The sequence below is a fragment of the Blennius ocellaris genome, assembly GCF_963422515.1.
Source record: "Blennius ocellaris genome assembly, chromosome: 21".
NCBI lineage: Eukaryota > Metazoa > Chordata > Actinopteri > Blenniiformes > Blenniidae > Blennius > Blennius ocellaris.
In genome coordinates, this window is record NC_137670.1 from 10,321,034 (window position 1) to 10,461,601 (window position 140,568).

Here is a 140,568-nt window from a genome sequence, read left to right on the forward strand (position 1 = left end):
GTTTGGATTTAATCTTTACTGTTGCAGTTGTGGCTTTTAATGACAATAAATAAATCCGATTGTAATAATTTCACATAAGCACAGCAGAAGTTGTCTGTGTATATTTTACTTATTGACAAATCTCCCGGAATGAATGAAGGGGAATGACGATACATGCCGAGGTGGGATTACTCGGTTTTGCTGAAAGTCATTAAAAGTTGCTGAAGGAAAGCACTTTAAAATTCATGATCTCACGTTTCTTATCGTATAGTGCGAGACATGCAGCAGATGTACGAGCTGTGGCTGCAGCTCACCAATCAGGGTCGACGCACGGATAATTCTGCCGTGAGCCCGCCCCCCGAGGACAAGCAGGTCACGATAACGGCGGACTACGCGGAAGGCATGGTGAGTGGATGATGACACCGGCGTCCCAGACTAATGGAGGCAGTCGTTTAATTTATTGCACCGACAAAATGGATCGAATCACGGGAAGCTGATTTTATTGGTTAAACTAGACCCGTCATGTATTTCTGCAAAACACATTTCAGGCACAACAGCAGCCTACAAGATGATAACCAGATGTTGTGTAAGAGCTGGATTCTCTTAAGCTCTTGAGAACATAATTTCATATTTATTTCTCCAGTAAGACTAAAAGACTGTGATTGTTTGTATTTTTTGTTTTGTTTTGTTTTGAAGAGGCATCGTGTCTAACATCTTTTCTTCCCAGGAGTTTTTAGTTTGTTTAAGTGGTGTTGATTGTGGGAAAAAAAGATTAACTTAGACAGAACAAAACATGTTTTGTAACTTCTGAGAATCAGAATTTCTATCTCTGGTTACAGGGAGAAAGTATTTGATTATGTAACTCTGTTTTCAAGCCCTACTGGGAATAGATCACAATTTTGGGGCATTTCCCAGAGAGCTTGAAGCAGCAAGTCCTGAAAACAAACATCTGAAGAATCCTCCAGAGTTGTTTGTCGGTTAGTTCCCGTGTCTGCCGGTCAACCTTTGAGCTTTGTCGATGTGTGTAATCCAGGGAAGCCGGCGGTTGTCAGATGTGGACGACCTCTGAGTGTTGCCCCCGGGGGGGTGGGGGCGGGGTGGGAGCAACTGACGGCCGCTCGGCTGCAGACGCACACACAGACAGGCCTGCCACACCAGCTACAACCCAACAGACCGCCATCGCACCACTCGGACCTCCCCCGGCGTCCGGCCAGCTGCAACGAAGCAATTGGGACACCCCCACCCCCCCCCACCCCTAAAAAAAACAAAAAATTAAACAGTCGATCCTACTCTTGATATATGCATACACACAACACACAGATCACAGGCACCAACTAACTCAAAGAGTAAAGCTTTGTAAATAAGATGCAGGACTTTGGCTTTAGTTTTCTTTCATGCTGCAGTTCGCACCTTTTCGGTTTCCCCCTCAACAATCCCACAGTCGACTCAAAACAATCCACGCGTGTTCCTTAATGTTCTGACTGCGCGTCTGCGTCCACCAGGCACCTTCTTGATTTTTCTTTGTTATTTTTTTTGGTTTGTTTGTTTTTTTAAACGTTGTTTTTCTTCTCCAACCCCGATGGCACTGAAACGACTCTCGCATGGGCGCGCGGGTCGCTGCTCTCCGATTTCGCTTGGCAGCCGTTCCGAGACGCAGCTCGAGCCGAGCACTCGCGCCGAAAAGTTACGCTTCTAAACTTCAGAGTGCCGAGAAAAAGGCCGTTTGTGGCTGCGAACTGGAAGAAAAAGCGATGAGAGAGCGTGTGGCTTCCCCTGGTGGTCCGGACGCTCTGCAACAACCAAATCCTCGTCTCCCTCCTACAAAGGAACGGAGTGCGAGAGGGTCGGAATAAATTTATGGAGATTGATTTAACTTTTTTTTTTTTTTTCCCTTCTTCTTCTTTTCAAGGGGAGTTAGCTTCCTTGTTATATCGTCTGCCATATTGGTGGGATGCTATGAATGTAACGCCTGCATGGGCCTTCAAAACGAGGAAATCGGCGATTGATCGAACGTTGCTGTGGCGGGAATGTGTGCAAGTATCCTTGCATGCCTGAAAAGCGAGTGCGACGTCGGTGCCCCGGAGACACCTCCTCCCCTCTCCCCATTCATAGATTAAAAAAAAAAAAAAAAACATGCTGGTGTGCAGCTCACGCAGATCTCCATCCAAAAAAAAAAAATACGACGACCTTTGGACTGAAGCATGGTGCGAAATACTTAAGTTGTGTGACGAAAAGGCAAAGAATGATCATTTCAGACAACAAAAAAAAAGTCCAAATTGATAAGAGAAGCTGTTAGAAAAAGCTTTAGAAATGGACAAAGATGATTAAGAATATATATATTTTTTTTGTTTTCTAGTTGATTGTTGGAATATTTAAAATATAAGTTGAATGTGAGGACAAGTTGCCGCATCTTCAGTTGAAGTGGGGGGGGGTCAAAAGAAAGAAACAGAGAAACAATCATTGACGCTCTGACGGCCTTCAAGACGAAGGCCTGCCTTCCTCGTATGCACCCAAATATTTAGTTCCCCGCGGCTTAACGGCAGAGCAACCTTGTCAGTGCGGGAAAAGCTGTTTAGTTTGAGGCGGGGGAAATGATTTGCACCGCGTGATGTGCCTATAAACAACACTCTCACACATACACACACACAGACACACACACACACAGAGGCAGGATAACTGATGCCATCTTATTCTGGCCTTTAATGTGCACAGAGACACGGCGAAGGTATGTCTATATTCAGATACACACATATTATACATATAATGGTATACTACTAATAATAATTGATAACTTAGCGGTTAAGCTTAATAAATATATAACCTGAAACCTGTATTGATTACATAGAATTTCTTGTTATTGAGGTATTGCTATATGACATGTATCGCTGAACTAGATAGTGATTTTCTTTCTTTCTTTTTTATTTTTTTTCCCTGATTTTTTTTATTTTATTTTATTTTATTTTTGAGAGTTTTCCTTCTGTGTGGGTTGTTCCAGACGGGGATTGTTGCAGCCGGATTTCAACTTATCCATTAGTTTGAGGAGAAAATAAGCAAGTCTCAAGTGAGAAGTTCTTTTCTTTCGCACATCCACCAGCTGAACTGGATGTATAGAAATGTGGAAAATGACCCACCCCCTCCCCCCGTTCAGGTTTTATAGAAGCTTTAGAGAAACCTAATACGATATATGAACAGAGAAACACAAGGACGAGCATTTTAAACTCATTAAAGTATATCAAACCTCATTTGACCTCAGAACGAGGTTTGTATCGGTAGACGCTCGAGTGTCCAGCTCTCACGTTTGGACGTCCGGCCAGTGCCGCACGAGCCTCGGCCGTCACCCGCTAAACGGCCCCCGCCTGGAACAACCCGGGTATTAGCTTCCTCGAGGGATCGTATTACTACTACTCCTAGTATTATGATGAATATGATGACTATAATGATTGCTATCTATTGACTATTTCTATTTCTCTTCTATATGCTATTGATATATGTATGTTAATTGCGATGTATAACTCTCTCTTTATATATGTATCCATGTATGAATATAATAATTAACAGTAAATGGGCGTCTGCGTGCGCGGCGGCGTGCAGCTCTGTCCGGGAGGTGGCGGGCCGAGCTTCCCAGCTCCTGATAGGCCGATTTAAGTCCCAACAGCTGGTGATGTCAGGTGGTTCTAGGCCACCAGCAGCTGTGAGTCGCTGTTTAGCTCCGTTTGTAGGTTAAAGGATAAAAAACAACAAAAAGGCTACTGATGATTGAAGTAGATTGTAACATGTTTAATTCTCACGGCCGGTGCTTTGCGTTCACTCGTGCACCAGGCAAGGGCAGATCTGCAAACACGAGCGTACACAGACGCTTATATACTCCCGTATAGCGCCTTATTCGATATACTACACCTATAAGATGATACATACCCCTATTGTATAATCCTGCTTACTATATACAGTATATGATACCTGATACCTATTATAATACTTAGACACCCTTATAAGGTAATTTAGATAAGAGATGGTGGGCTGTCTTTTTGTTTTTCTGTGGTTGTCGAACAAGTGCGTTCTGTTCGGGAAAGTGTTCTCGTCTCGTCTCATGGAGGGTTAAATCAGAGTTCTTGTTGAGAGAGATGGAGACGCCGCCTCAAATGCTTCACGTCATTCAGCAGTTGCTGGTTCAGAATATTCACATTGACAATGAAAATCCAGCAAATATGTCACACATGAATTAACAAAAGGTTCAAAGAGAAAACTAGAAGATGGATAAAAGGTGATGAACTTAATTGTTGGCATTTTCAGTGTTTTTCGTCAACATTTAGCCGGATTGGATCCCCACTGAGGGGAGTTTGTTGAAGCATATTTGTGGAATTCAAAGTGGATCATTTGAGGCGTGTCCCTTGTTGTTTGCAGTAACGAAGCAACTGACGCACTCGGAGAGGAAAACTGCGGATGCCCCGTGCTGCATGTTCTGTCAGTTTGTGTGTGTGTGTGTGTGTTGGTAACGTGACACAAACTTAATTGGGAGTTCTGCGGCGGCCAAGAAGCATCAGATCTGAAACACCTGGGGTGTAAACATCCGTTCGCATGAGTGGTAACGCTGGAAATTAACACTTTGCAAACTTCCAAAACCGACGTTTGTTTGGCAGAAGACGTTAAACCAAAAAAAAAAATCCCTCCAGCATTTCCACCTTCTCTAAAAGTCATCGTTAAAACAGTGATTCTCGTGTTCTATATTCTTCTCTGAAGGCTTATTTCATAGACTTTCTGTTCTGGAAAAATCACACAGTTTAAGTGCAATTTCTGTTCATCAATTTGATTAAGGTGTTCAAATGAGTTTCAAGTAACAAGACGTTCCTATTCAGGCACAAGGGTTTGAAGAGTTTTCCCCTCTTTGATTTTTTTTTTTGAGCCAAGATTTTGAGATGGTTGATTCTCCCCCTTTTCAAAAAAAAAAAAAAAAAAATCACCTGCACAGAAACCACCTGGTCCAATAATTGTTTCCTCCCTTCTCTTGATAGTTTGTGTCAGTGAATCGCCAGCACAAACACACCTTAACACAGCCACAAAACATTTTTAAAAATATGATCAGAACCAATCAGTTTTCTGTGAGTAACAAGAAAAGTATGTTATTATTTTCAGCAGAAGAACGAAGAAACCAGGGTTGTAAGAAGTGACAAAAACAAACAAACAAGGCCTCTTTTTGTACTGTATTTTTACATATTTGTGTTGTTTTGTTTCCTCCCCTCCTCTTGCTTTTTCTCTTCTCTCCTCCCTGGTTGGAAGTTCATGATCACACATGTGGACCAAATCTCTTGAAAGCGTTTAATAAACTTTTAGAAAAAAAGAAAAATGGCTTAAGTCTCTGCTTTTAATTACACTGTTCATTATCAAACTGAATTTTCCCACACGTGTCTTTACTGATCTTACAAAAGGGTGGGACTTCCACGTGTCTTCCCATGACCTGCACAGCCTGCTGGAGACGGGACGTTGTCCCCACAGTCAGAGGTACAATCACGCCTATCTCGGATCATAAAGACATTTTAAAACCAAAGTGCCAAAGAAACCTGGGAGGTTTAATTGGAATAGTGATTTTATATGTGCAGGAACCATCTTGAAAACTTATTTCAGGTCTCTGCTCTCGTTAGGATTCAGCTGCAGATTTACTTAACACGTTCACTATATCTTGCACAAATGATCTTTTTTTTTTTTTTTTTGATAATGTATTTTTACCTGAAGCAACACAAACGAGCCGGAAGAAAGGTGCTCCATTTGTCACAGTTCACTTTGTATTTTTAGCCTGGTTTTTTTTTACTTTACATAACGTCGCTACTTTTTAAGCTTCAGGGTTTTATGACCGGTTTTCAGGCACAACTGCTCCGGCTCCTGATTGGCTGGGACCTCTGATGGACGTGGGTCTTGACCAATCGGAGCTCTTTCCGTCGATTCCGGGCTTGGAACGTGCTGCTGATTGGCTGATGGGAGGCGCGCGGGGCGGGTCATGTTAAGTAACTTGTTTTGCGGAGTTGTAGGTGTGCGACCTGTCAAACTTTTAGGTTTATGGGACTTTGCGGGATTATGTGAGACGTCTCCCCGACTTTCCGTGCAGGTTATTTCTTTTCTTCTAGTTTTCTTTAAATCGGTTTACCTTTTTTCCCTCCCCTTGAAATTATTGATTTCGAGCCTCAGCTCCGTTTTGATCTTGTTTGGACTTGAGCGCAGTTTAGAGGCAAAATGAGTACAGAAATCCCCGAGATCTTCAGAGCTTTCCTTGAGCACCCGTTCACGCTCCCCAACTTCGATATCAATGGTAAGTGGACATAGTACTGACAGTTTGAGGTTTTTTTTTTTTAAGGTGGACAAATTGTTATGCAACGAACACGCAGTGAAAAAAATAAATCGAATCAGCTGAGCTGCAGAATGAGGGCAAACTGCTGCACTGCATGGAATCTACTCTAGACTTTTCCTCAAATATATTTAAAAGTCTGATGCAAAAGTCACCGTCACACCTCCTGCACCGAACATAAACCCTGGGTTCAATAAATTGTGTGCATTTTTCTCTCAAATTAAATTATTCCCCGGAGTGGATGGGGTCACGTCACCATGGAAAAAGTCAATTCATTGAGGAATATAGCTGTATTTGTGTGAGGTTCTTTTATTATTATTTTATTATCCCACGTGTTAAAGGTTGGTTTGTAATAAGGTGCTCAATTTTAAACTAATACATTGACGGTAAAATCCCCAATGGGCAAGGAATAGTTTGGAGGTGGAACATGCATTCTGATCATTCTTCTGCACAAAATGTTGTGCTGCACGTCACCTTGCTTTTATTTCTGGGTGTATGGGGTGGCTGAGTGCACCCATGGGTGTGTTTGAAACCTCAGGCTTTAAACGCTCATTATGAAATTACAGGTTCCCAGCCTGTAACACGATTATCTTGTTATGAGTTTCATCGCGAGAGAGAATTTTTTAAATAATATAAAAAATACAATATTTAAAGTTCAGGGCATGCTAATGAGCTTTACTAAGAGGTAATTTAGATTGGACATTTATGCAAATTTCGTAATTGTGCTGCACAAATCACTGAGTGAGTCTGGGTACAGTCTGTGATTTAGCTTTGAATAACAACTTGCATTGCTTTTGTGAGATTCACAAACATTCAGTCTTGTTTACCTGAGGAAATATCCTCTGCCATTTAATTTGCTCCACAATGACAGTGCACACTGACTGAAACTACCCAATATTGCAGCTTTCACATGTTTAGCACAGGCAGCTTTTTTAATTATAGAATTACATTTCAGGATAAACACAGAGTGCATACAGACTAGTACTGAGCCCAGTGTGACACAAGCACCACCGAATAAACACAGAAATAATTGAATGATTTAGACAATCCAATAGGGCACATTTGAGGACTGCAAAGACTGAATGTCAACCAGGTCAAAGTACTGATTGTAAACATAATCCACGTTGGATACAAGCAACCCACAAGTAACCACAATAGATAGAGCGGCTTTCACGCTTACATTTGATATGTGAACCTTTCTAAGGCCTTTAAACCGGGGTTTCAAAATCACAGCTTCTATGTTTTCCAGTTGCTTTCTCATCGCAGCTGAGCCTTTGTTTATTCATGCTTGAATCAGTAAAAGAAGATTATTTGAAGGTTAATATCAGTTTCCATTAGCTTTTTTTTCCTTCTTTTCTTTAGTTTATGTGCTCTCTCCCTGCAGATTTATGATACTGGTGAAGTGTCTTGTATACAATGGATAATCCCAAGAGGTATAAAGGCTTTCAATTCATTCAGGCTCAGGATGATCATGTTCAAACTATAGAGCCACCTTCACTGAGCTTAGATGGACTGTCTACAGCAGCTGACCTTCAGGACTTCTCGCCTCATGTCCAGTTTAAAAGTTTGGAGACATTGCTCCTATCAACCCTTTTGTGATTTTAGCATGACTGTGAATGCTGAGTAACGTGTTAGTGGCTGAGAGGGGAGTAGGAACCAAATGTGTTTGAAGACTGGCCTATGTAATTATGTTTTGCAGAGAGTAAAATGCATGTTCATCCTGTTTTGTTTATACGTTAAAAGAATGGTTTGTTAGCAGGCTGTCTTGAAATATTGAGTTAGGTACAAAGCTTCAAATAATTTGGACTTAAGCTTCCTATGTTCGAAAAGAAGCGTATAGAACAAACTCTTAATGTTGTACTTTTGGGGAAACTTTTTTTGTTTAATTGTTCCTTGCAACAAATCATAGTTTACATGAACTTGAGCAGATGAGTATCCAGTTTATGTGATTTCACTGGTTTTGGTGAAGGAATCAAGTGATTCCTGTGCATTCATATATTGTTGTGGGAACTGGACGTGATGACATTTTGCCCTTGAGGCGGCTGCTCAGGCTGCAGCCCTGCACCGAGCAGAGGAGCTGTAACCTCCAGGTGCTGCTGCTGCTGCTGCCGCTCCGAATAGCGCCGCCCCTTGGTCCCCCCTGCGCACATATGCTGCATATGTGTGCCGAACACAGAGACCGAGCGCCGCTCCATTGGACGCGGCCGTCACATATGTAAGGGCGGCACTCGCACGTGCGTTTTCACGTGATCGTGGCCGCGTCGGCGCTGCAGCATAAATAAACAGCGACTTGAGTACACCGTGTTCCAAGCGGAGTTTGCCGGCATTGTTTTAGCCACAGGTTGAAGGTTAAAGGGGGAAATAGTTGTGTAGATGCGTTTCTGTCAGGGCAACATTGTTTGCGTTTACGAGGTGCGCTCAATTGGACAGGTGCTGAAAGTTTTACCGTCGGTTATTGTCCGGAATTAGTTTCAATATTCATACAAAAGCTGTTGAATGCAGTTTAGGGGATTGAAATGAAAGCTGACATAATGTACAATATGAATCCTGTAAATGCCGTCAGCACGTGCCACGTTATTTTTAATGTATTCACTCGAACATATATAACTCGGTCAACCAATAGGAGCGCCGAACCACAGCTAAACCCCGCCCCCTATATACTAAACATTAATATCCATGAGCCGGACCTCAAGCCAGCCAATCAGCGCTCGTCGTTTCCCAAGCAGGGGAGGTTCGTTCTCCTCACCGAAACTCCCTGTCGTCGCACTTACAGCGGAGAAGTGGGTCGGGTGAAGTCGGCGGATGCTCCCAAGTTTGATCTTTATCGTGGACAGTTTGTGTTGAACTAGTCCGTGACGGCGGCGAGTGAACAATTAGCCGACACCGAGCCGACGGGACGTTTATCCGTAGTGACAGCGACAAGGAGGGGAAACATGTCGGTCGAACCGATTGTCATCACGCTGGAAGCGGCCGCCGGGGCCCCCGCTTCGTTCCCGGTGGTCTTGAAGAAAATAATGGAAATGCCTCCGCCGAATATACTGGACGGGGATGACGGTAAGAAATTAACGAAGAAAGCGGGGTTTAAAGCGAGTTTAGAAAAAAGAAGAAGAAAAAAGAAGAAGGAAATATCGCGAGAGTACATCCTGTTCTGGCTGCGCGAGAGTCCTCATGGATACACAATGTACACAAAAAGTTATTATTACCATGCTGGGTGTCAATAGTGCCAAAAACGTCTTCATTGGCCCAAACTGTGCAATCTTCAGACTTTATTTAAATTATAAATGACTCCGAACTGTTGTTAAGAGTGTGTATTATTTGTTTTATCATTCAGTATTGGAGCGCATCTGTCTTTACCCAGTAAAACTCAGGCTCCCTCCTGACGTGCTTGTAAACATCATTCACAGATAGTTTTGTTGCAGACTTGCAGAGACAGTGTTTGTGCCCTCGGGAAGTTAACAGGTGACTTCTCTGTTGGAACAATCGGTCGTTGGGTCCATAGTAAACCCTCATACCGATCCCAGCTGACTATGAGCTACAAAAATAAAGGTTTATAGAGGTAGATATTCACTCATATTCACATGTGCGGTGAGCTTAGAATCAGCGGTTCGACTCAAATTGATGTTTTTTTGGTCTGTGTCAGGAAACTGGAGTGAAAAAATAAAAATCCATGCATTGATATAGAAGACTGTAGAAATGCCCCCAAGCATAAACGGGACTCTTAACAAGACACATTCTCACTTTGAAGCGAGGGTCGTAACCACCATCCGTTCTATTTTCTTTCAGCTTGGGCTGTTCATGCGACGCCTTGTGCTTGTGCGTCATCACGACTGATTTAATATTGTGCCGTTTCAGAAACGGACAAGGAAAAGCTGTTTCTGGGGGACAATGTTGACCTGTCCGCAGTGGGGGCCGACATGGGTCCCTCAGCCGCCCTGACGCCGGCCATCTGGGAGAAGACCATCCCCTACGATGGCGAGAACTTCCACCTGGAGTATATGGACCTGGAAGAGTTTCTCATGGAGAACGGCATCCCCACCTCACCAGGGGAAGACTCTGCAAAGAGCGGCACTGACGGGGACAAGCCGAAGGCCGGACCCTCTGTGGCGAGAACCGCTGTCAAGGCAGCGAGTGTGTCTCCAGTGGCCCTGCTGCCCATCCAGGAGTTGGATAGGTGTGAGGAGGTGGAGGAGGTGGTGATCATCACCAAGAGTGACTCTGATATCTCATGTGAGGTGATCGCAGGTGAGTTGATGTCCAAAGCGACTGATTTGCATTGTGTGAGTCCAGTTAATGATGTGCGTTCGGTATTAAAGGGTCACTGTCTTAGGTGTCAGGCTAACGCGACACGCTGGGACACCAGTGTGGCGTCACAGTGTCACTGAAGCTTCAAACATGGCAGTGGTTTATTAGGGGGCGGCAGAAATAGAAGCTGCTGCTGCTGCATAATGAGCTCTTATGAGACACGGGCAACTGATGGCATGTTGACCATATGTACAAGGTAAGCCCCATTTTCCCTCTTAAAGGGCCAGCAAATCACTTTCTAGTCATTAAATTACTTTTTTCAGAGGTGAACCACATGTTAAGTTTGTCATTCCCGCTTTACTCAATACATTTTATGGTGGAATGCCTTATAAATCATGAATTAAGAAACACAGATCACACAGCCATAATTCTCCAAAGTTCTTATGGCAGAAGTGGCTGGACATTTTTGAGGCCCTTGTGATGATGATCGTTGTTTACAGTTCACGGCAGGACCATCGGCACTCTGTGCTCGCATCTGGGTTGAGTTATTTCACCTCTTCTCTAAACATAGCCAAATTCCAGGGAAATGATGGTAGAAGCTGTTTTCGTTGCAGATCCAACGATGCCCTTTACTCAGGAGAAGCTTTAGACCTTTTAGAAAGAGATTGCATGAGATTGAAGAGGACTCGGTACCCCTTGTAATCAAGGAAGGTTTTTTTTCCCCCCGCCTGTCTGGAGCTGTTTAATCGCTCACTGCTTGGGAAGCTCCAAGCTCCAGTGCCAACCTCCTATTATAGTGGGTGTGTGGGCACATGCCTTCGCTGGCTAATGTTGTGTTGCCGACTCTTGGTGTCACGCGCAGTAATCCCAGAGTCTGTCTTCCTGTCTGCACAGAGGTGACCACTGAAAGGGAGAGCGCGACTCCGGAACCCGTCGACCCAGAAGACATCGAGGTCGAGATCAACTACGAGCCGGACCCTACAGACCTGGTCCTGTCAAGCGTACCCGGAGGAGAACTGTTCAACCCGCGCAAGCACAAGTTTTCTGAGGAGGAGCTGAAGCCGCAGCCCATGATTAAAAAGGCGAAGAAGATTTTTGTGCCAGAAGAACAGAAGGTATGCAGGGAAGGGACCGAGCAGAGCTAAAAACACTATTTACAGTCTAACAGCTGCTTTCACAGTGTTTCTGGGTTATGCTTTTTTTTTCTTTCTGTAATTGCCTTAAACTAGAACAACAATTTCAGTTTGTGGAGATGTGCACTGATGTTACTTTGATACATGAAGCTGGTCAGCAGAGCTTCACAGCCACTTACAGGAACTCAAGTTGCAGGGCGTTGGCCACAAAACAATTATTCGTTTGTATTCATCTTGAGTATTGTCATTTTATATTAACGTTCCCCCTCAGTGGGACTCAGGCTTCATTTACACGACATTATCAAGTGAAAACGGGAAACTTTTGTTGTGTTTTCGGTGTCTGTTTATACCACAACGGTAGTCGGGGCCACTGAAAACCAGTTCCCAAGGTGGAGATGCATATTTTTCTCTGCATGCATGTCTGTGCGGTTTCTTTACTAAAGCAACCAACAGCAGCTGTAACCACAAACGTGTTCTAAAACAGAAATGTGAAAGCGCTTGAATCGTTGTGTAAACGGGGCCCCAATACAGGCTATCTTATCTTAGCACACTTCGTATCACAATGTGCTACTGGACACAATTGTTTAAATCTATAAGTACATGTGAAGGAATCCAGACGCACAAGTGTAAATCCACGCTTTTATCTTGTGATTTTTATGGATTTTCCAATGTGCGCCGGTGCACTGAGGGCAGAAGGCATGTCAGCATCCGGCTCGCAGGGCTAAACTGAGGTCTGTGTGGCGGGTGAAATGCTTGCGCTGACTCACAGTGACTCAGCAGTCAGATGATCTTGAAATCGATGCTCTCCTTCCTCCAGCCCGCCAGAGAACACTGCTTTTGTTTACAGGCACAAAGGCACTTGGCAGCCGGCCATTAGAGAAACTGAGCCGGGTTGAGATCGAGGCAGATGTGTTCTGAGATGAGACCGAATGTCGGCCGGCGGTGCGGCGATTTGTCTTGACTCTGTCCTCCCTCCTTTTGGGGATTTCCTCTCCAGGACGAGAAGTACTGGCAGAGGAGGAAGAAGAACAACGTGGCCGCCAAGCGCTCGCGCGACGCCCGCCGGTTAAAGGAGAACCAGATCACCGTGCGAGCCGCCTTCCTGGAACGCGAGAACGCCGCGCTGCGGTCGGAGGTCGCCGACCTGCGGAAGGAGTGCTGCGGCTACAAGAACATCGCGACCCGCTACGAAGACAAATATGGACCAATGTAAGGGAGCAGGAAGTTTCTGGGATGGTCACTGTAATATGAGGGCGGAGCCTGCTGTTCCTTCATGAGAAAGCTAGAAACGGCATCACAGAGGGGGCGTGGCCGGCCGTTGGGCCCTGATGTTTAAGATAATGTCTCCCGCTGCTTAAAAGCGGCCTCTGCCTGCCCGTTTCTTCCTCCTTCCGTCATTCATCCTTGTTCTCTTCTCTTTTCAAGTGCGGTGCCCAACGACGAATAGTCGGCAATTGATTTATTCATTTATTTAATTCCAATGAATAAATAAATCAAACCAGTACGATCGGCCCACAGTCAATCTGATGAAGACTCCCACGACGAGGAAGAGCGCACAAGAGACTGGCGGTGCCGTGGAGATGTTGATAGCATGTTAAGATATAGATATGTTATTTTTCTCTTTTTACGAAAATGAATTGTATTTACCATTGAGAGAAAAGTGCGAGATGATATTCAAGTGCTTTTATTTTGTATTTTTCTTTCCGTGTGCCTCTCCCGCAAGGCGCACGCCATGTTTAAGTACGCCTGTGGCCGAAGGAGATCATTTGTGATGTTTTATTTTGGAGGAGCTTTGGGTTGGGTAGGTTTTTAAATGAGTTAAGTGATATCTATAGGTAGCACATGCAATAGGTTTAGATGGGTCTTCAGTAGAGATCGCTTCCAGTTTTCAGAGCTTGTATGAAATCTGAAAACCTCTGCAGCGTTTTTATTTTCCAAAATTTCTAAATATGAGTTGTTTAAAAGACCTGGGCTTTTCTCCGCCCGCAAAAAAAAACAAAACAACAACAACTTTAGACTGTGACATTTCCAATAACTTCTTCAGGGGATTACGGTGACGAGGCCGTAAAGATTACTCGCTCACTTTTCTTCACATACAAGCATTCATTACCAGCGGCTGCCTGTCGGCGCTCTGCACTCCTCGTCGCATTTGATGTGTTTTGATGTGTTGGACCTGCTTTGCTCCACGCAGGCCGCCACACTCGTCCGTTTACGTCGGTGTCACTTCACACGTGTCTTGTGTGGAGTTCGCCGATGCCTGTACTGTAAATAGCTGCAGCCTTCAACTCTTTTTATTTTCTGGTTTGTTTAATACATAAGAATGTGTAAGCTTCAACGACAATGCTTGCATTTCTGGAAGTCTTATTTACTTTGACTTAGTAAATAAATGTTAGAGTCGGTAATCTCAATAAGGAGCTTCTAATCTTGCCTTCATTGTGTTGATCTGTGGAGTTGTGTCAGTCTTGTCTGAGAGGTGTAATCTCGTCTGCTGCAGCCCCCCCCCCCCCCCCCCCCCCCCCCAACATCACCAACAACCAACTGTTAAGTGTCTTTACAAGTGTCTTCTATGTCTCCAGCCATTTCAATGCAACGTGCACAGTCTGTCAGTTTACAGAGGGTGGTGGGGGGGGGGGGGGGCAACATCGTATAACATTACAACTCTTGGGGTTTATTCTACTGTCCAGCTGAGACAAAAAAGGAAACTGTGGTCTTTGCCTCTTGCTGCCGTGCTTCCTTCAAAACATATTCAAGCATGCCACTCGAGTAAACGTCTTGTTTGCGTAGGCTTTCCATTTGTTCCGTAGAACCACTAGTCAGGGTGGTGGAGGTACTCCATGTTTCTCTAGCAAGCATTCAATTCAAGCCTCATCTTCTGACTCACATTTTTTTGGAATAATTCTGACAAATGCATTTTCTGGCTCATTTTAATATGATTTTTTTCTTCTTCTAATGTTACCGTTATGATGGAAGGCTGCATTTGCCTTCGCTCTGGAAAAAGTCAATTTGTTAACGGCGAGGGGTTGTTTTTAACTTTCTAGGTTTCATCTTTATATTTCTTGGTAAAGAAACATTGGCATTTTGAGTGTGGCTACTTCTTGTGTCTTGTATATATGGTCTGTACAATTAAAGCCTTGTTGATGGATGTCTGCGTGATGTTTTTATTCCTTCTCGGATCTGTTTAAACGCTATCAGGTGGCGATTGTGGATGTAACAAACTTCAAAAAAAAAATTTAAGATTGAGAGGTACACATAGCTCAATTTTAATAAAGACAAAAAAGGAGGAATAGGTAATAACTGGGGATGTGAGTTCTGACTGAATTAATCTTAAAAAAAAAGTGCTGGGTGATAAAGAAGCTTAGAAATTCGATCTGGATACAGGATGTTCATGACATGGACTGAGATAAACTATTGTTTCAGATGAATCGATAAGGATAGTGGTAAATGGTTGTGTAATGAATGAGGTCAAATTATATAATAAACTCGGTTGAATGTTAAGAGAGCTGAGACTGACTCAAGACTCCAACCGACCTGTTGAAAGTCAAAACACGGAGGAGCCAATGCAAACAATATCTCACTTTGAGAAACTAGAGTAACGGAAGGTGGACTATATTTTGCAGGAGAGCACTGCACAGACGGGGGGGGGGGTGCAGCATGACACCAAGTACAGCAGCTATGGTGATAGAAAGAATAGAGAATGCACAGGAGAGTCTCCTCTGAAGGCAAGGCAATTGGATCAGGACATGTCTTAATTTAAATCTGCCCAGGGCTAATGAGACATTTTAATGATTATATTAGAAGGGTCTTTCTCAGGGAGCAACCGTGTTAGCCTGTCAGCAGCGGGTTTCAAATCTGCAAACGTTTGATCCCAAGTGTCTAACCTCTCGTCCCCACTCCCTCAGTCTGTGTGCATCTTCCCATCGGGACACAGTAAAAAGCTTTAGGAATAAAACCGACTGACAAGGAGAAATAAGGACAACAGATATAAAAGCAAGCTTTATTGACAAATCCCCAAAAAAGTTCTCAAAAGTTTTGATGAAAAAACAAACAAACTAAAACAACAGGTCCATCCCGTCTTCACCTCTTTTTGAAGCCATACTTCTTCCTCTCATAGAAGAGATCCGTTTTGGAGCTGCCCAGATTCACAATCTTAGGACATCCATCTCGCTGTAACAGAGGAAGAGCAGAGCTTTAACGAAGTGCTTCAACTCACATTAGAGTTAAATATTGTGAATTTTCTGAGGGTTACAGGAAACTTCACAAACAAATCGTTGTTTAATCGCTCGACAGATTCAGTTTGACTGTTTGAGGTGGATGCTGACAAAGTGACAAGAGGAGGAAGAGGAGCAGGAGGAGAACGCTCACATCTTTCTCTTGGATGGTGCACTCTTTGCAGTAGTAGGCGTCAGACACCCCGGGGCCTCCACAGATCACACAGCGTCCCTGATAAGATCCGTAGTTGCACTCGTCACAAATTCGCACCAATGTGCACGGCCTCACGTAGGAATCACAGATGACACACTTTCCATCGCCTGGGAGGAGCGAAAGGATGCAAAGAGGCGAGAAGTGAGGAAGCGGCAACACATCCCGTTACCGTGGTGATGCACTTGTTGCACTCACCAAATGAGAGCCATACATTTCAGGTTTATTAATGACAAAATGGTTAGTTTCCTGAAGTGTTGATCAGAATGTTCAAACAATAGATGGAATTAATGAAGATTTCAAAGTAATTAATATAGTTAAGGATGTTTATGAATTTAAAATCATTACAGTAATCACATTACAGTACCGTTTATTAACCGGAAGGATTGAATATAAACTCCTTTGGTTTTCTTTCTTGAAATTCTGTATTACATACTTATTTTGTGCAAATAAAGAATATACTGGGAAAAATGGGATTAAAATACTCAAGAACATTGTTGAACAGACTTTGAAGCTTCCATTGTCGTCTGTGCATTATTCTGCTTGGTGTTACCAATATTATATTTTGATAGCAATTAATCTTGTAATAACTTGATCTGTGTTCATGTATAATGTTGAAAAAAATAAACAAAATATAAAGTAAAAAATTGTACATTGTAATACAATTAAACTAGGAAATACAGTGCAAACATCTCATAAAACAACACTTACAAACAAGAAAGTTAATTATAGACGCTCTTTGCTTATACATCTTATTAGAATCCTAAATAGAACAAATAGACTTTGTTTTACTAGGTTTTAATCGAGAACTTACATTTCTCACACAGTCTTCCGATAGCTGCAGGGCACAAAAACAAAGCAGAATTTAGAACATATTTACAGTTACATCAAACAAAAGAAATTCATCTGAGAGAAAATACATTGATAACAACGAAAGAGTAAATTCTCGTGTCTTTCAGCGCGAGCTTAGCATTAGCATTTTCCAGCTAACAGGTGAATGAAGCCCATGCCGTGTCTGTTAGCACCGAGGCTAATGCAACACAAAACAACCAAATACATACAAACCATATATTACTATATAAGTTAGTGAAGCGATAACTTGACCAAACATACCAACACCGGCTTGTTTCCGGCAGAAGATCAGATCTGGATGATGTTTAGCCATTGTCGGCTAACGTAAGAAAAGCGCTGCAAGAAGTTCAACTCTGACCTTTGACCCGCGAACAGACGAACAGAGGAGGCGCATTACCGCCCCCTAAAGGCCCCAGACAGCATGACACCCTCAGAGTCCAACTCTGTAACCATTGACAAATCAAATCATTAATTTCCTAGAGTTTCTGCAAACAAACATATAAAGTACTTCGTTATCCTATCACTTCATCGTCTTTTATCTACTTAGTTTAATACGTTTTGTTCTATTTTGCCTCCAGCAGGGGGCCGTCACAGGCACTTCGCGCTCGCTGCCGTGGACGAAGAAGAACAGGCTGTATTATCGTGTGACGTCACGGCCGACCCTCACATCTTTGTCAGTGAACAAAATGGCAACCTACTGTCTGACTGTAGCCCGGCTCCAGGTAGGACACTGAAACCTCTGTTTAAACTGCAGCTGTCCCTTATAGACCGATGGCACCCATTACTCCAGACCGTAAAGATGTGAATCGATGCGGTCGTGGTGGAGAAATATTCCTGCGCGTGTTTATAACGGTTTAATTGAGCTGTGAAGCGGTCCTCTGCTAGCCGGCTAGGTCATCGTGTCCCGACGTGCACTGAAGGCGTCCAGCGGCAGATCGTTGCTCTCTGTGCGGCTTAATAAACCACAGCTGGTCCCGCTACTAATCTCCACGAACACCACGTTCTTATACATGTTTGCAGCTTTTAACCGAACGGATCCAGGATCGGTATAAAAGTGGAGCTAAGTGTTTGAGAGCAAGGTTAACCACAAGGTTAGAGCTACCAGGAGGAGCAGCTCACCACTCACACTGTCATTTTATAGTTTACATTAAAAGAAAATAAGCGACATAACCATTTTCGACATAATACTGGGCGTTTTTAATTGGATTTGATCCCAGGGACGATTAAAAGAGTCAAGTCTTAACTGCTTCCAGTTTGACGTGATGTCCATGTCAGAAGTCTGCGATTAATTTAGCTGGTTTATAATCTAGAGACTGAAGTATTTTACCTGGAGTGAACTTTGTTTGACCTCTGTTAAAAGTCACGGTCACTCCGGGGAGTGGTGAGACACAGCAAAGAAACCCACAGCTCTGTCCTCTGAAGGTGAACAATGGAAACCAATCTTTAAAATGTATACATGTTTGAGAAAGGGAAAACTTTGTTCTGAGTATAAAGTGTTTGAGAAGTTGTATTAGTTTGCTGATTAAATGTGTAGCAAGTCCCAAACATAAAATAGCTCAATAGAAAAGATGGGAATGTGAAAAAGGATATCTCTGCTATGCCTTATTTACATTATCTGTCCATCTTTTCTATTCTTATATTGTGTAGTAGAAGGAAGCAGTTGACTGAGTGTTGGCAGGTCACGCCCTGGACTCCATCAGAGAAAGACATAATAATAATAATAATAAAGGAAACATAAAAAAATGGCCGTGAAATGTATGATTATATTGAAGGTGAGTGTAGGACAGCCTCAGTCTGCCGCTTACATTAATTTTTAAGATTATCTGATTAGATTCGAAGTGTATAAAGCCATTTTAACTATTTGTTCTCTCAGTGAGCGGCTGTTCAGATCAAATGAATCACTGTGTCATCTCAAAGGGCTTTTCTTAGAAAACAGCATTTTCACTTCTGTAACTGCCGGGAGATTGAAACGTTCAACGGCTCTCTGGGCAAAGGCTTAGAGCAGGGAGGGGAAAGAGCGACGTTAGAAAATATACAGAGCTACAGCTGTGGAGGCTCACGCTTCAATTTGTGTGTTAAGAGCTCTGCTCAAGGCCACGCAATCATCTCTTGAAGTTAAACACAAGTTTCCACCCTTTCTGCGTTACTTTGTCTTACTCACTGTTTACAAATGAAGTAAAAGGACCTCGAAGCCTTCCTGAAAATGTTTTCCCCCTGTGTATTTGCGGTTGTCCTCATGTGGGGGTTGGTGCTGTGTTCACCCAAGACGCTCTGACATCTGACACTTCAGAGCTGATTGCAAAACAGCTTTTCATCCACCGGCTGTCGGCCCATTATGGAAGTTGTGTGTCTCCATTGGCATAGTTTAATCAGCACTATCTTTACCCGTTATGTGCACTTTGACCTCTGTTCTCCAAACACTGCTGAAAATAAAATAAATATCATGGAACTTTTTGTTGGAGGGACCACTAATCTTGGACTTGCACTCTGATGTGATTGTGCCCATAATTGTGTGTTTATGTTGTTCCTGTCTCCAGCTGGCTCTGGGCCATGGAGCACGGCGCCTGCATGTTTCCGCGGCTTACAGAGCCAAGGAGAAAGTGTCCATGAGCCGCTTCGAGCCCACCTCTTTCGTCAACTACGAGAAGCTCCATTCCAACGTTGACATTGTTCGGAAAAGGTCAGTTTGACCAATCTGCTCCTTTATCAGTGCTCATATTTGATTTCGACTGTCAGTGCATCACCCACAGTATTCCAGCACTGTCAGACTCAACCATGTTTCTTTGTCCTCTCTTGTTTTTCAATTGGTTGTTCTGATTCCCCCCACATGTTTATGTTAATTTCCCCTCTGCTTCTCCTGCACCATCCGGCTCACTGTCGCACGTGCTTTAACGTTCCACCTCCAGACTCAACCGGCCCCTCACCCTCTCAGAGAAGATCGTGTACGGCCACCTCGATGACCCCCACAACCAGGACATCGACCGCGGTCGCACCTACCTGCGTCTGCGGCCTGACCGCGTGGCCATGCAGGACGCCACCGCCCAGATGGCCATGCTGCAGTTCATCAGCAGCGGCCTGCCGAAGGTGGCCGTGCCCTCCACGATCCACTGCGATCACTTGATTGAGGCCCAGACAGGAGGCGTAAAGGACTTGGCCAGAGCAAAGGTGAACTGAGATATGAAGGCATAACGATCCATCTTATTTTAAATTTGGCACCTGAAACTCAGTTGTGGCTGAATGTTGGTGCCTTTCTGTCTGTCGATAGGAAGTCAACGAAGAGGTCTACAACTTCCTGGCCAGCGCCGGGGCAAAGTATGGAGTCGGCTTCTGGAAACCCGGATCTGGGATCATCCATCAGGTATCACTGCCACTCAGTTTTGCGGCACAATAGTGGAACACTTATGAAGCTGTAATTGTGCTCACAGTTGAATTTTTCTGTCCTTTCAGATCATCCTGGAGAACTACGCCTACCCCGGAGTGATGCTCATCGGCACAGATTCCCACACACCAAACGGTGGTGGACTCGGTTCCATCTGCATTGGAGTCGGCGGAGCCGATGCCGTCGACGTCATGGCAGGAATCCCCTGGGAGCTCAAGTGTCCCAAGGTTAGCAGGAAACGACCCCCCCCCCCCCCAATGTACTGTCGCCGAGTGTCACAGAGTGTCTCATGATTCCATGTGTAATGTGTCTTTGCAGGAATGGCCACCATTTGCAACATGGGAGCAGAGATCTTTGTTTGTCCCTTCTGCATTTTAACTGATTATGTCACCTGATCTTTCGCTTCAAGGTGATTGGCGTGAAGCTGACCGGCTCCCTCTCTGGCTGGACGTCTCCCAAGGACGTGATCCTGAAGGTGGCTGGAATCCTGACGGTAAAGGGAGGCACCGGAGCCATCGTAGAGTACCACGGACCCGGGGTCGACTCCATCTCCTGCACTGGTTAGTAAATCAATCGGTCAAACCATAAGTCTCAAATCTGAAGTAACGGTGAAGACAGAGTGTCTCATGATTCCATGTGTAATGTGTCTTTGCAGGAATGGCCACCATTTGCAACATGGGAGCAGAGATCGGAGCCACAACCTCCGTGTTCCCCTACAACCACCGCATGAGAACGTATCTGGAGAAGACTGGCCGTGGAGGTGTGTGACAAGTGTGTTATATAATGTACTTTTGAAGCTTGGCGGAAGTGTCACTGGTTTTGAATACGACTGGGGATCCATTCCAAACATCCCAAAAGAAGAAGAGGAAAACCATGTGCTCGTTGATGGGCATTCTGAACCCTCTGCACAGAGTTACACCCTTTGTTTACATCTCTGTAAATCTTCAAACGGGTTCGACGCGTCTCTTCACTGCAACCCACATCGTCCATGTTTGTTTTTTTCTCAGAGATCTCTGCCCTGGCTGATGAGTACTCAGACCTGCTGGTACCAGATGAAGGCTGCGAGTACGACCAGGTTATAGAGCTCAATCTGGATGAGGTACTCGCTCTTCTTCAATCATCTTAGTGTTTGTTTCCACTAGATTATTGTTAAAACGGCATTAAACGGAGCGAAGGCCACACTGAGAGATCTGGATTTCGTTCCAGTCGTGACTTGGATTCACCTTTGCTCCATATTCCTTCCCTCTAAATCGGGGGTCATGGGAATTGAGAGTTGATCCTATCGCAGGGTAAACACAGAGGGACAGACAGTCACGCCTTCCGGGCAATTTAGAGTCACTGATTAACTTAAAGCACGCGTTTTTGGATTTACGAGAAATGAAACACGGTTATGGAATTTACCCTGTACAAGACTGAGGAAACCAGTGACTCAGCCAATCAGAGCAAAGATTCATTAATATGCCTTGGTCGCAAAAACAGTACAGCTTCAGGGAGTGGATGTTAAACTATATTTATATTATTTTATTATATCTTACAGATATCAACAGTGCAAATAAAACCGCAAATGTTGCTATAAAGTCTGCAAACTTGCCATGTCAGAGTCGATATAGTGAAAAACAATGAAAAACAACTTGTGTTGTTATCAATCCATCAGAAATGAGAGATTTCTAGTAATGTTTGTGCAGTCATTGAATGTGAATGTAATGCATTCTATTAGAATGTACGTTGGAGAGGTTTAGTTGACACTGAAGTCTTAACAGGTTGACGTTATCGGAGTGGCGAGACGCCGCCTCATCATTGTTTTGTTTCTTCGTGCAGCTGAAGCCCCACATTAATGGACCGTTCACTCCCGACCTGGCTCACCCGGTGTCTGAAGTCGGCGCCGTGGCCGAGAAGAACGGCTGGCCTCTGGAGGTCAAAGTCGGTAAGAGCAGGACCAGAAAAAAAAAGAAGCCAAATCAGGCAAAAATTCATTCAAACTTGCGCTGCCCACATCACAACATGCGAGCACCCCGACCACAGATGTATTAAAAAGAATCCTCTCCTGCTGTTAGGCCTGATTGGCAGCTGCACTAACTCCAGCTACGAGGACATGGGCCGCGCCGCCTCAGTGGCCAAGCAGGCTTTGGACAAGGGCCTGAAGTGTAAAGCTCAGTTCACCGTCACTCCCGGCTCAGAGCAGATCCGCGCCACCATCGAAAGAGACGGTTATGTGAGTGCGGGGAGTCGCGCTCCCTTTACAGTCGTGACGTGTGTGTGTGTGTGTGTGTGTGTGTGTGTGTGTGTGTGTGTGTGTGTGTGTGTGTGTGTGTGTGTGTGTGTGTGTGTGTGTGTGTGTGTGTGTGTGTGTGTGTGTGTGTGTGTGTGTGTGTGTGTGTGTGTGTGTGTGTGTGTGTGTGTGTGTGTGTGTGTGTGTGTGTGTGTGCGTGCGTGCGTGCGCACGTTGGTTAAATGGAAGCCTTGAACGTGTCTTTGTTTGCCTGTGTAGTCAAAGATCCTGGGAGAAGTGGGAGGCGTGGTCCTGGCAAATGCATGCGGACCCTGCATTGGACAGTGGGACAGGTAGCGATGCGATTAACTGTAAAAAGCACATGAGGATAATCACCTGACTTGACCGGAGGGAGTCATTCTGCGATCTGCGTTTGTTTTCAGACGCGATATCAAGAAGGGGGATAAGAACACCATCGTCACCTCATTCAACAGAAACTTCACAGCCAGGAACGATGCCAACCCTGCAACACATGCCTTCGTTACGTCACCAGAGGTGAGCCCACAGCGACTTCACCTCGCCAGGACTCTTGTCCAAGACCTATCCGGGCTGACCGCCTCCCTTCTCCCTCTCTCAGATTGTCACGGCCCTCGCCATCGCCGGCACGTTAAACTTCAACCCCGAAACCGATTACCTCACAGCCCCCAACGGCGAGAAGTTCAAGCTGCAGCCCCCCAGCGGGGACGAGCTCCCCGCCAGGGACTTCGACCCAGGCCAGGACACGTACCAGCACCCCCCGCCCGACGGCACCAGCCTGAAGGTGGACGTCAGCCCCCAGAGCAACCGGCTGCAGCTGCTGGAGCCCTTCGACGAGTGGAGTGGCGGCGATCTGGAGGACCTGCTGGTTCTCATCAAGGTGGGGGGGGGGGTCGTCCACACCCTTATCAGCCCGATGGGGTTTTAAACGGTCCGCCCGCTGCTGAGACGGCGGTTTTAATTGAGACGTTCCACCTCTGCAGGTCAAGGGGAAGTGCACCACAGACCACATCAGTGCCGCGGGACCCTGGCTGAAGTTCCGCGGTCACCTCGACAACATCTCCAACAACATGCTGATCGGAGCGGTGAACAGTGAGAACGACGCCATCAACAGCATCAAGAACCACCTGACGGGAGACTACGGTGGCGTTCCCGACGTGGCCCGTCACTACAAGGTGACGACCGCTTCACAAACGGCTTTTTGCCGAGCAACAACGTGCAAACGGAGCCGGCTACATTCATGTTTTGTGTTCCGATGTGAAGGCCAACGGTATTTCGTGGGTCGCTGTTGGAGACGACAACTACGGCGAGGGCTCCAGCAGGGAGCACGCGGCGCTGGAGCCCAGGCATCTGGGAGGCAGAGCCATCATCGTCAAGAGCTTCGCCAGAATTCACGGTACTTCACTTTCAACTTGAGTTTTCAAGATGGACATGTGATGACACATGATAACTGATCCATGGAAACGCCCACGACTGGAGAGTGAATCGTGCTAATTGCTAATGTGACTTTTAGAGTATTGTGCAGTGGGGAAGTGTCACCTGTCCCCTTTCACCTAAATGGTTAATATGCACGCTGTACCATTGACTCACGTGTCTCCTTGGTGTCCTCAGAAACGAACCTGAAGAAGCAGGGCCTGCTCCCCCTGACCTTCGTCAACCCTTCAGACTACGACAAGATCTGCCCCGATGACAAGATCTGCATCAGAGGACTGAAAAGCTTTGCCCCAGGAAAGGTGAGGGCACAAAGTGGCGTTAGGGAAAGCAAAGCCTGTTTTTACATGTTTTATTTGACTAAAGACGTCATTAATGTGAGGTTTTCTTCCTCTGTGTGTCCTGAAGCCCCTGACCGCAGTTGTGAAGCACAGCAACGGCGGCGAGGAAACCTTTGAGCTGAACCACACCTTCAACGAGACGCAGATCGAATGGTTCAAGGCGGGCTCCGCCCTCAACCGGATGAAGGCGCTGCAGCACTGAGGGTGCAGGGAAAATACCGGAAGAAGGAGGGGGATTGTGAGGGAAGGTTGCGGGGAGAATGAAGAATGTCGATGAATTGTTTCCTTATCTGCATAAAGCTCACAGTTTGGACTGAAACAAGACAGCAGTATACCTCCGAGAGATAAATATAGTACAAAGTAGATTTACTTCTGACTTGATTGCCGAGCTGATGTCGATAGTGGAGCAGTGGTGTTTGATCAGAGGTCAGATCGCGACTTGCAGCCACTTCCAGATGTTGCAGACTACTGGTCAAAGAGCCTGTCTCCTAAACTAAACAGGGTGGCAGATTAATAGTGTCATCTGTCATCTTATGTGCTACCAGGGTTTTTTTTCAGCATCTGCTCCCTGCGAGTTGTTGCTTCTATATTGTGTCGAGCACTGCATGGCAATGATCAGCTTTAATCATCCACTGTCATTCAGATTGTGCGTTTTCTTTTCAAATCCTCCCTGAACTGCATTTGCCATAATCACACAGATCCCCCAAAAAATACACCATTATCAGATCACTTTAAGTTGGCGTGGCTGCCCCCTGGTGGTCAGGTGGGTGTACTTCTGTGCATTCAAGAGAGTTGTATCTGGCCTGCAGAGGAACGGTGTGGGTTAATATGGCAGGCTGACATTGTGAGAACATTACAGCTCATGCTACTAAAACGCTGTGTTTGGGCTTATGACATCACACGTCGTCAGTTTTACAAATGGTCGTGAAGATCTCCCAGCATTCATAGCACATTCGTGGTAATACAAAGCAAAAATAGTCTCTCATTCTCTTCTTCCCGACAGCCGTCATCCTTAAACTGCACTGCCGATCACTCCTCACGCCTCGACAAGGTCAAACCCATCAACTGGTTTCTCCCACTAATTTATTTATACACTCTTTTCTCTGCAGAAGAGCCCAATCGTTCATGCATTACCATGAAAACCTTTTATTTTCTCAAACACAGGGTAAACTTGGACTCGAGTCTTTTTCCATCTTGTATTTTCAGGGCCCTTTTTTGTAGGGTATCGTGCCAGTTTTTTTGTGTTAAACATTGGAACATAAAAAACGTCAGTCGGATGAGAAACGAGACATCACTTCCTGGACCTTGCGAACTTAGTGCACCATGCGATGAAGGCTTCACGCCCTGCTGCCCTCCTTCAGAACCACTGTATGTAAAGTGTCTGGTTCCATGTGCATTTAAGTGTTTGTGTTTCCTCTCTCCCAGATGATCTTTTCTGTAATTCAGAAATACCAATGGGTTGTAAAATAAAAATTCACAGATCTCATTTATCTACATCGGCTCCAGTGCTGTTATTAATGTCTATCCTGGTTTGAACTGTTAAGTGTTTCTTTGAACTGCTTCAACAGGAGGTCATCACTTATAATGAATGTCAAATAGGAAAGTTGAGTTTGGTATAGACAGACTGGTAAGATGCCTCAAGAAAGGAAAAAAAAAAAAACAAGGTTAATGGGGACTTTTGAGTAGAGAAATCTGGATTTTATTTGGATCCTGTACCTTTTGTCCAGAATGGGTTTTTAAATATAGGAAAATGATCTAAAGAGAGTGACATATTTTGAGAATAAACAATAGAAAGAGAAATACAATAGTAATATGGGGCGCAAAGGGTTCTTGGTTTTTTGTTTTTATGTTCATATTATTAATGTTTTAATGTCTTCTATGAACTGTGGATTCTATATCCTTATTTTGTAATCACAGCATGTGATAACACTTTTACAATGAATTGATATATAATAAAACGATAGTTTTTTTTTTTTTTTTTTTTACAAGATTCGGTTTCCAGAGAGGAATGCGTTAAGACGCATCCTGATGATGTCATTGGCAGGATGTGGTTCATTCAAAGTGAATAAAAGACTAGTAATTAGTGGAAAAACAAGCTGTGACTCTTTGTCAAACATCGTCAACGTGTTCCTTTAGTTGTAGAAATAAAAAGAGCTTTTTAAATACAGTAGGTTTTGGAAGGTATTGGATGCACAATGCACACAGAAAAGAAATCCCAGCTCATTCATCCTCCAATTAAAGCTCCTCCAGGCTGATATAAACACGGAGGAACGTCCCCCGATACGAGCTGGGGAACAAAGACCGGACTGTAGTGGGGTGAAACCCGCTGTTGTTTTCAGCAGCAACAACCCCCCACCCCTCCAGATACCCCCCACCTACCCCCCCCCCCCCTCTCCGCCCCATCCCTGTTTGTGGGTGTGCGCGCGCGCGCGCGTGTGTGTGCGAGCGTTGCATCCTCCATACCAAGAGATCCGCTCACTCATTCGCCACATGTCGCCGGATTTAATCACATAATTGCCTCTGATCGGAGGAAGAAGGAGAAGAGCCGGAGCCGCGAAGCTTCCCCCCCGCGGTGAGTGAGTGTCTGATAGACCCGGTGCACGAGCAAGGTTTTTTTTGTGCGTTTTTTTTTTTTTTTTTTGCTTCACGCATCTCCAAGCTTTTTGTTATTCTCCGAACAGGCGTCGCTGCGTGGCCGCGCGGCTTGATGGAGGGCCGTCTCAGAATATCCAGATTGTGGTTTTTTTTGTTTTTTTTTATTCCGATGTGGAGTCACTTTGATTTTTGATATGTATCCTCCCCTTGTTGGATCCTGTGAGAGAATGTTCTGGAAACAACCTGCCTGAGGGGCTTTTATTGGCTGTTAATTATTCAGGCTTCATTATGGCATGGACAGAATGTACCACGGAGCAGGCAGCTTTCCTGTCTCCTTTTTTTTTTTTTTTTTGGTACTTTTTCTTTTTTTTTTCTACAAGTTCAAAGTGTGTGCTTTGGAGTTGACGTGTCTCTACTGCTGATGCAGACGATCAACACACACACACACACACACACTGCTCTGGTTTCACAGGGAGTCTGCTTTTGGCCTTTTGTCTGTCTCTTTTCACAGCTTCCCCCTTCCTTCCCCCCGAGTCCAGGAGCCGAGCTGACACCCTCCTGATTAAAACCTCCCAACAACTCTGCCCACACTCATCTCACTGCTAAATGAAAGAGGAGCCGGAGCCGCTGAATTATTTAGGCTACATATTTATGTCTTGTCATCCATCAGTCACGCTTTCAGGCCGGCTGTCTTCGGTGCCAGCGGGATGACAGATGTGTGTGTGCTGCATCGCCGCTGACATGACACCTGAAAGGAGGAGAAGCTTCTTGAAGCATGTTTACTTCTCCCCCCCAATAAGCTGTGGAGACTAGATAAAGTACAGCCACTCCTGTGCTGACGATGGTGCTACCCTCTGGCCCCTTGTTGTGTTTGAGAATGAAGATTCTGACCTGAAGTCATTGGGAGGAAAAGGCATGGTCTTCTCGCAAAAAATACTTTTGCGTTTAGATATGCAATCCCGCTAACCACGATGGGGGTCTGCAGCATAAATCATTATGGTTCAATGGAGAGTAAAATAGGTTTTTTTTGGCTTTTGAGGTCAGGTCATCAACATAAATCACAGGGAAACTGATTTATCATCCTGCTGGACCTCTCCAGGATCACTTGACAGAAGAATTGCATTAATGGCTGACTGGCCACCTGTCTGGGGTTCAGTACCTCCTGCCTTCTGCAGCTCAAAGTTGGATGATTGTTATCAGTCAAGGGGATTTGAGGAACTGGAACCTTGTGATGACTGATTCAGTAATCCCCAGAAACATGTTCTACGATTGGGTTTGTTTTTTTTGTCTTAGACCTTTGGACAAACTGTTCTTCCTGTGCCCGACTCTTCCCTCAGCGAGAAGAGACTCCTGTCTCCAGTGATCTTAGATAGAGCCATCAGCCCCCCCTTCAAATCGATCGTCTGTGGCTTTTGTTTTACTTATTTGTTAACGATTAAGATCACAAATCTACACACGCATGACTTGTTTCAGAGATTTCATATGATCCAACTCGGCTCATCACAACCCAAGTGCTAGAAAGAGTTGGGACGTTGTCCAAAATGTTGTCCGGGCCGGCCTGTGATGGATTTGGATGACTTGTCCACGCGATGTCCCACTGCGAGCTCACGCCTCGTTCATCTGTCCGAACTGAACCTTCATTCTGTCGTTATCTGGCGGGTGCTTCGGGAGGCCTCATCCTGCAGCCCTGCGGTCGGGTCCTGAGCTGCCCTCCGTCCCACTCCCACTATATTTAGACTTGACAGCGCCGGGCGCAGGCTGCAATATGGGATGGAGCCCGTGGGATTCGCTCCGACACACACTCGTCTCATCTCATCAGTCTTTTGTCAGACATCGGCCCGCGAGCGTCAACACCGAGAGGCTGCTGACGATACCGACATCACGGCCTCTCGTGTCGGTGTTGATATGATAAGTGGGGCTTTAGTGTGGGCGTCCAGCCGGCTGAGAGGACATTGCCTTGGAGTCCTTTTTTTGTCTGCGACCGGGAGCCCTGCTAATGACACACGGATCTCATCGCGGGCGCTCGGAAATGATAATTGGCTTTCTGCGGAGGTGCGACAGTTGATCTCTGAAATGTGTCGGCGAGGCGGCTCAGAGTGATCCTGTGGCGGATGTCAGCCGAGTGCAACGGTGATATAATGATGCAGGATGAGCCGAGCCGAGGCAAGCTGGGAGGGGATTATTATTTACATCATATTGCGACAACTTCCGCCTGGGCCTGAGAAGTTAATATATTTCTTACAGGTTTCAAGTGATTTTTCCACATGGGTTTTTGATTTGATTTGATTTGATTCTTACTCTAGATATATATATATATATATATATTTATTTTTTTAAATCCAGCTAAAGGCTGGACATCTTGACAGGGTAGAGCCTGTCTCTTGTCCATCACAGTGTTAACTGATAGAGACTGACAATAAACACAATCACAACATGCAAACTCTGCACACTTAAACCCTAAAATAAACAAGCGCCTTCTAGTTATGATGCGACAGAACTACACCACCTACTCCACCACCACATGGCTCTGCAGCAACAGTCGGCTTTAATAATGAAAAGTATAATTGGAAAAAAAAAGGTGCAGCTTCCCATTCATACCCTCAGAAGACATGTTTTCAACACAGAGCTGCCGCGCCGCATGTTTTATGTGTCGGCGCTCTAACATATCGAGTTCAACAGAGCGGGACGTCGTAAAGCTCTGCAGAAGCCTGATAACAAGCTTTTCATCTGAATGAGGTTTATTAGAGCAGGGAGACGTATAAACATGTGGGCGGTGCACTCTGGGGCCGGGGCCGTACCAACAGGGCTGGAATGTTCCAACTTTGGCCTGATTAGGAAAAAGGGACATAATCATTATTATCTTATCAGTCCTGGTCAATATTAACTGGTCTTGTTTTCTTCCACACTCGACTAGATAATTCCTGGAGCTCATTTAATAATAATTAGTGCATGTATGTTCACGCTATTCTAATTTCACGCTTTCAGTATATTTCTAGATGAAATGTTGTGATTAATTTCAGACGAAATACATTTTCTGTGTTGAAAATTCTTAGCACATGAGAAAGGAAAGGAATCGCCACATATTGGTTTCTCTCCTGATACTTCTAAAATAACACAAACACAAAACCTCTGCTGTTTGCTTTATTCTAAGGATCAACAAATATTGATTTCTATCTCACTGTGGCCAGGCCTTCACCTCCATGTTCCTCTGCAGGTGTAGCTGAGATAACGCACCGTTTCATGTAGTTTTACTGAGTCTAGTTTTCTGTTTATTTGTCAGTTTTTACAGACACATCGGACATTTCCACTAACTGACATACCCATATAAATCCTTCACAGAGAAAAAAAACAAATGTTTTTGTAAACGTCCAGTTAAAAAGGCATTCATGTAAGAAGCATCTATTGCCAGAAAGAACTCTTATTTATTGGGAGTCTGGATGTTCTCCCCGTCCATGTGTGGGTTTTGGCTTCCAGACTCGGTGGGAGAGGGCCGCACGGTATCTGGACAACATATCGGCACAATATTGACATTCCGGAACTTTCATATGACAGAAGATTGACTGAAATGTCCCCAAATTGTTGTTTCTGTCAAGATATTTCGCCAATCGGATTTAAGTTGCACCAGATTGTCCTGACAACGGATGATATTGAATTTTCTTCGTGCCATTATTTCATCTTTTGAGGGCGGCAGACCAGTGGTCTGGGTTTGAACGAGAGAGTTATCGTCCACAAATCATAAGACTTTCGTTCATTCAGTCCAGAATTGATCGCACGTTTAACAAGTTAAAAATATCGTGTAGCCAAAGTTTGAGGTTAATTATCTTCTTCTCTCTCTTCACCTTCACTGCAGAGGATCGCTGCTTCTCTCCTGCCTGACCCCCCCCCTCACCGACACTTCTGCCATGCAGGAGGTGTAACCCTCCTCCCTCTTCTCCTTTGAGCACCACTGGAGGAAATCCACCACCCCCACCCTCCAAAATAAAGAGGAAGAAAAAGAACTATAAAAACTCCAACCTGTGAGCAGCTGAGATGTCAGACCCGGACCCCTCCTCGCCAGCAGACGCCCCGCTGCCCCTCGCCTCGCCACGCACCCCGCTGCAGCTCTCCTTCCCCTTCCTGCGGGAGGGCAGTCGGGTCTGGGAGCGGGAGAGGAAGCCGCCACAGCCCCGAGAGCTGCCCAGCCCGCTGCCGACCAAACGCACCCGCACATACTCGGCGTGAGCTCTGCTCGTCTTCCTCCCGACCCCCAGTATCTCGCCCCTCCGAGGCTCAGCGGAGTGTTTTTCCCGTCGCGCCGTCCTCACCTCTCCTTCTCTTTTCTCTGCAGGACAGTGCGAGCCAAATCGGGTCCAGTATTTAAAGGGATGTGCAAAAACTTCTCGAGGTCTCAGGGTCATGGATTCATACGTCCCTCTCGTGGAGGAGAGGACATCTTTGTCCACATCTCTGAGTGAGTGACTTCATACAGTTTATTACTTGTTTTTTTGTTTTTTTCACGTGACTTCAGAAACTGACCCATTTTGAAATTTGACGACAGGAGAAATAAGCGTGATGCTTTTGAGGCAAGTTGTTCGACGTCAAATATGAAGTGACTCGATTAAGACGAATTGATCCGTTGAGGCAAGTCGAAGTAAGGAAATTGGTGGTACATGTGATGCTCAACATTGACAATTGGGTGTCATGTTTGATGCTGTATTTTAAATGGGACACGGTTTTGTGCCCAACTGATATTTGTTATCAAAAATAAGTGACAAAACCAAGGAGATGCACTGTACCTGCTCTTTAAAACAATTAAAATCTTGGCCTGGGTCGAAAATAAGCACGTCAGGGTTAAAGAAGGTGCCGCAAAATCCAAATATAGAAAAGTTCTCTTTACTTTTTTGCATTTTCCGTCTTTGTGTGTCCCGGACAGCATCGAGGGGGAATACGTGCCTATGGAAGGAGACGAGGTCACGTACAAGGTGTGTCCCATCCCCCCCAAGAACCAGAAGATCCAGGCGGTGGACGTGGTGATCACCCACCTCAATCCAGGCACCAAGCACGAGACCTGGTCGGGGCAGATCATCAGCTCCTAGAGCAGCGCCGCCGCCGCGGCCGGCAAGGATCGGGATTTAATTTTGAGGGGTTTTTTTTATTTCAGGGTGTGAGGCAGAGAGATCTTGGTGAAAGTTTTGGCTTGAGGTGGCTGTAATGAGTCGGACGTTTGAAGGTTGGGGTTGGGAATCAAGCTTTGAATGTATAGTTTTGAATGTTTTCCCCTGGAGGAGATGGTGTCATGGCTCGATTAGGATGTCTTTAGGTCGCAGGGTTCGGTTTGGGAAGTCGGGATTCAGGATTTTTTTTTTTTTAACTTCTGTCAGGAAGTCGGTGGTTGTCAGAAAAGTCTAGTCGGCGCGTCGCCGGTGAATCGGAGGCGGAAATGCATTTTGAGCAAATTCCAAACAAATTTAGCCATATTGACTCTCCGTGCCAGAGAGTTGGAGGTTTATCGAATCAGGGCTGGATATTTACTGCCACGTTCTTCATCGTTCTACGAAATTTATACGCAATTCATCATCTTCTGAAAAAGATTGAGACCATGACTCTGAGCTCTACGGTGTCTTGAGTTTACAAACAAGTGGCTTCTCACAAGCAGAACAAGGAGTGTCGTTTACATTGCTGTTTCCCGCAGACTCTGCCTCATGTCAGAGGAACAGCTGCCTTCATGAAGTCGCAGCTTTATCAAGGTTGTTCGATGTGCCACTAGATGTTATCGAACCAGTAGCTTTTTAAGCGTAACGCGCATCCACTTTGCTCTGAATGCCTTTCGGCCTCTCGGGATGTCAAAAACTTCTCATACTAGGAATGATTTTTTTTTTCTGTCTTGATATCGTAGCACTACTGTATTTTTTTTTTATCCCCGTAGAAAAGCGGTATTATTGTAGCCGGGTCCTATGACGGTCCTACGTTTTGGTGGTAGAGACAGTTAGCTGGATGTTTGCGCGAGGTCGCCGGAGGGTTTTGGAGGGCGAGGGCCAGAGGATGGAGTGGAACTCTGCAGACGTGCGCGTTGTGCGGCTGGATTTGAAACGGTATGAGGGACGTGCGAGGAGCAGAGTGAAGATCAGAATCTTAATCTGCAGGTGAAGCGAATGCAGCTATTTGCAATTTGAGGAGGAAAAGAAGGGAAGAAATGAACTGATTTTTAGATGGAATTTTTCAGAAAGTTTCAGAGATCATGGCAAATGACTGTGAAGAAAAAAAGAAACAAAAGCTTCCTGATAGAAGTTTTCAAAGGAACTATTTATTTATTGACTTATTTATTTTCATTTGTAACTATGACAACATCAGGTGTTTGGTAATGAAAAAAAAAAAGAAGAAGAAGCTGCGTTTCTAAGTATTTGTGCAAATCCTAGCTTGTTGAGAACAACAGTCTCACTCTAATGATACTACCCTGTCAGTCCCTTCGCTACTGACCAACAAAAAAACCCTTTTCCAAATACAACTTTCTAATTTCTACATAATCCTTTGTCTAATTTTTAACAACGGTCGCGTGACGTTCAAAATAACAAGCTGTGTTGTTGTTTTGGGAATCGGTATGTCCTGTAGCGTCTGTGGTAATACTTTGTGTAGGAGGTGTTTTCATCATGCAGTAACGCAGCCGCAGCCTTCAGAGGCGTCGTCAGGTCTAATATGCATCTTTTGATTTCCGTGTCTCAACATCACGGCGCCGGAGTGGCTTCTTTACTGCGGGAGAAACCATTCCGAGTGTGTTCACAAGCACTTTTATTTATCCCTTTTTTTTTTTTTTTTTGGTCAAGTCACTGTGACCCTCATCTTTTCTTGTAATAAAAAGTTGAATAAAAATTAATACTGCATTCACAGAGCGGTGATTTAGTTTCTTTTTTTCTTTTTTTCTTTTTTTTTTCATAGGTGCAAAAAAAGTAGTCCGGTTTATTTTAAGAGCTGTCTTCATCTTGTTAACTTGTTTGCACCTTCTATTTCTAAATTTTATTGCACCATTTTTCTTGCTTATAGTCTTTGTTTTCTTATTCTCTATTTTGGGTGATATGTTTTGTCTATATTTTAATTTGAGGGGATTTATGTCTATGCTGTCGGAGGGAAAATGAGATGAAACTTAAATTCTGCTGTACATACAGTGGAATCGAAGTGTTATTCAAATTTTTAAACTAATTTGAATAGAGATCAAGTTTATTCCATATTTATGCATGAAGTAAAAAGCATGAATCAAAATGCAGTTAATCATAAAAGGGAATATTTTCCTCCATCTTTACCCATCGTTTGCGCCTCATTCACACTGAATACGTTTAAAAGAAAAAGCCATTAAGTGTCTCAACCAGTAGAGAAACAGTGCTTCAGAGAAGATATGAGCTCATGTCACAAGCCTCACACACAGTACTGAGTTTGTTTTATTTATTAGTTTGCTATGTTGCCCTTCACCTCCACCTTTGACTGGCTCTTTTAGTAGCAGAGAAAATGTTCCAGACTTCCACAGACACAAACGCGGAAGATGAGAGTTCAGCGTCGGCCCTCAAGGTGCAATAAAAACTGCCGAGTTCGACCGTCTGCCGGAAGAGGCCCCTTTGTTTTCCTCTCTGGGAGATGGAAAAGCTTTTTCAGCATCAAAGTTTGGACCTGCTTTATTCGAGACAACTTCCCCCATCAGGCCACAAAGCTCCTGGACACAAGGAGAGCTTGGCTTGTTCTTTTCAGTGGGGGAAAACTCTTTAAGTGATTGAAGTTTCCCATCGCGCTTCACAAGTGCACCTTCTGCAAACACTCCTGATTGTGATGAGATGGACCTTCTTCAAACTCCACAGAAGCCTCATTCACTGGGTGTGTGGGAGTAGATTGACCCCTGACGTAGAGGGGTAGTGAAGTAGGTGGGGGCCCCCCAGGAGCAGGACAATATGAGCCTCAAACACCGGGGGTTTGAGGCTCTCCAGTGGCGCCAATCGTTGGAGAAGAGGACGAGATCCAGCAGGTCATTCAATGAGGTAACTTAAATGTGGCTTTTTCACTGACCACTAGATGTCAGTAATGAGCTGATGTTCACTCTTGCAGACATGCTGAAGTCACAGAGAGCCATGCAAGTGTGAAGAATTCACAACTAGTTCAAGATGAGACGTCAAATACAGTGAAGATGACACAGAAAGTGAAATGTATTATGTTTTTCACTTTATCGATGAAGCTTGAGTTCAATCTGATGTCTTGCTACATCTTGTCTTTGATTTGTTAATAGGGTTTGGCAGAATAAGTATTTAACTTCAGCCTAAAACCTTTTGGCCTGAAGATTTGTCCACCCATGGATGAAAATGCTTATTTTGTTTTGTTGACCATTGACCCAAGAAATGATAATGAAAAAAATCAATATAATCGACCCTGATATAATAAAATATGAAGAGGGCAAACAGAGCCAAGAGAAATGAGTGGACTTTGGTCACATGCATTTGTTTAGTTTTCCACATATGACGTTTTATATTGAGCCATATATGTCAAACTCAGAGCCAATACATTATCCTGTAGTATAGAGTTTGACGAGTAGATAGATAGTTAGATAGATACTTTATTTATTCCAAGAGAAATTCAAGAAGTTTTCTGGTTCTAGGCTGTTGTTCCTCTTCGGTCTCTGTAAACTTATTTCATACAGTCATGCAAGGAGATAAATGGAACACAAGTACAATAGAAAACATCTCTTTTTTTTTTTTTTTTTGCATTGGGACAGTTACATTTTCATTGGGCTTTCCCAAAGTGCACCTCTGTCCTCTTATTTTCTCAGGAGAAATCCTAGAATTGTGACACAGTATATGATTCTAAAACACACTACTAGAAATTAATTTGTTTTAAGTTTAATCAAAATGAATTAAGATGAATCAGAATAAGGTGACAAACTAGGCAAAGCCAGAACAGCTGTGTTGACTGTGTGGACTGAGATATTATCTTAATTTTATGGCTCAACACAACCTTTGTTCCTGCTTTTATTTTGGAGCTGTTGCCGTTGTGACTGATGCAAATTATGAGGTGTGTTTCTATTATGAGCTTGATTGTCTAACTGAGGTTTACAAGAGAACACACACTCTGACACACCTTCTGCCAGGGGCCTTGGTGTGTTAATGTTTGTTTGCTAAGAAAAACGGAAAAGGATTCAGGGAGATTTTAACTCAAAGGAGTGATGAAAACTTATCAAACAAAATACTTCATACAATCAATTAATGAATCGAAGACAGGTTGCGTCCAAATTTGTTTTAAACAGAATGTAATCATAATATTTGAATCCTATATTTTGTGTTTTAAAGTTTTATGTTTTAAAGTGTAAAGAGTTGCTCACTAACAGACAAGCTGTCACAGTAAAGATAAGAAAGTAGATGAATTAAACAATTAATATAAGAACTGAGACAGAACTTTTTTTTTTTTTTTTTTTACATACAAATAACCTGATACAAAGGGACTTTTATATTATCAGTGTTTTAATGATTATCTGTACACACTACATACCATTGTAGACATTAGGCCTGATAATGTGGCCTGCAGGAAGTTAATAATAGGAGGATGTGGAGCTTTATGGCCTCTTATCTTCAGGCCACTGCGTCTCGTTTACATGACACCTTCAAGAAGTCAAGTATGCATTAATGCATCAATTTCTGCTCTTTTGGGTTCATCTGAAGGTCAGCGGTTTGTATGTTTCACCTAATGAATGCATTATTTAGTTATTTACATAAAGTCAGACAGAACTCTTTTTATATATCCTGTTGTGTGACGAACGTGCAGCCCTGTGTTTGTGTGAGCTGACCTTGGTACCACAGTCCTGGGAGAGTTATATGGCACTCCTATGTGTCTTTAGAGGTTGTATATTAACATGTTGGTGCGGAGAGGAAAGGTGAGCTGCCGCTCATAGAGGAAGTGTGAGTCTGGAAAGCAACCAGAGACCAGAAACGGGAGAAATTTACCTTTCGAGGAGGCTTCGCCGGGTCAGATTCCCTTTCATTCCTGGACGACGGAGGTTCAAGAGGAAGATTTCGAGGTGTCTTCAGATACACTAGAACAACTTCGGCCTGTCATGGACTCTCTTTAAACGGCGGGGAGAAGCACACTTCAGAGATGGGAAGGGGTCCGTGTGACCGGTCCTGGTGTCTGTGCATCCTGGGGATTCTTGCAGCTCAGTGCTGGGCCAGCAGACAGTGTCTGGACGGGATTAACATCAACGTGATTCTGCTGGAGGACGACAAGTCTCCCTGGAGCCTCAAGTTTGTACGAGAAGAAATACTGAACGCTATAGAGGAAGATGCAGAAATCAATGAAGACCAAGGTAAAACATAAAGATAACATAAATAATGTCATTAACATTGCTGATATTGCATGGAATAAGTGAAGTAATGACTAACAATAGATGAGATATTATTTGACCAGTTCATTGTTATTTAAGTAGAGAAGATTCTAATAGGAACTAAAGCTGCGTGTATTTTAATCTCAGACTGACCTTTGGTCTGCATGATCAAGATATTTTTTAAACCTCTATTGCTTTTGAGACTGTTGGTGGAACAAAAACGAGTTAATTTTCTCACTTTGTTAGGAACTGCAGATTTGTTGTTGTTGTTGTTGTTGTTAATGCCGACTTTACTGGTTGAGCTGCCCCGTTCAGAAGTGTTTGATTCTATTGGAAAGCAACAGCTGAGTTTTTGCTACGTCAAAGTGTTTTTGAAAGCAGGGTTCGTTGAATTGCTGCAAGCTGAGATGAGACTGTAATAACTGTTCCTCGACAGAAAGGAGCAATCTGTCATTCTATTGCCTTCAAATATTCTTACTCTGTGAAATATGGCTTTGTATCCCGTGTAACTCAAAATGTGGACAAAAAGCAAAGCTAACGTGTCCCCCGTTTTGATTTTTTTTTTTTACTACAAAGACATGAAGTTTAATCTCACTGTCGACTTCAATGGCTTCAACACCTCCTACTATCACAGCGGAGGCTGCCAGTCCTGTGAGGGATTGCAGATGCTCAACACGTTGATCGTAAGTGGCGCTTCCGATCCCTCCTGTTCTGTTTCTGGACTGTTACGCCCCAATACTGTGAGAGCTGCCATGGTTATTGAGCTGTTGCTCACTTTCCAAGAGATCCTCCAGGAACAGGATCAACTTTTCAAATGATGCCTCATCTCTATGAATTAGGCTCAGACTTCAAATATATAACCCAAAACGAGACTTTATATAGATGCTTCTTCTTAAATTAATCAATTATTTGGAGTATGCATGGACTCTTCAAAACAGGGGTGTCAAACACATTTTAGTTCACTGGCCACATTCAGCCAGATGTCATCATTAAATTGTAACATTAAAGTTTTTCTTTGTCATGGCGCAGAGTATACGTGATGAAAATGTCGATATTTTTGCAAAACCAAACAATTACTACCTGAAAATGACAACAATGTCAACATAAAGCCAATCGTAATGAAACCTTCTGGTAAGAAATACAGTGAAATGTCCAAAATACTTCTCCTCCACCTGTTGCATCATGCATGCATTTACAAATTCAGCCTGACAGCATGGCTTTGAGGCTAATGACAGTTTATTTGTTCATATATTTTCTACTGTCTTCCATGGTAATGTGTTATCAACAAAGGTTGTCAAATATGCCCCGAAGTGTCAAAGGTATTTTTTTTTTTAATCATATTTATTCAATCAAGGGACTTTGTGCCATTGTGTCATCATTCACACACACTTTAGTAATTAAACACAAGAAAACACCATGTTCAATGGGTAGAATCTTCTGCATTTCTGCAATTTGACTGCATACTTCTCTGCAGGAAGACAAGAGGCTGGGATGCGCCGTGCTCGGGCCCACGTGCACCAAGTCGACTTACGACATTGTTGAGTGAGAGCTTGCTTTTAAGAAAACGTCATAGCCACATATTCCCTTTTTTTTTTTCCAAGAGCGATAATAAAGCTGCTCACACTCATTCTGTTCTGTCAGTGCGGAGAAAGGCATGGCGCTCAGTACACCCTTCATCTCGGCAGGGAGCTTCGGCGTCACCTGCGACTACGCTCTCAACCTGCAGCGCCTCCTGCCACCCACGCGCAAGATCATCAACTTCTTCATGAACTTCTGGACGTATAAAAACCAGATCAAACCCTCGTGGGAGACGGCCTATGTTTACAAAAAAGGCCAAAACACAGAGGACTGCTTTTGGTGAGAGCAAACAAATAAGAAGTGATGCAGAAAAAGCCTGCAGGGCCAGAGTCATACCGTCACACAGCTCGTTTTCAGCACCGTCAAACCTTTTGATCTGGGCCGCTTTGATTCAGTTTTGTCATTTTCTTTCTCCAGGTACATGAATGGACTCGATAGAGGCAAATTCTCAGAGCGTTTCAAAGTTATTTTGCTTCACAAACCCCAAGAAGTGAGAGACACTCTTGCGATGCCCAACAGGATGAGCAACCGTAAGTGTTTTTGTGCTCGCTCTGTTTATAACTGCATAGTAATGCAACCAGGCTCATGAGCGTTGATCCAAAAACTTAGGATTACACGTCAATTTGCCCCCAAGTTGAATTATGATAGAGGGAAAGAAGAGGTGAGCCTGGCTCAGCTGGGGCACACATGCCATATATTAACTCTGAATACTAAAACGGTTCCAATCAATTTGTTTACATGTAAATGTTCTGCACATTCGCTTTTAGCTCTCCATTGAATGCTTTTGATCACATGCGGACAAAAAATACACATAATATTTTCTGTATTTATTATCTTGTGTAGAAATTGTTAAAGATAACTGAATATCTGTTCAAATGTTTCACAACAAAATGAAGCGGCACCGTGCTTTGACACGTTAAACCTTCAGAGGTTGATCATTACAAATCACAATCCTAAATATCTCAACCATGTAATACAGGCCACCAGTGCATGCAGTCCTGTGGAAATGTAGCCATAAACAAGGACATTTAAGTTTTGTTATTAACTTTGACGGTCAAAAGAGGAATATATATGGAAATCAAACTTGAGACTGAACGCACGCCGAGGTCACCTTGGTTAAAGATGCATTTCCTTGTTCGTTAAATCCAGCTTCTTTGTTTGCAGTGTTCATTATGTGTGGATCACCAGCCGACCTGCTGGAGGTCAAAAATGGCTCCCGAGACGCAGACAGAAGCGATATCGTCTTTGTCCTTATTGACCTATACAAGTTAGTCGTTTCTATCTTCTCTCATGTCATTTTAGAAACATGAATTTTACTTACATTTCTCACATTTGTCAGCATGAACGATCACAAAATCAGATCTGATCTTCATCTAACTCCTTTATGGGAGGAAATCAAAGAGTTTGTATGTTTGGACACTTCGGTAAATGTCAAGGGACGTTGTCCTGTACCTGGGGAGTCAGCTTTGTAAAAACACCTTTCCACTTCCTCCTCCTCCTCCTCCTCTTCCTCACAGTGATGAATACTACACCAGCTCAGTGGCCCTGCCGGAGATGAAGAACGTGTTGGTGCTGACGATGCCCAACACCAGAAACTACACGATCAGAAAAGACAACAAGGTGGTTAAGGAAACGGGACAATAACAATAAGCTTTCCCTGCTAATTTGTCTTTACTTTATCGGACCTACCGTACTTCATCCGTCCACTGACCATCAACTAATCCTCCGTCTCGTCCCCGGTGATCTGCAGATGAACGACTACGTAGCTGCGTACCACGATTCAGTGCTGCTGATTGGCACAGTCATGAGGGAAATCGCTGCACAAAACCACTCGGAGGTGTCTCAGATGGAGTTTGTGAATGTGAAGTATTTCAGAAACAGATCGTTTCATGGTAAGAAAGGACGGTGATATCGTGGCGAGAAATGCTCCACATGTTATTGTTGGTCATTTCTGCATTGTTAACATGGACTGGTATGCAGGCAGTGTTGAATGAGTTTTGCATGATAGCTGCATGAACAGTTTGAATTAAAAACAACAACAAACAAAAGCAGGAATGAGCTCAGAAAATGCCAAAAACAATACCTAAAATACAGAAAGATGATGGGCAACCACAAAGAGACAAAACAACCTTAATGAAGAAGGCCAAAGTCATACAACAACAAGGCCTGAAAATCAAAGGTGAGGCTCGTTTGACGGACTACGAACATAGAGAAGGTTCAGCTCGACATGAGATTACCACTCGGCTTTATTACAAGACAAACATGTTTACACAGGAAGGATGAATCCAAACATGCCAGGCCAGAAATCATTGATTTAATCAAAGCAGAATGGCCACAAATCAAGAGAAAGATCCATCCACTTACAAATGTTTGGCATTTTTAAACCCAAACCTCAAAGTGTTTTTGCATTTCCAAAGTACGATTCCACTACCAGGATGTTTTTGACGACGGACAGAGTGAGGAGGAGCAGATGTAAGCTGTCGGCTGCTGACACGTTTCACAGTATGAACCGAGGAGGCGATACAGCCCGGAGGCTGGCTTTTATTTTGGAATCACAGCGAGATTCAGAGCTATTCTGATTGTCTGTTTCAATCCCATGGTACTATTAAAGCGTATTTCAAGGTTTGCATCCCTCATGAGATGTTTATTTTATATAGTTGCCACTTCTCTCATGAAAGAGTGATGAATAATATTGTGTGAGCCAATGAATTGAAAACTGAAAAGAGTAAAGCAGAAGGATAAGCTGTCATGTGAAACAATAAGATATCTGTGTGATTCTGCTCAGGACTTGCGGGGGACTATAAGCTGGACCAGCACGGCGACAGGGACGTCAACTTCTCCGTCATTTACACCACCATCGACAACGAGGTGCCCGTTTGACCTTTCTTCCCTCAAGACGTGGGGCAGCGCAGGCGAAATGTAAAAACAATGACTTCCTGTTGAAATGTGCGATTTCTGTCACCAGTACAAGATGTTGTACAGTTTTGACACGGAGCTCAAATTGACCACACTGGAGGAGACGGATCCTGCCTTCGTCTGGGGGAACAGACTTCCTGATTTCCAACCGAATGAAAGTGAGAGGGAAGACGCACACACACACACACACACACACACACACACACACACACACACACACACACACACACACACACACACACACACACACACACACACACACACACACACACACACACACACACACACACACACACACACACTCACACACACACACACACAGTGCTCCATGAAGCTCATGTACGTTTGTTTGAAGTGAAGCAGCGTTTTGTTTTTTTTCCCCCTGAAGTGACTGAAGATCACAACATTATCGTCATCGTGCTGGGTGTCACAGTGATTGTTGTGGCCATCATCGCCTTTATTTTTTATAGGTGGGTTAAATCACACACGTCAGCGATGAACTGGTGGTGAAGGCCTATTTAAACAAGGGGCGAGAACCAACACAGGCAATAAAAACCTTGATGTTTCTCCCTAAGATTTCCACTCGAACACTAAAATGAAAGTTATTCCTGAAGCAAACAAACACTTAGAGTAGACTAAACGAATATGTAATTTAATGTGTTGCATTTATCTGTAAATTGGAATTCTCACACACTGTTCCTTTAAATGAAGGGGCTGAGCCGAGCTCAAAAGAAAGTCAACAGACACTCATGTTTGCTCTCACCTGCAGTGTCACTGTGAATCACTATCAAACGTCTGCATCAGCGTCAAAACAAATAGAGTGTTCAAACACAAGTTAACAACATTAACCTAGTTAGAATAGAAAATGATCAACAATCCTACATGTGCAGTTTTTAGATGACATTATTGGGGTATAATAAAGTAATGTAAAAACGTTATGTATGTACACAGTATGCAAAGCTGGATGTATCCCTGCAAATGTACTCATATATTTTGATATAGCTAAACATTGTTGATTGGTAATGATAATAATAGATTTTTTTTTAGATAGTAACTATCAATAATTTCATATTATGAACAACATGTACATTATACAAAATATAATTTATCATAATATCATGTACTTTGACAGAATAGTAGTTATTCATGTATATTTTGTTCGAAAAAAATGATTGGATATAAGATATCAATATAACAGTGTAAACATGTTTACGTTCATAATAATGTGGAAACTAAAATGTTGGTGATCGATCAGTTGTACCTGTTATTAGTATATATTGTTTGTTTCATTGTATCTTTTATTTTATGACCATTGTGTAGGTGTATATTTTTTTCACATGTTTGAATTAAAACACTCTTAAAATGCTTTGTTGTCCAGACAGAACAAAAGAGACAGGCGGCTCAGGAAGCGCTGGTCCCACATAAACTCAGATCTCATCACGCTGGTGGAGAACAGCGAGCACAATGTCATCTCCCTCAAGGTAAATAAAAATAATAACGCTTCACCTCGGACAATATCCCTCTCACACTCTCTTCTCACGTCGACCAAACAGTTACAACTAATTTTTCTGGACTTAATCAGATTGAAGATGAGAAGAAAAAAGGAAAGTTCAAGATCCGGCGTGCAAACTATGATAAGAAGGTAGATTTATAACACGTCCTCAAAGCTATCCAATAAATGTTTTCGCCTTCATGAAATACTTGATCTAATATTTTTTGCTGGAATCTTTTCAGATCATCATTTTGAAGGAGCTGAAGAACTCTGATGGGAACTTCAACGAGGACCAGAAGATCGAGCTCAATGCGGTGGGATGTGACCTTTAAACATGGTCGACGTTTGTCTGAGAGAAACAGTGCGCAACAATATCCGTCTCCTCTCCGCAGCTCCTCCAAATCGACTACTACAACCTCACCAAGTTCTACGGCACGGTGAAGTTTGATGACGGCGTATTTGGAGTGTTTGAGTACGGAGAGCGGGGCTCCCTCAGGGTGCGTACGGCTCACACACATTCTGTCCAAGTCCAGTTTAAGATCCTACCTGGAAGTTTTGGAATTGTCTTTATTTCAGCATTAAAATAAGACACTCACCTGTTCACACTTCATACAAAATGTAACATCAATATGTATATTTTATCTATAGAGATGTCATATTATATACACAAGTGGGAGTAGAAAATTATTCTAATATATGGAGGGAAAATAAAACTAAAAATTGATAATAATGTGATGCGGAGCAAATCCACAGAAGTAGCATCTTTCTACCTTTTTTTATTCAGTACGTGCTGAATGACAAGGTGTCGTACCCTGAGGAGACCTTCATGGACTGGGAGTTCAAGATCTCTGTCATGTACGACATCGCCAAGGTGAGACGGCTGGCCTCTGACCGGCTGCTGGGAAACATAACTGTGTCGCTCCGGCGTTATGTTTTACGTGGGGTGTGATATAATGAGGTGCTGCCATGGATGAGCTGCTGCGCTTGTGACTCACTGCTCCGGGAATGATGTACAGCCTTGTGTATGAGCCATGAAGGAGCCATATGAGGGCCGCCAGTGGAGATTTGTGGCGGTTGCAGCTGCCAACTTTTGACACTAGAGGTCCTCAAACATCATAGATGATGTACTTCCTCCTTGGAAATGTTGACTGTAAATCTCTTCACTCCCACTGCTCCTCTCTGAGGTGTGTGTCCTCTGTGCAGGGCATGTCTTACCTCCACGCCAGCGACATTCAGGTGCACGGTCGCCTCAAGTCCACCAACTGCGTGGTGGACAACCGCATGGTGGTGAAGATCACCGACTTTGGCTGCAACGCCTTCCTCAGCCCCGGCCAAGGTGAAACTTCCGCCGCGGGGGGTCTCTGCATCCTAAGACCTCCACGCGAATGCCATCGTCATCGTTCTCATTTCTCTGCACTTCGCCCCTCTCAGACTTGTGGACCGCCCCAGAGCATCTCAGAAATATGGGCACCTCCCAGAAAGGAGACGTGTACAGCTTTGCCATCATCGCCCAAGAGATCGTCCTCAGGAAGTGTACCTTCTACACCGAGGCCTGCTCCCACCGAGCAGGTGGAAAACACCCACTCAAACGCTGTCCCAGAAAAAAAAGCCGTCATCTCCAGAGCTACGGTTTTGCTTTGAGATGCTCACAATCACACTGCGGTTTCTTTGCGCTTCCAAACAGAAAAGCTGTCCAGGATCATCGCGTCCTATTTCAGACCTGACCTGAACTTCGACGCGGCTTCAGAGAACGAACTAGAGGTTCGATCCAGTTCTGTGGCGGATTTTAAGTGACTGTGATTCAGTTTGTGGGTGATATGTCCTTGAAGCTTGTGTGGTCTGTGTTAGGTGGACCTGTTGATAAAGAGCTGCTGGGATGAGGACCCGGAGAAAAGACCCGACTTTAAGAAGGTGGAGAACTGCCTGGGAAAAATCATCAGGTAATCATGAACTTCTGCAATGTTTTTGCCTATTTCAACAAATGGAACTAAACATTTTCCCTGTGGAATTCCCTCTCTGTAAACCGTTCAGTAAAATCCACAACCAGGACAATGAGAGCTATCTGGACAACATGATCAGACGGCTTCAGATGTACTCCAAGAACCTGGAGCACCTGGTGGAGGAGCGGACAGTCCTGTACAAAGCCGAGAGAGATCGAGCCGACTATCTCAACTACATGCTGCTGCCCGGGTCTGTTCACGCTTAACGCAGGAATCAACCGTTTCAGAAACAGAATCTCTATCAGGAGTTGTTTATTGTGAGCAGTAGAACAGGAGCATTATCCAAAGTAGTATTCCAGAATCCAGAGGGCAGACTGCTGTAATATCTATAAATAGATATCTGCATAGGAATGAGGAATCTGAAGGCAACAAGATATATTCCCGGTATAGAAAATGTTTCTAGGTTCTACTTTTAGGTCTGAGCAATCATAGCACCGTTTAAAAAAAAAAAAGAGCAAACCCAACTCTTTTATATTTTAGACCTTGAAATTAACATGAAGTGGTTAAAATGTGGCCAGAATGGCCATCATCCTATCTATGGATCCAATCATTTATTACAAAATGTTGGCATGGAGTTCTGCGTGTCTGGCCCAAACAATACATGGTTTAATATGCTTCATACTGGAACCAAGCCTCAGCAGCTTATCGTGTTGTACCTGTCTCTGGTCCTTCTGTGTGAAGTCCGGTGGTTAAAAGCCTGAAGGAGACCGGCATGGTGGAGCCCGAGCTGTACGACGAAGTGACGATATATTTCAGCGACATAGTGGGCTTCACCACCCTGTGCCAGTACAGCACGCCCATGGAGGTCGTCGACATGCTCAACGACATCTACAAGGGCTTCGACAGCATCGTCGACCACCACGACGTGTACAAGGTACCCATCTCACTATGAGCCCGGCGGCTGACCGGACAAACGCGAGGCACACGGCACAGACTGCTGGTGTCATCCTCAGGTGGAGACCATAGGCGACGCCTACATGGTGACCTCTGGCCTGCCGAAGAGAAATGGCAACAGGCACGCGGTGGACATCTGCCGCATGGCGCTGGACATCTTGGCCTTTATGGGAACCTTTCAGCTCAGACACCTGCCTGGTATCCCTGTGTGGATACGCATCGGTGTACACTCAGGTAAGGGTCTGTACACCTAATGTCTGTTTGACACGTTGGGGAAAAGCTTTCAATATATGTGTGTGTGTGTGCAGGTCCCTGTGCAGCTGGCGTCGTGGGGATGAAGATGCCAAGATACTGTTTGTTTGGAGACACGGTCAACACGGCGTCTCGTATGGAGTCCACAGGACACCGTGAGCACACAAACACACGCAACAAGCAAACCGATTTACGTGGCATTTCCTGTTGCCGCCGCCTGGTGTGCTTCTTTTGCATTAGCGTCCTCCTACGCTATAAGCTCTGCAATTTCTAGAGCGACAAATCATCCTGATCGAATTAGACGACCACCAGATGAGCTCCACGCTTCTGTCTTTAATGCCTTCTTGTGTCCACCAGCTCTACGGATCCACGTCAGCGAGCCGACGATAGATATCCTGCAGAGGACGGACTGCAAGTTTGAGTATGAGATGAGAGGAGAAACATACTTGAAGGTGAAGCTCGACTGCTTCTTTCAATCTACAAAAGACTTCAGTCAGAGTGAACGTTTGGAAATATTAGATCTTGTACTATCCTGCTTTTTTTTTTACATCTTCGTTTAAGCTGGTGCAGTCATTTCCCCATCTCTACGTTCAGATCTGTTTGAATTAGATTTCCATTTTAATTGAGGCCAAATTCTATTCTATGTTTTAAATTAAATCTATGTTTTCCCAGGGGAAAGGCACAGAGACAACATACTGGTTGACAGGTGAAACCGGCGAAGACTACGACCTCCCGACTCCACCCACAACGTGAGCAAACAACCGACTCCTCTTTGACTGCGAGGTTCCCCACTGACATTTACAGAAGCTCATTCCAGCTGCTTTGCTCACCTCAGTGACGTTCAAAGTGTGTGGCGGGCCTCCTGTGTGGGGCGCCTATAGCTCCAGAATGATCGCAGCGGGAACAATCTGGGTGTAAATCTGGGGAAAGGATGTTTTTTTTGTCTTTGCGTAAATAAGTGGACGTTAAAAGGAGTCATGATTTTTACTTAAATACTCTTTTTACATCTAATTAAAATGATAAAATAGGCGTTGATAGTAGCATAGAAAAAAAGGTATCTAGCTATTAAGTGATTTTGGTTTTATTGTTCACAATATTTTACGTGAATTTGACCAGAGGTCCATTGATTTTCTTTTTTCTGCCCAAATGTTGAATGAAAACCTTGATTAATGTGAAGCGACAGCTGCTCAACTCAGCTCCCTATTGAAGACTTCATTTCAAAACCCCGCTCGTCTTCTTTTCCAGGGAGAACTTCCAGCGGCTCCAGCAGGACCTGGCCCAGATGATCCTGTCGTGTCTGGAGCGTCGCTCTCGAGGTTCTGTACGGAGGAAGAAGCCGCTCTCCAGCCAGAGCGAGGGGGACGAGAAGGAAGCAGAGTCCGAGGTGGAGTCTGAAGACAGCCCTCCCGAGTATCTGCATCTGGCCACTGTGGACAACACGCTCAGCACCTTCCTGTGAACCCTGCAGCCCATGGGTTATCGCACTGTTAGATAAGAACGGGAGCAAATCCATGTGCTATATAATTTTCATCAGATTGATCTGAAATGACAGGATACTGATGCTTCTGATGCTGCTTATTGAATCTTGGGGTTCAAAATAAGCACTTAGGCGTAGCTTGGACGGTTGAGAATCTGGAAAAAAAAACCTTTAAACTATAAACTTAAGGGCATAAATATTCCAGAATAAAGCCTACTATTGCTTTCACTCTGATAAATATTAATGATGTATCATTTACAGAGGTCCATTTTTTTTTTCATATATTCACTGCTTGGTCTGAGCTCAAGATTTCTCCCATATTTTGAGATTGACTGTATACTAATGGATATTACTAGTGTAATAGTAAAAAAAAAAAAAAAGAAAGACAAAGAAAAACTGTACATCTTAAACCAAAAAAACATTTTTTATTTTCTTTTGACATTGTGACATTTACATTAAATTATACTTTAAAAAAAAATCACTTTTTGTCACTTTGTTGAAGATGTTGCACATTGTTGAAATACAATGACACACACACACACACACACACACACACACACACACACACACACACACACACACACACACACACACACACACACACACACACACACACACACACACACACACACACACACACACACACACACACACACACACACACACACACACTGCTCCATGAAGCTCATGTACGTTTGTCTGAGGAGTTTACAATTCATGTGTCACATTGTATAGTTGCCATTACAGTCAAGGTACAAGTGAGGCTTTCTGGATAGCGGATGAAAGAAACTCCAGCATCAGAGAGAAACATTTTCTATTTGATTCACCCGTCAGGTATTTTTTTTTTTACACACAGAAAGATGAAAGAGCACTGCTATGTCGACTTTCACACACCAAATATGAGATAACACTATGATACAGCAGAAATGTGTCTACAATGAATGAAAAACGTCAAAGTTGACGGTGCAATGTGTCGGATTAAACAAAGAAACAAGCTGTAAACTTCCAAATGCATGGAAGAGAGCCTACGGTGGCCACAACACTCGGAAAATCACCGTAGACTCTCCTCAATTTGGAAATGTTTAAGATTATATAATTAATTTTGTGATGCCTTGCTCAAACGCCCTACATACTGTTCCTCTCAACGTGGCTCCAGCAAAGTGATCGAGACATGCAAACATTTATAAAACTGGTATTTTCATTTGAGAGGAAAACGTTATTCTTGGGGTGTTAACAGCATTTCCGTGAACTAAGACTAACAACTAGCATATTCAGTAAACTTGGTGATTATATTTGAACATACTGTTGAATATTATCGAGCTAGCCAAAACATAAAGGCTAGTCTTACAAGTAGTAAAAAAGGAATTTGCCCCCACCCCAAATACACACACACACAGGTAAAAACTGAAAGTTGAAGCCCAAACCCTCCCTGTACAGACCAACATTTAAAAATAAATTACAAATAAGATATAAAAGATCCCAAAAAATGTGCCATATTTCATACAAGACAGCTTTTACAACCGTGAAACGGCTTCACCTTATACACGCGGCTGTTTGTTTCCTCTTTACATGAACCGACATCCCAAACCACGCAGTCTTTACCCCAAATAATAAAACAACCGCGTGAAACAAATTCACATAAGACATCAACGCAGATGATAAATTTGACATATGGATCGTCAGATATGTGGATTTTTGCTGCTTGAACTCAAGGCACTGAATGATCCAAGTTAAAAGAGCCACATGAACAAGCCCGCAGGTCTTCTGTGCTCCGCTAACGTCACTGTCATGATTATCAGAAGCATGTTGAGTAATCGCAGCTCCAAACATGCACCGCGTCAGGAGACTGTGAGGATCCCAGAGACCCAGCACATCTCTTTCTACTCGACACTACAAACAAACGAGACACTTTACTCTCGGCACGCACACAATATATTACATTTGCAGGCTTATTATTCAGACATAATTATCAAAATGTGAGCAGAAGAAAAAGACACCAACTGCGATCGTAAATCTGGATTGTCTCAATATGTGACCACCATCTGCTTATTGCCTGTTTGAAACAGCCTGAGTGTGTGTGTGTGTGTGCATCCTCGTTGTGTGTTTCTGGTCAGCTGGCGTCGCACAGGAGCTTAACAGCAGGAGGTGGGACGTAAGCTGCTGACAGTCGACACTTAACACGGCTGCAGGAGTCTCAGAGGCAAACACAGGCTCTCCGCTGTGGTAAACCTCAGCTAGAAGAGTTGACCAGATCAACTTGTATTGCTTTGAAAGGAGCACAGAAGTGATGCTTTGCATTTGTTGCAAATCATCGCAGCTACAAATAGTCCCCCCAATTAAAGCAATTCATCCAAATTAAAAGGTGTTATTCCTTAAATGATCTGCTACATTACGACATGAAATTAAATCATCTCGGATGTAATCATCCCTTAATGCCTATTCATGCAGTATAACCTGATGTACACTAACGGATGCGTGACGCTTTATTTTCAAAAAGCCAGCAAATGCTCCTGCGCGACACCTTGATGGGAGACATGTCTCATCACCACGACCATTCATGTGGATCAGGATCATGCAGTGATTCAAAATTTGATCCGCGGTGCAATTCTGACACGTTACCAACAGAGGCTGATAAAAGTAGATTGCTTCTTAAAATCCTTTTCAAATCAGACACACACGCGCACACACACACACACACACACCTGCACTGCGGCAAATCTCTCCACTGTGGACTGATAGCACCGCGTTCAGAGAGGTTAGATATTAGAAAAGCAAAATACGCCTTCTTCTCCTCCTCCTCCTCCTCCTCTTTGTTTTAAGCTTTTCCTGACTCACACCAAACTCTCGCTGTCAGCTGAGGACAAGGCAGGCTCTGGAGCCCAGCCGTGGCGACACACTGCTGCAAGGTGATGTAGGTGTGCCTCGGAGCACCACAGGGTGCCGAGCAGAGCGTGTTTTCTGGTTTCACAGCCACCTATGTGAGATCCAGTAAGCTGTTGACCTTCTTAAGTTACAGTTTCTCCTCAGGTCCACAGCTTATATAACGTATAATACAATGATAATACAGGGAGATCGAGCAGCACGGGAGCTGAAAGCATCCGGCGCAGCTGAGAAATGACGACGTTGTCACTCGTGTGTGAGGCCGTCCTTGAATAAGGCTCAGAAAGGTGGGTTAGCGCACCTTTCTCTCCAATCTGCACCTGTCCTCATGCAACATCAGTGCATTTTCAATGTGTCACTATTGTGTAAAGTCAAGTCTGTTGGGATCAACGTGACTTTGTGTTTCCCCACACCTCCTCCAAGACCTGCAAAAACAAATGTGACACTATGTGGATGATGAAAAGTTGCATCCATCACCACGGCGACGGAAGGCAGCAGAGAACCGACAGACGCCTCATTAGGAGATGAAATGACCCAAACGCCGCGCGGCTCGGGTGCAACCGGATCCCAGCAGCAGCTCTGCAGGGTAACCAAGACAAAGCCGGCCTCCCTCATGTAGATTCAACACTCTCTTCCACGGCATGGCTCAGGTGACCTTTACAGAGATCTTTGGATTACGGTTTACTAAGCTCCACTACTGCCCTTGACCATTTATTATATTTACACACACCAACAATTCAGCTTATTAAAGATCTACAAAAAAAAAAAAAGTACTTCTTGAAGGGATTGTTTCAACTGGCTTGTCTCTTTTTTTTTCTGGGGGGGGGGGGGGGTAATTAGCTAATGCTAACTGGCGTTCAGTCAATAAGTGTGCTACACATTTTAACGACGGTCCATCTATGCAAAACACACATACACCATGTAGAGAAAGTCACAAGGTCAGAAAGTAGGAAAGCTCTTTCTACATCCGGGAGCCGTGGAGCTGGAAAAGCTGCAGAACGAAGAAAAGAAATAAAAGACATTAGGGGTTGTTCATCAGTCGCAGTGCAACTGCAGTCGTTTAGGACAATCTAAGCTCTGCTTTGGCTGTGATTGATGGTGGTGATGATGAATATGGTGAGAGTAAATGACTAGACTGTCACGCATGACGACGTGTGTGTGTCTGTGTGTGTGTGTCTTTGACATCAACACTGCACGTACAAACACAGACTGTCAAGGACATCTACCACTATTGCTGCACTGAAAGGTCAGAGATATTCCATGTCACAGCATTGGTAATGAGAGCGCGAAGAGACGGAAGCGCCGGGTTGATCGATATCTGTAAGGCTGCTCCGGGTCACTGCTCAGCCACACCGAGTCCATGGACAGGACACAACGCGCAGACAAGCGGCGTTTAAATAATCAGCCAGTCAAAATAATAGCGCATACTGAGGATTTCATAGTTCGTCCATGTGATTTGATGAAAATCTAAACGAGACACTTTGCAGACGTCAGAAAAGAGCTCAGAGTCTACTTTGATTTTAACACTTCCTGTTTGTTTTTTTTTTTATGTTAAGTGATCAGAATCGGTCGCCAATAAAAATAGCTTTGGAACTAATGACTTATTTAATGAAGGACAGAAGGACAAACATCTCCAAATAATGTTATGATCTCATTAGTGCCTCCTGGTGGCTGGGCCAAGTGTTCTTTATGAGCCGCTCATTATTCTTATTATTATTAACAGAGGGAACATAAACTAATCGCGAAGAAGAAGGTTTAGGTCATTTTTAAGCTGCTTCTGTAATGCTGATTGTTTTTCTGTCATTTTTAGATTCCTGAAGCAGTGGAATGCGATGACATGTTGAGATTTCAAGCTGTTTGACTCATTTCCTCACTCATGATTAAAGCATCTTTACGTTTTCAGGAAGCAGTGAAACGAAGAGGTCGTACTCAGTGCTGTGCCATGAAATATCCCCTTTTCTGTACACAGACACACACTATCAAAATGCACACACACCAAAATCTACTAGATCTACCCACTAACACGTCTTTGTGCGCAGTTCCTCACCCATTCTCGCCTCTTTGGAACAAAGTAACATGACTCCCTCATTCTCTAAGCCACTCATTTGGCGTGGTATCTCTCCCCCCCTGCTCCTCCTCCTCATCCTTCGCTGCTTCCTCCTCTTGCATCTCTGCCGGCTTCATTCGGCATGAAGGAAGGAGGTTGGGAAGGGGCAAAAGAAAAAAGGGGGGGGGGGACAAAACGAAAAACAAGACAAAAAAACGACAAAAAGATGAACATGTTGATGAGTGTCTGTGGGTGGGAAGTGAGGAATCGAGAGGTAAAAACAGATATATATCAATATATCCAAGTGAAAGGGGAAGAAAGAGAAAAAAGACAGAGAGAGAGGAAGAGGAAGAGGAGGATCGATAGCAGGAAAGAGAGTCAGAGCAGTGTGAATGATGGCGTGAGCGTGTTTGTGAATGGCATTTCGAGGCGAGTGACATTTGCAGCATTCGGTGGAGAGTGCAGGATCAAAGCGGGCTCGCATACGCTTCAATGAAAGGAGGTGACACTTCACATGTGCCACAACAAAACAGAAATACACACACATTACACGACCGTGGGGGAGAAGGACCACATACACACACATACAGCCTTGCAGCTTGGTTCTCATAGCGAGGCCTATCTGTGAGGATCACCTTGGTTTTGTGGCTCTGCTCTGTACTCAGGCCGGATCCTGGCGTGTGCAACTCTTTGGACACCACGCAGAGAAATTCGGCCTGGTCCTCTGTGCCATAGCTGTACGACGAGCCGATGTTCACCATCTAGAGAAGGAGCGAGACACAGAGACATGACCAGAGAGAGAGAGCGAGAGAGAGCAAGAGAGAGAGAGGGATGCAGACAGAGAGAAGAGGGTGAGTGTCAAGGGGAATCGGGCGTCACAGGGGAGAACACAGTAGCAGAAAAGAGTTGAGATCTCATTCTGAAAGCAGGGGAGGAGACTTGAGCTCATGCACGGTGGCTGTAGGGAGGGGGGGGGGGGCAAAGAAGGGGGACAGCTTTTCTACGACGCACAAACACGCAGCAGTGGACGCAACGAGAAGTGTTGTTAACTTGCTGGAACAGCAATTTTCCCCACGAAAAAAAAAAAAAAATCCACAAACTGCAGGTCAGCTTCTAATCTAAGCGACGTGACATGCGACGGAGCAGAGGCGTGGGGGAGGAAGGGGAGGCACTGAACCTACACTCCGAACAGGCTCAGCAATGTGGAGACGCATTGCTGACTGAAACATATCAACACACCGAGAGACCTTTAACTGACATCACAATGACCCACGGGGTCAGAATAATCTATAGGATTTTCCTATTCGCACACTGAGTGGGTCACTCATTCCCAGCAGGCTGTCGACGGTGTGACAGGAAAACACTGGACTGTGTTTGTCCTCTGACGTCATCCATCCTCTACACATCTACAGGATATTCACAATCACCATAAGTGATTCAAATGCACATTCTCAGACTAAAACTGTGAACTCAGACTCCAGTGAGAGAGAAGATCAGAATCCTGTTGAGTCAAAGCAAACATATGCATCTCCCTAACTTCAATTATAAAGGTAGCTTGGTAAGTTTGGGTTCATTGAGTAGATTCAGCCCCATGTTTAGCAGAGGAGCAGCAGGAGATATTCTCCTGAATGTGTCTGAGCAAGGTGCGTTCAGGGACATCATCAGTGTGGGCCAATGCAAAAGGATTGTAAAGATGCTTTTAAAAAAAAACATTAGAAGTTAATTTTGGCGTACGTTTTGAAGATGTAATGTAAATATGATGAGTCTGAAGTTCAAAAAGTAAGAACTGACGATCCAATTCAATCACATTTGAATTACTCTACACATTTTAACGGAGTGACCTCATAAGGGCTGGAACTCCCTGCATTTAAAGCTCACAGTGACTCACGAGATCAAGACAGACTTTAGAAATCATCTACTCTTTTGATTTTTTTAGGGAGGGAGTGGGGGTGGGGGTGGGGACAGACAGAAGGACTTTGGCCAGGGCCAAGGGGGTCACGACCAGGGGTCAAGATTCAAGGGTCACAGCAGCAGCGTGAGTCCAACCCACAGTCCAGAGCAGTCCGGTGCGGGGCTTTCTGCAGGTGCGCACGCTGACCTGCTCAAACTTCCAGCCGTCCGACATTGTGGAGACCATCTGGGTCAGCTCCTCCTCCTGACACTGCAGCACCCGGTAGACGTGTTTGGGGGGCACCTGCTGGGGGAGGAGAGACGACCGAAGTGAGGACCCAGAGAGGGGGGGGGGGGGGGGGGGGGGGGGGGGGGACAAAGTCTGCAGCAGCAACAGTGAAAGCTTCAATATTCCTTCTGGCGCGAGACTGAATCTGTTAAAGCAATCAACGATGGATTAAACAATGCGGACTGGCTGCAAATTCCACACTTTCTCACAGATTCGCGGCATATTTGACTGCAGGGCGAACACAAGCTGCCAGTCCAATGAAGAACGGCAGAGCGCATGGGGAGGTGGGCGTATGTTTGCATGATTATGTAAGAGCGAGTGAGAAAAGAAAAGCAGCCTGGTGCACAGCGGGAGGGCTTCTGCTTCAGAGAATAGCATCACACATGCACCTGATTTACAGTGCGATTTGGGTTCAAATACCAAAAAAAAATCAAGGTGCTGGATTTCTGTTTCGTTGACGCGACACAGGAACGACGCACTGCTTGTGGTCGAGACATAAAAAAAGGTGGATTACAAACTCTATTATTATAGGTTCTGTGTTTACCTGCGTGGCTTTGGAGTCCCTCTCGGTGATCCTCTCCTTGATCAGCTTGATCAGCGGGGTGATGTTGTAAAACTCGGCCTCCTCCAGCACGCCTGGCAACACGAGACACACAACTCAGCCCATGTGCAGTTTTCTTGTTTTTGCTTTAAAGGTTTTCCCGTCGTTTCATAACAATGCATCTTTCTACACATTGCACGTTACTATATTTGTACCAGGGCTGGGACTTTAACGCTTTTACGGCTAAATATAGAAGGACGGAGGCATTCAAATAAAAATACCGTCTTTAATCCTGCTTTATTTTTAAACTCTCTGTTCTCAGTGCACCAAACATCAAAGGTGGCTGAACAAAGAGTTTCAATATCATTGAAGCAATTCAAGTCTTCAGCATCACCTCAAAACTCAACATATGTTGACGTTACTCCAGGTTTTTTATTTAAACTCCACACAACTGTGTACGTTATAGCTCTTTTTTTTTTTTTTTTTTTTTACATTCACTTATCAAAATCAGTTTAAATTTGAAAAAGTTGCTTCTTGCATCAAATGAGTCACAATATAAATGTCATTATTTGATTACAAAGCACCCAGTCAAACATTAAATCAATATTTTTCTCACCAGTACACACACACATATTGTAGATATTGTTTTTCAATATATGTGCCTATAATTTATATTCTTTCCACTGAATGTACTTATTTTCTTTCCTTCCGTTTTAATAATATTATTGCACTGGAATAGTGACCTGGAATAAAATGTAAATGCTTCTTTAACATAAATACAATATTCTGAATCTTTAACAACCACATGATATATTTAAATTTTTTGTTTTTGTTTGCTACATTTTAAGTTCACGTGCCATTTATTTCCACTCAGCAGATTTTGACGTGACTTTCAGTCACAATGAAACTGAAGATAACCGAGCTCAGCTCGTGTGCTGGATTTAAATGTACGTCAGCGTCAGAGAGAGTAATTTAATTACAAACCCCCCCCCCATCCCCATAAAACTACAAACTGCAAGAGCCCTGAGGTCTCACACAATCATATGATGCATTTAAAAGGGTTCTATTTCTGCCAAGACGAACTACTGCAGGCAGAAGCCACATGGTCAGATGTCAAAGTGTACGAGACCTTCTTCAGCGAGCTCCTTGTTGTACACCAGCTTGCCGTGTCGCAGGTAGTTCAGGATGGGCCCGAAGTAGGTGGGGTCTCTGTCAATCACATAAGCCCCCGTCTCGTCCTGTTCAAGAGACGGAAACAAACAACATCATGTCATACAGAGTTTTGAATCAAACCGAAACGTGTCAAATGTTATGGGTATGAAGCGTTTGTGTTCTTTATAAAAATCAACAATAAGCACTAATTGACTAACTGAAAGACCATGTTAGTAAGTAATACTACTGATTCAACTTATTTCAGAGAACTGAGTCAGATGCAGGCCGTTTTGCCATAAAGCCGTGATTAATGTAGCTCAAACGCTTTTGATCAATCGTCTCCTGCGGCTGCAGATCAGCTGCTTCGATCGTCTCATTGTGAAATCGTCTATTTAGAAGAGGGGTGGGCAACTGATTTTCCCAAAGGGCCACATGAAAATCTAGCATTGGGGGCTGAGAGATAAAATGACTTCAGTTCAATAACAATATAATCTCTTGATTATAAAACACGATATCTATGAGCTCTGTGTGAGTTTTTCTCAGAATCTTTCCCAGTCTTTCTGGAAACCATGAGTATATCTTTCAAACTTTTGAGTCCAGTAACAAAAAAAACTAATTTTTTTAATTAACCATCTCATTTTTTCCCCACTGTGAAAGACTGAATTTGTGTGGTAATAATTGCCAGCCCACAATGCAACAATGGACAATAACATGAAGGACTTCGCCATATTATTATGTAATAAAGCCCAATAATAACAGTACATTTAATTTGATTGAGACGGATATTCGGATAACAATAAATACAGTATTAGAGACTCAAATACTGGTCATATTAAAGTGATGCTCTCCAATTAAAAAGAAGGAAAAAAAAGACGCTACTTAGTTGGATAACCAAAGCAAAGAAATGCATGATTATCTTTGAACCTTTTGCAATGAGACCAAAAAGAAGAACTTTTGTGCTCACATGTGCGAGGGCCGTCTGTTACGTCACAACTACAGCCTCTTTAAAAGAAACACACACACACACACGCACACACCCCGCTTTTCCCGCTGGCGTCTGTTTGAAGCGCAGTGTCGTTATCGAGCCGGCTTAACAAAGGAGCCACTGCTGGATGAAAGTCATGCCAGCAAGCCCAGCGCCTGGAGGAGATCCCGATCGGAGAGGAGATGACGGTGACTTGTGCGCTCACACGCCTTCGAGGCTTCTTCTTGCTCAGCGCGTCTGGCCGTTACGTCACTACGACAGCCTTCCACCCTCCTCAACATACTCACGTCCTCGTGAGGGACTGCTGAGAGTGCAGTCTCCTTTGAGAGGGAATTTCACATGAAGAGAGAAAAAACACAACAACCAAAAAAACAAAAACACAACCTCCAGGGAAATTCCTCCTAAAAACATGAGCGCACAGAGGAAGTGGTGGCGACTTTATAGAAGCAGAAGCCACAGAACTTTTCAAATGTGAGCTTCGTTGCAGTGAGACGCTGGGAGGCGCAGACGCAGCGTCGTCACATGAGAGGCATCGTCAGGCTCGAGAACGTACACCGGCGTTTAGCTGGTGGCGTGTCCCGTCGCTCCTTTGGATATCCAAACAATGTGACGAAGAAGATGCCCGGCTTGATCAAGCGAGCCCTTTCTATTCACACTGCACACTCTCTTGACTGCTCACTGAAGCGACAGGATACAAGCAACGGCCTCCAGCAGCGTCTTGCACGAGCCTTTAAAAGCTCCGATGAGCGGCTCCTGCACACATAATATTAGCAAAGGCGTCAAGGCCACCATAAAGATATTTTCTTTAAATTGTGAATAGCTGCTGGGTTTCGTCGGGATAATCTGGCGTCCTCCTGCAGTTAATAAGCTTAAATAAAAGAAATACATGCATGTGGCCAGACTCTACAATACTAAAAGGTTCTAAAACCACATGAAAGCTGATCTATTTACTTGATGCACTGAGGATTGTGCCTGCAGACACACTAAAATAAAATACACCATCCATTTAGTAGGTTTGCTTTAAAATAATGGACAAAATACAATGTGATTTCTTATTTTCCGATCTTTTCTGAGAACTGCCACACGAAAAGACAATGAGAAAAGTTTTATTTGCCGGATTTTTTCCATGTACCAATACTGTACATGACTCCTTTTCAATACTGTAATTCCATGTTTCAATCCCACATGCCGTCATCATCAAACCCGCCTGCGTTTTTCACAGGGAGCTGCTGCGAACGGAACGAGTCATTGAGGACGGCGCCAAGTACTATAATGGCCGCGATGTGTGAATTATTCCCATGGCCGGTACGGAAATGTTTCCATCTCAATACGGTCTCGGGGACAAACGTCATCGGTGTGTTTTTGAAATTCTAAGCGCGTTCGAGGGATTGATGAAACCCAATTCTTGTCGAGTGTACAGCACAAGAAATGGACGTGTCCACCCGGCTCAAATGAAGGTCTATACCTGCTGCCCCTGCAATGCAGGTTTTCCATCCCTGTCTATTAACCCGTCATCTCCAGAGGCAGCCGACGAGAAGCAATCTGAAAATAAATACACTGCCTGGCGGTCCACGAGAATAGAGATCCTGATGGAAGCAAGAAGACACTTCTGACAGACGGACGGACGCTGTGCACGTCTGCCCAATTTTCATGGAGAATCACTTTCATCACCGACGCCCATCCCCGCCAACCCGCCAAGGTTTTCTGATGAGCCGTTCCCAAATTTGACAAATGGAATTAATAGAATGGACGAGGGCCGTGACCGACCCGAACGGACGGATTCAGAGTGTGAGGCAGGATGGCGACGTGGCGGAGTGAGGGATAGATGAGAGGACGGGAGAAAAAAAAAAGACGGGCAGCCGGAGGGAGAGACGTGACAATCGACGGAGGACAAGACACGAGTATCTCTGCATGAATAATAACCTCCAGTTAAGAAATGAAGGGTAAACACACACACACACACACACGCAAATGCCAAATGAGGCAGGACAGCGTCCAGGATGCGGGAGATGAAGACACAACGTGGTTCTCGTGTTTGGAGCTCAGAGGCACAAAGACAAGATAGAGACGGTGGTATTGAACGCTGCGTTTCTGTGCGTCTGTACTGAACAATCAGTGATTTTTCAGTGTGGAGGGGCTGGGACTGCAGCAAAGAGCACACACACACACACACAGACGCACACATACATACAAACATATCTTAAAAAGGCGGCGCTGCAGTGGAGGACGGACCAACGCCTCGTCAACGTGACTTGACTTGACAGTGTGGGCATGACGGCACTCGGGGGGGGGGAAAAAAAAAATCTTTTGTGAACGTGTCAGAGCCACAGTGTGTCTAATGCACAGGGATTTATCCTGGCAGGATCGACCGGAGCTTTCTTAAGACTTCCCCTTTAAACGTGGTAGATAACAAACCGATTGCCACGCTTGTTAAACGTCGTTAAAGTTCCTCCCGCCTCGTCTCTCGCCTTCACGGCTGCAGACGTTATTGGAAACGTGTGCGGTGGGAGTTAGCGTCACTCCCGTGTCCTTGACAAAAAGGAAGTGGGATTTTCTCATTCGTTTTTGAACTGCTGTAACAAAAAAAAAAACCCAAACAAAAAGAACTTGTTTGTGATATTTGGAGGTTTTGTTCAGCAACATAATCTCAAAGCCAAAACAAAGCCCACCGTTGGTAGTTGAGTAAAGGAGGCAACCACGCGCATACTGCCACAACCTTTGAGCCAGGTTGTAACTTATTACTGTCCAAAATTCCCCAAACGCATCCTCAGGAAAGATATTCATACAACTGAGCCTCGTTCACTCGACGTTTTCAAGTAAAAACTGAAGATTCATTACAAAAAAATAACCAACAGCACCAATGTGTGGCCTGGCATGCAAACTACAATTTTTTTTTTTCAAAACGCTGCCCTATAAGCCGCAGCAGAAAATTATGACTAACGTTTGTAGCTTTATCGTGCTCTGCAAAATAGATTTATTGAACATTCCCGTCCCTGGAAAGGCTTTTTAAAATCCCCTATTCTCCAACCAGTCAAAGCAAATGTCATAATATGCAAACCGTCTCCATCTTCGAGTTGTTTTTATGCCCCTAAAATACACAACTCTCACAATATTCAGCACCAAGAAGCCAATGTTGTATGATTACATTAATATAATCATTGGTTTGGACTCCAAAGGCTGTACAGGCAGAATATTTGTTCCGGGAAATATGATGCGACTCCACAACATCTCCCTGTGGAGGGAAATGAATCCCGTGGGTGATCACCAATAGCCAAACAAAAGCCTTGTTCACATCTCAGAACACACACACACACACGCAGGTGACTGACTCACGAGGGGGGGGGGGAAATGTAGAACTGTACAAAGCTTCTGCGCTTAAATATACCCGTTATTGTATTTACAATCTTCAGCTGCCGTCGCTTGAAGGACAAATATCTCGTGCTCAGACGCGTCACAATTTAAAGAGAACTAGGGCATATGTTTAATGTTTTATTTAACGCAACATGACAGCCGCACATCAGCCTCAATCAATCAACAGTCAGTCGTCCCCGGCTTGTGAAGTACTGGCGCAAAAACACACATACAACTGACTGTCAGACCTACAGGACTGATCCAAGCCCAATTTAGATTTTAAAAAAATATATTTTACAGTTGTTGCTTTGTGGCGACGTTGTTTGGGCCACGTGTGAGAGACCTTCTGAGTGTGACTTCATAATTAGGGCTCGGCCTCACTTTTCCGCTGTCTGATCACAGATGGTCTGACTGAACCAGTGACTCCTTAGTGATGGCGACATTTTTAACGTAGGCGGCATCAAAACAGCTCCCGCGTGATCAGAAAAATCTAAAATGTACGTGCTTTCACTCAGCTGGGCGGCCAGAAAAACACCGCTCGAATGGTGCTACGTTTTGGAAAATGTATTTCGGAGATGAACAGCAGAACAGAGCATGTGGGTTAAACTACTAACCACTTGTTTAGTGCCTGCATGGAGTGAAAACGAGGGAGCAAGTAGGAATATGAAAATAAAGTGATATATAAACAACGCACCGGCGCAACCACATTAAAATCAGGCACTTGAATATGGCGCTGCATAAAACAAAGACTGCTAGTGTTAGCACTGCCAGCAAAATTCAGTACGCGTTTATATTTCTTAGACGCTGCGAACATAACCCCCCCCCCCCGACACATTTCTTAAGAGTAACAAAGACAAACCCAACACTGACACCAGAACTGAGATTATTGTGATGGTGGCATGAAAAACTAGTTATCTTGTTGCTAGAAAACTAGCCTTGGAAGACATGCTGTGAGAGTTTATAAAAATAAATACAATGCAACAGCTATAGGAGAGGTTTATTTTTTTTGGGGGGGGGGGGGACATTTCACTGTATTTTGCACCAGAAGGTTTCAGCTTTGTGTTGAGATTTTGGAATTTTCCCATAGTAATTGTTTAGTTTTGTGAAAATATAATTTCTTTTTTTAACTTTAAAGTTTAAAGTTATCAGAGCACTATTTTAACTTTACAGCCCATTAGATCCTATGTGGCCACTGAACTCAAATGTGGCAGACACTCCAGGTTTAAAGGCTCCAAAGAGCTCTTAATGACCACAATTAGGACTCATTTTGGATCGTTTTTCATTTTTAGGCTGCTCAACCAAACAATTTTTTTGTTTGTTTCGATTAGAGTCGCTTATTAACCTCAATTTGGTGAATTAATGCGTTGCGTCATTTTGGCAAAAAAAATCCCGTTCCTACAAGCACAAAAACAAAACAAGAAAAGAACATTTTCAATTCTGAGGAACCCTTAAAGTCTTGGCTCTGACAGGTTCTTGCTCCGTCAGCCAAATTCAAAACTTTCCATCGTGCTGATAACAATCCTGCAGGTTTGCAGTTTTGTTCAAGATTACCGTCCTCCGCCTTCATATTAGACATTTCACGGGAAAGATGGAGTAATAACGCGAGCCCGGGCATGTGATGGAATCCATGGTCGTACTGCGAAGAGAGGCAAGCAGCGGTGGGATCGGGAGGCAAAGTGAAGCAAAAAATAAAGAAAGATCAAGACAGTGTGTGGAGGAAATATCATGTTGGAACTGGCTTGGGATAAATCTTCAATCCAGGTCAGTGAATGGAAAAGAGCCGCGTGTTGGCTGAGGGTGCAGGGGCAGTTAGAGTGGCAGTAATCTTATTAAGACAGTCGCACACAGACAGACTGTCTGCATCTTGGCGGGAGGTTAAAAAAAAAACAGCCAAGAAGCCCCCCCCCCCCAAGCACAGACAGGACAATTCCACCAAAGTAGTGGGGACACACACACACACACACACACACACCCACACACACACAGAGATAAAATCATCTTCTGAAAGAGGAAAACGCAAGGTTGAACGGAGGTGAAGCGTGCAGTGATTCAGCCTCCGCTTGCATTGTGTACCAAACAAACGGAGCAGAGGCGGGTCCCCTGATTCAATGAGCACCTTCAAAGTCTTTTCAACGTGAGCCTTAAACTTTTCCTGACCTATACCCGGGGCGGGGTTTGTGTGTGTGTGTGTGTGTGTCCAAACACTGGAGGGAGTCAATGTCAGGGTTTCCTTAGATCCCCCCAACAAACGTGGTTTTGTAATTAGCACCGAGGCCGACCCAACCCAGGATTCAGTCTATTCAAAGGAACGAGGCTTCTGGGGGGTTAGAGACTTGTATCTCCTGTCCCGTTATTTGGTTGTTCCAGTGTGAGTGGCCTTAAACATTAACCACTTAAACATAATGGCACAAGTGCACATAACACGCAGGACTGACTACGGATGACGCAAATCTCTTTGATCAATAACCAAAGCCGAAACAATAACCTGAAACATTCTGCTTCTGATAGATCAATCTGCAGCAGCGTGACAAAGCCAAACATCATTTCTTCAATTACGTCTCTTCACTGTGCCTCCTGCCACTTGACTTCGTGATACAGAACAGATATGAAACACGAAAAACAAAAAACAACCCCAAAAACAAACACGTGACGTACACCCAGAGTAAGTCAGCTGCTGCTTGCCAGGAGAGAAAAAGAAGGAAGGAGATGAAGGCGTGCGTTTGTTTGGGTGCGGCTGTGCATCTTGGAGCAGCCCGGAGGGAGCTTCTGTCAGGTCCTCGCTGAAGGTCACGCGGGAATCTTCTTTTCCACAGTGCCTCGCGGCGCGGCGGAGTGACAGTCATCGCTCCCGCACACCCACGGAATTGTCGGCGAACTTCACACCGACACTCTCGTTTCGAGAAACTCCCGAACTCGACAACATCTGATCTACATGACGGTGGAGCTCGACTAATTGTCCAAACACACATTTGTGAAATCCACACTTCACAGTGTCGCAGGGAATAAACCTGCTATTATTGAAGGGTCACAAGGAGCTTTCAGTCGGAAAACACTGGAAAGAAGACGGATGGAAGGTGACATACAAGGAATATCACGTTGATAGTAAATGATTTAGCATGCCTAATTTTATTCTGAACAAGGACACAATCATACATTTATTGATCAGGAATGAGTGAGACATTAACATCCACATCCTGTAGCTGTAATATCAAACAGATGGCGAGATCTTTGCTTGGGTGTCTGGATAATGCCATACCAGGCTACTGTAATTCCCTAATCAATGGATTAATCAAATATTAGGTGCGGCTTTATGTTTAAAAAGCTATATGTAACATCTCTGGAGCGCCTTGTCAGGTGCTCGCTGTGTAATTGTATTATCACTGGTTGTGCTCAGCGAGGAGCCTTACTTAAATGTCATCCTTCCCTCCTCCTTTCCTTTCGGCTCTCCGAGGTCCAACTGAATAAGATGATCAAAAGAATGAGTACACTCATGACACTGCCATTTAAAATAATATGCATTGGAAATTCTACCCAAGAAATTTGCGTTTTTTTGGTGGACAGCGACATGTCAACTTGGAGTGGACTAGCCTCTGAGGACTTGTCCTCTCTCTCTCTCACACACACACATCAAAGACCACAGTATAATAGCAATCTGCATCATTTATGCCTGTTGCCAGCTCACACAGTGTGTTCGGTCTACATGTGACTGGGAGACGCATAATACATCTCCTTCTCTCTCTCTCTTCCCATAAGATGCCAGCTGTAGGGCTATCAACTGTGCAGCTCCCTGCAGAAGGGGAAGCACGTGTTCATCCATCTGACCCCAGTCTCCATTTGCTCCACAAAATGAAGCGCACACACACACACACACACACACTGAAGAAAAGAATACAGCGTGGGAGCCTCACAGTGCACACACTGTATACTGGCTGGTTATTAGGCAACTTCATGCAGCAGCAGCAGAAAAGAAGAAAAAAAAGAAGTGTAGATTTTAGGGACGCTCAGATTCCTTTTAAGGCAGCCGGGATGCAGGGAGAGATGCAGTACTAAGATTCTGCCACCAACAGAATAAGTGGGCTTTACTTCACATCAAGATCACACACAGACTGATCCGCTTGGGCCAAAATAAAACTTTTCTCGTGTGAAACTATTTATTTCAGAACGTGAAGCAAGAGATCGTGCACGTGTGCGTCAGGTCCAGCTGTGGACCACTTGCCAGGTGTTTGAACCTTTGAATGCAACGCAGAACTTCGGAAGAATACACAAATCACCCGTGATGTTTCGTTATGACTGATGACACCGGTCATCAGTTCTCTTGTTTTACCGTGTCGGAGTGCAGGTCCTGCTGCTGGCACAGCCGGTACAGGAACGAAGTTTGCTCCTTGAGGAGAGTCTGCCGCGTCGTGAGGAACACCGTGCCGCCCACGTTCAGCCGGACCCACTTCCCGTTGCTCCCGCCGTTGGGGTTGATGACCGAGCCGTTGCCGACGCTCTGCGGCGCCGTCCCGTCGCCGGGCTCCGCGGAGCTGGCGGTGGCGGAGGTCGCGCTCTCCCCCGCCTCGCCGTCTTTGTTGTTATTATTGTTGTTGTTGTTGTTGTTGTGCCGCGGGCATCCCGGGGCCGCCGGCGGCGCGGCGACGTCCTCCGGTTCCCGCAGGTCCTCTGCTGTCGTCGCCATCTGGGAAGGGAAGGAGGTTCCGGCGAGGCGAAGGCGGGAGAGGAACGTCCGTCCGTCCCCGAGTCCCAACTGCTGCTGCTGCTGCCGCCTCGACTTCTCCTCCTCCAGCCACCCCCCCACCTCCACTGCCAACAACCGAGCAGGCCCCGCCCCCACGGCCGCCGAGGGCTCTGACGTCATCAACAACGCGACGTCCCGAAACACGTTCAACGATCTTTTTTATTTATGTTTCTTCTCCACATTGTTCTTAAAACGGTTCCTGTCCACATGGGAAACACCTGCATCAAAGTCACACCATGGAAACTACTGGAAATTATATAGCACATATACCAGGCCTATAGGTGGCGCCGCTCCAGAAATATACCAAAAATGGAGAAAAAGACAAGGAGCACGCCAAAAACGGAGAAATCAACAAATCCCACATAAGCCAAATAGCACCAGTCAATTCTGCAGTGGAAGTACCATTTTTGCCGTTGTTAATTGACAAAGCGGAGAGGGTCACCATGTGGATGACCAGCCAAAAACAACTCAAAGAAAGTTTTTCTCACATATTGTTACCACAGATCTCCTTCACCTGGTATACTCACCATTGTTAAGGTTTATAGCGTATTGTTGTCTGCACCGCATGTGCACCCACTAGCGTTTCTGCCATTTCTATGTAAACGGATAGCAACGGATTGTTGACTTAAATGAGTTTCCATGTCAATTAACTTGGCAATAAACCAAAGTGAGTGATAAATATAACATTACTTCTTTTCCTGACTTTTGTCCTGTGCTTTTTTCATCAAAATGATGATACATGATTAGTACTTCCCTCTAATCCATCCATAATTTTCCAGATTTTGGTAGATCTCCTTGATATCAACCACTTCCTCTATCTGGTGGCGGTACACACCATACACAAGCTGGTCTTCCCAAGTTGCTTTTTCATCTTCATCCTCATCTGTTTTCTGCTGCCTGAAATATTCACTCAGTAGCTCATCCCTTGGGCTGTCTTCCTGATGTATTCTTAGATTTTTGATATTTTATCTTGGATAGTGGTCTGATGCTCACCAGTCCTCGGCTTTAGTTTAATATATAGCCCCAGGGTGTGGCATTTGAGATGAAACTCTCCATGTATGTTGAGGAGCTTTGTTGTTTTGATGTCTGTAATTTCTCTCTCCTTTCTATCTGATGACTGACTGTCCTTACGTGTTGATGGCCTGGATCTTGTTCTTACTTGTATTTCACTGGTCTTTCGTTGTGATGGCAGTTGGAAGTTCTGAATGTTAGATCACTCTGCTACTAAATGCTTCTGGTTAGTATTGATTGTGGGTTTCAAAGTATTCATAGGTCTAACATTCTTTGCACGTATCCTTTCTGTATGGTTGTTCATCTGGAAGCATTTCATTAGTTCCGTAAGCTTCCTCTTTTTTAATATTTCTGAGATTTAAAAACGAATTGTTATTGTCTGCAAGCCACTAAGTCATCCAACTGGTTAATCATTGTACAAATCATAAACAAAAAAAAGTGAAAGTTTAATTTCATTCATTGACTTATTTATTTGTTATGATACATTATAATATTTATCTTTGTTGTTATACTCTATATAAAGTTAGTCAGAAAGTTTCACAGTTTCAGTTCACTAGGTATTGACCTGAGAAATTATTGTTTAAAAAAACTAACAAGCAAACAAGCAAACAAACAAACGAATCCATTGGTCGGACATAAAGACAAAAATATCGCAATTCCCTGAGGGATAAAATACAAACCTTTGTGGAAACTTTCAAACAGACTGAAAACAAAGCCTTAATCACCATGGCAACACCGATAAAATGTCAACAGTGAACAACACTGATATCCCAGCCATGTCTAATGACCTGTGTTTGATACAGATGGGAAAGATTGATTTGAGATGATGCATGAATCAATAGATACATTCCTTAATGACAAATATTATACCTGATACCTTTAAATTGACATCAGCCTTATAATGAAGGTCAGTAATAGGAAATGACTTGAAAAACAGGTTATAACATATATCTTTATAATATGTTGCACCTAATTGATGGACAAATTTGCAGCTAGTTTTTTCCAGTGTCCCAGCAGGATGTTCAGTGTTGTGACATTAAGAACTATGGATTGAAACAGGAAATTATTGGCAGCTTCATACAGATAGAGGGGCTTTTTCATCTCTCTTCACTCGACATGGCTGACACAGTGTGGGCTTCATGATGACAAAAGGAAAGCTGTAGGTGTGTGGGAGTCCATGATGAGTTGTGAGGTTGAAAGACTGCCATGAGAATGGACGGAGACCCCCCTGTGTTGTGGGACCATTTATTGCCTCAGCGACCAGCCGGAGAGCCATCTGGTAGTCTGTCACCTTTATAATGGAACAAGAATGGTGAACATTGGTGGAATAAAATGCAACCATTGACAAAGTGGCAAATCGCATGTGAAACACCATCAAAACGCACGTGATGTGACACAGTTTTTCATTTAAAGTGGATTATGGCCCTAATCTGCAGACATGCTCTGACCTTAGTGTCATAGCAGCCTCCTGGGAGTGGTCTCCTTGGTCTGAGGTCGTTACGGCAACAGATGGTTTTACAAGGATGACCCTTTGTATAAGGATCCCTCCTATAGTCTGAAACATATTGTGTACATTTGTGTTTTTTTTTTTTTCTTCTTCACATCTTTGAAGTCCTTTCACATCAGAAAATGATAGAAAAACATGAGAAATTATGGACGTTTGAAACCTACTGTTGTATCTCATCATGTGTTTGAGGGAGCTGAGGTCGGACACCTTGGCCTGATCCCTGCGCAGGATTTTAGCCCGGGGACAAAGGTCGTAGGAAAAGTCTTCTCCGTATCTTCTCCACATCACACTGTACCCACTCAGGTTGTAGATTTCGGCGTGAAATGGTATGTTGTAGGACGGCCAATAACCTGTCAAATGCAGCAAAACAAAGATGGAGGGTGTCTGGATTGTAGAGAAAAACCTATACAATAGTAATCATTGTTTGTCATAACACACAACATTATTTTACTCTGAAAAATCCAGAACTGCCCCCTCCAAGTTAATATTTGTAGAAACTATATAATGGTAGTGATGTAGATTGTAAATTGTGTGTCTGTATTAACTCTTTGTACTCATGACCTGTAAAAGGTGTGGTCAGCTGGGATGAGAAAGAGGATAAAGCGAAACAGAAGATGGATACATAATGGATCTAATCTCCATTCTAATTGATGGCCAGACCTCATGCCATTGATCAAATGAATCTACTGATGACCTCCTTTGGAAATTGTTTTTACTCTCTCCAACAATGAGTGCCCTCATGTGCAGATGCACTGACACAGACACAGTTGTTTCTTACCTCCGCGTAAAGCTTGAGTCTGATCGGAGTGCACAACCTTTCCAGGAATCTGCTCGACAACTGTCAGAGCTCCATTGCTGATGCTGTGACCCAGAGTGATCCTCCTCAGGTCCACCACCATGTACTGGCTGTTATATGTTCCTGTAAGACAAAGCAGTTCTGTCTTCTGTAACGGTCACCCAAAACAGTGTGAGCAGGGATCATTGCCAAATGTTTGCAAATTGAAGAGAGTTTGGACACGTGATCGTCACTCATATAACAAACCAAAAGATGTTCTGAACCAATTGAGTATTCACCTCAGCAGTAATTGTTGACCTAATGTTTGTTGATGAATGAATTTCCAGAAAGGCACTGATACAACACAGGTCAGATATCGCATATTGAACAACAACGATGTTGAATCAGTTCTATAGAGATTACAAAGTAACTAAACTGGACGAGATGAGTGAGATAAACAAACTAAAGCATAAAATGCTCTGACAACAACGCCAGCCTCTAAATGTCTGCTGATAGGATTATGACCTCATTCTTTTAGGCTTGCAGGTATCATGATGATGGAAGTCCAGAGCACCACTTGCCAGGTATCCTTAGTGTACAGTATGTCTCCTTGTAGATCTATTGCAGATTAAACTTGAGCTCCAAGAAGACTAACAGCAGGAGTCGCTCATTTAGTATAACTCTCATTGGATCTCGTACACGATCCGAGCTGGAAAGAGAACGTGCACAGTCTTGCACATGCCTGAGGGATTTGGATCTTGTGGAAGAAACACGGTAAACTTCTGGCGCTTGAAAATGACTTGTACTTGTTCAAACAATGATCGCGCGGCGTTAACTCCACCTAAACGAAATGCAAAATCAGGTGAAGGTGAAAGCCGTGGTGTTAACTATGGAGTCTGCTGAGAGGTCTGTCAGTCTCAGGAACACCCTGTCCTGTTCTCCTCTGCGCTGGCATGGCAACATAACGCCAACTGTCAAAGCAGTTTCCCAATTAACAAACGCACACACACACACACATACACACACACACACACACACACACACACACACACACACACCCTGCAAAAACCTGGCCTGTGAATTTTGAAGATTTTATGGATTTTTACCGGGCCAGCTGGATTACTCAGGCAGGAAGCATCTCAAAAACTACATGTGAGTTTGGTCCGTATTATTTTGTGAAAGGTCTCTCTCTACATCATGGAGTTCTCACCTGAGTTGTGTTTGGAGAACACTTGTGCCCACTCCTCGCCGCTATGTGCCAGACTGTTGGCGAGGCGGACCCTTTGCCAGGCCAGCAGGCTGTGAGGGCTGAGCTGAGAAAACAGGGAGGCGTTGAAGACCCCAATAGAAGTCTGAGTCATCAGCAGGCCGCTCCCCAGCAGGTAGAAGTCATCAAGTGACATGAGGAAGCCTGGGGGAGGACATGGTGGCCACATTTAAATTCATTGTCTAGTTTTATGGAAGAGCATTGAGGACTTTTTTTTTTTGGTTTTAATATCATCCTTCAGAGATCTTTCAAAGAGAGCCTTTGTGGTCGCCATCGATTGTCAGTCATCATCAGCGAGGTCTCTTACCTTGGTCTTCCACAAGGTTCAGTTTTAGTTCTGTTTTGTTGTTTATCTACATACACCTCTCGGTGTATCTAGCACCACAATGTTTCTTGTTCATTGCTATGCAGATAACACACAGATCTACTGTCCACCTTCCCGTTTGGTTCTCCTGGAGACATTAAGCTCACATTTCAGTACGATGCAAATTAAAAACATTAGACTACAGTAAGGTGGCATGGTGCTTCAGGTAAGATTCCTTTGGTATGTGAATATGCATTAATTGGCACCACAGTTGCATTAAGACCAGAGGCAGATTTGAGCTGAATTAAAGCCTGTAGGTGTGAAAGTATTAACGCCACAGCAATAAATACTATATCACTCCATTTTAGTGGAACTCTTAATATTTCATCCACTTTTATTTGTACACTGTGCATCGTTTCTTGTGTCGTGGCCGACCTGTTGTCAATGTTTGTCTTTGTCAGAGAGGCAGCGGCTTAAGAACAACGCAGGAGTTCCACATCACCTCTACTGACACTAGCGTCTATCATCTCTTAGTTTTAATAAAGCCAAGTGGTTTCCCTGGCCCGCAGGTCTCTAAAAATAGAGCCTTAAAACCACTTGTGTTCTGATAGCAAGGGAGCCTTTAAGAGGATTTTTATGGCCCGCACCACTTGACAAATCTTTGGCCACAAAACTACTCATCCTCCTCTGACTTGACATTGAGGGAATGTATTTCATCGCTGTTGCGTTCGGCTGCAGACACACTGAGTCAAATGTTTTCTTATTAATGACTAAGCTGCATGCTTAGCTGGAGAATTACGGTGCACAGCGACTGTTCATTGAGGATTTGGGTTAAGTCCGGGATTTCAATGTTTATATTTTTCCCCAGGATGAAAATGAAACTGCGAGGATTGAGGACAACCAGTTCACCTCGGCTCAGGAGTTCTGACAAGAATGCAATGATTTGATGCACTGTGGATTAATGCACTCTCTCTCTTTTTGAACCCCCCCCCCCCAAAAAAAAAAACAACCCACACCTCTCTATGAAAAAATAATGTCAACTTCGTCAAAGTCATGTAACCTGTGTGCACAGGTTTAAAAGTATGAACTGTGAACATTTTGAGTTCATTCACCAGGGTAGCTGCTGAACGACATTTTTCCTGTGGCGACCTGCGTGTCAGACATTCTGAAGTCCCAATGTTTGTAGATCCGCATGGTGGCTGCATAGGTATACCAGCTGGAGTGGCCAAAGAGCAGGTTCTCAAAGCCTGGCAGCACCTGAGAGGCACAGAGAAAGGAGAACAAGTGGTGTATCTGTGATCCTTCATCAAGTCGATAAATGTAGGCGTTTAGGGCATGGCGTCGAATGATGGCAGTTTGGAAAGTTGCTTTAAGTCCTTAGAGGAGAAAGTTCAGGCTCCTGTTCATTATTGTTAAATACCACATTTAAAAACCACAAGCTGATGTTAGCTTCTTATGCAAATTTTATTTTCCATTCATTCCAGCCATCAATGAGACCGGTGTGAAATTACAGACACTTATACTGCATGTCGTTGCAAAAGAAAAAAAAAAAAGCTGAAATGACCTTCACAAAATAAATGTACATTCTTTCAAATTAAATCAATGTGAGTTAATGCGACCCAGGTCTTATTACTGTGCAGGCTCAGTGATGCCTGAAGATATTTTGGCTGGAATTGCCTTTCAGGTGGGGTGTCCTTAAAGAGGCTCAATGTGAAATTACTTTTTTTAAAATGTTTTCTTGTTTAAATATAAGCAATTACTTAATTTTACAAACATGCAACAAAAAGTACATAGTGAAACTGATGAAACATTGATCAAACTCTGTGTTTACTTTGCACTGCATCACTCAGTGTCCATTTACACTTCATCTTTGTGTTCTTGAATGGTTGTGAGTAGAGGAGCTCTTTCTTAAGAGCTCTTTAAACTCGCTGACTCATTTAAAAGTAGAGAGCCCATACAGCAACCCAACAATAGCAACAATTTGGCCAATGTCGAGGTTTCCAAACAGCTCCCTCACAAATTGAGCCAAATGCACTTGGCCTAACCTTAATGAGAGCTGTGCAGTGACCCATTCCTGGCATCCTGAGGCCGCCCGGCCTCACAGAGGAGTTGGAGCGCGGTGTCAGAGTTGGGACAAGGTCCAGGAGGTCACCGACGCCGTTCAGGAACTGCACCGCAAAAGCTGATAGAGGCTGCACAGGATGGAAAGAGCAAGTCGTGGAGATAGGAGAGATGAAATTGTGACAGCTCCCTCAACAGCGTTCAAAGTTGCATTCCCTCACCTTTTAACGGAACACACACACACACACACACACACACACACACACACACACACACACACACACACACACACACACACACACACACACACACACACACACACACACACACACACACACACACACACACACACACACACACACACACCTCGATGTGCTTGCTTTTCGCCCACTGTGCTGCTCCAGCACGGAGTCCATCCAGCTGGGCCAGGATCAGTCCCAGGTGCTTCCACAAGGGGTCACTGTTGCCCCGCAGTTTCACCTGCTCTCTGGTCCACTGGTCTTGTTTACTGTGGTTCATTCAGAGGGCGGATGGGACACGTCGGACTTTTGTTGTTCATTGGCATGGAAGTTGTACTGTGTGATTATACCATGTACCCTGGACTATGCTGAGTCCTAAATCAAGAAAATTAGACCCACAATTTCAACAAACATATTAAGAGTGCATAACAGAGATACCCACAGGGGATCCTTCATAGCCTCTATTTCTCTTTGTAAATAGTGTTTGTTGTGTTTTTCTGATAAATTTTTTTTTTTATGTTAATACCAGTCATTGTCTTATCCTGTCATATTGACATTTTAACTTTGGTGCCATTTATTCTGTGTTTTGTTTTTTTTTCATGCGTGGAGCTGTTTTGCAAGAATTTCCCCAAGGGATTAATACATTTGTTCTATTCTATTCTATTCTATTCTAAATAATCATCACATCCATTTCTACCAACACATGTGCAAATGTCCTCTTATACAGTTAACATGGTACCTTAGAAAGCTTTTCAATGGATTCAAAACCTTCCCATCCTTGATCAACTGAGGATACATGTTGGAGTAATGACTGAACATCTGTCTGCAATGAAAAAAACACGAGAAAAGTAGAGGATTTCATCACTTCACGTTTTTCTTTCACCATGTACAAAAACAGCCCACATATTCCAGAAAATACATTTAATCATATGTGGCTCAGTGAATATGGAACAGCTTCTCCATATTTTTCTTGAATCGCTCCAATGAGATCTGGTCAGTGAGCATTTCTGTGTGGAATTTGCATGTTCTCCCTGTGTGTGCTTGGGTTTCCTCCCACAGTGCCAAAAGCATGTGAGGTTAAAGTGGAGTCTCTAAACATTGAGATATCTCATACAAAATGCATTTTCTGGCATTTTGTACTACATGAAATCAGATGTAGTGGCACTCACCCTGCAGTGAGGTAACCTTCCAGATAACCAGCCAAGAAGAAGGTGGTCTCGTCTTCCTGGGTGTTTCCACCGTAGCCTGCGCTGATCTCCAGTACGCCCCATCCAGAGAGGAGGAGAGTGTCATTGAAGTATGCATAGGCTCCTCCATCTCTCTCCATCACCCCCTCCTTCAGGATCACACTTTTCTGGGCAGCATCCCAGTGCACGGTGGCCTCTCGGAGCTCTAACAATGTGGGAGACAGGACCGGGTTACAGGGTTGAAGTTAGATAACACACATTATATAAGATAATGTCATGACACAACCAGAATAAATGATACGGAAAACACTGCATTTTTTTAAATGCGTTTTACAAACTCAACTTGTTTCAGTCAAAGAAAGAGTAACAAAGAGGTCTCTGGTTGTAGCTACTTGGATTTGAACAGGTGTGTTTTCTTGTGTGTTGCTTTTATTTATGTACAGAAATATATAGAGACAGAAACACGATTGAATGGCTGTCAAGGAAGGTTTAACATGAACAAATTAAGATTATAATTTTGAAATGCTTAATGTGACCTAGTCTTCCAAATTAAACATGCAATTATTGAGCGTCATGCTCAACAAAATAGAGACAATTTTACTACAGCTTTATGAGGAATGCATGTGTATCGTGCATTCATGTTTACGTATCATGCAATCATTTTGATCATAAAGATTTAACCAGCACGGCAGAATTTAATTTAATATTAGTTAAAACCAATGTAATATGACATTACTCACGGCAATTGTGCGCTTTATCGCTCGTCCTCCCTTGTACCTCCACAGATTGGACTGATATAGCCAAAATACTCAGCAGTTCGTACACGCTGAAGCGCGGTTTCTCCATTACGCGATTGTTATTTACCTGCAATGTACACAACGAAAAGTGCATTGTTTTACTTTAATTGTGAGCTAACTCCTTTCGGCACACGTTTTTCACAATCAAAATCAATCCGCGTGAACTTCTGTGACAGAAAAAAAAATGGAAAAGTAATCACCCCAGATGGGACTCGAACCCACAATCCCTGGCTTAGGAGGCCAGTGCCTTATCCATTAGGCCACTGGGGCTGTATGTTTTGTGGGCGGGGCCACGTCCTTTTTATATGTTATCATTATTATCATATTAAAGTCTTTATTTAGCTCATGGAGGAAAGGCCAACGACGCTAAACACCACACACTATCTAATCAAAGCAAAGTGTAGTTCAATACAGGTAGATTTTTCAAGTCAAGGTCACTAATAAAGTTGTTCCAGTATGATTCCACATATGGAATTGAGACATCTTTTTGAAATAATGAGCGGTGGTAAACATAGGCATAAAACACGCATTAAACACGCATTTATATCTATGGTGGTAAGTGACTCTTCATAGACGGTTCCATCACAAGAAAATACGAAAGGGGTGTTCGTGTAATTTCAAAAAGATGAAAATTTTAAAAAGCAAGCAAATCAAAGCTTTGAACATTCCTTTTAATTTCATGAAATTTTATATCTTGATCGCGTTCAATGTATTTCTCTTAAATTTGCCGTGAACGTGTTCAGTTTTTGTTTTTTGTTTTTTTGTTTTGTTTTTTAAGAACAAAATGAAATGGTACGTCCTGACATGCGCAGTAGCAAGCATGTTCAGGACGCAACGGAGATCTCATCACCGCATTACGAATTTCAAAGAATAATCTGTATGGAGGTAAATCAATACGCTCTCTATTATTGTTATCACCGTTATTAAAAAAAAACTGCAGAATCACGGAGGCAGTCCACATTTGTAACTGAATGTCAAGCATGACCGTTTCTCAATAGCCACCTAGCATTAGCTCGGTTAGCAACAGTAAACACTTGCACTGTAGCTAGGTGGCAGCTGGGGTCACTTGCTAAATACGCATCGCTTTGTCATTTTTGCATCACAGAATCTGAAAAGATCTTTGAAGATGCCTCTCTTTGGTAACACGTTTAGTCCGAAGAAAACTCCTCCTCGAAAATCTGCATCTCTGTCCAGCTTACACACGGTTGGTAACTCGGGTTTCCTTGGCTGCATCACCCAAATATACTGTATGTAGCAACGAGTTCATACTATTGGTTGTGTGTAAACTGCATTCTCCCTCCTCATTTTCTTTCAGCTGGATCGTTCTACAAGAGAAATAGAACTGGGTCTTGAGTTTGGACCTCCCATGATGAACATTGGAGGCCATAACTGGAAATTTGAAGAAGGACAGTGGATAGCAGGTTATAGTTTGTTTAATGAAAACAGACATTTTTGGTTTTCTGTTTTTGCCTGCAGGATGTCTGTTAAGAGAGAGTGTGTGTGTGTTCGTGTCAATAGAATCGGGTGGAAATACATCCAGCAGGGAAATACAACGGCTTAAAAAAAAGAATGTCCAACTGGAGGAGGAGAATAATCTCCTTAAACTGAAGATCGAAGTTCTTTTGGACATGGTAAGACCCGAGCCTATGCTTTTGCCTCCTTATCATGGGTTTTTGCCTGAAATTCTTCAATACAGGCTTGATATACTTGCTTGCAATAGGTTCAGAGCCAATCTAACACTGCTTACACTTGCTGAAAGTATTTCATTATGCATGCGTTTACTGTTTATATAGTTTATCTTGTTACTAAAGCAGATGGATAGCGTGTATGATGTTTTTCTTCCAAGTTGACAGAGACAACCGTAGAGTATCACATGATGGAGAAAGAAGTGGAAGATATAAAGACTCAACATCGAAGAAAAAAATGACCGATCGAATCTGAGGCCTTCATCACATATTTTTGTACTTTCCAACTGTTTGATTTTTTTTGCGGATTCTTTTCAAAACTGTTAAGTGATCAAATTAGGCTCCCTTACAAAAGGTATGTCTTTGTCCCCAGCCTTTGAAAGGCATCTACAGATGGAGCGACTTCGTACTTATAATTGTTGAATTATTTCAGCATGTACAGGAAACACTGTGACTGTATTTGTTCAACTCACAGCCTTATTTCTAGCCTTTTTATGTTTGTGTGACATGTGAAAGGGAACACTAATTTTTATTTGTTGTGTTTTTATTGTATTTTCTATATTTTTTTCAAATGAAACTAATAAAATGAAGTGGTAATAACTGTGGCAAGGCTTGGTTTCACTCTTTCTACTGTTTTCTACTTTCTACACATATTAAGGGACACTCATGTTTGCATCTTTCATATCAGCAATTAAACTGTTTCATTGTGATGATGCCAGAAGTTTAACCAAATAAATAGGGCTTGAGACATTTTTAAAACAGTCACTGTGGGATATGCTTGAAACTGGGATTTGAAAGAAATAAAAAAAAAGAATAGTCTTTGCCCTGGGGTATTTTCTAATTGCTACAATTAAAAAATAGTACCTTGAACTAATTTATTAAACACATAAGCTCAATGTTACCCGGTTATTGTACAAGCTATAAAAATCCCTGATGCCAAGTATTGACTTATTTGGTATCTGATTGACATGATCAGCTCTATTGCACTTTTAAATGTCCACGGCTGCTCTCGTGTGTAATATATATGAATCATTTATTCTGTGCAATAACAATGTCACCTCTGATGTATTTGCAGTCACTACCAATATTTATTAAGCAAGAATGTAAAATATTGCTACTGTCATTATTGTTTTTCATACTTATCACTATTGTTTGTAATTCTTTATCTTGCATCTCGTTTATTACAATCCACTCGCTGTTGCAACAACGCAAATCTCCCTACAAATAAAGGATGTTCTTATCTGAGTAGGATTTACCTAAATTCAGGTAGAAGTTTGAGAAGTATATGAAAAGTCGTTAGATATTTTAGAGATGAGACGCACAAATTTAAAATCGTTATACATAAAAGTAACAAATGTCCATTTTAAAAATTAAATAGAATAACGCTGATTATATTCCCTATACAAGGAGAACATGCAAACTCTACACCGCGTCCTGTGCTGGACTCGAACCGACGGCAAGGCGATAGATTTCTTTCTCGCTCTCCTTTTTTTGAGGATTATTTGCAATAAAAGATTTTACATTTCCCGAATTAAACGTGTAGTTTTTCTCCTCTTGATGTGATTTGTGGACGTCTACGTCATTCTGGGGCACAGTGCAGGGCTTTATGCCGGGCTCCCAACTGCGCATGCGCTGAACGTCCAGCGCGAGTGCGGCTCCGTGGATGCTACCCGCAGCGGGAGAGACAAAGTAGTTTGTAGCCGCCGACTTTACCTCCGAACCGCCGTGTTGCTCCACGACACCGCGGCAGACATCACCTGTTTCTAGCCTCTCTTTTAATCATGCCACGCGGCGGTAGGTATCCATCTTAAGATACACACAGAATGTTTTTTTAGTGCGCTAAGTCCAGCTAGCATATCGTTAGCTTCGGTAGCACGGATTCTCATTGACTCCTCACATGCTTAGCCGTTAGCATGCTAAGTGGCAAGCGGGGCGATATTTGAGGAAAAAAAATCGAATTAGAAAAGATACTGCGAACACACACACGTTTCCTAAATGGCGTTGTCGTGTGTCCACTGTTTATCTGGACGTCAGTTGGCTCAGATATTTAACCTTTTGAGGGTATTCGTCTTCTCGCTTTAATACCATGTGGACAAGACACGACACCGTTCGTAACACGTTTAAAGTGACCTCCTGTCATCTGTGAGGAATACGGTTGTTTGGTCTGAATCGGACGCAGTCACTCGTGGCTTGTTGAGGACACTGGCTGTGAGTCGGGTTGTTTTTTTTAGGTGCCCACAGTCGCTGGCCGTGACATTTGCCGGTGAAGGGAGCCGTGTGACTCATTCATGCCTCCCCCTGTCTGCTCTCACTGGAGCTGGGATGCCTTCATGCACCAGCTCCAGTCAGACCTGCAGCCTGGCTGGAAACGATCACGAAATGACCACATGAGTTTACTTGCAGGAGCTCAGCCAAACTTTTTTTTTGGTATTTAATTCAGGATTAACAGTAATAACATAATGTGAGCTGGGTCTACAGACCTGTAACTTCTAATATAGCCTGCATAATAGTCAAATATTGAGTTGACTACTCATTTTATACATTTTCAAGAGAGACAAGTCAGACTGTTTTCAGTCAAAAGTTTGTTTCGTCGTGTTTTGTATAAAACCCACCCATTCATAGTCCTACTTTGTACAGCACATAGTGTAATGTTTTTTTGGAGCCTGCACTTGTTGGGAATATATACATGTAAATGTATACTTACTTATAAAAAGGAAAAATATTCACCGCAGCTCATCACCAATATTATATCTAGAGGCAATATTGTATGACAATGTATTGACAGCACTGTGCACTAGCAAGAAACTTTGTTCTTTGGGGGTGAAATACTGATATCATCAGTATGTCACACTGCCCTAAGATTAGAATATATTCAACTTGCCAGATGAGTTCAACAACTTAAATAATTGTGTTGCAGGGAAAAAGGGCCACAAGGGCCGAGGGAAGCAGTTCAGCAACCCGGAAGAGATTGATCGGCAGATGAAAGCCCAAAAAGAACTGGTTAGTACAAACGTTTTTCTGCTCTTGTACAAATATAAAAAGCGGGGTTATACTTAATCGTGAATGTTTGCAGGAAGAAAATCCCGGTGCAGAGAAGGGCAGTACATCCGGGTCCGAGGAGGAGAGCAGCAGTGACGACGAGTCTGAAGTGTGTTTTTAAAAGATTAAATTACACCCGCATGAAAAATGATGCTGTGATTGCATTGAAGGCTAATTGAGACGTGCTGGTGATTTGTGTGGTAACCGATTCTGCACACAGTTTAAGAAGAGGAGTGGAGTGGAGGGGCTCATAGAGATTGAGAATCCCAACCGAGTCTCCCAGAAGAGCAAGAAAGTGACCGAGGTGGACGTCAGTGCTCCCAGAGAGCTGTCTCGTAGAGAGAGGTGAGTGTCGCACGCATTCCTCCGTCCCTCTCCGACATGTTGGAGTGAGTGTTTTAATGTTTGCTGTAACCCCCACAACTTGTTGTCTGTGCCAGAGAGGAGATCGAGAAGCAGAAATCAAAGGAGCGCTACATGAAGCTTCATCTGGAGGGTAAGACTGAGCAGGCCAGGGCCGACCTGGCCAGGCTGGCCATCATCAAGCAACAGAGGGAAGACGCGGCCAAGAAGAGAGACGAACTCAGGAAAGGTGAGGAATCCTGTTGTCAGCCAGAGGAGAGGATTTTTAAACGTTTCTGCTTGTGTTTAAGGCAGAAAGTCCGGTCGCCTGCTTTTTTTCTGTCCTTTTGTCTTTAGCTAAGCCAGTAGACTGTACCTTGTCGCACCTGTCAGCTTTATTCTGTCACGTCATCAGAATGCTTTTAATCTCCCAGACTGTATAATAGTCGTGCTTTAAGCCTTAGGTGAGTTTGGCTTCAACTCAAATGAGCTACTGAGATTTGTTTGTTCACGTTTTAAGTACTTATATTGAACGTGTCGAGTCCCGGCATGTATGGCTAAAGAACCCCAAGGGCTTAAGTAAAAGTTAACTTTCCATCTGTAATACATATAGAACTTTACAGTTTTTACTTTATTAAGAAGTTAATGTATCAGTTGAAGTTACTTTCATGTTAATCATTTGAAGCTTTAGACTTGAGGCTGGTGTGAAATTACAGTTGTTTGAGCCATATTGGATTACTTGAGAGTCGGCTATACAGGCTAAATGTTGAATTACTTTGCGAGAATTGTCCAGTCAGAAGGAAACCGGCTCAATCGGCTCAAAAAGTGTTTATAGAGAAGCTCCAATACACTCGAGACGAAATACAAATGACCTTTAAACACCTGAAAAGTCTGATTGTGTTTTGAGCAATTTTATAGACATCTTGCCAAGTTTAAACTCAAACTTATGACATTCATTTGTTCTGTCTCTCTTTGTTTGGCCAGTAAAAGAAGGTGAAGAAGCCAAAGCAAAGCGCTAACCCTCCACCCGGGAGCTTCGACGTGCACTTCAGTCTCAGAGGGTTGGAGGAGGAGGTGATGGGGAGGGGGACCAATACGAATGGAGTATCAGATCAGGGCTGCTCCTGGACTCTCCCATCTCTCATTTGGAATCGGAGGGGGAGGGAGGGAGGGGGGGGGGGGTGGGAAAAGTGGGGCTTCCGTGGCGTTGTGGTCAGGACAGGGGGGACGCGAGCTGAAGAGAAGTGCAACATTTGTGATTCCTCCAGTTTTCTGTGCAACTCCTCGGAGGTTCAAGAGGAGACGGTCACAGGTTTCCCAAGTGCTTCACAGCCTCTTCGCTCTTCTCCACCCGGCAGGGTTTTAATTCTCAAGCTGCTCAAGTTATTTCCAATATTTTTGAATCACGTTTTTTTATCATTACATGGTTACCGAATAAACGTTTAACAGGCATCGAGCATACGTGAGTTTTTCTTTTAATTTTTGGTGCTTTATTTTCCCTTCATGTCATCTGTCTTCCAAAAGAACCAGCCAGTGACAGATTGCTTAAAAAAGAAATTAAAAAAATCAGGAGAAACCGTCACAGGACGTCTTATGGAGTTTGCATCATTGTTCAGCATTGCTATTGGCATTTTGCACCACAGAACGATAGTTTGGATATGCAGCGTAGCTTTAGATGATCAGACTTCAACGAGAGATATTAGCATTTATCCTTTCTATCATCTATGAACTAAACTGAGAAACGTGATATTGTTTATCCACTCAGCATGTCGAGTAATCTTAAATCTTTTGTCAAATTCACACGTGTCACGTGTTTCAAAAAGTATCTTGTAAACACCAATGTATTACTTGAATTACCACCCCCCCCCCCCAAAAAATAAAATTTTTAGATGGGCAGAATGGGGTCAGACTGCGTCAGTGTCTTTGCTCTCGCCTTGCTTCTGATTGTTCACCTCGTTCCATTAAAAAAAGAAAAAAAAAGCGATTGTTTTTCTTGCCTATTTCAAGTTTACACAGGACCAACTCACTGTCTTTCTCCTTTAACTGAAGTGCTACTAAGACACCGTGTTATTTCATTAGGTCCACTTCAAAACACCATTTTTCGTTTTAAAGGTGGTCTAATGTCTCGTGTCGCGAAACAGCCGAGCTATGTTAATCCGATTCTGCGGGTCTGCATGTTAAGCTGGAGTCGTGGCGAAGCAGAAGGTCTGGTGTCGAATCATCTGGAAGTTGTTCACTGACGAAACCACAGTGTGTGAGAAATGTAGCCACAGCATTCCAGTCATTCTGAGTTTCCCCATGATCTCATTGAAATCATTTTAAAGAATAAAATCATCAACAATATTATGCCTCCATTGTTTTGTTTTTTTGTTTGTTTAACTTTGCCAAGTCTCTATTTTGGCACGAGTCGCTATCGACCACAAAAGTTTCCATATGTGTAGAAGTGAAGTTCATGGCCAATATTGACTTTAAATAATTATTTCTTCACTGTATTGTCTTTGGTATTTGTGAGGGAAAATCTATTTCTTTGTGATACGAATGCTGTAAATTGGACTTTCAGGTTACTTTTAAAATTCCCAGCTACACAAATGCACAGAATTTGAAGTTTCCATTCAAAACAAGTGTTTGTCTTTGAGTAAATGAAAAGTGAAAGCAGTGAGGGATTGAGGAGGAAACCAGAGCACCTGGACAAAAACAACAAAACTAACGGTTGCCGGAAACCATGCAAACTGGATGCATCACTATTTGGAACGGTCGATGCATTTTGCAGAGTTCACCACTAGCCTGCAGCATTTGATGGAGTTTAAGCACCAACCTCTGCTGCTGTTGTTTTAAAGACGAGATTAGAAAAGAATAAAGTCATCCAAAGTGAAAGTATGACTTTACGTAGAAAGGGAACATGTTGGCACAGGTTTTTAAGTACGGGCTGTCATTGACAAGCCTGTGAGCAGACTGGTTTTAATATGGCAAAAGTCACTTCAGTGACTCATGAGGCTTCGACACAAACGTATTCGGAGAAGTCCGTCTGCTCCGGTCTTGTACAACAGTTACACAGGTCAGATCATAGTGGGACAGTCTAGCCTGACAAAAAGAAACCGTCTCTTCCCTTTCATAGCTGACATTTTATCGGCACTACTTCCTCATTTGCCGAGCACTCAACCTGAAACCAGAACGAGAACTGGCGGCTGAAAGAGGCACACGCGGGTACAAAGAAATCCACGGAGGCACTACGACTCGGCTTCTTGGTCCAGGTTTAACTTGGTTAATACAGGACTGCTGGAGGGGTCAAGCAGGGCTGGAAAGGTCAGATTAGAAGAGCTGGTTGTTGGACTCCACTGCCAGCATGCTGCGGCAGTCCCTGAGCATCTTGAAGCAGTTCAGCTCTGCAGCAAAGTAAGCCCAACATCTTCTTTTTGTACAGTGAGACTCACAATCCTTCCAAGGGGATTTCAATGTATTGAAACCTGAAAGTTGAATGTTTTTGGTGTTTTATCTCTCCGCTCATTACTCTTTCGGGCAAAGACGAACCGAATCAGAATGAATCACAGTTTTAGTGTTTTGTGTGGATTTGAAATGACAATATATTTTGTTTGGCAGAAACTCCGTTTTCAACTTCTTGTTTTTTTTTGCTGTTGTCAATCTCATGTTGAAAAGCTGGTGGCTGGTTCCTCTTAAGTGCGACACATGCATTTTTGATTTGGTGGGAAACCTGTGCAGAAACCTGTGCAGCACGGCGCTGTGCTAAATGTTTGGCAGCGCACAATAAGGAGACAGTAGCTGCACATTAGATGGTTGTTACCCCACACGATCCTTCTTGGTAATTAAAATAAAAAAAAAACCTAAAAAAAAGTCCTTTGTTTTAGCATGCATCGGCGAAATAGGGCGATCGCCTGCGAGCCAACGACAAAGGCAAAAGAGTGGTTAAAATCGCCCACATGCGGTTTTGTTTTCTTGCAGCAGAGCTGAAGCAAACATGCCAAACTGCCTCCTGTTGCTGATGCACGGTGGTTTAATAAGTGTGCTTTAACCACCGTCACAGCACTTTCAACCAGTCCTCTCTCTGCACCAGACGCAACTCCAGCACCAGCACACACCATTAACATGCATTTCAACGTTTCCCCCGCCTCTGCCCCGAATCAACTATTTTTCTCCAAGAAAGAGTCCCATATTAAAGGATAGGACGTGGTGCCTGGTTGAAGCGTGTTGGGGATTTCTCCTCTTGGCCTTTTTAGAGCTCCACTTGTGTTCGTTGGAAGAAGGTGAACTGGTTTGTCCTCACTGGGGGGGTGACCTCTCTACTCATAAAGAGAGTGAGGGAGGTGCTCACCATAACCGCAGCAGAAGGTTGCACTTTCAGGTTTCAATTTGAAGTGTTGTGTCCCCAGACGTGCTTCATGTGTGTTTATCATCACCATCATGATATTGTTTCTCGACGTTGTAACGTGTTTAGGATGTTTAAATCACACATGAATGTCATGCAATGCTTTTTTTTTTTTTTTTTTTTTCGTTTAATTGATAAAACTGTTGATCACAGATATGAGTCCGTAATCGTTAATGCAGGCAAAACTATTTGGGATCTTGTCCTTCGCAGTGGTCCTTCAGTATTTATTGCCTACAAATTTCTCCTATGTCACACTTGTGGTTTTATAATTTACAGTTGCCGATTTCATTTGAACTTCATTGCATTTGTAATGTCGCTTTAATTTAAATTTACTACTTTTGTACAATCATTTGCTTTTTAAAAAATAAATAATCATTCATCTCAAAAGAAATCTTCCCCTGAGCTGAAATCAAATGGTGATATTATTCATGCGCATTATTAAAGCAGCTGCAATGTCGAGAAGCTCTTCGTGAACAGATGTAGCCGAAGAAACACTCTGTTCTTTTAAAGTTTGCTTCATTTAAATGTTTTGAACTGGACTTCGTGAAGCTCTTCTGATTGATAATAACCAGATAATATACACTCTCTCTTTAAAGCCACTGATCTCAAGTGGAATGTTGAACTCTTTGGTGAGCTACTTCCACAACAGGTGTTCCTTTATTTGTGCAACGTCTTTGTTCCAGTGTATTTAATGTATTCTACTGACGACTTCACATAGGCTCACTGCACATGATCCAGTTTTGTCACTCGGAGTCAAAGAGGAATTGTAATTGCATCTGACCCCAGTTTGAAACTGTCTTTAAAAAAAACTTGTCAATGTGTCAGTGGGTATGGATGGACTGCATGTGTTACTTTTGGGTCATTTTTTACCACAAAGAGATGGAGACAGAAACCGAATAAAAGGAATTTTATTTGCAGACGTTTACATCAGACGTTTAGAATTTGTAAATAATAACATGAGCATATCTGCAGGTCACAAGATGCCACTGAACTGCTCCACGAGGACCTGGTTATGGTGAGGAGGAACGTTTCTTTTGCCTCAAAATGTTGACTCTGATAGTAGGATTGGAGAACATATAGGCTCGGAAACTAAGAAGCTGCTTTGTGCTATTTGTTGTAGCCTGTAGAAAACCCTTTTAATTCCTTTTTTAAAAGGTGCCGCATTTGTGGGACGAGAGCTGAGTGTGTGCGTTGCACCAATTAATTATGAGCTATCTATCAAATACACATTTCTATATTTTATTTGTGTGGTTCAGTGAGATTAAGAGAGATTTAGCTGTATATCCTTATTTACGATGATCCAAGCAATGTTTAGTCATGAGATTGAGAACACACAATCAGCGAATTACTTTATGCGTGTGATTCCCTCAGCTCTGACTCTACGCTTGTGTTCAAGGTGGAGCAGCGGGTGGAGCCGACCAAAAAGGCGGCTCAGGTCCTCCATAAGAAGTTACAGGGCTGCATGCAGAGTCAGCAGGGGCTGGAGGCCGAAAAACGAATGGTATCCTCAAAACCCCGGCGTCTTGCAGAACCTCTGAAAGCATCACCCGAACGAAATGTGTCACGTCTGTCCGTCTCTCCACAGAAAAAGCTTCCGCTGATGCTGCTCTCCGTCAGCATGGCAGAGAGTCTCAAAGACTTTGACGCAGAGTCTTCAATCAGGTGACGCCTTCATCCATCCCCAGTCTTTATTTTGAACCCTTTGCCAACCTGCTGTCGTGGGAATAAATCCTCACACTCTTTACAAGCATGCATTCAAGTTCTTCCGAGATGAGAGAGAAAGACGGTGCTTCTGCAACTCGTGAAATACGTTGAATTCATATGCTGGAGGTGTCACAGACTCACCCTATAAAGTGATGAACCAGCTTAAACCAAAACATAAACATCTGTGTTTCATAGGTTTCTATCTGAACATAACTTTTCTCTGGATCTTTAAATAAATGTGTCACTTTCCAGTTTGAATATCCATATAAAGTGTAGCATAACGTCGGAGGACAGGTTTTTAAAAAATTTGTGCTATATTTGTGTCGTTCGGGTACAACTGCTCTGGCGTGGTCGCCGTGCAGACACACGTTTTCCTGCTGTTATATTTTCCTAGTTTGGACAGTTATAGCACAAGGGGAAAGTGTATCAAGTGATGCTCGATGCCATCTGGAGGCATAAATCCTGAGCGGCTGCTGTAGCAAATCAAGACGCCGCAAGTCCAGACGGTCTCAATAGAGCAGCGGGAGAAGGACACTCGTCACTCGCTGTCGTTGAAACACATTTAAAAGTCTGCGCGTTTTCTGTGTGAGACAGGCAGGTTCTGGAGATGTGCTGTTTCATGGAGAAGATGCTGGCCACCATGCTGGCAGATTTCGAGGTGAAAATGGAGAAGGAAGTCGTCGAACCACTCAACAAGCTCAGCGAGGTGAGAGCAGTTCGGCACTGCATAACGTGATACTGACTCAGTGACTTTCTATTTATTACTCTTCGGTTTGCGCAATGTGTTATGAATGGCGTGCCTTTTTTTGTTGTTGTTGCATCATACATATTCATAGGATAACAGGATTGTACTTTACATTGTAGCCTCTGTACTAGACTTGACAATATGCACATTTACAAATATAGTAAATGGCATAAAAAAAAAAGGCCTGGAACTTCAATTAATAGATATTTTACAATTTCCTTTCAAGGATGACTTACCAGAAATTCTTAAGAACAAGAAACAATTTGCCAAGCTCACGATGGACTGGAACAATGCAAAGATGAGGTGAGTTGCACATCTTTTTGTTGGAGTGAATCACATAGGTGGCTTTTACAAATTTGTGTGTATGTGTGTGTGTGTGTGTGTGTGTGTGTGTGTGTGTGTGTGTGTGTGTGTGTGTGTGTGTGTGTGTGTGTGTGTGTGTGTGTTCAGGAGCCAGGCCAGCACGGCTCCTCAAGCAAAGCAGGACGGCCTTCGGGAGGAAGTGGAAGAAGCTTGGAGGAAGTTGGAAAGCATAAAGGTAGCAGAGCGTTCACAACCTTGTGGTCCGTTGCAGAGGTGCAGTCCTGACCTTCCCGCTTGTGTGTTCGCAGGACCAGTACTCGGCAGACTTGTATCACTTTGCAACGAAAGAAGACCACTATGCAAATTATTTCATCCGCGTGAGTTGCGGTTTGAACTCACGACGACGTCCCACGAAAAATATCCACTCTTATGCCTCAGCACTTCTTTTATTTTTGCCCATAGATTCTGGAGCTGCAGGCAGAGTACCACAAAAACTCACACGAATTTCTGGACAAAAACATCAACGAGCTGAAAGACAGCCACAGTCAAACAGGTGAACGGAGTTTGGCTCTTGTCTGTGGCTTTATTTGAGTTACCGATGACGCGTCGCCGCTCGCTTTCATTTCCTCTGTGTACCGAAATCACTCTGCAGGGCCGGCGTTGAGCCTTTCCAGCCAGAAGGTGTACGGGGAGCCTCTGCTGTCACATCTCTCGGGAAGCGACAGGGAGATCGCCGCACCTATCCAAGAGTGTATTCACATGCTTCTGAGGACCGGCATGCAGGAGGAGGTGTGACCGAGCGTTTGGTTCAGTCGAGAAGTGACAAATTCATTCATCGAAACAATCAGGCTGGTGCCAAATTACAAGAACTCAATGCATGATGGGCTCAGAGACAGTCCAATGGGAGTGGGCGTTCAGGAGGAGAAGAGGGGCTTTAAAGAAAACGGACGATAAAACAGTTACTTTCAAGTGGAGGTTAAACTGACGGCGAGCGTAATATAAAGACTAATTATTTAAAACTCTAATTCAGAAATAATGCAGAGTTACAGTATATGTGTTCATGGTCCAGAGATGGCGGTGGAGAGGATGGATGAATGGATGGATTAGTGTTGAATGTATTTTCTCAGTTTTTCACGATGTTCAATGAAGCAGGGCTTTGTTATAATCACGCAGTTTCTATATGTGATGCTGCTTTATTTACATCACAGTGTTGACATGCAGGAGTCTCAATATTTACAGGTACAGGACAGATTCAAACAGAGACGAAGGTTGCCTGCTTACGTTGTTATTAAATCTCGTGTTTTTGACCCAGAAGATCAAGTTTATGAAGCGTTAGCAGTCTTGGCCTTATCAACACTAGTCTTCTCTAGTTTTCATACCAGCTTTGTTTGTCAGTTATATTAAATCCAAAACATCTCTGGCCTTGGTCCTGACTTCAGCCGAGCCACCGTCCAGCACACCCACCGAGTCCTGGTCTCTCCTCAGGGTCTGTTTCGTCTGGCTGCCGCGGCTTCAGTCCTGAAGAGGTTGAAAACTTGCCTGGATCAAGGGACGCTGGACCACAGCGAGTTCAGCATGGACCCTCACGCCGTGGCTGGTGGGGAAACGTGTCCGCTTGAAAAAAACCAACGTGTAACTCCTGATGGTTCAACGGGATCTGCGATAACCGATGAGTTCCTCTGTATTTGTTGACAGGAGCTTTGAAATGTTACCTTCGAGAACTTCCTGAGCCTCTCATGACGTTTGAACTCTACAATGACTGGTTTGAAGCAGCAGGGTGAGCGCTACCCCGGCTCTCTTTCCCATAGTTTCCAAAGTTAAAGCTGGCATGTTATTTTTAAGCTTTGTCTCTTTTCAGCAGGGGGAAAGAACTGACAGAGAAGCTGGAGAAGTTCAAGGTCCTGCTGAAGAAACTTCCCCCTGAGAACTACAACAACCTCAGGTATGTGGACGTTCTTTATGCCCCCCCCCCACACACACACACACACACACATACAAAGTCTTTTTTTCTTATTTACACATCAGTTTTTGTAGCAGGTTCTGTCGGTCATTTTACAACTTTAGGCAAAAGTGATCATTAATCAATATAACGGGTCTTTGAGTGTCCAGAAAAGCTTTATATAAAACCTATATATAATACTGTTTGCATTTTGAAGATATGCAATATTACAGCGAAAGACACTTTCATTTATTTCTGATATAACAAAAGGTGCACATTTTGTGACACCATCAAAAGATTCAGTCCAGTGATGCCACAGAGACGTTCATGTCACACAACAATAGATAAGATGAGTTTGTTTACATGACCATGAAAGTCTGATGTGAGTGTAATCCATTAATTGATCTGATGTGTACTTCAAAAGTGTGATGATTAAACATGTTCCAGTTCATAATTAGATTTCGTTCATATTATGCACATAGTGTCAAGACTCAAACAGCCTGTTAATTCCAATACATGTGGCCTCTTGTTGAATACCTAGAGTCTTACAGTTAGTTGCATGGATTCCACACTACCTTTGCTTTTCCTCTCTCGTCAGGTATCTGGTGCAGTTTTTGTCTCTGCTCTCTAAGCAACAGGCGGTAAATAAGATGACCCCCAGTAACATCGCCATCGTCCTGGGACCCAACCTGCTGTGGCCCCGAGCTGAAGGGTGTGTAATGAGTCCTCTCCACTATCACCCTAGTGGGTGAATCTGCCACAAAATACATTTTGCCTCGTGAGATCCCCGCTTAAGTTTGTGTATGAAACCATAAAGTGCTGATGTTAGTGCGTCGTGCTGAGCTCTCTCCTTTGTCTCCGTAGGGAATCAGTGTCGTTCGACATGGCCTCAGCTTCTTCAGTGCAGGTGGTGATGGTCATTGAGCCTCTTATTCAGTACAGCTCGAGTCTTTTCCCGGAAGGTAAGCGAGCAAATCCCCCAAATACTACCTTTCACTTGTACCTTAAAAATAAAAGTAAAATCCCAATTGTTTTTCTCAAGAATCAAGGTGACACAAGTGTTGAAATGAAGTGGAATTGAATAGATTTAGACCAGTTGCAGCTCGTTTAATGCCACCAGGTGGAGCCTCTTGCATCACTGTTGGAATTGAGGCGTGCACAGCAAAACGACCCAAATAGACTTCAGGGTTACATTAATTCATTTAGGAAACAGGAATGGGTGAACTCTTTTGGTTTTACTCAGTTTGTTTTGGGTGTTAATTAACTTTCATGCAGCCAAAGGGCAGATTGACATGGTGGGTCCAGTACTTCCACTCCACTACTCGGCCTGATGCACACATTCAGGACCAGAACAAATTTCAAAATAAAGGTTTACTGTCATGATCAGACTTTTAAAGACTTTTGTTTTTATTCACTGGCACAACCCCAGAAGTAAATTAATGATTATATAAGATTATTAAGGTTGTATCAAAATTCCTAAGACCTCAGCTGTGAATTACCTACAAATCAAATAAACTTGGTATTTATTTGTTTTGTTGTGATCAGATGTGTCCTTCGAGGTCCCAGACTCACCTGGAGTCACGGATGTGACTCTAACTGCTCCGGCTGCTCTGTCTCTGTTTGAAGAAAGGGAGAAGGTGAAAAGAACGGCTTCCTCTTCGTCAATCGCCTCCTCCGTCTCATCTTTTCACCTTCCGCTCTCCAAGACAAACAGGTACTAAAGCTCATTTTAAAGTCACCAAATTTACCTAATTTCTTTTGGATCATGGGATGGAACCAAAGTACATTGGGTAGAAATGCATGTATCAGGTGAATAAAACAATACAAAGTACATTGTTCTTCCGAACAACGGTGCTATTTCTCTTACCCCTGTAGGCAAACAATAATTAAATTTAATTTAATGAATGACTATGGTGAATTTTTCATCCACTATGTATATTTTTCATATGCAAAAAAAAAAAAACAGCAAAAAAACAACCACCATATAATTCCAAGAAGTGCAGCCATATTTAGCATTTTGACTACAGTTATTGCATCTTTTTTTATGCTCTGCTTCCTCCTGACTAAATTCTATTGCAGCTGGTCCAAATATCTTATTATTACATATATACATATATTTGCTTTATTACATTTAAAATGGGCAAAATTATTTACCATTTTAATTTTTGTTTGTTTGTTTGGTTTATTGCATGATTGGTCAAATACTGTATGCAAAGTGAATATGTTGTAGTCCAAGTCTGTGTTTCACGATATGCATATTGTGCATGTTGATGTCATGGTAATGATAAATTTTAAATATATTGTGCACAAGTAGAACAGGCAAACTCCACATGAAAATGCTCCTTACCTCTGACCAATGATTGTCTCACTGTGAGGTGAAAGTGATAACTGAATAAGAACAAGAAAACAACCCGTATTACTGTAGCCGTGACCAATAATGGCTAAATGATTGGAACATCTTCAAACTTTTTGTCTGTTTTGTTTCATCAGCGCCGCCTCTCTGGACAGCGGCATCTTCCTCACCAAATCTGGCTCCGTAATTAGTCGCAGCAGCAGCAGCAGCAGTAGCACCTCCACGTGGGCCAGCCCCACGGCGGAGACAGCAGCACCGATCTATCAGAGCACCACGTCCAGCAGCTCACCCTCCTTCCATCCCGGCCCGGGTCTGGGCTCCAAGACTTCCACAGCAAATCAAAACCCAAGCGTACCTCCGAGATCAACAGGATTGGCTCCAAACCCGGGCCAGACCAGAAGTTCCACCCAGAAGCAGACTTCGGATCAGAGCCAGCTGGAGCCAATTTTGGAAGCTCGACCAAGTTCGGCCAATGCTTTTATGAAGATCACGCCAACACTGTATAAGCGTAAGTCAAAAGTGCACTCAAGAAGGTCTAGTTTGGGCTACTGTCTGAGAAAAACTAAATCCCAACAGAAAACAACTCTCAATATTCACAAATACAAAGTGCAGTTGCTCATTTCCCAACTTAATTCACTGTTCGCTATTTTTCAAAACACCAAATCTCAACGTTGCAAAACAGGCTATTTGTTAAAACCATTGAAATTTAACCTGAAGCAACAATGACATCACTGGCCTGCTCTGTCTTTTTATAGTGTTGCATAAACGAGTCGTTAAATCTGGAAATATAATTTTGTCCTTCCATTTCCATCACCTGCAAGCTAATGGTTTTCTGGTAAGACGCCTCAAATAGGGTCTCTGTTAATAGTAGTAATATGTTCTTGTTTTATTATGCAACATTAATCCATCAGATAATGGAGGAAATACTGCATTTAGGATTTTTTTTAAGAGTACATGTCTCCTAAAAAAAAGTGTTTTTCTTTTTCTTTTTTCTTTTTTAGTTGAGGGAGTCGAGATGACTCACTTTAAAAATAGCGGACAAAAACAACGTTGCCGTGTCACTCGGACAACAAATCTGACAAGTGAAAAAGATAAACACAGTGGTCAAAACACTGCTGGAGTGCCTCTTTAATCTCCCTGAGAAGCAGAAACTTTTCATCCATCATGTTGTTTTAACGCCGAGGACCCGGACATTTCCACATCTCCTCTCTATTGTATAATGTCCTGTACAGATTCTTCACTTCTGGCCCTTTCCTTTCACAGAGTCGCCGTGGTGGCTCTATAGTGCAGGCTGACAGAGAGAAAAATAAATCCGCCGCTCTCGTCGTAACCAGGATGTTCACAGGAAACAGGAAGTCTCATACCACTGACCAAAATATCAGTCTTTGGGTTCATGCGTCATCTTACACACTGCTGTAGCGGACGAGGAGAAGCTCAAATACTTTTCCTTATAAGTCCTCTCGTCCTGGTACGTCTGTAAACCAGCAGAACTCCTTTAGCTTTACCTAACAGTGTGTTACTTTTTACTACTTTAACCATCAAAAGACCTCATCATTCTGACAATAAACATCATCTAATACAGTTAAACAATTGTCAAGAATTCACAAGCCTTGTTTTTAACAAGAGATTTGCAACTCTGTGTGGAAAATGTGAGACTTTGCTGGCTTTTAGAAGCTGTTGGAGCTAAAACACTGATAATAATTTAAAAAAAAAAGGAAATCCCCAATCTGTCCACCATACAACTTCTTTGTAAATACATCGTCAGGCTGAGGAAATGTAAGTTATGCGAAACACTGAGGTGAATATCCAGAAACATTTTCCCCACAAATGTTATGCGAATACAAAGAGTTCCTTTGGATTGAATGTCTCCTGCGTGCTTGAACTCAAAGGCAGTAATTTAAAATTTTCTATTACACTGATTTGCCACATTCTTCTGTTTTTGCACTCTTTCTGTCTCACAGCAAAAAGGTCCTTCGTCCCCGGCAAAGCCGGTGAAGCTAACGAGCAGGTCACCGTCCAGTTCTCCAAACAAAAACTCCCACCACTTCCCAAGATGGAAGCCCCTCCAGTCCCGACCGCGGCCCCGGCTATTAAGAACACCAAACCCCCGCCGGTCGCGGCGCCTCGCGGTCCACCGCCCAACCCCAGAAGGTCTGTGCCGAAAAAGCCTGGAGTAAAAGCCCCAAACTGCCCTCCACCACTTCCTCCACCCTCACCGGCAAAGGCACACTGAGAAAAAAAAAAAAAAAAAAAAAACCCCATCTGTAAATATGGAAATGCAACATGTGCTGAAACACTTTGGTACTTTTTAGAAAAGGAAAATCAACCTCGGATGCTTTTGCATTGGTCATAATTTGAAGTGAAATCTCTTGAAATTTAAAGCTTATTTCACTTTTTTTGGGGATAAAGGTTCACATTATACTCTGTAATCAATATCTTTTATTTATTCTTATTTCTGATATTGTCAGTATTTATATGATCTAAAAAAAAACCAAAACAAACAATAGACCAAAAATAAATGAATTTATGTAGTGAAAACCCCGGAGAGGTACAAATGACCATTTCTCTTCCTGATCATTTTAAAAGCCTTTCTGCTTTATAGGTAGATGAACATACATACAGTATGTATAAATAAGCTTGCTCAAGCCTATTAGACTTTAGGGTGTAATGTTAGTGACTCAGTGCATCCTCTCCAAAAGGGTAAAAGCTTCTGAATTAATTCCTAAAGTGCCTGTAGGTGTGTTTGTCTTTCTGCTTGTGTTTGCCCTGTGATGGACTGTTGACCCCCCCTGGATTCACCCAGAGTTACCAGGGATTGACTCCCATGCCCTGCTACCCTGGACTAGATAAAGCAGTGGATGAATGTGTCGATGGTTGAATCGACCAAATTCACTATTCTGACTGTCAACAAAGGTGAAAGAAAGTTCACGGCTGAGTTGCACCGTCTCTGAAGAACTGGCCTCATGGTCGTATTGTGATTTAGCATTCTGGCTTCACAGCAGGAACATTTCGGATTATACCCTGCCTTCTCATGTTGGACACACTGGGATAGAAGATAAATGGATGATATTCTATCCAGCTAAATAAAAATGAAGCTGGCAGCTTCTGAAATCCTGTTGACAAACAAAACAACATCAACTGAAAAAAAATACTTCTTTTGTGCAAATATCCTGCTGTGGTCAGTTTAAAATCCTTCTTTCACCTATATTAGTGGAATTAAAGGGACCAGCCTAAAATAAGGCACACCTAATTAAAAATATCTTTTATTGTCATTTTACATCATCATAAGTATATCATTGGTACTGACTGCAGCATATGGATGTGAATTTGCATAAAGGACTGCAGGTGCTCATACTGGAAGTACTTATTCATAGGAGGTCACTTCATAATGTACAGTTGTATAAAAGAACATATTAATGGCAATTCTTCAACAAAAGGCAATACAAAGGTTGAACTTCATAATCAAAAAGGTGCACAGAGTATCAACATAAAAGGACTTCAGCATAAAATGAACATTTATATGGTTCGGGGTTTAGGTGCACCGAGCAAATACCTGTAGTAGTTGTAATAATCCCTTTATCCGTGTGGTGTGTTTTAGGTGAGATGTTAAGAGGCTGTTACTTCACAAATTGTGAGATTCCTGATTCTTGTTCTGCAAACCTCCACCGTTATTCTTGCCGTTGTTTAGCGAATTCCTGAGTGAAAAGCTGACAAGAGATTGTAGTGATGCCAAAGAATTGGAAAAAAACAATTAAATCTATTTTTAACAGTCACTTTTTCTCTGTTCTCATCAGTGGTGCTGCTTTACTCAGGGAATATTAAGGAGACTATGTAAGCATAAAGTGACTTCAAATGTATGTAACTGGCGTTTCCTTTAAGGTCTTAGCTACATCCTCTGACGCTTCCTCACTTTCCGTGAACAGTTGTCTTTTAGGTGCAGAACATGAAACACAAACACAGTCTTTCACTCCTTTTACATACATTCAGCAGCAGGTTTACGTCACAACTTCACCTCCTGTGAGCAGAGCGACAAAGAGACGACGAATCCAAGTAAAAGGCTTCATGTTGTGAAGTTCAATCCATCAGCCAAACAACCCTTGTCAACCGTTAGATGATTAATGTCTATGGAATTGCAAAGGGATCATATGTGGGATAAAAAATAAAAAAAAAAACATAAAAAATGTAGCCACCTCTTTGATTTGCTCAGACTTTGATTTCGTCTTCGTCGTCCGTGTAAGTGTAGGACATTTTCTGGTTGGGCTGGCTCATGATCATCACCTCTGAATCGCTGGCCTCCGATCGGCCCTGTCCCTTTAAGAAGCTGCCGCCATAGTGGCGCGCAAGCACATCTGTCGCACTCTGGAACCGCTCGCTCTCCATCCTCATCCCCGCTGTCGCTCGTTCAGGGGACCCCATCACCACGTCTGGTACTTTACCAGAAAGACCAAACCCATTCACCCCCGTGGCGTTCCGGTCCTCCTCCTCCCACTCAGCTGTGTGTGGACTCTTCCTGCTCCCACAGTCCTCCCTCAGCAAGGAATCCACATATGAGATAGTAGCCGAGTCCAACTCTGATCCGTCGTTAGTCATCCCGCAAGCTGACCCCACCTCTTCGCCCTCCCAGGTGTGGGCTTGCTCCTCTGACGAGTGTCCGTCGAGTAGGCCGAACACCTCGCTCATGAGGGACGGGCCCAGGTCAAAGGTGAAGGTGTCCAGGGAGGTGAGGGACGGCAGGGAGTCAGAGTAGGCAGTGTGCTTGGGGTCCGAGGTTACAGCGGTGGAGCTGCGGGTGGACAAGATGGCGTCGGCCGGGTCGGTCAGGGAACCGCGGTGGATGTTCACAGAGCAGGGAGAGGGGAGGGAGATGGATGGCTGCTGACGCTCCGAGCGGGACAGACGAGGCAAAGTGACAAAACCCGACTCCAGACCTGAGAAACAGATGCCATTATTAATACAGGGAGTCTCAGGGAAGGTATCAACAGGTTTCTCACAATTTTTAATCAAAAGATCGGTTTTCCAAACCACATGAGACTCAGAGAGACAATACTAGGTGTGCATACGTAAACCTAACAAAGCCATCAAATGTTGACAATGTGGGTTTGTGGGGAGTGTGCTCACTGTAGTGAAGTCACAACACAATTCCAGGAAATAGCGTAGGGCACATTTCCCTGTAAAACCCCACCTTCACATGATTACTCTTTCACTACAGAATAAACAGACAATTATTACATGACCATCCATCAAGTTAATAAGTAAGTTTTTCACATAATCAGTGGGTAAAGTTTTGGCTCTTTTTCTCTTAAAACTTTATTCATACAATGATTTCAATATCCCTTTAACAAATAAATATAATTCTGATTGTTTTAACTTTCTCTCTATTCACATGACCTGACGGGGGTGTTCCAACAGGGGGCAACAGCAACCCATTGTGTTCATGCGAAAGAAAACAAAAAAGCTTCCAATGTGCTGATTTTTCCTGCTGTGCCAACAGTGAATCATCTGCCCAATCACCATCAGATCACTTAGCCAGTCACACACTGCTGCCTGGATGACCCAAATAGTTGAATGACCACAATACTACTCAATACCAACTCTGTAGGGCAATGAGTCTGCAGGCCAATTTTCATTTTAACCAAAGAAAACGGCATCCGAGGACACTTATTAACACAGTTTAAAGAGAGAACGAGGAAGAATTCATCAGGGAAAACAGAACATTAAGGATGTGGTTGGAGAAAAGTACTGTGTGTGCATCAATCCTGCAGAACAAAATGACTTACTGAATTGTTTACATTGAAAAATAACATAATTGATAATACAATGTCTAGATAAACATGCATTTTTTTCAAAAACTTCAACCTTGGAAGCCATTTTGAAAAAGTTGTGTTTTCAGTTGCTCCAAACTGTAAACAGACACCCAAAACAAAATGAAAAGTTTTGCATTTTTACTTGAAATCTTTGTCGCGTAAACAGGGCCTGAGTCAATTGGAACCATATTCTAATAGTCAGAGCTCAAGCTTAAAAATTATTAAAAAAAAAAAAAAAAGTTTTGTGTCATTATCATCCTGCAAAACATTAGAATATTCCCACGAGATCATCAACGTCAGACGCCACAAGAGTTGTTATGCAGGCACGCACGCACACACACACACACACACGCCCACACAGGAAGGTCAGTGACTCCGTAGTCCATGAGTATCATGTCAACATGGGTGATTCAAACAGCCTCCCAGACAGCCGGTTGCCAGCTCCGTCTGGATCTCTGTGTTATCAGAATGAACGCTGCTGGTTATGAGCCAGGGTGATTCATAAAACACATCTGGGAAGAATCTGTCTCCAGATTACAGAGTAGACCCCGTGAATGAGCTTCAATGAGCCTCTAAAAATAGTTGTCAGTTCCCTGTAGTTTCCAATGAGCAACGGTCAACTCATTTGAACTTTACCTGCGTTGAGCAACTTTCTTTGGCAACGCTTGTGGTCAAATTGAGGAAAGACATCCGCCCTTTAGATTTAAGGGACATTTGGTGCTGTGTTTCATTCAATCCTTGGATAACACGTCAATTATAAATCACACGCAATCGGAAAGTTCCGGTGACAATATTACGGATGTCTTCAGCGACGATTAACAGAAACCAAAGCTCCATTCAATTATTAAAAGCTAAGAAATCCCCACAGAAGCTTCAGTAAACCAGACATAAGCTGTGTAATTTTGTGTAACAATAGGAAAATCTCTAGAAACATTCAAACTAAATAGGACAAGCTCAGGCACCGGCTGCTTGCTAACAGACTTCAACATGCACTGAGATTGTGGGCTCCTGAGGGCACGGACAATCTGTAGTGAGCACAAGACCGATACTGACACTTTGCACTGATATGAAGAACTCGGCACCACTGACTTGCGTCAGCATTTCTTTGAAATAATGTTTCAGACCAACTAGTTCCTGCATTTTTCCTTCTCTAAATAGCTTCAGAGGTAAATGATGCCCATGGCAACAATAAATTGACCCAAACACTAAAACCAAACCTTAGCTTCACAACACAAACCTCAGGAGACCCGCAGGATTGGGAAATCGCTTTCTGTGGGTTTGTAGCAACAGGTTAGTAACTGTTACATTGAACAATTGACATTGGAGATAAACAAGCATCATCTCACCATATGAGCTTTTCTTATCCTCTGGTGTACTGTGTGAGCTGGGGAAAAGCACTTTGGTGGTGGGACTCCCGTTTGGCATATCCACATCCAGTCTGGGGAGGGAGATGGCATTTTTGATGATGGGAGAAATGGGTGGCGGCGGCGGCGATAGATCCTTGCATTCCTCCCTGGGCCGGTTGTCTGACCCCCTCCGGATCTGACGGAGGGTCCGAGAGAAGAACGCTCCAATTTTGTTGTCGGGCGAGGAAACCGAATCCGTTTCGCCATTGTTGCCGTTGCCCGTCCCGCCGTGATTGCTGAGAAAGGAAGTGTCGCCGAACACGTCGCCGCCGCGGCCCACGTGCATGGTGTGGCGGAAGTCGCCCAGAGGAGGGCTGATCATGTCCACCGAGAGGTCGCCCTTGAAACGGCGCTTGCTGTGGGAGTGAGAGACCAGGCCTTTGAGGCCCGACAGCTTTTCCTGAAAATTCATGATCTCAAAAGATGAATGGCTTCAAGATTTCTCAACTTGAAACTCTCCCTAGAACGTCTTTTATATCCAACCAAAACAACAAGGTTTTAATTCTCTACTCTTCAGTTTGGGCCAAAATCGCTGACAGCTGCGGTCCAAAGTGCAGAACTAAAAAAAAAAAAAAAAGGGCCTGAACGGTTATTCCAAGATCACGAAACTGTGCAATTTCCGAGGCTGAAATGTTGAACACCAAATAGTTCGCTGGGATAGGATCTATGTTTATCACGTACAAGCCCGATTCTTCCCCAGTCTCTGGAGCTTGTGACCGTGCATCGTCGGCTAAATTAAACAGGCATAAATCGAGGAGAACAGGACGCCGTTGAGTTCCTGACGGCGGCCGATCCAGTTGGGAGTGTGGTCAGATTGCTTGGCTCGCTTCGGGCTTTGGCTTCGTCAACATCAGCTCAGAAATAGGTCCGAGTCCAGCTGCAAACGGTTCTGCGGTCGCACCATGGAACCATCTATCGAGAGTAAAACAAGAGGGGAGGGGGGAAACAAACATCTTTAAAATGTCAGCTTTTAGTTTCAAACCGTGGAAGCTGAGAATCGGTGAGAGGCCAGTGTGCTTCCCTCCAGTCGGTTCAGTAAAGGAACATCTTTCCCCTGAAAAGGTCTGTCCTTCCACAGGTTTTTTTTTTTTTTTTAGGATTCCGCGTTCCGACTGACCGCTGGTCTGGAACCATCTAAATTTAGACCACAGTCCCTTCTCTGTGCAACACAACCCAAGTCTGCCCCTTATCCATGAAACATGTGGACTTTCGGGGGAGTCCTGCCTTCTCCTTTGTCTTCACTCTCTGCGGGTTGCACAAAGTTCATACTGCGATTCGGCGCACATGCTTATCGTGCCGTCAAAGCGGAGTGCCAGGCCTCATTCAACAGGCTCTGCTTAGTTTACAAACAAGCAAAATATTCTCAGCAAGATAGGAAGAGATAATAAACATTTCCCGATAAGGAAATTACTGTTGCTATTTGGCTGAACTGCCAAACCACTGTGATATAGAGGACAAAGTGGCTGAAAATCCAAGCACATTACCAAAGTATTAGAAGACAGACACATGAGTCAGCTAAGTATTGAGCTGTTATCTGTTATAACCATCGAACTGTCATCCTGCCATTTCTTTGAAGATAAGACCGCTCACCACGACAATGAATCCGCATAACGTATTTGAAGGTATTAGAATATATAGATACACAAGAAGGTAACCTCATCCTTCAGAAACATCTAACTCGCATATTGTTTGAAGATTGTGATTTAAGGTTTTAATTGACTCCAGACAAACAAAATATTAATATAAAAATAGCTGTTGATCTGTCGTTTTTATATTGATGGGATTATTTTAACTTAAAATACTCCAAAAAATGTATATATATATGTATTGCATTTCTATTTCAACATATAACCTCCCATAAAATTCTGTCCTTTCTTTACTGTCGATCAGGGGCGTGAAATACATTTTAGTTCAGGGGCCACATACGTCCCAATTCCATCTTGAGTGGACCGGACTAGTAAAAAAGTGTCATAATAACACCACTGGGGCATGAGTACATACATGAGTGTACGTGATGAAAATGTCTATGTTTTCACAAAGATCCAAAAACCCATGAGGAGATTTATGTGTTTTCACAGTGATTTCAGTAATATCAGTATTGATTCAGCAATTTTTTTTTTCTACTTTTCTCACATGTGAAACTCCATACATCCATAAGTCAGGCAGCGATGAAAGCAGACGAAAAATCCGCCCTCTATCACACGTTGCTCGTTGCCAGCAGAGTTAATTGACGTCCATTTCTAAAATATTTTGATAGTATAAAGCAGCCTTGACGTGGACCTCTGGTTTTCTTTAAAACTCCGCAGCAGCTGGATGTCGGCGGGCCTCCCACATATGCACGGTCCCGTCTGGCTTCATTAATGACCTGCTATGGTTCATGAGCCGCCGGGGGGGGGGGTTGCGTCAGGTCCAAGGCAGCCCTTCTAATTTGCTGCTGACCACACTCCCAGGCCCTTACGCTCCACTTCCCTGGCTGCTGTTTTAAGAGGGGCATCTGGGAGTGGCGGGAGAGAGGAAACATGCCACATACCAACGCCGAGCGCAGCCGAACGCGAGGCTCGCCTGGGGATGGCGGGAACCCCGTGTTACCGAGGTGTGATGTTCAGTGAGATGGCGTGGGCCTGCAGGGGCTTTATGTAGGCTCCCATGAAGCACAGAACACCTCCCCAGTGACTGTGGTCACCGACCCAATAGCACATACTATGCTGTTTCCAATGAAGAGAAAAAGTCTTGCGGTTTCAAAGTGAGAAAAAAAAATCCCCAAAACAACAATCTTCAACTAGCATGCAGCTTTACAGCAATAAAGATGAGCACATTAATTACTATGATTGTGCTTACGGAAAGCTCCTGTCTTTTGCCAGTAATTCTGTTAAAAGGCCTCTGACCACAGCTCAGAGGGGGTCCTTCCCTCTGACTTTTCTTATGTGTGTGAAAACCTCTGGCCAAGGCTCAGTTTTATCCCAACATCCTTTTCCATTCTCCTTCCTTCCCGGTGGATCGACGTCTTTTCCCTTGCTCTGTTTTCGGAGTTTTCAAAAGCCAGCATCCCTGATATTGGATTAATTACCTTCAAAATCACTGCAAGGATGCAAAATATGTTGAATCCATAATGCTCTTAAACTGGGAGCAGCCCACCCGCCTTTCTATCTCTCAGAGATCAGGAGAGAGAGGTTTTGACAGAAGGAACCTGGACATACCCTGGATTATCCCCTAATCCTTCATCTCCTCCATCATCCCCAGCAGGAAGCCTCTTTCCAGGGTAGACCTGGCTGCTGCCGTCCTGGTCTGAGGAGGATCCACCAGGTCTGATTTCTGCTGGAGAGGAAATGAAACAGAAACATTTCAATTTCATTTTCATAAAAGGAAGAAAATGGAGGAAACATTAAATGAGTGTGAACAGAAGAGAGGAGGTTATATGAGAAGACATGTTGAAAACTTGAAAGTTTACATTTGTGACCCAAAAATTCATATGGCATCAGGTTTTCTACCAACAGCAGGCATGTGGGACCTTCTTTGGATCTTACCAACAACTACTGTAACTCAAAAACAACGTTTGAGAAACAGTTGCCTGTGAAAACCCCAAATCAAAAATTATGGAACATAACTGCCTATTGTTAAAAACTCTTATCTTCTGAAGCTTTTCAACCTCCTATACTGCATGTGATTCAACCGAGATGCTGGTTAAGGTCAAAGGTTGCTTTCAGTTTTGAAGAATTTGAATAAATCAAGTATTATTGCAGTGAAACTTCAACATGCTTTGTTCATGTTTTAGATTCAGTCTTAAGTCCCAGTCTTTGCCAAGCCACTGTTCAGAGGATTTCACTGCATTCATACATCCCAGACTCAATATAATGTTTCCATGTCACTATGTACAGTATTTCGTTGAGGTGGCTTTGCTGGATACAAACCAGAGTAACCATGGTCTAATAGGAGCCGTGTGTGTGCGTGTGCGTGTGTGTGTGTGTGTGTGTGTGTGTGTGTGTGTGTGTGTGTGTGTGTGTGTGTGTGTGTGTGTGTGTGTGTGTGTGTGTGTGTTCGAACACATTCCTGAGCAGAGCATCGGTTGGTGGAGTCGTTCTCTCCATTACAACCATCAAACATCCTTCTCTTAAACCTCGATCCCTGATTGAAACCATGTTTGGGTCCGAGTCTCTTGTTTCTCCGCCCGCTTCGCTTTTCTCATTTCAGAGTCATTCTTTCCCCATAATGCCTCTTTTCATCAGCTCCATTTGTTCCCAGTTTTTTTTTTTTTTTTAGCACTTGACAATCAATCTTTGTTCCTTTCCTCAGTCTTGTTCTTTGATTTTTCCGCTCGTTCTTCAAGTGTCCCCACTGCCTTCTGAAGTCTCGATTCAAACAGCTGATGGGCCTCATGCAAACACACCATCTCTCCTAAACGTTCACACCGCTACCGTTCGTCACAAGGAAAATCAACAGCGGACTTTTGTGTTCAATCTTCCCCTCCCTTCCTTCTCCCGCTCTGCTCCCATGTCCTCGAACCGCTAACCCCGTGAGCCAGGTGAACAAACATACAAGATAAGGCCGCATTTTTCTGGTTCACCCTTTGACTTTCAATTATGCTCCTATTTTCACCCTCTATGCTCAGTCCGTTTCCAAGCAAAACACTGCTACACTTCCTCCTCTGCCAAGAAAACATTTTCATGCTTCAATAAATATCCATACTCTCCAAGCCGCCGTGCTTCCTGTGTTTGCTGGAACTGGCACTGATAATTTGCCTTCCTTGTCGGTACTTGAACGCAGTTTATTTCATTTTCAGGCACTTACATTTGAAAAATTGTGCTCTATGATCCACAGCTATTAATATGATACATTATTTGTGAGGGAGTTTTTAGAAAAAGTTGACCTGGCGACACAGAAGGTCGGCTGGTTCCAAGTCACCAGCACACACTTCATCTCCTCATAGTGAAGATATGGATCATCCAGTAAGAAACTATAAAACATATATATATATATATATATATAATCCTAACATGTATCACCTTCTTGATTACTGCTGTTACAACAGTGAGGCTTTGAGATTAATTACAGTTCAGTTTATTGGAATAGCTTCAAAACATCGCTGTAAAGACTTTTCTGAAACTAAAATGCAAAAACGACGCGCTTTAAATTGAAACGTTATCGTGTAAATAAGGCCTTATGAGCAAGTGTGTGTCAGGAGAAGTATGTCTCCCACAGGCCATGACATGCAGCACAGAGACCAACGCTCAAGTTCGTTGTGGAAAAAAAAAAACATTTATCGATTTATAATATCATCAAGTCATTAAATCCAAAGGGACAACGTATCGTTAAACCTGAACAAGGACTGACTGTGTGACTATATTAACGTGTTGTTGAAAGTAATTGAGGCATCAACATTGATGCTCGGTTCGATTTTGCACATAATTTTAACAGTTTTTAGATTTATCTTAATATAATCTTTCACCGTTTCACATATAATATAAATACTTTTGTAATACTTCTTTCTCGCTTTTGAAATCACTTCTTGCTTCATTACAGTCCCCATAACAAAAGTGACATGCAGCAGGTTGTGGGCCTGTTAGCAGCCTTTGTTATAAATAACTCATCACATCGTACAGTTGTAGTGAATTAAAGTTAATAAATCATAAACTAACTAATGTCTGACCCACACAATCTATTCTAAATAAATGAAACACACTGATTCTAGTTTGTTACTTCTGTGACTTTAATAAGTAACATGTAGAATTGGACCAATGAAATGCAAAGTATCTCCAATAGGGTCATGTAAAAGGTTGACAGTATAGAGTTATAGAGTTATAGATGGTGCAGCATTCCCAGTGTCATCTTGTATGCCCCCCCCCCCCCCCCCCCCAAAAAAAAGAAGAAATAAGGCAAGTTGTAGCTGAGGATCCTGGTGGTGTGAAAATAAATACAGTGACCAGATTCAGAGTTCACACCTCTTCAACCGACCCTTCCCTGTTTGGCTGCGTCAATGACACCTAGAGGCCACATAGATTCCAGCTCACAAGAATGTAGGACTCGTGTTAAAAAAAAAACGAAAAAAAGATGGATGTGTTAGACAAAAAAAAAAAAAACACCCCACAGGGAATGCCTGTGCTCGTTTACCTAATCAAGTGCCTGGACTAGTACCGTATCATTAGTGAATCATGGGGGGGGGCAGCGAACAGGAAACATATTAGATGCATGTGTGAGCCATCTGCTGCTGCACACATCAGACCACAATCAAACTCAATTAAGATATATTGTATGCCAGTGGACGTTAACTGGGGGAATTACAGAGACGCCAAAATCACAGACTATACTGATCTTCTGCACAGAAGACGAAATCTAACACTGTGTGTTGTTTAATGGATTTTTTTCTCTCTCTCTCTTTTTTTTTTTTGCTGTCGACACTGAAGCAGGCTCCCTTTTTATTGATCACCAGTGGGCATGTTTGTTTACTGGCAGGCTACAGGCGGCCTCTTTTATCACTGCATGTGTTTGTGTTTGTGCTATTTCACATGGCGACCTCCCTCGAGGCCTGCTGGCGGGGTCGTGAGGTCAGAGGTCGGCTGACCCCAACATGTAGTGAGTCCAATGTCATGCGTTGCACTGTTTGTCCCTGTAATTAAAACACTCCAAAGCCCCCCGCGGCTTCTACTTCACCGTGACGGCTTCCAGTGAATCTGTGGACATCTCAGTTACGTCACTGACATGCACGGAAATTGATAGGTCATGTTGCATAACTCTTGTAATTACAAGGCAGAGTGACAGAAATCAAAGCAGTGCCAGGACTCATTTTGACCAAGGCTGCAGTGGTGAGATAATGATATACTGTTGCTGCTGCTGGATATAAATATGTTGCAGACCAGATTGGATGTCAGACATAATAATAAATTGTGTGGCCATTACCACCATGTGCGATAACTACTGAGACAATATTTTCACCAGTCTTAATGATAATGCCTTATCTGAAGCTAACTTCACTGTGTTTACACTGAGCCAGACTCTTCCAGTCATATGACTTAGTGATGGGTTGAGCCAGAGGTCTCCAACCTTCATGACCAAAAGAGACACTTTCCTTCGAATAAAATTTGTGTCTGGAGCCGCAAAGAATGTTTATCTGTTAAAATGAGGACAGCAGCTCATTATGTTGTATGTGTTGAACATTGTATGTCAACTTTCAATTACAAAGTTTCCAAAGTACAAATTAGAACAGTAAACATTTGATTACACTTTTAGCTGGTTTGGCCATTTGAGCTATTTTGACCATTTGTAGTCATTTAGAGACACTTCATCTGTTTAACTGTCCCCACCCCAATTTTCTAGTCTTTTTAACCATTCACCACTTTAGAAATCTTACTCATTACATCTTTCTGCATTTTTCAGTTTTTGCTTTTTAACTCCTTTTAGCCATTTGAACACTTCCACCACCTTTACCTTCAGTTGTTTAATGATATGCTACAATTTGAAGCACATTTTATTTGACAAACCATTGAGCCATTATATATTTAAAAGTCCAAGTTATCACCCCAATGTTTGAAATAAGAGCAATAGCGAAAACTTTTTTTTATTTTTAAGTTTTATTTAATCACAAATTTTCAGACAGATGGACTAGTGGCATGTAGCTCCAAAACCGTGATCTGCCAGCCTCTAGTTAACCTATAAACAATAGGTGCTGATAATTAATCCAATCATGCCACGGCAATGATGTCATCAAGTAATTGATAGGTTGTTATTCACGTTTGTCTTAAAAGAAACAGTCATGAGAGAAAATATTGATGAGTCCAAATGTCACAGAGAAAAATACAATCACTGACATGAGAGCACTTGGTAATGTGCTCATGATTGTTATGAATGGATTGACTGCTCATGAATCACGTTGCAAGTATAAAATCAAAGCATTAAGGTGAGGTTTTGCAAAAAACAAACAAAAAACAAACACGCACTCAGGCAATAATATACGAAGTCTAATAAATCTTCCATCATCCACTTACACTGATCAGATTGGGAATATTCCAGACAACAAAAAACAAACGAAAACGTTATAAACTTACCACAGGAAACTGAAACGAGAAGAAAAAAAAAAACCGGTTCGGTTGAATCCAGTTAATTCTGTTCCCAGTGGACTGCAGGAGGAGGTTGGGGAGGTCCGGGAGAGCCGCTGGAACAAGCGGACTGACGCGCTGCAGCGCCGGGTGTGAGGAGCGCGCAGGGACGGGGGAAGAAGGGGAGGGCGGAGGGAGAGGAGAGCCACACCAGGGGCTCCCGCAGCGCTCCACTTCACTTCACTTCAGTTTTTTCATGACACTTTGACACACGATTCCCCTCATCCGATGCCATCACTAATATAGAGAATTATCTTATCGGGGGGGAGGGGGGTTATATTTATATCCTGTAATGAGTTCAGGCAAACTGCAGTCAAGAGCAAATCATCAGACTTTATCAGCTGGCTGTCTGCTGACTGGAGCGAATACACGTTGTTGAAACAGTCAGATGACTCACTTGTTATTTTTAAAGGAAGTCTAATCAAAGCTTTTGAAACTCATTTCAACACAGCACAGGTTAACCAACCTATGACATAATTGAGGAGTTTTACTTTGAATTAACTGAAAATGCACGCTGCTAAACGACCTTCTGATTACTAACATAACTGTAGATGTAAATCCAGAAACTTAGTTGTAGAAACTAAAGTAGATCCACCTTGAATTTATTTTTCCCAACATGGGGATAATGCATAATAAATCCGCCCACCTCCGTCTCTGATTGGCTGTGACACTGTGCCATTCTTTGGTAGGTTCAGACACAATGAGTTATGATAAGTGGGATTTTCACAAATGTAGTGAAATATAGTCCCTTCAAATCAAAACTACTTAATTAAGCAGATCTGACAAAGCTGTATCATTTAAATGTTTGATATTGGTCTCTTTCTTATACTTGACTACACTTATACTTTATACTCCTATTCTTCCTTGTATGGTATGAAGAACATTGTGTTTTTATATAATTCATTAAAAAAAAAAGCTTTCTCACATGTCGCAGGAGTAGTAATTATAATTTGCATACTTACTGGCAGTTTATTATGTACTATGTAATTTACTTTCAAGTCTGCAGGACTGGACTCCCACCAGAGGTTACTGTTGATTTCCCTCCATTGTCGCTCCACATGAAGGTAAGCAGTGATTATCTAAATACCTCGACGCTTCCAGCTTTGACTTGCAGTTAAATTAACTGCTCCCTGCCGGCTTTGTGCAGAGCTTCATCCAGCGCTCGGGGGGGGGGAAAGGCCCGCCCCACGAAGCGGACATGACAATGGTCCTGTGCCGACCTGTCCAACAGGAAACGGAGCCTTATCAACAAGGAACACAATCCTCATCCCGACCTCAAAGGCCTGTGACGGGCCCTGCTGTCGTTAAATCTCAGAGGCGGCCTGTGCTCCTGCGAGGCGATGACACCACAGCCTCAGAGCCCCTCTGAGTGAGTGGCAACACTCCCCTGCTGCCCCCTGATCCCAGGTACTGCACACATACACAACAACACACATCGGGTTGGGCATAGCGGAAATAACACAATGACTCAGAGTGTGGATGGCTGCCATCCTGCACGGCTTCAGAAAACACCTTTGGCACGGTGTCACAAAGGCTCAGGCCGTCCTGTGCTGACATTTCTCGCCTGAATTTATTTTTTCTCAGAAGGTTCATTTTAGCCGTTCAGTGAGCGACTCAGTGAGGTAACACGACCGATGCTCAGTTCACACGAAGCACATCTTTAGATTTATCGTGTGTTTGGTAAGAAAGGACTCAGTGTTCTTCAAGTGAAGCCACTGTTTATTATACACTTTTAATCTGTATACACAGTAATAGAAGGCATGGGAGGATTACTGTGTGCCCGTGAGGCTGCATGTCTGTATTTGGTTGTGTCAGCTCACGCTGCCATCTTTACCCGCTCCCCTTGGCATGAAGTGTTGGCACAGCTGCTCGGCTTTTCACGCCAGCGTCAACACGGAGCGGTTTCACTGAGCCAGCAGTGCTGTCAGCAGAGTCATGGTCAGCGTCAAATTCAAGAAAGTTTGGATGATGATCAAAATGTACCCAACAATGTCACAATTTCCAATTCCATAAAAAAAAAAAAAAATTTGTTTTCACAATAGAACATAAACAGCAAATCAGATGTTTAATCTTTTACAAGGTGATTTATTTGCTAACGTACACATTTGTTTCTTCCAACATAATTGACAGATTACAGTAGTATACTTAAAATATAAAGGATGTTGAAACAGGAGTGCGTGGTATTTGTTTATATGGTCATCCAGCATGACGATATCAAGTTCAGTTGCATCAAAAAAGAAATTCCCAAAGTTTATTTCAGTAAGTGTCCCCTGGAGGGTTAAAGGACGACACTCCTTAGTTTTACAGGCTTTTTATTTTGCCTTCATTTCAACATTTTTGGGATGTGCTGCTGTTGTCACTCTCACGTGGCTAATAGTTGTGACGAGATTGTAAAATGTGTTATTTTCAATATCTGCTATAAGGCCTCTGTTCCATTGTGAATAAATTATGGATTTTATTATTAGTTTTATTTTCTATTTCTATCATATTGTGCCAACATTTGTTGGATACTTGATGTATATAGATTTATTTTAGTGCCCCTAATTCTCTGTAATTTCCTGAGGGACGACTGAATAGGTAATATTCTACATTTTCATTCGTGAATCTTCTTTGCCAATGCACAATGGCAACTTTGATGTCACTGTAGACTTTTATTTTGAGCTTCTGCATCCCAGGGATCCAACCAGTGACGCACAGTTGAAGATGTGTTTGGCTCATCCACGCAATACGAAAGCTCCTGTTTGGTGAATTAATATATTCTTTGAGTCGACATTCACTGAGAACATTTGTCAAATGTGTTCATGGGCACAACCCACGCTGCTGCTCATCCCACAAATCCATGCTCCCTATAAATGTGGCACCATTTAGCATGGAAACAGGAAGCCTCCCCAGTGGTAAAAGATTCATTGCCAAGAAGCATTGTTATAAGAAGAATTTTGGTTGTCGAGTCTAAATGCTCACAGCACTGTAAACGTGCTCCACTAATGGGGCTGTAATTCAAGGCAAATGGAGCACAGTCCTGTTGTTATCGTCGGGTATTTTCATTAAAGGTGAATTTAAAGACCGAATACGCCTTCGGTTATTTGTGCCGTAGCTTTTCCCCGCAACACCTGAATGTGATTGACTAATCACAGGGTTGAAATCATGAAATCGTGTTTGTCTAGGGAGGTATTAGAGGTTATTTTCATGCTTTCTGCCTGCTGTTATCTGGGCTGATATGTTATCTGTATTAAGTCGGCACTTCAGTTTGAAGGCAATACGCCTGGAAACTGCCCAGGCTTAACATGGATAGCTATTTGTACCGCAGCAGTTTTTGTAACCGTCACGTGTTCTCGACTCCTCTTGTATTTCTGTTTGGCTTCACACTTGAGGTTATTTATTGTTGCTTTTACTTCATGTTTGGGGCCAGCGGCTTGTCTTGATTGGGAGGCGGAGTTTGAACTCGGCGATGTTATCGTTGTCGATCTGCCGAGGCTGTCGTTTCTTCCCAAGCTTCTCATTCATCTTCCGCTTTGATTGTTTTTATTTTTTTATTTTGCACAATCTCAAATCCCCCTGTCCATCTCCAGGCTTTCCTCACATCCCCTCTTCTCTCCCTCCTTCAGGCCGGACCCAAGATAAACAGCCTCTGTTCTGAGGCATGTCAGCTACGTATTTGTTCCAAAAAAGCTGACCAGTTTCTGGATGCGGTTCAGAGCAGCGTCCCCAAAGGGAGGCGAGATTACAAATTGAGTCTTTTTTCACCTTCTCCCCCTGCTCTTCATTTGTCTTTGTCGAACCATTTTGCTTTTTTTGTTGTTTTTTTTTTCACCACAACTCTCCCACGACTTGTGCGTCTCTCACAAGAAACGTCGTGATTTGTGAGATTTGACGCCTCGCCATCTATACGTTTGACCCCCGTTGACGTTCTGCACAGTTTGGCCTCGCAAAAGCCCTTCAGGTTCCCTCCTTGTTTGCCGAACGGTGATTTATTTCACGTCGGGAACTTTCATCGCTCCCCTCGGGTTTACCCGCGGGACGAAACGCTGACATGAGAACGCCAGTTCTCAGGCCGCCCGGCAGCTTGTGTTAAGTCCCTCTGAGAGTCGCAAAACACACACTTCAGTGACTCTGCGGAGAAGCACTCCCAGTTTGGCGCTTGCTTATCACTGGATTGTTTGGGGAAAAAAAAAAAAGCTTTTTCAGAGCAATGACCCAAAGTGTACGTTTCTCAGCGGACAAGGACACATTAAAAATGTGTGTGTGAGTCAAGAATGTGTTGCCTGTTTGCTTTCCCAAACACCTTATAAAACAATCTATTGCCTTTTTTTTTTTTTTTAAAGAAGCAGTTTCGAACTTATGTTTTTTTTTTTTTTTTTAACTATACTTTATTCTTAACTTGAATATCGGTTCTTCTACAAACTCTGTGACCTTTTCTCCACTCTGAGTATGTGTAGTCGCATAAGCAAACACTGACCCACAGTGCGCCGACGTTTGGACACATTATACTTTATTCCATGAAAACACACACACGCAGACACACAAAGGCACATATTTTTGTGTGTAACCCCCGAGCATCACACGCTGGAGTCGTTTTCTTTTTCTAACCTTCTTAAACACACACACACACACACACACACACACACACACACACACACACACACACAATGTGTGTGTAAGCTGTGTTTAGACTGGGCCTCCATTCCTATATAGAGATACAGATCACTGTTTTGCTGTTCCAAGCAAGATGAAGGGGTAATTATATCAAACCAAAGGAAAAACAACAGGGGGGGGGGGGGGGGGTGTTGGAAGGCAAGTCAATCTGAAAACATATGGTGGGACAGTAGTCGTTCACTTTATGGACAAACATGACACGGTGTGGTCACCTGTGGTAGCAGGGAGGTATGATATATATCTCTGTTTGTGTCACTCCAACCACCAGATCTGTCCTGCTGCCTGCTGAGGAGGTGTGCGATGACAAAGCGACAGCATCTGACGTGCTTGTTAACCACTCGCTGTAATTTACATTGTGGCTGAGAATTTCTCCACCGCATTGTCTGCTGGTTGTTTTTTTCCCCTCAGAGCATGTTTCCATGTGTTTCCTGTGAAAGAGAAGAGGGGAGGTTCAATTGTGTTAAATCTTCGGTAACTTGTCCCAAATGTTGTGCTCCTCAGAATAAACATTTGTTTTTAATTCAAAGAACCAGGATGTAGAATTCGATCGGCGGCCTGAGCAGAAGTGTACTAATCAGTGTTTGAGTCACATATAAGGCTGATGAACTGTGACGTCGACGCAGCTTCACCCCATCATCTCTTCCATCTCTCTCCATCACACTCCTTTGACAGAAATGACGTGCGGCTTTCCACAGAGAATTATCCACCTCATAGAGTAGCTGAAAGGTCATGATCACTTGGAGGATCTCCATCTTAAAAACACAAGAACAATATTGCAACTAACACAATAAATACCACGTTTGTGTGTTCAAACTAAACTGAAAATGGCATATCGGCCTAACTTGGCCTTTACTGGTGGAGACGTGTTAACAGCTCTATCTTAGGGGTTCCTGCATTTTACTGCAAGGCGTTTACAATCCAGACACTTCGGTCAAGGTTGTTGCCAGAGATAATGCCACATCATGTCTGACTTAAAGGCATCATTTCAGCAACTTGCTCGCAGACCACAATGGCCTCAATTCTGCTGCTGGTTGGAAACTGACAGTCATCTCTTCAACTTTAAAATGAAGGTGATATGGAAAAGCTAATTGGGGGCAGTCTTCACTGAAATAAGTTTTTTGTTGCGAAGCAAGAGCGGCCAAAGTCATAAGACTGATAGAAGTTGTTGTATCACACTAATTAGTCCTCATTGTAAAAAAAGCTCTTTACATTTTAAAAAGAAACAGATGCGTGAAAGCACAAACAGAAGGGCAGACAGTTTATTTATCTATACAGGTAAACAAAGCCGTGGAAACTATTCACTAATCCAGCGCAGTATTCATTTAATTTAAAACTGGCCCACCACAAGGTTCCAATCAACCTACAGAGTAACTTTTACTGCAACATGTAAAAGAGATAAGAAAGATGTTAACTGAGCACTTATTTTAAATAGGAAAAATAACTGCTGTTTCTAATTCATCCAGGTTTTCCAATACTCACAATGACGCATCGTGAACTGCATGAACATGAAGCATATACACATTAAAGTCAAAACATGAACAGTGGAAGGTGAGAAGCTCGTAAGAAAACTCAAACACAAACATTTAATCCACTTTTGTGTGGTGAGTTGGCAGGTTAAAGTAGAGGTGAGTTTTAACGTCCGTGTTTCTGAATTTAAACAGTTTTACACTGAAAATGGACTTACTAATGCCTTGTTTAAATGATGCTTTCAAGTGTTTTGGGTGTCCTTTTACATGACAACTGTGCTTGGAGTCACCGAAAACACAACTTTTTTAAAACGGCTCTCAATTTGGAGCTTTTAAAAAACGCTCCCAGCCTGTCTCCATGTAAACAGGGAAAACACAACTTTATTGAAATGCCTTTAATGCCCATGTACTTTACTGAAACAACAACACAAAACCAATGCGTTTTCCCTTGAAACATCATGTAAAAGTTAGTGGTTTTACATGCTTTCACTTTCTGAAATCAACTGCTTTGTGTTGAAAGAAAAAATAGATCTAAATACACCCATCACTGTGTAGATAGACCTTAAGTTGAGAACGAATTAACAAATTGTCTGCTAAACCCAGCCTATCATGTGATGAGAAGTCGAGGAGACGGCAGGATGAAGGAAGAAAATGGGGGGAAAGTGTGGACTGGTGGCGTTCTCCCGAGGAGGAACGTGTGCAGGCAGTTGGAAACAGGATGAGTGTTCAGCAGACTTGAATGTTGGGACGTCGTTCCAGGAAGCGGCTCTCACACAGTGCAAACGCCTGCCAGGTATGGTGAAACCATTTCCAGCAGCACAAGCTTGAGACACTCAGCCAATTAGGACTGATGTCATTTCCAAGCCAGCCTGTTGAACTAGAACTTTGAATACATTTCAGTGCAGAGACTTTTTCAGGTAATGAACAGCAGTCCTCTGAAATTACAAGTAATGGTTTGGAAATAGTTTCCCCTCCTCTAATTGAGCTGCAACAAGTTGGAGTTATGTGTTTTTACAATGGGTGTGTTCAACAGGAGTGGTTTTGTTTGGGGTGAATTTTTATTGTGTTGCCACTATTTGATCCATAAACAGGCTGATCGGACTGCGAGGCAGATCTTGAGAAATGCAAGCCGAGCAATCGAAAAGGAAGCTGTAACTTTTTGTCGCTGCTAAAGTAGGGAGAAAATAAATTCTTTAAGTGGACCGAGGTCCTTTGTGTGAGCTTTGGACACGAAAGCAGACAATCAGCCTGCCAACAGACTTTTTTCTTTCTTTTTTTTTATGGAGTACAAATTCTCACTTTCAAACAAAACCAAACTTAATTAACTTCAAATTCTCTGGCTCAGTAATATGCTTTTCTTTTTTTTTTTAAGGTGCATATAGAAATGGGGACTGAGTACAAGTTTGTAAATCCTTTTTTTTTCTGCGGCCTGATTTGCTCCCAAGTGGCCAGACTGGTTTAAATTAGGGCTCTCCAACCTTTAGCGGCCTGTCCGCTAATTTGACTCCTAGAATAACAGCAGCTACTGTGTTTTTCAGGAGTCTGGAACCAAACGTCCGTCTGGGGAGTCTGCAGAAGACGCAGGTGCTCACTCTCTCCCTCTCTCCTTCCAGGATTCAGGTTGAATTATGTGTTCAAGAGGGGCTGTTTTACTATTTTAGAAGCGGGGGGTGAAAAAGAAAATCCCAAATGCCTTGTTTTCATCAGGACTATTTCCTGATCGGATCTTTCCCCCACAGTGGATTTGTCTGCACGTAAATGTGTTTGTCCATGTGTGCTCACTGCGGCCTGTTACCCGATTTCAGGGTGCCTTTAGCTACGACATGGGGTATGAACATTAATTCTCACTTTCTTTGAATGTTTCTTGGTTACATACAGTCTTGCATACAGTCTCCGCTGTCAATCTCTTATCATTCTTGTTTCATTCCAGCCATCGTCTCTATGCCCCGCTTCTGTTTGCTCCTCCCATAATGCGTCGTCCACGCAGCCATCCGAAGCATTTCAGATGCAGCATTTCAAAGCCTTTTGAGTAGCTTGTCAACATCGTTCAGCACCTGTAACTTTCTCGTCATCCTCATGGCATGACCACAAAGTCACTGCTGGTCGTGTCCACCTGATGTTCACGTGACCCAGTCAGGTGTCGGGGGTTCACATCCTGCAGGCTCCTCTAGTTTCTGAAGCCTCTGTGTTGTTTTGATGCAGAACCCAGCTGAATATTGGACTCTGAATAGCAGCCAACCCACAGACCAATTTTATTTTTTAGACCCATTTCCAGGAAAAAAAAACAACAACAACAAAACTCTGTTGTATTTGGACGAATATATTAGTACAGCAATTATCTTATTTGAATCTGTCTTTGTGTGGGTTGGTGGTGCAGTATATAAAATACCACACAAGAACGTAGAAGACACAGACTTGATGCTGAGCCAGGCTTGCTGTGAGTTTGCATGTTGCATGTTGTGCGCCGAGATATGCTCTTCAAATATAATAGTTTCTCTGTTTCCTCTGCTCCTAATTTACACCAGCTGTGAGTGGGCCTTGTTTTGTTTTTTTGTTTTTTTGTTTTCTTCATTTTTTTTTTTACCATCGCATCTGCATCTGAAGTTCCGACAAGCAGTGTTTCAGAAGTAAAGCACTTTGTTGACGTTGGTGTTTTTGGACACTCTTTTTCCTGATTTCTTGTGTTTCAGAACTCATGTAGCCACCAGACGTGAAATATTCAGGACTGCCAACTGATTCAATTTTAAATAAACTAATCAGACAGTTTTTTGTCAATTCATCATGTAGATTAAAGATTCAGCCATTTTGGATGAAGTGTGGGGGCAGTGAAATATGTCTGAAGCAATCAATGCATCCGTTTCAGCATCATTCTGCGGGAGTGGGTTTCCCCATCATGAAAATCCTTGTGCACCAGAGAAATACGCAGCACTACTAGATTTGATACCAGATGCAATTTGGCAAAATCTGGAATTATAGTGTTTTATGAGGGTGTTTAGTCATGAGGTTTGTTTTCGTCTCTCGTGGCTTGTTCTTATCAACTTTGCAAGTTGTTGTGAGATGTTACCTTCTTTCGTTTACACTGTTTGTCATTCCACGTCCGTTTCCTCTGGCAGCCACATGAACACAAATATGACTTCACCATCAAACGGCGTGGCTTGGTTTTTGAAACGTCACACTCGTCTAGCCTTGAAGTTTAAACCCCAGCCTGTGCTGGAGTTCTGAGTTATCGATGGGAAAACCAGCAAGAACGTTTACTTTTGTAACTCGGGCTGCAGAAAAGGAGAGTGGTCATGTTTTGACTGCGTGCCCAAACCTTAAAAATGTGCAAAGTTTACTTTCCCATCGAATAAAACCAACACACTGTAAGAGCAATCACACTATTTGATATGCTAAAAACCATAAAGACCTCTGTTGGAAATCCCCAACATTCCTGGTTTCGTTTCTTAAACCCCAACCCGTCTGTACTCCACCCTCCCATCGCCGTCTCCTGCTTCATTCCCTGTCAGTCCACTTTCACACGCATTGTCGGGCGCACATGTGGACTCTGGTCTCTTAAGTTTGTCAGACTGGGATGCAACCCTGATTAGCTTCCTGACAGAAGCGATACCACCCACCCCCTGAGTCGAAGTCGGGTTCCTCCAGAAGGGGTCCCGGCAGAGGGTGGAGTGCTCCAGCCACCGCTGTTTGTTTGCACTGTGTCCTTATTTCCGTGAATTCTGACCTGACAGGAAGCGTAGAGGGGAGACGGGACAATGGGCTATTGTGAGACTATACTTTATGTCTCTCTGTGAGGCTGAAACAGGAAGGCGCGCTAAGTTTGGGTGCGTGGATCTGCAACTCCTAACCTGCACGGACACACATGCTAAGCTGAGCTGTTCCCCTGTCCTGTTTTTTTAAATTTTTTATGTACTTTCATTATCTTGACAAAATTAGCCTTCTCCTGATTTAACCTGTAGGTCCTTTCACCACTTACCTCGCCTAAGACGTAACTCCAATTCAAAAGTCACTCTCATCCCATCAACATTCTTGACACTCCAGTTGATATCAAGTGGAGAAGCACCATCACACAGTCAGTCAGTGGCAGACTTTGTACAAATCATGTATTTTTGTTGGCAACGAAGAGCGTCCTTGAAAGCTCCCAAAAAGTGTTGATTTTATTTTTCAATTCTCTTGGGTTTGAGCAACAAAAAGTAATAAGCTATTATTAATTTGATAATATACTACACTGTAATTCTCTGTCATTACCAGACCTGGTGCTACGTTTCTTTTACTTGAATACTATGGTTCAGCTCAATACGCAAGTGTTTCACCTTGGTGTGGCTGAGGAAAAATCCTTTTTTTGAAGTTTTGTGTTTACGCAGGAACATTTTGAAAACAATGTCTGTTTACACGGAAATGCAGAAACATGAGAATGTATTGTGTTTATCAATCTCCTATCAATGTAAAGCCATCTAAAACAGTCTCTCAAAGCAGCTGTCAAAGTTTGATGGAAGCTGACTGGAACCTCTTTGAGGTCAACAGCCAATTGACAAACGTAAGCACAAAAATACTAAATTGATTTGATTAATCAGAGCAAAGTGTCAGATATATTTTGACATACTAAAGAGGCAGGGACCTGGACTGTTAGGATTCACAGATTACTTCCCATGAAAGAGAGAAAACAATCAGTTTGGTGATACATTGCACTCGAACCTCCACACAGTGCTGCCTTTCAAGCAAGAATACTCCTGGGGTCGGGGTGGGTGGGGGGGATTTCTGACCACCATGTCCAAGTCCTAGCGTCTGACCTTAGCGATGTCACTCGTTTAGGTCAGGGAGGAGCGGGCTCTGATGCTCGGATGATGTATGGGTTCACACCGGCTGTAAAAAGGGGGTAAAGCAAAGACCCAAAGCAGGGGAGGCTATTTACAGAGCTGAAAGCATGTGGCGGAGTTTTCTGCGCTCTATGTGTGGCTGACAGTATGGACCCTTTCGTCAAAGCATGTGACTCTGGTGTGATAACAGACAGGCTTGTACAAACTACACTGCCTGTTTACTCTGATAATCCAGCGGTCGGCGATGTCCAAGGCCCCGATTGAACCGAGGTCGAAGCTGGAGCTGGTGTGAGTAGGTGTGTGCATGTCTTTCTGCTGGGAGGAATGTCAGTCTGACCTGTGCAATCTTAGCATGTGGATGACTGACTCACACTCACACACACAGGCATACAAACCCGACCTCAATCCTGCAAATCAAAAACACGGTCTTTTAGTAACATTTGCCAGCCCGTGTCGGGCAGAGGCGTCAATGTTACTCACCTCGCTGTAATTAGTCCTTTTGCTTAGTGGCATCTAAATAACAGTGTTGAACTTCAGCAGCGAGTTTAAGTGTAAAGAAACGAAAACATGTGATTTGAGAGCACGTGGTCAGACCTGGAAGAAACAGGTTTTATAAAGAGAACTTTCTTCTCAATGGGAATGATACATTTTGTTTCGTCACTGTTGATTGCTGTTGCATTGATTTGAATATAAGCTTGTCCTTCTACAATAGGAACATACTTTTAACTAATGTTTTTAAGACTAACATTGAAGACTGCTGTTCCCAAATTAGCACAAATAACTGAGTTGACCTGGTGTTTTGAGATAAACATATAAAGAAAGTAAAGTGCTGGGTGGTGGATTTTATCTACTACACTGTTGCTGACAAGGGCCAGACATTTTACAAATAATGAACTTGAACATTACTTTTTTGCCACGTAATGAACTACAAATACCGTTTTTAAAAGTTCAGCTAATTTGAAAAAGTTGCCTATTTACTACAAACACCTGAACATAATGTGTTTCCCTTTAGCAACCACTTTGTGTGTTTGTTGACGTGGATCATCAGAACCTCTGGGGCAAAATAACTTTAGAACACGGAGGTCTGCTCAGGATAAACTACAATGATATGGCAAAACAAGAGGGGAATAGGTATTAAAATGGACTTTCATGACAAAACTGTGTAATGATTCCATGTGGGCATACCACAACTGACTCAGATTCACTTTTTCTTTACTGCATCAGTGCTTTCACCAGCAAGATACATTCATATACCATTTACTGAATCAATCGTGCAGGTGGTCGATGCTGATAAATTCAAAGTTTCTGCAGCCAGTATAGACTTCTATAACAACATCAACCAAAAAAAATAAAACCCCAACTGATTCAGACGATATTGACATTATATATTGAAGTGTTTATTCATCCAAAGTCATATTGCAGTCCCAATACATTGTGCAGCCTGTGTGTGGCCTCCAACAGAGAATCTGTTCAATGAAGTGGAGTCTGTTTTGACAGTTACAGAATAATATCGTTAATAGAACATCCACAGAAGATTTGTGGATGGCTCCCTGCAGAGGACCTTCCAAAACTGGGCTGGGAAGAAAAAACATTTTCCACCACTTCCCACATTCTGAAGACACGGTGATGATTTTAAAGTCAGTCGGTGTGTTTGTCTGTGTTTATTTCTGCAATTATTTACAGATAATTTGGAGCATTGTTAGTCATACTTCTCCAAAAACTTGTGGTTTGTTTACATATAAGCTGCATTTCTATAATAACTAATGATAATAAGGCAATGAGGATTTTCTAGGGTGACTGAGCTGAAATTTGGAGTTGGAAAGTTGGCCATTGAAAAGGCGTGTTGTACTTTAAAGAAATGACAAAGAACCTATTAAAGAGGTCGTCGAGTTCTCTCTACTTTAGTGACGTGTGGTTGGTTTGCCTTCGTCCACTGATTTAATCACATCTCTCATTTCTCTGCTCTTCCATATCTTCTCTCTCTTTCTTTTTTTTGGCCTTTCTTCCCATCATTCCCCTGCTCAATTCTCTGCTCTCCTCTGCTCTGCTGCTGTGATTGCCTGTCTCCTCGTGGCAGCATGCCCGGCCACCACTGGGCAGCATTCCTTACCCGGAGCCAACGGGAAGACGTGGAACCGAAGGGAGGGAAGAGCGGTACAAATGGAAGGAATGAGAGGAGGAACCACACTGGGTCCTCGACGTTATAGATCTGTGACCTTGCCGAGGACGAGAGAAACATTTTTCTTTCTTTAGATTGTCTGTTGCCGAGGGAGTCTCACAGTCATAAACCTTCATTTCCAGCTCTTCTGTTTATAGTCACATCCAGTCGCTCTTTAGACTCGCAAGCACTCTCACTCAAGCCACAAGAACCTTGCACAGTTTGACCAGAGGCCCACTAAAGTACACATAGCGCGTATATACACACCCCACACATCACTGCTCTCGCCCTCTTTTTTTTCACAGTGGGAAATGAAATATCTTGAAGGTAAGTTACGATGCCTGAACCGTTGCTGCCGAGGTGCAAAAATAAAGGATTTGCTGAGAAAGCAGAATGAACTCCACCCTGCTTTCAAGCTCTCATTTCTTCTAAGCACTCCAGCTCACTTATATGTGTGTGTGTGTGTGTACATTTCAAGGCTTGTAGGAGCATGTGTGCAGGATTTGGAGTGTGTCTGTACTGTGAATAAGTGTGTTGGTGTGTGGCATGGCAGACTGACTGTGGGTATAGGAGAGGGTTAGAGAGTTTGGCTGAGACAAACATTTAAGCCACACAAAACAGAAAAGCCACGCATACAGTCTTTTTTTTGCCCCCTTCTATTTGAGCCTCCTCGTTTTCTGCTTTTACTCCGTCACTCCATCTCTGCCCTCTTTTGCAGCCTCACTCAATGTGAATCGATTGCAGTGTTGGTTTACTTGCGTCACCACATTCCTCGTGACTGTACACACTCCGTCTTTAAAGAAAAGCTGGTCAGAAAATAAGGTTGTCATTAGTTAGTGTAGTGCTTGCACTGTAATGTCTAACCTGGGGCACCTTGCGTGAGAGTTTTGAAGTTGACTTTAAGCTAAAGGCATATTTATATTGCAGAGGTGACAAACATCGGCCTGAAGCATTCTGGCTATGTTCAATTGTCAGATTTTTTATATGGCAGTCTGAATGAAACAAATAAACTTTTGTTTTCCGAACTCTGTCGTAGGCCACTTTTATATAAGCTCCTTAATCCGATAGTAATGTATTTTCAATTCAATGAAACTTTCAATCATAGTGTGTAAAGACTGCAAAGTGAACTCTGCCTATGATTCTAAGCTATTCATCAATCTCAACTCTCAAACTACCTCTATATCTTTCTAATTTTTGTACCATATGAATCTTTACTTACATTTTTAGTTCTTTGTGCTTTGTTAATCAGTTGCTCCCTCAAGCTTAGCATTTACTGTACAGACATCAAAGCCTGAATGCATCAGTTTTCATCTCGGCAGGAAAACTGAATTTCGCAGGTAATGAAGTTAAAAGACGCCAGTTGGAAATCAATGGACATGAGCGTAGCTGGAACCAAAATAATGGGATTTTCCATCATCATTTATCAGCGGTTCCGCTTGAAAATCATTTCAATTCACATTCATATTTTTATCCCGCTCTTTAATGAAAAGCATCCCATGCAAACAATGCTCCACTCTTATACCACATAAGTGACACAAGCTGTTTTGGTGCAACGTGTTTGAAGTAAGAAGACTGAAAGTAATTTGTTGAGTCAATAAATCATGCTGATGACATTTGTTCTGTTCTTACAAAAAGACAATAATGTGTTCATAACCAGCTGTCTAAAGGTCACTGAGCGGAGTTTACGAGTCGTAAGTTGCCAGTTAGCGTCCCATGAATAAAAGCGTGCAGCAGTCCCAGCTGAGCTGTTCAGCAGAAGAGTGTAGTTTTACTGAGTCGCTCCCATCCATGTCTTTCAGCTGGAATTAATGAGGAAATTAAAGGGAGTCTAGTCTGTGTGTGCACAGCATAAAGGTTAATGGAGTCCATATTTTACAAACTGCAGAAAAGAAAGCTTAACACAGACTGGCATCTGGGCATGGGATGCTTCGAAAGCAACAAAACACAGTATTTGAAAAGCAGAGTAGCCAAAAGGAGATTTATTGTTTTTACATTGAAACGGACTTGATTGGCTGATTCAGTCCGGAGTCTGAGACGCATCAACCAGACAAATGTTTCACAAGAGATGGGCAGGTTTTCTGGGGACATCATCAATGAGACAACTGGACACAGCCGGGGGGGACAAATGTTAAGTAACAATAATCTCATCCCCACAGATTGCCAGAAGCTCACTCACCTCTGAGTTTGGCCAGTTCAGCCATTTTGGCAGAATTCTCAACACAATCGACTCGTCCTTTCTCAGTAGCAATGTTTCTTTTGACAAAAGTTGTGTGCATTTTATCAGGGTTCAACCTAATAGCACCACTGGAATGATTGTCTCTCGTTCATACTTACGGACCATGTTCACACTGACGCTAACCCTAAACCTAAAGAAGTCTGCTATTCAACTCTCATCTGCAGCTTGGTGTGCAATAAAAGTGACGAGAGCTGGAGTTTATAGTTAATTGCATGAACCTAAACATTGGAACTTACTTGCATTACTTGGATTTTTTTTTTTTTTTTCGTGGGGGGGGTGGATTTACTTTGTGTTTTTATATGCGTGATGATGAAGTAGCAGTCGGGACAATACATTTCGAGGTGTATTTACTCATGAGGCCGTCTAGTAAAATGAGTTCATGCATTGCTGAGGTCGAGCACAGAAACGGGGTCTTCATTTCAACTGTCTGGGATGTCTTCACTTTTGGCAGGCTCTTCGTTTCAGCAGCTCCCAGATTGAGGGGAACAGATCCTGAGAGAGAGAGAGAGAGAGAGAGAAAACGATCCAATTTGAGTTTGGAAAGACACTGAGAGTCATCAAAATATCTGCTAGTCTTTAAAAAAAAGTTTTTCGAATTACGTCACTGGCCTCAGGCTGCAGTGGAAAATATCTGCAGCTCATTGTAATGACGGCGAAAGAGGAGAAGAAACGGCTGGGCGAGCGCTCATGAAACTCGGGCACTCAGCACAGCAGGAATAACAAATACCAAGCGTCGCGAGATAATCGGACAATGGAACGACTTCTTAATAGTCCCATCTGTGCTTCTCCTCACAAGCCTCCTCCAGAAAACCATTAATTTGGAGTCAAGGAATGTGCGTTCATCTGTTTAGTCTTCAGCGTCTCTGGATTGTGACCTCTGACCCAACCAGATCACCGAGAGCGCCACTGAAAACCATCAGGCCTCAGCTTATCTAAACCATACAGCACGCCAGCACCAAGATCAGCATCCTCATCATTCAAACGCCATCCATCCATACGTCTTGTCACAAGTCGAACTGGGCCAACAGGAGACTTCTTTTTCATCAGAGCAGCCTCAAACAGGGTGGACAGGCATTTCCTGTGGGTGGGATTTGTGAGCCGAGACATTCTTGGGCCAGGCACCTCCACTTCCTGTCTCTGTTAATGCCGAGCTGACAGACAAATTGTCTGGACCCGCGCGCACTTTACACTTTGTGGTAGATGTTATCCAGGGCTCAACGGAAGATTGCGTATAAACTGCAGAGTTTCAAACGTTGCGTGTAAACAAGAATAAGACGTTCAAGGTCAGTGTCCATTCATGATAACAAAGGGACAAAACATGGTGTTTCTAGTTTAAACCGGCACAGTCTCGAAGACAGTACTCAAAGTGCTACGTCATTGATAAATGTTGTGTATGCAGGAAATATTTTTTTTTGCACGAGTCAGATTTATAAATGCAAACTAGATGAGAAGATTCGCACATTTTGTCAACAAGGAAATTCAAAGATGTTGCTGTCGACACAAATCCACCGGCAATAAACGAATGGGAAGACTATATCTGATAATGGCAGCAACTTCAAGAAGACAGCATGGTATTTTGTGACAAATACACCTCTTTGAAATCTATAATGTAATACTTAGAAATAACAAATAGAAGTAAGATATACTTTACCTGGAAAAGAGGCTCACATCTAATGCTTCAGGTAATTTGTCTATTGGTGCCTGCATCAGGTTAATAAACGTTTTTTGTCCTACAAGAACTTAAGTGTGGACTAACATGAATATCTGGATTTAAAATCACAAAGTATTTAATGTAGTTTGAACATTAACATGTAGAAAATACCTAGACTCCTTATGAAATATACATACAAGGAGGAGATAATGGCTTTTATTCAGTCTGGTTGGAGGTTTTTGAAAGCCACCAGATAGTCACTGGATTTGTTCACAATTACATTCACAGCAGTGTCAGGATTGTTTTGGCAGACCGAGGGTGTGAGCTGTCAGAGGAGCACGTTTTTCCGTGATCTCCAGACACTTGTTCACGTTCTGCATGTTGAGGACATATCAAGTGATACTTCAGAGAACCTGTCAGACCTAATTGTTAAAAAGAAAAGGTTATTAAGAAAATCTCTACCAGTGCTGTTCTCACGCCCAAAAGGTTGAATGAGATGATTAGTCTGACCTCAAAAATGATTAATGAGTTCATCTAGAAACAAGTTTATATTTGAACAAAGGGAGGCAGGGAGCCAATGCAAACATGTCCACAAATTAGAGCAAGTCGCTCCATGAGGTCCTTATTGACACGATAATAAGAATTGAGGAATAGGAAATGTGAGATCGTCATAAACAGTGTGACTGAACATCACCGTGTGTAAGAACAGAGTCAAGACACGTGGATGTGGAGGACGGCACAAATCACAGGAACATCAAAAGATGTACATCGTGCACTAATTAGGCAATGGATGAACTTGCAGCACTTCTGGTGAAACTTGGGGTTTTCTTTTTTTTACAGCGGTTTGCCAAAATAGCTTCGTTTCATATTGTAGCACAGCTCAAGGTCACTATAAAATAGTCTGTGAGCTGATATCTGGGGGGGGGGTATCGTCTGATGCTGAGAAGACTGAACCCTGGTCAGCGTGGTCTTGTATGGAGACACGTGTTGTAATTTTTTGGCAGATAAATAGAAAATCCCATTTGTTGGTTTGACAGTAGACGTGCTTCTTTCAACAACCTTACCCCCAGCGTACACCGCTCGAGGCAAGAGGCTGTGAATTACTGGCTGCTGGTGGAGGTTTTGAAAGAAGGCAAGGGTGTGAGTCTCAATATCACATCCTTGGAAAAGACTTTCCCACATATTCTGTGGAATAAGTCCAAGGCCATATTGATCCCATCCTGGATCCCCTGATATTGTGAAACACAAACCACGTGAAGTGTACTGCTGCTCTCTGATCGAGCTCAAATCAACACCTTAAAGAGCCGTGATGACTTCAGCAGGTTCCTCTTCACTTTGCGAAAAGCCGTCTCAAGGCCTTTCAGACGAAGCTGTGGCATGTAAATTCATCCATTAAACTATTTATGCTTTTTCCTTTAATCAATTTGAGCTTCACTGTATAAACATTACATATTTATTCTGAATCTAAAACAAAACAAACTTGAATAGTCTTATGGGAAAGGTAAACTGTGAATTTCTATTGATAATAACTCTAAAATAGGACAAAGTATTCTATAGTGACACATGGTTCTGGTTGTCCCTGACCAGCTCTCAAGCAGTCAATGAGGAATCACAAATCAAATTAAATTTCATCTACATGATGCATGCAATATGACCTTGTTTTTTTTTTGTTCTTTTATTTTAGTGGTTGCTTTATTTCTCTCTCAGTGTAATGTTACGCATGAGTCTTAATTTTTTTGACAAGCACACAAAAATGTGGAAGTATGGAACTGAGCAGAATTTAGTTTAATTACTTAATTTGTTTCCCTGCTTGTCAGTTCTACTTTTTCATGAGGGCCTTCTGGAACATTTGTTGCTCACACCTGCTCTAAAATGCTCCTGGCAAGAGCAAGTTTTCAAAGAATAGTTGTCTATTGTTTTTTTTTTAATGTTTAAAGTCTTCAAATGATCAGGACTCACCAGGTCGCTCAAGATCTTACTGCTCTCATTGTGGAAAGCAGACTAAAATAATACATGTATATGGAGGAACAACAGTTCACGCTACTTTTCTAATGCCTGCAATGAAGTTTTATTACATTTTAGAATCGGTTTAATTACAATGTTTGATACTGCTCATATCTCCTACACGGTGCTGAGGTAGACCATGGAATTAATGATTCAGCACTTTATTATACACAACATCCAGATTGTTTGCATTACTTAAGCAATTATGTGGAAGTGTAGAAATCTGAAGATAAACAGATCATAACTCAGGCTATTAACTGCGTTTGCAAGCCTTTCGTGTAAAAGCCCGTTTTCCTTTCAGCGTGCACATGTACATGTTTACATGCACCGCAGGGTGTTGGTGTAGGTGCAAATTAATGTCCACCCAGGGGTCAACAGCTGCACCAAAGTGTTGGTATTTGACAGCTGGTAGGGACTTGGGGGTTCAGTGTGTGTGTGTGTGTGTGTGGTCCTCATAGGGCAACAATAGTAAACTAAAAGCACTTCAATACATACATATGCTTTGTATAAACTCGGCACAAGCTCAAAAATGACATTTCTTTACACGCAGGACAACTGAACACTGAATTAAATCCTCTGGATTAAACTCCTTTTGTTTATAAACGATTGTTCAAATTTCTTATAGGCAATAAGAATTAAAAAAAAAGTTTTATGAAGCTTTATGTTTTATTGAACTTTATTCATTTTATAATACATTTGCTTAAAAAAGTGGCAAAAACAGTTCACAAAACACCACACTCTTTTTTGCATTCTTAACACATTACAACTTAGTGTGATGCCTGCATTTGTATGTCATTGCTGCCCCCTGCTGGTTGAAATGACACTTTACATGTCCAGTAAAAACAATTGAGCTGTAACGTTCATTTAACGTGAAACTGTAACAATCAAACGATCTATTATTATCCATCTACTTTGCTGTATTTACAAAAAAAACCTTCATAGTTAACATTTAACTGTACGACCGCTGGCAAACACCAAATTACCAGCAAGCGTCATTTCTTTTCTATCACCAGGGAGTGAAGAAGTTCGATTTGCTCAGCATATTCAAATCCTGGCCTGTGGAAAGAGGGAAAACTAAATCAGGCATGATTGAGATTCTGTCAAATAACTGGCAAAACAGTTGTTTGTTAACCCGGGGTCCGTCTCGTTTGTGCCGTCCTCTCACCGTCCAGGCGTCTCCAGGATCAGAGGGATGTTCTCCAGCCGGGGCTCGTTGACGATGTCACGAAAAGCTGCGATTCCAATCTGACCTTTACCGATGTCCTCGTGTCGATCAAGGTTACAGCCCAGTTTTCCTGCAGATCACAAAAGAAGAAGCCGGAAAATGGGAAAAACAAAAAAAAACACCTTAATATATACAAGCAGTGTTGAACTGGCACAAATCAGAGTTCTGACAATGAAACTGATCTGTGTGTGATTTTTACTCCACGTTCGTACCTTTGGAGTCGTTGAGGTGCATGGCTTTGAGATATCCGAGTCCCACTTCTTGATCAAACAAATCCAGCATGGCCTTCACTCCTCCCTCTGCAGCAAGGTCGTGACCTCAAACAACGACAAGGCAGCATGAAAAGAAAACTCCCACAGCCGTCACACTTCTGTCTTCAGTCGATTTCGGTCACATCCGAGAGCGGAGGTGGATTTACTGGAGGTTTCTACTCACCTGCTGCGAAGGCATGACAGGTATCCAGACACACTCCGACCCTGCTCTGGTCCCTCACCTGGTCGATGATGCTCTTCAGCTCGCTGAACTTGCCACCCAGCGTGCTGCCCTGACCGCTCATGTTCTCCAACACTGACCATGTGGACGGAAAGAACAAAAAAAAACTAAAAAAAACTGAGCATCAGCCTGATGCCGCTTTCACACAAAACGTGTTCCAGTCTGCTGCCACACCTCAAACAAACTCCATGCTGCCGCTGTTTGATCCTGAAATACAACATAAAAACAACTACTGCTGCTGTCGCTTGTGGCAAGTCGACCTCATACTTGTATCCATACCTTAAAGCCATACCGAAGCTGATGGACTCAAGAGTGATCAAGTTACATTAACACAGTGGTACGAGGTGGCGAAGAACTTGTGGCAGCAGAAAGAATGTGGGGGTCAGGGGAATGCCTCTTCCCCGCAGAAATATTTGGAATGACTAAAAGCAGGGTAAAACACTCATCGAGAGAATTAAAGTGGTAAAGTAAGCTTAAGCATGATATCACAAGTGTAACATCAGTTGCAGACATCAAACTGGCAGAAAAGCGGTGCTTTTTATTGCGTTTGGATCTTATCAGTTGACAATTATAGCTTAATGTAGTATCTGATTCTAAATTGGTGTCATTGTTTATTTAACCAGTAAAAACATCAGTGGTTAAAAACCACTTCTTCAAGGCAGTTCCCAAAAATGATGAAGCTATCTTTAATAGTTCATAACTGAATAACTGTGTCCAAATATGAGGATATCGTGAATTACAGAATTGAAAAACATAAACATGCCTTAAAATGACCCCACTAAAAGTCTTAACATAATCCACGTAGCAGCATACTGATCGTCGGTAGTAGTTTTGACTCTTTTGTACCGGTGACTACAGCAGGTGTTTGCTGGTGAGCGTGGTTGATGGCTCCCGCGATCTTCTCCACACACTGCTCCGTGCTGATGGTGCCCAGCGAGGAGCCGGGATGGAAGTTATACAGGCTGAGGCCCAGGAGGCTGCAGCGGCTCAGCTCGTCCACCAGCAAGGCCTGGCTCTTTTCAAACACATCTGAGAGGTTCATAAACCAGAAAAAGGGGGGTGTCAACAGTCTGGGGGCAACTGAGGGCTCGATGTGGATTTGTTGTCATAATATGGAAGCAGGAGGAGGTCGTATGGTGGTGACATGAAGCCCTGGAATGGGGACTTATTGAGTTTGCATGTTCTCACTGCATCTGTATGCAGGTATTTATGGTCAATTGGAGGCTATAAATGTCACAACGAGGGTCTGACAGTCTTTTGCCCTGTTTGACCCGCCTTCACCCACAGGCAGCATGAACCGGTATAGAAGCCGGATGGATGTGGAGTTGGTTTGAAATTGGTCAAATAGAAATTGCTACACATTGTATTCAAAGAAAACACTTTGCGGTCAGACCGTTTCTGTAAATACAGATGCATTGACAGGTTAATTGTGTTGTCAGCTATTTCTGCAGAACAAATAACTAGTTTTTACTTGCATTCACTGAACTTGCTCAATAAGTCATTTAAACTCCTAAAATATGAGATTCAGAGTTAACCCTCATCCAGGTTTATAAATTCAAGAGAGATCAAGTTACATTAAAAATGCTTGAATGCCAAAATTACATGTTTGTGCAAGTCCTTCATAAAAACAATTCATAGTTTTGTATCATTACCAGTCTAGTTATTACCTGTTCTTTTAATTTCAAAATATAATTTAGCTTCAGACTTAAAACTAGTAGAATCATGTTCTGTATCATTGTTTATAATCAAGCTTGTGTGACACTGAATCACTACTACTAAAGAGCCCCCCAAAAATGTATTGCATTTTGATAAACATTTTAGGATTGACACATTGTGGTGCAGTGGTTAGCCCTCGCTTCACCATAAGATGGTCACGTGTTTGAGTTCAGGACAGGCCTTTCTGGGTGGAATTGGCAGGTTCCCTTTGTGCACCAGTGGATTTTTCTCCTGCTAGTCACAGTTCAGTTCAAGAACATGCATTTTAGGTGAATCGTTGACTTTACATTTCCCATAGACAGGTATATAACATGCGAGAGGAAAATCGTGGGCTCCATCTGTGTGGAGTTTGCATGTTCTTGCCATGTGTTCATGGGTGTATGCTGGGTCCTCCAGGTTAATTGGTGACCCGAAATTGCCCCTGGGTGTTGCGCCTGTGACGTCACGTGACCTGCCCAGGTGTTCCCTGCTCTATCTCCTGAGATAGGATCACCACCAGTAACCTTCTGATCACCTGCCCATTAAAAGTATCTGTTTTTACAGGGGGTTAAATGCAAGTGACTGTGTTGTGATTGACAGACCCTCTTTGGGGGATCCACAGTTCATCAGGTAGGAGCCATGTGGCAGGATGTGCTGGGGCTGGAAGCCCTGCAGGGTGCACAGCTCCCTGAACCGCTCTGCCGCGGAAGGGTCGAGGGGGGGCCTCTTCCAGGAGCGCTGCGAACCCAGAAACAGGGCGAAGCTGCTGCCTCCCATCAGGGTGCAGGACTCCACCGCTTTCCATATCCCACCTGGAGACGGAGGGTGCAAAGTCAGTCACGTGTGCTTAAAAATAAAAAATAAAAAATAAATCAATTAATCAATCATCTATACTTCCTGTCACCCAGATTTTACCTTGAATGGTAACATGCGCTCCGATGAATTTGCTACTTCCTCCTCGTGAGCCTCTATCTTTCTCCACTCTTCTCTTCTTCGGGCCCATTAGGGAACGCCGTGTCCGCCCTAACCCAGCAAAACGCTCGGTTCAGTTTGTGCGCGAGGACTCGCTTCTGGAGGGCGAGACGGCGTTTTTGTGCGTCCCTCCCCGCGGCGGGCAGCCAGTCAGCGCGCGGCTGCCGCGTCCTGCTCATTGGAGACGCTTCATGCCGAGCAGCAAAATGGCCGCCCGTCAACCGACTGAGTCCACGGCGCTTTGAAAGCTAATTTCTTCTGCACCGCCGACGTTTACACCGTTAACAACGTTAGTACTTAATAAGGTAGCTTGTTGCGCGCGTCACCATCCGCCACTTACTTGACTCTCCGCTCAGGCGTCGCTGTTCTTGTAGCCTCAAAAAGCGTAATCATTAAAAAAGAAAAAAAAAATCGCACTGAAGCACTTTAGCTAAGCTAGCGAGCGAGCTAGCGCCTCTTCTTATGTGATTCCCCAGGTGAGTATCCGCTCCTTCACCTGCGTTCATGCGGGCCTCTTATTCGTGTTGCATGCGGGGAGATGAGGGTGAAATTCTGCACAGTTGCGCCGGCGAGGTGACGAATCGACCGGGCTACTTGTGGCTGCTGTCAGGTGCTAACTTTAGCCGGTGTGGCTAACACGTCGCCTAAGCGTGCCTGTGGCTGTGAGCGAGCCGAGTCGAGGTGCTCGGCCCTCGGTGTGTCTGCACTTCGGCACCGCGGAGCCACGCCGTTCGTACTGAAGTGACACTGGTTGACAGCTGGCTGGGACGCCGATGTGTTTAGGTTAAAACCGCTCCCCTGGGGTGATTTTCAAGCAGCTGCTGGACAGCTTGTATGGAGTTGTACGAGGGCTCACTCGTTCCGTTTGCACACTTTAATCTGCTTTAATCTTTAAAACAACGCTTTCCATTGTTGCATAAAGCATCGCTGCTTTTGCTGTCGCTATCTGAAGGACGTGGAAATGCTACATCAGTGATCTGAAGCTGTTGTAGACCTGACAGCTCAACATCATGATCATGTCTTATTCTTTTTTCATTTTCATAAGGGATTGGGGTGGATTTCATGTTTTCTTGTCTCATGGGTGTTAGCGACAGCGAGCAGAAACGAAACTGATCAGGAGGCACAGCCCGGGATGAACGCACAGAAAACCACCAGCTCTCTGATTTTCCAATTGATAAATATTTCCTTTCTAAATGAATCAACCTGCTGCAGGCATCAGGCATGATTTCAGCTAACACCACACTGTGATACACAATTGTCTTAAATATACGCATTTCCTGCAGGCATTGCTGTCTGGTGACGGTATAACAAACGTTTCTGGGTTATAAACCTTTAACTGGCGTAATACAAAAGCCATAGAGGTCAGTATCAAATGGGACCCAGAACTCTATCTTTATGAATTAGATCCGTGTTGAATCGTGGGCCTTTTGAGGGGATGCTACCTGGGTGACTGACTGGTTTCAAACTAACAGGCATCGAGTTACAAGCTTTCTGCATTATGTTCTGATATTCAGTCATATGTTTCTTGTGTTAAAGCTGATAAAGAGTCCGATCCCTTTGGTCTCCCCAGAGGCATGAACATTTTAACATTTGTGTCAGCCATTTTTCATCCTTTACCCTGTTGGATATCTCTAATTAAGTCAATTTTCACTGTATTTTGCAGTCTAATGACAGGAGTAATTATTATGTAGTGCTCTCACACTTGTTCACATGGGCCATGTAGCTGTAATCTCCATAGACTGTCAGTGTGTTTGATTGAGAAGAGATTTGCTTAAAAACCTCCTGACATAATTTTTTAAAAACGTGATTGTGAGGTTGCATTCTGATTAATTTGTCTTATTTCCTCCAGAGAAGACTGATATCAGGACAGGAGCAGTAGTTCATGGAAGACAAGAAAAGGAAAAAAGACGACAAAAGAAAAAGGGAAGCCTCTCAGAAGGTGAGCATGCCCAATTTCTCGGTTTTGTGTTTCCACAGGAATACGACTGGCCTTGAAATACCTATTTTATGGCGGAAAAGCTTGGTTGAATAATACACTGTTTGTTAACGTACTTTTTGGGCTGTCATAGAGACTGCCAGTTGGCACCTGGTAATAAGAGTGCATCTGTACATGTGTTTGGTTGACCACATATCTCACTGCGCTGCTGTGCTGCAGACGAACACGCACACAAACACGTGACAAGAGGAGTGATGATTGGAGCCTTGTTGTGATGGCCCATACTATCCCAGTTTTTATGGTTATCCCTATATATATATATATATATATATATATATATATATATATATGTATGAGTGGCTGAACTATAATAAAACAATTTTACATGCACTCATATTTCCTGTGTGCATGTTAAAACATTTAGCCAATCAGATGTAGTCTGTTGATCTAGATATTAATGAAATGAACAAAGTCAACAAACTGCTCAGTTTCTTAAAGACTGCCGGTGGAAACTGCAGACACGTGATTAAGAAAAACAAAGGTGGCTCAGTGGTGTGTCTGATTAAAATTGGGTCCAAAAGACAAAGGGAACTGTTATTTGAAAGTACAAAAACATCAGCATCATATACTTGAGTCATATAGCGTTCACAATACTCAATGGCTTAATCACATTTTTCACTAATATCTCGCAGCCCTAAAAACGGGCTAATTATGAGCTGCTCCTGAAGAAGAAATAAAAATAACCTCTATGTAAGCTCCGAGCATCACAACAAAAAAGAGACTTTTTGAGACATGCTTTGTATGTAGTGCTGTTAAGCTTATTATGATGATGATGCAGATTTTTTTTCTGAAGGCTTTTAAACCCCTGCATTAAAAAAAATCTGCATACATTTGTTTAGCAATTTAATAGGTTAAAATTATTCCAGTGACATCTGTGCTGCAAATGCATTCATGAAAAACTCTCACGAATGAAAGAAAGAAGAAAATGAACGGAGTGAATCTGGAGTAATAGGCTCTTATTCTCCATTTTAACAGCAGTTTGGAATTGGATGTTTTTCATAAATGCCTGATCGTTGCATTTTATATTTATTAACTTGACTGCAGCCAGGCATGACTGGATCACATGTATAGACCTAGACGATTCAATGTTGGGTTTTTTGGGAGGTTTTTTTTGTGTCGAGGGGGTAGGAGAATATTAGGTTTAAGTGCTCACAGAATAAATAGAGGATTTGTTTGTTCCTGTGTTTTTACTCAAACATATTCGGGTATTAAACAACTGTTTGTTCTACCAGCAGTTTCACACGCTGCTTTCTTTGACAGTTGATTCTTGATCGATACGTTTCCATTTAGCTGTGTAGCTTGGTCTTCTTGGCGACATATATCTTGAGTGAAACTACCGTATTTTCTGCCCTATAAGGCGCACCTACATTAATTGACATAATTTACAACTTTGTTCATATATAAGGCGCACTGCCCTATAAGGCGCATGGAATAGACCAGTGATCAGCTACCTTGACAGCTTAAAGCCATTAGGTTACATTTTCCACTGATTCTAACACCCAGAGAGGTGCACATGCCTTATTTTGATAGTCCTACCCGCAGCCTATGCCAGGAGGACACTACACACAAAACCTTCTTCACTGCTGGTTGACAACTTACAACTACCAGTAATAATAATGATAATAAACTAAACTACGTGAAGTAAGCAACAAAAACACAACACAATTATTACCGACACCACAAACCAAATATAACCCCCAATAATTGCATTTAAAACACCACAAACAGCTGCAATGAATTATGGGAGTTTCTATCGGCTGCACTGAGGAGCTCAGGATGTCCCATCATGCCTTGCAGCGACAAATTTTGTGTTGTTGGAGGTTATTGTGGGTTTTTGTTGGGCTTGTGTGTGTGTTGATTGTGTTTATGCTGTGTTTTTGTTCCCCAGTTTAGGGAGTAATTATTTCATCTAGTTTATTTTGGTTTGTTAGAATGTTGGTGTGCAACCATGAGTGATGAATGTGTTGTGTGGAGTGTCGTCCGCTCTGAAGCTCCAGTAGCGTAGTTAGAGTTGTCAAAATAAAAGCTTCTGGGTGTTCAGCTGTCAAATAGCAGTCTCAAGTAGCGCAATTCTTCCATATATAAGGCACACCGGGTGATAAGGCGCACTGGCAGCTTTGGAGAAAATTTGAGGTATTTAGGTGCGCCTTATAGGGCGGAAAATACGGTAGTTAAACACTTTCACCCAGATAAGCATCCTTTATGCACATAAATTACTATGTGCTTTTCAAACCTTGTCATGCATGATGTTGGTTTCATGTGGAACAACATTCTAATGCAAACATATATGACATTAAATTGAATAAATATTAAATCTGCTGAAAAAAGTGTGTCCCTAGTTGTATTTGACTTTTAGGTATAATTTGTTCCCTTGTGTTTTCAACTTTGCTGGTGAAGTCGTTTAGAAACTATTGTCATTATTATCTGAAGCCTCTTCGTCTATTTGAGGTTTTGTCGCAGATATGATTGGATCCTTGTTTGTATTCCCACAGTCTCTCCTCAAAGGATTGTCATTTCTTCTGTCTTCAAAGTTACATTGTCTTCTTTGTTTCACATCTGGGCTATTCTGCACTACACTGCCCCACAGACTGTCAGTGGTATTACTCCGCTTGCTACATATCTGTTAGCTCCCTGGAAATGGACAGAACCATTTGTGTGTTTTGCGTTGAGCATATTTCAGCCTGGTTCTACTTTTTGTCCTCTTCAAGGAGACCAGACTGTACTTCCTCGGATAATCCGCTTCATTTGTGCGAACTTTGGTCTGCTTGAAAACGAGGATATCTTTTTATATACTAGTCAACCCTGGTGTGGTTTGTATGACATGCTGGCACACTATTTGGCAGGTCCTGGCCAATCGGTGATCCGGCTTTTCTTCTTTGTTGTACTTTTTAAATTTCAGAGTCACGTGTCTGTTTCTGCTAAGAGCGCCACACACAAACTAACTATCTCTGTGTTGGGCTGGCTTTTACATTTGTGAGATACTGCCAGATAGAGATTTGGCACAAATCTGTGAGTGTATGAGAATTTCCGAAACATATTTGAGTTAACTGGAAAAAACAATTTTTACCTCAAACTTTTACGGAGTTGATAAAGTTGATCACAGATCAGTTTTTCTGGTTGATGGAATAGTGATTATAAAGCTGAGTTAAATCAATTTAAGTGCATTAAGTGCAATTTGACAAAATGTCATTGAACCCAAAGCAATTTTGCACTGATACATTTCAAAATAATAGTAATTGTCAGAATGAGTATTGTAAATGGTACATAATGATAATCGTCCAGCGATTATTTTGTCAGGTAGCTCAATTGAGAACCGGTTCTCATTTGTGAAGTTGGCAGAAACAAGACAGTCAGGACATGAAGACAAACATAAAAACTGATAATACAATTATACATGTTGCAGTTTTTCTCTTTTGACATCTTAAAAAAAGGTTTAATTGTACTGTTTTCCCTGGTAACTTGTGTTTTTTTTTTTTCTTTTTCTAGGTAACGGAGCAAAAAAACAAAGGTATGCAGCAGTAAGAGCTTCAATTGAACACTTTTGTATTTTTGTGGTCTTTGTTAATTTCTTCTTTTTTTTTATAGATTCACAATCTTTTTGTAATCATGATTTCTCTGGCATAATAACTCATGATGTTTGCAAACAATTTATGTTTGTACTCAGGTGGATATCTGTTTATTTAGATTATGATGTATTTCTCATAAATAAGACATGAGCAACATGCATTAACACATTTGCTTTGATTTTAAACTTATTAGTAGTCGACTCAATAAGTTTTAAGATCTAATTTTGTTTTCAGTGGTGCCCGTCAACATAAAATCACAACAAATGGTCCACCTCATGTTTCTCCTTCCCTTTTTCATAGATTCCATCAAAAAGTCATTTGTGCATTGTTCTTCTAAGGTGACAAAATTGTCTTTATTCCTTCCCCTGCCGGTCTTCATTCTGCAGTGCCAGACTTGACCAAGGCGGCTTCTGCCCAGTCTCCTGCCACTCAGAGCAGCTCTGCCTCCCCCAGCCCTGGACCCACCCCCTCTGCGTCCCCATCCCCAGCCACCTCAGGCCCTGGCAGTGCTGCCTCCCCGTCACAGGGCGGCAACAATGCCAAGCGCCTGGCAGTGGCCAACGGACAGCCCACCTCCACCACCTGTTGTCCCTCCTCTACTGGCGGCCCCAGTGCTGCCGGAAACGGTAGTGCAAGTAGCGGAGGCGGAAGTCAGGCGCCTCAGCAGCCACCGCGCTACATGCCGAGAGAAGTGCCACCACGATTTCGCTGCCAGCAGGACCATAAAGTGCTACTGAAGAGGGGTCAGCCGCCACTGTCCTCCATGCTGCTGGGAGGGGGCGGAGGAGGGGATGGCCCCAATGCAAACATGGCTGCTGTTTCAGGTGGGTGTCATTCGTGCTCCATGTCATAGATGGATCCAGTTCATATATGTCATATTTAAATGGTTCTCTAAATTGTCTTTCTCATCGTATTTGGCTTTTCAGATTCTGGCACAGCTGCCTCCTCAGTGGCTCTCACCTCATCATCAGTTGCTGCTTCTACTACTACTTCTAATTATGCAAATTCCATGTGGGGGGCAAGCTCAGGCAGCCAGGCCTCCTCTCAGGGCAGGGAGAAGGTGATTGTTGATGGCAATGACCTGGAGGAGTGGCCTAGCATTGCTGGCAACGATGGAGGAGGAGCTTCTTTCACTGGGACTGGTGGGGGCAGTGGCAACAATGGAATGCCTGTGAATAGCATTAGTGCCTCTGGCAACCAATCCTCACCCACTTCCTCGTTCTCTTTGCCCAATGAATGTATGCAGTCGTCCAATAGTGTGGCGTGGGGGACGGCTGCCTCCCAGGGTCATCTTGGAGGAGGAAATGCAGTAGCTACAGCTGGGCCTCTGCTACAACAGCCCTCCTCACTTTCCAAAGCCCCCGCTGTGCCAGGGAGCCATGACGCCAGTGGCCCTATTGATGGCAGCAGTGGGATTCCAGGTGCCAACTTCAGTCCAAATGCCAACCCTTCAGCCTGGCCTGCCCTGGTGCAGCAGGATGGCCCTGCTGCTACAGGGGAAGGAGGCCTCTCCTTCCATCACCAGGGCCCTGGAGGGTCTGCCAACAACTCTGCTTCCCTGGGGCTGGGAGGTGGGGCAGTCGGGGTGCTGGGGGGTCACCCATCTTTATCTGTGAATCAATCAAGCGCCCATCAGCACCAAGTTCACCAAATGCAATCCAGAGACAGAGAGATTGGAGGGGGGAAATGGGACACTGAATCAGCGGGACCAAAAATCGCAGGGGGGGATGGAATTGGTGGAGGAATGGACCATAGTGTGGGAGGAGGTGGGGTGAGTGTGGGTGACCACGGCCTTGCCTCCTCGTGGAGAAGCCAGCCTTCTTACCCTGCAGCTAACTCCAAAACGGGTGCCTCAAGGACTGATGGATGGGAGGGTGGAGGAGGTGGCACTGGGGCTTTCGGAGCTGCCGAAGGAGATAATGGAACCTCGGGTTGGGGATACCCGAGTTCTTCAAGTGGGGTCAATGCTTGGGGGGGTGCAGGAAATGGGGGAAACAGTAGTCAAACCTCCGGGGTATCTCAGGGAGGGTGGGGCTCATCAGGAGTGGGAGGAGAAAGAGGAATTTCTGGTAGTGATTGGGGTGGGAACTCTACTGTTGTTGGTGGAGCTAACCCAGCATCTGAGGGAATAGGTGGAGCCTGCAGCAGTAACAGCAGCAGTAGTGGAGGAAGCACGGCAGGCAACCACCCTGCTGCTTCCTCATCCTCAACAACCACCACCACAACCAGAGCCTGGGACAATCAGAAAGAAGAAGGTGAAACTGGGGAGTGGAGTGGTGTGGTAGGTGAACCTGGAGCTCGGGGAGGATCTTCCTCCAGTGGTGGAATTTCAAGAAGTGGAAGTGGAAGTGGCAGTCGTCCTCAACGGCAGCCCCCCAACACTGAAGCTGCCTTACAGAGCCTGCTCAATCGTTCTGATCTGGACCCACGGGTCCTTTCCAACACAGGCTGGGGCCAAACACAGATCCGACAAAACACATCCTGGGACGTTGATGAGCATGCTGGACAGAGTAAAGGAGTGTCCTCATCAGCTCCATCTAAACACCAATCTTCTCTTGGTGGTGTTTCTCAGTATTCTCGGGAACCGAGGACCCTCAGCACTGATTCTATGGGTCCAGGTGTCAGTCCTTCTTTGGTTCCATCTACTGGTTCCTCTGGAGAGGGCTGGGAGAGCAGCAGCAACAGTAGCAGTAGTGGAGCGTCTTTGTCTGGGAGAGCTCCACCACCTACAGGCCCCAACATGAGGAATCTTGGCGTCTCACAATCTGGACCCATGACCACAACTGGACCTGGCATGGTTTCGGGGGCAATGCCTGGGCCTAGCCAACAGGGGAAAGATACAGGTTGGGGCGGGGGAGGAATGGGACCTGGGGATCGCCACGAGGCCAAAGGTTGGGGAAATGAAGAATGGAGAGGCAGTAGTAGAGGGGGAAATGGTGGAGGATGGGGTGATCCTGGTCCACAAAGTAACCCTGTGGGTTCAGGCTGGGGAGGTAATCAGGAAGAGAAAGGGACTTCGAGTTGGAAGGAAATGGGTGGTAATGGAGGAGGGAGTGGGTGGGGGTCAGACCAGAAAGTAGGGGCAGGTAAGGACTGGGGAGAGCAGGAGTCCAAATCAAATAGTGGTGGAGGTGGGTGGGGTGATGAAAGGAAAAATGGAGGCGGACACTCAGGTGGGGATTCAGGTGCGGGTGGTTGGGGGAGCTGGGATGATGGTACTCCCCGGAGGACCTGGGGTGCAGGGGGAGGAGGAGGGAGCGGAGCAGGAGGTACCAGCGTTGGGGGCATGGGGTCCAAACCCCATCAAAGTTGGAGTGGAGGAAACAAAATGCACCAGATGCCAAACAGCCAGTCGGGCTCCGTCACAGGCCCACAGGCACAACTGCAACAGCAACAATCACAGCCCCGTAATCAACATCCACAGCTGCAGCAAGCATTGGACCAAGGGGCTATGCAAGGGGCCGGAGGGAGGAAAATCATCTCTCAAGCCCAGAATCAGAACCAAAGCTCAGGCTGGTCCTCGGGGCCCATCCCTGGTGTCTCTGGGGGAGGTGGAGGCGGATCTGAACCAAGCGGCTGGGAGGAACCCTCACCGCAGTCTATAAGCAGGAAGAACGACATCGATGATGGAACATCAGCATGGGGAGACCCAACTAATTACAATTACAAGCCGGTCAACCTGTGGGATAAAAATGGTGGTCCTGCTGGCCAGCAGCCACACGGCCAGAATCAGTCCCAGCAGCAACAGCAACAGCAAGGACCTCCAATACAGCAGCAGCCTAATCGACAGCCTGCAGGACTCGGAGGTAACAGAGACTTCAACACTGGCCATGGACCTGGAAAAGCACCTGCTATGGGTAAGATATCCCACAAACAACCTTGACTGTTGGGATGTTATTTAGGTGCTACAAATAAGAAAAAATGGTTTAATTGGGTATTTTGTTCTGGAATAGATGGCTCCAGTTGTTAGTTAGTCTGTTAGCACATGGGAAAACTCGATATAATTTATAACTGAATGCATACCCCACACTCTGACATTGCTGCATGTTTCAAGAGACCAGGATTTCAGTTTGGTGTATGAAATTATTAAAGCATGTTCATGAATGTCATTTTAGTCCCAAAGATGTGAATCCTTTTAATTTGATGGGGTTTCATCACCAGCTCTGCATGCTCAACCATACCTTTGGGAGGGTTAGTTTTGAACACGAAAGCACTTTGTGCGCAATGTTCTGGTATAAATAATGGTTGACTGCAAAGTAATTGAATTGGCTGATGCAGCCGAGTTATCTGTTTGCATTGAGATTGAGTGGAACAAGGCAAAAACTGAGTCATGACAAAAACTGTCACTCAGCCAGCCGTCTGCTTGTTCTGTTGTTTTAGTAACTGCTACAACTCATCTACTCTTTTTTTCAGCTTGAGTGAATGCTTGAATTTATGCTGTGGATATTTGCTGTGACAAACCATATCAGGGTCGTTGTACAGGCGAAGAATGAACGTCGGTGTTAGAAAACTTTGGGGTTTTTGCTTGATTTCTGTAAACGCACAGTTCTTGTGAGATGCCTTGGCCACAAATGTCGTCCAGGCAGCGGAATGAGTCGCTCCCCACTGTGATCAATTCCTCCTCTTAACCTTGGTCATGTGTGTCTGCAGGTCCATCAGGATGGAGTGGCACTTCTCCAACTAGTCCTACACTAGACAATGGCACAGCAGCTTGGGGGAAGCCCAGTAGCCCGACAGGCTGGGGAGACCCTGATGATGCTGGAGGGAAAACAACCTGTTGGGGAAACCCTTCTGCGAACGCCGTCAAATCTGGTAGGAAAATCGCTCGTAAACTAAAACGTGTTTGTTATGGAAGTCGGTGAAATGGATTCTGAGTGGACCTGCAAGTCACAGGATATCTATACTGCTTGATTTTGAAGTTGAAGTCTTTTACCATGCAGGTTCAAAG

The 140,568-nt window shown here is 43.4% G+C and overlaps 13 protein-coding genes across 22 annotated transcripts in view; 8 read left to right on the forward strand and 5 right to left on the reverse strand.

The window, feature by feature from the left end:
• The window catches only part of zc3h7bb (zinc finger CCCH-type containing 7Bb), a 14,591-nt gene extending 9,549 nt beyond the window's left edge, over positions 1–5,042 (forward strand). The window contains exons 20-21 of the mRNA XM_080517112.1: positions 251–384; positions 1,013–5,042. Of these exons, the coding sequence (XP_080373238.1) occupies positions 251–384; positions 1,013–1,048 (170 nt within the window). The 3' untranslated portion in view covers positions 1,049–5,042. The remainder of the gene's footprint in view (positions 1–250; positions 385–1,012) is intronic.
• Positions 5,043–6,009: 967 nt separating this feature from the next.
• tefa (TEF transcription factor, PAR bZIP family member a) lies at positions 6,010–14,830 on the forward strand. 2 transcript variants are annotated; one of them, XM_080516900.1, is made up of 5 exons: positions 6,010–6,277; positions 10,166–10,555; positions 11,450–11,670; positions 12,686–12,897; positions 13,114–14,830. In XM_080516900.1, the coding sequence occupies exons 1-5, from the start codon at positions 6,202–6,204 to the stop codon at positions 13,133–13,135; spliced, it is 921 nt and encodes a 306-aa protein (XP_080373026.1). In that variant the 5' UTR covers positions 6,010–6,201; the 3' UTR covers positions 13,136–14,830. The 2 variants fall into 2 exon arrangements, with proteins under 2 accessions (XP_080373026.1, XP_080373025.1); XM_080516899.1 differs by lacking the exon at positions 6,010–6,277 and adding an exon at positions 9,082–9,367.
• Positions 14,831–15,670: 840 nt separating this feature from the next.
• phf5a (PHD finger protein 5A) lies at positions 15,671–17,331 on the reverse strand. Its single transcript, XM_080517265.1, has 4 exons — positions 17,221–17,331; positions 16,922–16,945; positions 16,051–16,217; positions 15,671–15,852 (listed from the first exon to the last, which is right to left on the reverse strand). The coding sequence occupies exons 1-4, from the start codon at positions 17,270–17,272 to the stop codon at positions 15,763–15,765; spliced, it is 333 nt and encodes a 110-aa protein (XP_080373391.1). The 5' UTR covers positions 17,273–17,331; the 3' UTR covers positions 15,671–15,762.
• A 272-nt stretch (positions 17,332–17,603) lies between these two features.
• On the forward strand, positions 17,604–25,849 carry aco2 (aconitase 2, mitochondrial). The gene is made up of 17 exons (XM_080517821.1): positions 17,604–17,681; positions 19,497–19,639; positions 19,866–20,124; positions 20,225–20,317; positions 20,407–20,565; positions 20,748–20,898; positions 20,994–21,098; positions 21,346–21,437; positions 22,157–22,262; positions 22,393–22,550; positions 22,827–22,900; positions 22,991–23,102; positions 23,185–23,463; positions 23,567–23,758; positions 23,847–23,979; positions 24,195–24,316; positions 24,423–25,849. Exons 1-17 carry the CDS (start codon positions 17,646–17,648, stop codon positions 24,555–24,557), a joined length of 2,349 nt encoding a protein of 782 aa, XP_080373947.1. The 5' UTR covers positions 17,604–17,645; the 3' UTR covers positions 24,558–25,849.
• Positions 25,850–30,979: 5,130 nt separating this feature from the next.
• Positions 30,980–32,025, forward strand: csdc2a (cold shock domain containing C2, RNA binding a; the record flags this gene model as incomplete). Its single annotated transcript, XM_080516731.1, has 3 exons — positions 30,980–31,167; positions 31,278–31,400; positions 31,863–32,025. The coding sequence occupies 3 exons, from the start codon at positions 30,980–30,982 to the stop codon at positions 32,023–32,025; spliced, it is 474 nt and encodes a 157-aa protein (XP_080372857.1).
• A 5,023-nt stretch (positions 32,026–37,048) lies between these two features.
• On the forward strand, positions 37,049–47,865 carry gucy2cb (guanylate cyclase 2Cb; the record flags this gene model as incomplete). The annotated part of the gene is made up of 27 exons (XM_080517038.1): positions 37,049–37,256; positions 37,851–37,957; positions 38,749–38,816; positions 38,916–39,131; positions 39,270–39,382; positions 40,017–40,119; positions 40,370–40,472; positions 40,603–40,744; positions 41,638–41,720; positions 41,818–41,926; positions 42,157–42,238; positions 43,147–43,249; positions 43,351–43,410; positions 43,503–43,574; positions 43,653–43,757; positions 44,045–44,131; positions 44,464–44,596; positions 44,692–44,829; positions 44,945–45,021; positions 45,109–45,200; positions 45,292–45,450; positions 45,942–46,134; positions 46,214–46,388; positions 46,463–46,561; positions 46,764–46,858; positions 47,079–47,155; positions 47,652–47,865. 27 exons carry the CDS (start codon positions 37,049–37,051, stop codon positions 47,863–47,865), a joined length of 3,213 nt encoding a protein of 1,070 aa, XP_080373164.1.
• A 429-nt stretch (positions 47,866–48,294) lies between these two features.
• Positions 48,295–65,751, reverse strand: kctd17 (potassium channel tetramerization domain containing 17). 5 transcript variants are annotated; one of them, XM_080517156.1, is made up of 7 exons: positions 65,343–65,751; positions 56,660–56,768; positions 55,534–55,625; positions 54,909–55,004; positions 53,446–53,571; positions 52,811–52,941; positions 48,295–51,754 (listed from the first exon to the last, which is right to left on the reverse strand). In XM_080517156.1, exons 1-6 carry the CDS (start codon positions 65,694–65,696, stop codon positions 52,849–52,851), a joined length of 870 nt encoding a protein of 289 aa, XP_080373282.1. In that variant the 5' UTR covers positions 65,697–65,751; the 3' UTR covers positions 48,295–51,754; positions 52,811–52,848. The 5 variants fall into 5 exon arrangements, with proteins under 5 accessions (XP_080373282.1, XP_080373280.1, XP_080373281.1 ...); XM_080517154.1 differs by having other exon boundaries at positions 54,861–55,004; XM_080517155.1 differs by having other exon boundaries at positions 54,909–55,007.
• Positions 65,752–67,842: 2,091 nt separating this feature from the next.
• plbd1b (phospholipase B domain containing 1b) lies at positions 67,843–74,304 on the reverse strand (the record flags this gene model as incomplete). Its single annotated transcript, XM_080517040.1, has 10 exons — positions 74,090–74,304; positions 73,660–73,743; positions 73,048–73,189; positions 72,666–72,812; positions 71,733–71,877; positions 70,260–70,460; positions 69,053–69,193; positions 68,439–68,624; positions 68,216–68,322; positions 67,843–68,058 (listed from the first exon to the last, which is right to left on the reverse strand). Exons 1-10 carry the CDS (start codon positions 74,245–74,247, stop codon positions 67,843–67,845), a joined length of 1,527 nt encoding a protein of 508 aa, XP_080373166.1. The 5' UTR covers positions 74,248–74,304.
• A 3,932-nt stretch (positions 74,305–78,236) lies between these two features.
• Positions 78,237–81,120, forward strand: pdap1a (pdgfa associated protein 1a). The gene is made up of 6 exons (XM_080517342.1): positions 78,237–78,383; positions 79,507–79,589; positions 79,663–79,737; positions 79,849–79,973; positions 80,069–80,220; positions 80,955–81,120. Exons 1-6 carry the CDS (start codon positions 78,371–78,373, stop codon positions 80,987–80,989), a joined length of 483 nt encoding a protein of 160 aa, XP_080373468.1. The 5' UTR covers positions 78,237–78,370; the 3' UTR covers positions 80,990–81,120.
• Positions 81,121–83,004: 1,884 nt separating this feature from the next.
• Positions 83,005–93,628, forward strand: sh3bp1 (SH3-domain binding protein 1; the record flags this gene model as incomplete). Its single annotated transcript, XM_080516687.1, has 18 exons — positions 83,005–83,363; positions 85,324–85,366; positions 85,748–85,852; positions 85,937–86,013; positions 86,650–86,761; positions 87,027–87,103; positions 87,251–87,338; positions 87,412–87,480; positions 87,566–87,656; positions 87,756–87,892; positions 88,589–88,700; positions 88,799–88,880; positions 88,962–89,045; positions 89,641–89,754; positions 89,907–90,004; positions 90,588–90,756; positions 91,533–91,903; positions 93,357–93,628. The coding sequence occupies exons 1-18, from the start codon at positions 83,314–83,316 to the stop codon at positions 93,626–93,628; spliced, it is 2,151 nt and encodes a 716-aa protein (XP_080372813.1). The 5' UTR covers positions 83,005–83,313.
• Positions 93,629–93,640: 12 nt separating this feature from the next.
• Positions 93,641–107,144, reverse strand: cdc42ep1a (CDC42 effector protein (Rho GTPase binding) 1a). Of its 2 annotated transcripts, none has more exons than XM_080516689.1 (4): positions 106,642–107,144; positions 101,803–101,917; positions 98,546–99,517; positions 93,641–96,323 (listed from the first exon to the last, which is right to left on the reverse strand). In XM_080516689.1, exons 3-4 carry the CDS (start codon positions 99,015–99,017, stop codon positions 95,599–95,601), a joined length of 1,197 nt encoding a protein of 398 aa, XP_080372815.1. In that variant the 5' UTR covers positions 99,018–99,517; positions 101,803–101,917; positions 106,642–107,144; the 3' UTR covers positions 93,641–95,598. The 2 variants fall into 2 exon arrangements, with proteins under 2 accessions (XP_080372815.1, XP_080372814.1); XM_080516688.1 differs by having other exon boundaries at positions 101,803–101,920.
• A 19,251-nt stretch (positions 107,145–126,395) lies between these two features.
• On the reverse strand, positions 126,396–130,100 carry LOC308146003 (putative endonuclease 4). The gene is made up of 7 exons (XM_080517628.1): positions 130,002–130,100; positions 129,689–129,898; positions 128,238–128,420; positions 127,335–127,466; positions 127,112–127,216; positions 126,840–126,969; positions 126,396–126,730 (listed from the first exon to the last, which is right to left on the reverse strand). Exons 1-7 carry the CDS (start codon positions 130,087–130,089, stop codon positions 126,667–126,669), a joined length of 912 nt encoding a protein of 303 aa, XP_080373754.1. The 5' UTR covers positions 130,090–130,100; the 3' UTR covers positions 126,396–126,666.
• A 186-nt stretch (positions 130,101–130,286) lies between these two features.
• The window catches only part of tnrc6ba (trinucleotide repeat containing adaptor 6Ba), a 20,431-nt gene continuing 10,149 nt past the window's right edge, over positions 130,287–140,568 (forward strand). For all 4 annotated transcript variants that reach the window (XM_080516881.1, XM_080516882.1, XM_080516883.1 and 1 more), the window contains exons 1-7: positions 130,287–130,534; positions 131,908–131,997; positions 135,541–135,562; positions 136,007–136,444; positions 136,547–139,477; positions 140,271–140,432; positions 140,561–140,568. The exon at positions 140,561–140,568 is cut by the window's right edge and continues 189 nt beyond it. In XM_080516881.1, the coding sequence (XP_080373007.1) occupies positions 131,941–131,997; positions 135,541–135,562; positions 136,007–136,444; positions 136,547–139,477; positions 140,271–140,432; positions 140,561–140,568 (3,618 nt within the window). In that variant the 5' untranslated portion in view covers positions 130,287–130,534; positions 131,908–131,940. The remainder of the gene's footprint in view (positions 130,535–131,907; positions 131,998–135,540; positions 135,563–136,006; positions 136,445–136,546; positions 139,478–140,270; positions 140,433–140,560) is intronic.

Bases quoted from the DNA above. Each gene is read 5' to 3' on its own strand.
- tefa (XM_080516899.1), top strand. From the start codon at position 9,247: ATGTCGGTCGAACCGATTGTCATCACGCTGGAAGCGGCCGCCGGGGCC. The intron at 9,368-10,165 runs GTAAGAAATTAA...GTGCCGTTTCAG, and splicing joins TATACTGGACGGGGATGACG to AAACGGACAAGGAAAAGCTG. The intron at 12,898-13,113 runs GTAAGGGAGCAG...TCTCTTTTCAAG, and splicing joins GAAGACAAATATGGACCAAT to TGCGGTGCCCAACGACGAAT.
- phf5a (XM_080517265.1), bottom strand. From the start codon at position 17,272: ATGGCTAAACATCATCCAGATCTGATCTTCTGCCGGAAACAAGCCGGT. The intron at 16,946-17,220 runs GTATGTTTGGTC...TGTGCCCTGCAG, and splicing joins CCGGAAACAAGCCGGTGTTG to CTATCGGAAGACTGTGTGAG. The intron at 15,853-16,050 runs GTGAGCGTTCTC...CCTCTGTTACAG, and splicing joins GCACCATCCAAGAGAAAGAT to CGAGATGGATGTCCTAAGAT.
- aco2 (XM_080517821.1), top strand. From the start codon at position 17,646: ATGGCAACCTACTGTCTGACTGTAGCCCGGCTCCAG. The intron at 22,901-22,990 runs GTAGCGATGCGA...GTTTGTTTTCAG, and splicing joins TGCATTGGACAGTGGGACAG to ACGCGATATCAAGAAGGGGG. The intron at 24,317-24,422 runs GTGAGGGCACAA...TGTGTCCTGAAG, and splicing joins AAAGCTTTGCCCCAGGAAAG to CCCCTGACCGCAGTTGTGAA.
- kctd17 (XM_080517153.1), bottom strand. From the start codon at position 65,696: ATGGCGACGACAGCAGAGGACCTGCGGGAACCGGAGGACGTCGCCGCG. The intron at 55,626-56,659 runs GTCTCGTACACT...TCGTGTTGCCAG, and splicing joins CAAGGAGCTCGCTGAAGAAG to GCGTGCTGGAGGAGGCCGAG. The intron at 53,572-54,860 runs GTGGGTTGGACT...CTCCTTCTCTAG, and splicing joins GCACCGGACTGCTCTGGACT to ATGGTGAACATCGGCTCGTC.
- pdap1a (XM_080517342.1), top strand. The intron at 79,590-79,662 runs GTTAGTACAAAC...GAATGTTTGCAG, and splicing joins TGAAAGCCCAAAAAGAACTG to GAAGAAAATCCCGGTGCAGA. The intron at 79,974-80,068 runs GTGAGTGTCGCA...TGTCTGTGCCAG, and splicing joins GAGCTGTCTCGTAGAGAGAG to AGAGGAGATCGAGAAGCAGA.
- cdc42ep1a (XM_080516689.1), bottom strand. From the start codon at position 99,017: ATGAATTTTCAGGAAAAGCTGTCGGGCCTCAAAGGCCTGGTCTCTCAC. The intron at 96,324-98,545 runs GTGAGATGATGC...TCTGTTTCTCAG, and splicing joins GGATAAGAAAAGCTCATATG to GTCTGGAGTCGGGTTTTGTC.
- LOC308146003 (XM_080517628.1), bottom strand. From the start codon at position 130,089: ATGGGCCCGAAGAAGAGAAGAGTGGAGAAAGATAGAGGCTCACGAGGA. The intron at 128,421-129,688 runs GTCTGTCAATCA...TGAACCTCTCAG, and splicing joins CTGTGGATCCCCCAAAGAGG to ATGTGTTTGAAAAGAGCCAG. The intron at 126,731-126,839 runs GTGAGAGGACGG...CTCTTTCCACAG, and splicing joins ATCCTGGAGACGCCTGGACG to GCCAGGATTTGAATATGCTG.